Below are 144,179 nucleotides of genomic sequence, written 5' to 3'. Positions count from 1 at the left end.
GTTTTTGCTCAACTAGACTTAGTATCAAGGTTTTTGTTACTTAGAAGTGCAAACATTGCATTTTGTCCAAAAAAATATTCTATAATCACTTAGCAGCCTTGATCTTATTTCCTGTGGGTTGTTAGGATTCATGTCCATCATACTCTTTGTGGAGCACAATGGGTCAAAGAGAGAACATATACACTTGTGCCAGGACACAAATCCATCCATTTCAATTTTTACCAAAGATTGAAATCTGCACAATTTAAATCCTGTAGATGTCAGCCAAGCATAGATCTTCTAGAGGATGAAATAGTAGTGCCCAGATAACTAATCCTGCTCTTCTATTTGCTCAGTTTACTTCCTTCTTGGCATTTTAAAATCTCCAAGTACAATATTTTTCCAGCATAAATAATTTAAACAAATATAAATAAGTGTCCATGGACACCTCTGCAACTATCACAGAATCATAGAATCACAGAATGGTTTGGGTTGGAAGGGACCTTAAAGATCATCTAGTTCCAACCCCTCTGCCATGGGCAGGGACACCTTCCACTAGATCAGGTTACTCAAAGCCTCATCCTGTTCGAGCAGGTCTCGAACACTTCCAGGGAGGGGACAGCCACAACTTCTCCGGGCAACCTATTCTAGTGTTTCATCACCCTCAGAGTAAAGAATTTATTCCTTGTATCTAATTTAAATCTACCTTCTTTCAGTTTAAAAGTGTTATGCCTCATGATACCTCATGACGAAGACTCCCTCCCCCCTTTCTGTAGCCCCTTTCAGTCCTGAGAGGCCGCTCTAAGCTCTCCCTGGAGCCTTCTCTTCTCCAGCTGAACACCCCCAACTCTCTCAGCCTGTCCTCACAGGGGGGTGCTCCAGCCCCTGATCATCTTCGTGGCCTCTTCTAGACCTGCTCGAGCAGGTCCATGTCCTTCTTATGTGTGGGGCCTCAGAGCTGGACACAGCACTGCAGGGGGGGGTCTCACCAGCATGGAGTAGAGGGAGAATCCCCTCCCTTGACCTGCTGGGCACACGTCTGCCCAGGACGCAGTTGGTTTTCTGAGCTGCAATTGGATATTGCTGGCTCATATTTGTTTTTTCATCCACCAACACCCCCAAGTCCTTCTCCACAGGGCTGTTCTCAATCCACTCATTGCCCAGCCTGTGTTTGTGAATGGGATTGCCTTGACCCATGTGCAAGACCTTGTGGAGCTTCGTGAGGTTCTCACGGATCCACCTGTCCACCCTGTCCAGGTCCCTCTGGATAGCACATCCCTTCCCTCTGGTATGTTGACTGCACCCAACAGCTTGGTGTCGTCAACAAACTTGCTGAGGGTGTGCTTGATCCCACTGTCCGTGTCACCAACAAAGATGTTAAAATGGTGCTGGTCCTAACACCAACCCCTGAGGACATCACTCGTCACTGCTCTCCACTTGGACATGGAGCCATTGACTGCAACTCTCTGAGTGCAACCATCCAGCAAATTCCTTATCCACTGACTGGTCTATCCATCAAATCCACGTCTCTCCAATTTAGAGACAAGGATTTTGTGTGAGACAGTGTCAAAAGCTTTGCACAGATCCAGGTAGATGATGCCAGTTGCTCTTCCCTTATCCACCAACACTGTAACCCAATTGCAGAAGGCCACCATATTCTTCAGGCATAATTCGCCCTTAGTGAAGCCATGTTGGCTGTCACCAATCACCTCCTTATTTTCCATGTGTCCTAGCATAGTACCCAGGATGACCTGCTCCACCATCTTGCTGGCACAGAGGTGAGACTGACTGGCCTGTAGTTCCCCAGGTCCTCTTTCTTTCCCTTTTTAAAAATGGGGGTTATGTTTCTCCTTTTCCAATCAGTCGGAACTTCACTGGACTGTCACGACTTCTCAAATATGATGGATAGTGGCTGAGCCACTTCAGCCAGCAGTTCCCTCAGGACCCGCAGATATATCTCATCAAGTCCCATGGACTTGTTCATCTTCAGGTTCCTTAGATGGTCTGAAACCTGATCTCCTACAGTGGGCAGTTCTTCATTCTCCCAGATCCTGCCTTTGCCTTCTGGTGGTGTGGCTGAACCCCCTTCCAGTGAAGACTGAGATAAAAGTCATTGAGTAACTCAGCCTTCTACATATCCCAGGTAATCAGGTCTCCCGTTTCCTTCCAGAGAGGGCCCATATTTTCCCGAGCCTTCCTTTTATCACTGATGTACCTATAGAAGCTTTTCTTGTTCCCCTTGACATCCCTGGCCAGTTCTAATTCTATCAGGGCTTTGATCTTCCTAACCTGATCCCTGGCTGCTCAAACAGTTTCTCTGTATTCCTCCCAGGCTGCCTGTCCTTGCTTCCACCCTCTGTAGGCTTCCTTTGTGTGTCTGAGTTTGCACAGGAGCTCCTTGTTCATCCATGCAGCCCTCCTGGGGTTTGTGCCTGACTTTGTCGGGATGCACCACTCCTGTGCTTGGAGGAGGTGATCCCTAAATATTAACCAGCTTTCTTGGGCCCCTCTTCCCTCCAGGGTCTTATCCCATGCTACTCTGCTAAACAGATCCCTGAAGAGGCCAAAGTTTGCTCTCCTGAAGTCCAGGGTAGTGAGCTTGCTGTGCAGCCTCCTCACTGCCCTAAGGATCCCAAACTCCACCATTTCATGGTCACTGCAGCCAAGGCTGTGCTGGAGCTTCACACTCCCCACCAGCCCCTCCTTGTTGGTGAGAGCAAGGTCCAGCACAGCACCTCTCCATGTTGGCTCCTCTATCATTTAGAGAAGGCAGTTATCATCAATGCCTTCCAGGAACTTCCTGGATTCCTTATGCCCTGCTGTGTTGTCCCTCCACAGATATCAGAGTGGTTGAAGTCCCCCATGAGGACCAGGGCTTGTGAACGTGAGGCTGCTCCTACCTGTCTATAGAGGGCCTCATCCACTCCGTCTTCCTGGTCGGGTGGCCTGTAACAGACTCTCACTATAACATCACCTGTCCCTGCCCCCCCTACTACTATGATAGTAGTAGAAAGTATCTAGGCTCCTGCTTCTTCTCACAAACATACAGCTCTTCATGTTCCTAGAGCTCATTCCATCAGAAGTGATTCATGGTACTCTGCAGAGCTCACTCTGATACCTCACTGCATAATACAAATGAAAGCACGCCTGGATGATATTGATATTCACAGCCATGGACGCTTGCTGCAGAAAGCCTGTTGGAAATGGACAGTTCATGCTAATGAGGTCTTCTCTGCTGTCCCTTAAGGAAACTTTAAGTCTGATTTAAGTGTGCTGTACATTTCAGAGGTAAAATGGATAGCACATGTCCTAACCTCAAGTGCTCAGCTACCTTTGGCCATCAGTTTTCTAATTCATGTTAGTTAGCACTTCATGACAATGACAGTGATGTTTTAAATATTGATTCACATACAAACACAGTATTTAATTTTCTGCGGTACCCAGGATGCCTCAGACAGCAGGTGATATAATTTAGTACTCTATCAAATTGATGAGAATGTTGCTGCTTTCACAGATATGTAGTAAAGTACAAGTGATCAGGTATCCTTATTAGATTCTGCTAAGAAGGTTGAAAAGCCCGAAGATAATGTCACTGTAATGCTTGCCTTGCATTGGAAAAGTACACATGGACATTTCATAGCTTTGCTGATTTTTAATTATTACGAGCAAAATTCATCTATCTCCAGGGAAACTAACAAATTTATCAGCCAGTCAAGTTAAAAAAGGACCTAAAGAGGGCTGATCAATAATGTTGAATTTCACTTTGGGTTTCTGTGATCTCATGGACATCTGTAGCAGTCAAACAAGCTATATAAATGTCAATTTGCTAGTTTTTAGTATATATTTTAGCATGTACTATTGGTGTTTCTGAATATATTATTGCAGATCCCTGGAAGCAAAGGCAGACACGCTGAATCCAGCAAAAAAAGTACTTTTAAAACAAGGAGAGTTTATTAAGCAAAACTTAAGCACTCTGATTGTTAAATATGCTTTTTACTTCTCCATCCCTTTTATACAATCTAATTCATGGATTAACTACATGTTAACTGTACTTTTCTTCCCCTTCTTTTTGTTTCCTTTTTCCTACCCACCCATCCTCTCAGGTAGCAGTAAAGTTAAGGTATACTTTTTACTCAGGAGTACATGTGGAAGTAATATGCATGTACTGATGATACTGTAATATTACAGTAATCCAAGCTCACAGTCTCTGCTTCACATTCTCCCACTTTTCTGTTGTGTCTGTATGCCTGTGAATGACAATTAATGACACACACTTGCAAGGACTATGATAAAAAGTGGTTGGCTCTACCACATTTTTGTCTTCAGCCAGTTCATTCAGAATTTTCTAAGAGAGTAAGGGTAAGGTGACCTCCCATTGCCCTGAAGGTAGGTTATATTCATGTAATAACAAGGAGAAGGAGAAATGTTGCAAGAAAATCAGGGAAGTACACGGAGGGAAAGCTAGCAAGAAAAATAGCAAAGGAAAACTTCTGAAGAGGCCAGTTCCTCCTCCCAGACTGGGAACTGTAGGAACAATAAGAGCTGTTTCCTCTCTCCTATCAATTAGAAGAATGAAGACCTGCTCCTATTTCTAAGATCCTCCACAAATAAAATTTTATAGCTTGTCTTAATAAGACTAAAAATTTTTACTTAGGTTTAAATGCAGTAGAACCAGCATTAAACACATAAGGATATACAACAAGACAGCAGATAGCACAGGTAAAACTACTTATGAAAACTCTGGCAAATAAATGTTGGTATTTTGGAAAACTTACTTTTTAAGCATCAGCTTTATCACTGCTACCACTATTAATTTTCTCTCTGAAAGCAGGTAGGGGTATAGGCACTTCACACTAGACGTTGGATGAACATATACCAAAGAAAGTTACTTTCAGACTTTATCCTGTAAGGTGAAAGAAAATAGGTAAATACACTAAGGGCAGGCAAAAAAATGATATCCCAAAAATATTCTCAAAGGAAAAATAAGTTTTTTAAAAACTATTTTTTAAAAATGAAAAATATAGTTTTAATAGAAAGTAAATGTATTTTAAATTGAGCAAAAGGAGTCAGAAGCAGGCTTAGCTACAACTTCCAGAAGGCATCATCTGGAAATAAACAAAACCTACCTTATTTTTGTCAATCTTTTGATAGCTTTGCCAAAGTGATGTTCCTAAAGGATGGATCAGAAAAAACTTCTGTGGTAGCTATAAGGTTTTATGAATCATTTCCCTGCTTATGAGGCAACTCATGCAATTGTAGCTGCAGGAAAACTGAAACTTATGTTGTTGACCAAACAGTGCTGCAAAACGAATTGATTTTAACTAAAAGAGTTAGCTCAGACAATCAAAGGATGGCCTGATGTGAGAAGGCTCTTCTGGAGATCATCCAGTCCAAGCCCTGCTCAGAGCAGCAGCAGCTAGAACAGACTTCCCCGGGACATACCCTGCTGGATTTTGAACGTCTCCAAGAATGGAAACTTCACAGCCTCTCTGCGCATCCTCTTCCAGTGTGTGAGCGTCCTCACAGTGAGAAAGAATTTTCTTATGTTTAAATGGAACTTCCTGTATTTCAGTTTTTGCCCATTGCCTCTTGTCCCCTCACTGGGCAACAATGAACAGAGTGTAGCTCCATCTTTTCTCCCTCCATCAGATATTTATACACATGGAGAAGATGCCCTTGAGCCTCCTCTTCTCCAGGCTGAACAGTCCCACCTCTCTCAGACTCTCTATCTATGACAGATGGTCCAATCCCTTAGTCATTTTAACAGTTCTGTGCTACTCTGTGGCATTCACTGTTCAATTCAAAAGCAATCCATTTTCCCTATCATGTTTTTATTGTTCAGTTATTCCCAAGGGTGAACTAAGACTGTCCCCATTGGCACTTTCTATCCTCACTGCCATCATCTACTGTTTTGCCTCTTTTTAATCACACATTCCCAATTGCACAGTTTTGATTGCATCAGGCTCCCCAGTTTCAGGGTCACTGATGAGCAAGGCTGCAAACTGTTTTAGCTGCCTAAAAAAAATAATGCAGGAAGAACATTTCTCTCCCTTTATTTTAATAGCAATCAAAGTTAGACTGCTCCTTTGTAATATTTTGGGGAGATTAAATGTGACTGAGCTGCTATCTTAGAGTGATTGCTCATGGTGTGTTTGATCACATGAAGATGTCATCTTTTACTTTTCTTATGGAGACAGTCTCAGAACACAAATCCCATGGAGCATAATGGTGGACTGCACAGCCTGAAAAATACGCAACCAATTAGGCTAAAATATTGAAGGAAAAGAATTAATTAATAAGTCTCTTGAGATTTAATGTCCATACCGACCTGTAGCCTTCTTTCAGAATAAATACTTTGATGAGCTGGTTGTGCCTGGGTTTTTTTTGGTTTTTTTTGGTTTTTTTTTAATATCTTTCTATTTAATCCTTGAAATTCAATTGCTTTCTCCTGGGTTTGCAGGAGTTCTGTTACCCTGTGAATTATACAATCCATTGGGAACTTCCTTTACTTATACTTTTGCATATATGACTAGCTTGAGGGAAGATATCTTCCCTTCTAAGTCATTACCTTAAGTTTTGAGATCTATTCATTCAGCTGCGTGTAGCTTTTGGTCTCTCCCTCAGAGCATTACTACTCTCTGTGTTCAACTGTCTTCTGATCTTCATATGAGCAGGGAAGGCTACTCCAGAAATGTCTTTGCTTCCATAGATTTGGGGAGTAGACTACTGGTGACTCGGTAGTGTTGGGTAAATGAGGAAAACCGCATCTTTGCCTTGTATCACTGCAAAATATTTTACTGTGTGCAGGATAATATCACAACAGTTCTAGTCACAAATTAGAAATCCACTGTGAGGAATATACTTCAACTGGACAACAAAACCTACTTCATACCCCAGTAGAGCTTACGATACCAATATAAGGAAAGAAACTACAGATGGAAATATATTGAAGAGAGCACAGGAGTCATCTGTGACTTATCATGATGAATTTCAATTCTTACTTCAAAGACACTGTTGAAGTAATTTGTCCAGCTCTTCATCTTTCAAAGGTAAACTGGGCAAAGTGCTGAGACACAGAGTTGAAAGTCTTGTGTGTTTGAATATGCTTTTAGTAACGGAAATTTTATCTTTCCGTTTCTGATTTCTGTTTCCGAAGGAAGAGCTTCTGGGGCATGTTGCTTTAACTTGCTTGATAAAAGAGCATACATTTGCACTCTTGTGCATATTGGTGCATGTATGCACACAAAATGGGCATATGCACACATTAGAATGTGTACTTTGATATATGAATTTTAATTCCTAATAACACTTATCTAATCTCAGAGGAAATGAATACATACGGTTTATTGTTAAACAATTCACTTTACTGCAAGAAATAGGGTTAACCTACCAAAGAAATAAGAACTAGATCTTGTGTTTTCTTTTATCTCCCCAGACTATACCCAAGTTTCTTCTATGAAATGTCTCTGATGTGCTGAAGCAGTAGATTACCTGAAAATGACTCAGTAACTAAAATTCTGTCTCATCAGACAGAATACAGAAAGATGAAATGAAATGAACTGCAGGTTGCAAAACAGAAGCAAGAAAAATAAACAAAAAATATAAAAAGAATTTATATGCAAATTATATGTAAATTCTCTGACACATTAGATCTTTCTATCACCAGTCACTGTTCTGCTTTCTTGCAGATTAGGAAAAATACATGCCCATGCAATAAAGGTCAGACTTTTCCAATCAAATGTAAACATTAATTTTAAAAATGTGTAGTTTTTGTTTGGCTCTGTACCCTGTTCTATGCAGGGAATATGCTTTTGTCTGTCTTGCTTCTATTTCTTTTTTTTTCTTTTGCCTCAGAGACAAATGAGAATGGCATCTGCATTGTCGCTGAGATATGAAAGTCAACACAACCTGATACAAAATGGCGACGGTAATGAAAGAACAGGTGACATTTCAGTCTAACATTTTAGTGACATTTACAAGCATTTTACCTTAAAAATGTATTGAATAAAAGTTTTTCAGACTTGGGCCCAAGTCTGAGCTTATTTATACTGCATTTAACCGAGCATAACTTACCTTAGTTTCTAGAGAAAATGACCAGAGCTGAGTTCCTAGAAAATGTTTTTCAAACTATGGCTTACAGCTCTTTAGTGGCTGTAAACGAGTCACAAAAATCACACTAGCTTAGACTTGCTGGGCATAGCTCTCTCTTCCTAAAACTGTCCTCTGTAATTTTAACTGATTCTCATCCCTCTGCCCTAGATGAGTAGAGTGGCTGCAGGAATAAAAGGTGCAGGTGTTGCAGGAGCTTTTAGAGCAGGAAAGAGGGAGAGGAAAGGAGAGTTATGAGAAGAGGCTGGAGCCCATAAATGGGTCATGCTCACAGCAGTTCAAGAAAAACTGTTGTAAAGAAAAGAAGATGCTTTCTTTTCTGCTGCATTGGTGCAAACATTAATGAAAAGACTCCCAGTTACAGCATCTGTACTTCAAGAAAGCAGAATACCCCCGGGACCCCAGACCAGAAATGATACAGGACAACATCTTGCCTCACCCTCCATTCACTCAGCCATTGCAGTGCACCACCTTCATGGAACAAACCTGGCAGACCTACTTTAGCTCTAGAGAAATACTGCCCTATGTCATACTTTGGAAGTAGGTGGGAAAACTAAGTAGGGTTTTGATACGAGAATAGAATCTATGTGTGACTTCATGCAGATAAAGGCTAGATCCTGCAACTGGAACAAATCCATAGGCACTGCAGAATGACACTCTCACCTGAAAGTACAGGAAACAGAAATTGAGTGTTAATGCTTACTTCCCACAGATCTTCAGCTGAGTTCAAGGTCTTGATCCTAATCTTTGTGGGCTCCACTGCCTTCTCAGATCCTGGACTCTATTTAGCCTATTTGCAGAAGGACATGGTGTTACAACATGGAAACTACAGCCATGCCAAAAGAAGTCATGTGGGAGCAAAAGGAAATCTGCAATGTGAAATTCTCCCTGGAACTAATTCCTTCACAATTCTTCCCATCTTTTGCTTGAACTGCTATGTGGATTTCATTCACATGGCCTGCACATTATAGCTGATAAATTAATAGCTGCTCAGTCACTGCTACTGCTCCACAAAATGACGAGGAGAGTGAGTAAACAAGGTATGATAGATTTCATTAATGATAAGCGTTTCAAGATGGAACTCCAATTTTATTGTAATGATGGGTCATAGCAACTCACATGGAACAGAAACTATTTATGTTTTCCAGCTGACTCTAGCACACAGCTTGTCTTGCCTGAGAACACAATATTTACCTGTTTGTCTTCTTTGTTCATATAAGAGACTTAAAATTACCTCTGCCTTCTGTCACTAGCACCCTTAATATCAGTCCTAGAAAATTAAATTTCATATGTAATATGAATGAAGTATGAATGTTCTGCAGAGCTTGTTATACTACCCAGGGTATTCTATGCTCTCATTCATAGTCTTTGGAGAGAAAGAACCAGCTAGACAAACACAGGTTCTATCCCAGAAAGACATACCTGAGGTTATTTAGGTGTTCTCAAACCACTGGACAGCAACTCAGGGCAGCAAAGCTCAGTATAAATCTAAACCCAAAGAAAAATCTTTTCAGAATCAGAGCTCAGGAAAATGCTGAGGATAGCTATGAAGAGAATACATGAATAATCTTTTATAGTTAGCTGTATTTTTATTTTCCTTCCCACTTTATCTCAAAACTGGCTCTCTGTAGGCTCCAGATAGCAGAAGCCTGTAGAGAAAGCAATCCCAATGCCACCCCCACCCTCTCTAATCTACTTTTATTATAATTAAAGTATAAATCATACAAATTAAATTTTGACAAAAGCCTCTATTGTTTTATATTTACTTCCATTTTTATTCTGACATTGCAGATATGTTGTTTCCTTATACATCATCAGAGACATTGTTAGAATGTAAGAAGTGACATGGTGGGGTAAGCCTATGAAGTAACAAAAGACAAAGCTTTTGGCTGCCTCATATTAGTGGCTATCATCTGATACTCTTCCTGCAATAAGGACATGGAAGAGAAGACACAGTTTAGAAAAGTGTTAAATATCCTGCACCAAGCTGCCTACAAAATATTTGATGACAGTTATGGTTAAAGCAATAATAGCCGTGGAGAGGGTGTCATTGGATAACTGCAATCACTTGATGTTAGCATGTTATAAATAGAGCATTTCAGTCTTCAAGTTTAGAACTGTTTCAATTAGAAAATGAAAATATTTTCATTACGGATAGTGTTAAAAACCATCCCAAACAGAAGAAATCAAGATTTTAATTTGTTTTTAAGCAAAATATTTCTGGAGGGGACACTTCCAAAGGATTGTTCCTGTAATTTTATTGATCAGCCACTGAATGAAAAGTCCATAAAGAGCACAGTGGTGTTCTTTAACTACAAACAAGTGTGTTACTAAGTCTATTTCTTATGCTTTATATAACTAGAAGTTGTCTGAGACAATGTTTTTCTCTTACATGTTTTTCAGAGGATCCCTGCCATACATGTCAGTGATTACATCATAGAAATTATTAAACTAGTGGGAAAAAAAGGGGTCTCAAGTTCCTAACTGCTGTTTACAGCTATTTGAAATATTCTCTGCGACATACTGTTAAACCGTAGAAGGAAGTATTTCCAAAGTACAAAGCACTCCGTTTTGCACATTCTCTGTAAAGGAGGAGTAAGAACAAATACTGAGAGTTTGCACCACAGAGTGTTCATGCCTGTTAGGGGCTGTCAAAGGACTCCTGAAATAACTAATAAATAGGGGCAAGCTCCGCTCGCTGCACTCTGTTGATACATCTGAGCAAGAAATGTCACTTCTAAGGATCTCTTATTACTAAAACAACCCTGAAATATCATCTCTACTGTTTCATGCATGTTGTAATTATGTCTGAGAGAAGGCAAATTAGATAGTTTCTGTGTTCCACAAAATGAACAGACTAAACTGTAACTGTGAGGTGGGACTGGGAATGCTATTTCTTGCTCAGATGTATAGATCTTACAGAATGATTTGGGGTTGGAGAGGACCACTGAAGGTCATCTTGTCCAATCTCCTTTTTTATAACAGGTAAAAATAACTGTGTTGTATTTAGAGGAAACAGATTTTTTCTGTTCTGATCTAAGATGCTATGAAAGTTTATGTATTTTCAGATTCATATTCAGGAGACAAAAAGCATTTTTTTTCAATATAACTATAGAACTTGGGTCTTCTGAGACTCAATTCAAAGTTCCTAATTAGCTCTTTTACCTATATATCCACTTTCTGCATATTACTATGAAATAGAAATTGGCCATGAGGGAGAAGGCTGCTGATAAAGAACAGCAAATTCAAAGATATATGCTAAGATACCAACAGACAACTAGGCAAAAGGAGAAAACACATAATCTAGAGGAAGGTAGGGAAGGGCAAGAGCAACATGGGCTAGTAATTGTGCATGAAGTAATACAGTGGCATGATGACCTCTGGGCTGATGAAACCAAGGTGCAGATTATGAAGGCCAGGACAAATGGTTGCTTCTAAAAGGTGGCATTTGTGTATAAGTAGCTCTTAACCATGTGTTTGATTTGCACATATGTATTTGGCCATTGATCCATGACTTGGGATGTACTATCAAACCTCAGCTGTTTATTTTCCCTTTCTGTTTAACAGCCTTTGTGTTTGCCTTTAAACAAGTATTTTTGCTGCCCATTGAGACAGAATCAAACAGAGAAGGTTGTTAATAAGCTATCTGCACTACCATGGCAATCTCCTTGGGAGACAGTGTGGAGGTTCAGCCAGCATGGCTTTGTCTTGCAGCCAAGTCACTTTTCAAACAGCCTGTCCAGACCCAGAAGCTTTTCCAGCAGCCTGCGTGCTGCAGAAGGTCACAGGATTATTCTGCTAGTGTGAACCTGCTGAGCCAGAACTCTGTCACTTTATTAAGAGTTTTTGAGGAAGCCGTGTGAAATAATCAGGGAGTCAGAGACTAAATCACTGAGGAAGACTCCTACAGTAGTAATGAGTTATTGTGTTCCCTGCTCTAGGGGAAAAGGAACACGTGTGTCAGGGAGCTATGCTGATTGTATAAAATGACCTGGACAAATTACTTGGGGATCTTTTGCAGAATGGGATAAAAAAAGAGCATGTATCTCTTTTTCCCCAGAGAGGCATTGTCACAGAACAGTGCCTGAATGTTTATTTTCTCCTCAGCTGAAAATCCAAGGAGAAACCCAGGATATTTCAATTGTTTCTATCCATTACACAGAAAGCAGCAGCATTAGGTAAAAAGGAAAATATTTTTATATCAGGATAATTAGCACTGTTCAGACTACCTCGGAAGACAAAGGACTCTCACCACATAAGCCACATTCGCATAACACACATTCATTTTCACATTCATGTAATGACCAAGCCTCCCCACCTTTCACTTAGACTGAGGCTGCATCTGTCAGTGCTGTGAAGCATGAGATGAGCTACCAGAAGTGTCACTATTTTATGGGGGGGGAAAAAAGGGGAAAATTTCTGTGACCTGCAGTAAAATGAGAAGGCTCACTTTGCAAAATGTGGATATATACAAACTCTGATAAAAGTCAGGCATATTCTGATCTACCACTTCTGCTCTTTACAAGGAAAAAACTGTTACAAGACTTCTCCCTAAAATAAACATATACAGATTGCAATCCCCAACACAAACATTTAAATGTGCATTTGCTGAGAACAAAATTCTCCAGGGGAAAAAAAAAATCTCTATTTTAAAAGGTGCTCAAGACTGTTTGCTTCTTCATTTTTTCATAGAATCTCAGATTTATCTTCAATTATCACACAACTACCAGTGACTCTAAGGGTGAATCATTGTCTCTATAAAACGTAAGAAATTTGAGAATACTGCTGCATTCTCTATTCATCAGATATGGGTAGCTAGAGCCATAGTTTTAACTTACAAGAACTTCAGGGAGAAATGAAGCTTTATTATTCTTTGTTATTGATGTTGCCACATAAGCAACTCTAGAGAAGAACTTTCCAGTAATCTTCCTGAGGATTAGAAAGTTTATGACAACTGTAATCTTCTGCTTCTTTATCAGTGATACAACTGAGTAGGGTTTTGTTTTTTAAAAAAAATCTGATATATCTTCCTTGTATGTCTGATCTGCTGTATGTTCCCCACAACATATCTGAGAATATTCCCATGAAAAAGATGGTTTTAACCTGATCTAGCAAACATGGCACCGAGACACAGTGGCAACTGCCCGTGTTTCATAGCAGCTGCCCAGAATGCTTTATTGAGAGTTAAAAAGAGAGCTTGTGGCAGGGAGCAGGGCTGTCCTGTTCTCCTTCCTTCTAAAACTCTCGAGGTGGGTATAACCAAGAGCACTAGAGCCTGGCAGACACCTGGGAGAACATAAAGTAATTTCAGTGACTACTTCTACAAGAAGAGGATCCTCACTATTAGTTAGGCTCTGGTTCGAGACCCTGGTCCACAAAGTACCCAGCTGTGTTCCCAAGATAGTCCATATTTCACACTGAATGTAGCATGTTAGTTCATCAAACTGAATTAGGTCCTGCTACATTCTCTGCTTCATTAACTTCCTGTAAACCTTATTCTGTATTAGCTGACTCATTGCAGCATACAACTTAAGCTAAAGGACATAGCTTGTGTAAATTTATAGTTAAAATAGCATTGTGATCTTCATTTGTGTGTGCTAGCTGTTCTCTCCCTTAGCACAGGAGATAAACTACAATTATTTGCCTTTCTAGACTTCCAGCAAAATTTCAAGAAAGAAACAATTACCCATCACCGATCACTTTTTCCCACTGAAATCTCTTCCCTCAGAATGTATCAAATGAAAATAACCCCTCAACTCTCATTAGGGTTATTGTCTGTACTTGAGGATGTAAAGAGGAAAATACAAACCCCTATTGCTAGGCTAAGAAAGTATTCCCTTGCTGAGTGTATACGTGTTAATCGGATAAAATAAAAGGCAGTGCTAATGGCTGATTTAAACCCAAAAGCTCAGAGACATTTACATTCAGTGCACTCACCCAAGTAAGCTTCTCTACTGAAGTAGGGTAGATGATGCAGTTTTCAGCAAACGTGATGCCTAACATCAACTGGGTAAGTCAAAAAGTGAGTCTAGCTTGCTTTCCTGATTTTTACCTAGCCCTTTAATTTTACCTTCTGATACTGTTTGGTATTTAATTTAATCTTCCTCTGAATGGCTGGAGTTTCTACAACACGGATGTAACAATGCGCAGGGAGCTCTCTCCTTAGAATCAGTCTGACCTGAGTAGAAGTGAGAAAGCTTACTGGGCTGTAATAATACTGTAATAATCTTTATGATGCTATAATTTTTTCACATGGAAATCAAGGTTTTGTGTCAGTGCTGGCACTGCATATCATACCATCTTGATCCTGGCTTCATGAATTCTCTAGCCACCTAATATTAGATATGAATCATGAGCAAGGGTTTGCAGAGTCTGTACACAGTTTATTTTATCATTACCAGTTTTCTGATTAATCCCCCTCTCCCAGTGAGTAACATGCTTGCAGGGGTCAGGCAAGCAGGGCGGACAGAAGGCTGCAGCTGAGTTCAGACTTCTATTTTGGGCATACTACCTCGATAGCTGGTGTATTTCTTCATTAATGCTCTCTATATAACCACCAAGTGATAAATGGATGAAATACCCCAAATAAGACATAAACTGAATAATGGAAAAACAGAGGTTTCATTTGCAGACAGCAATCAAAAAGTGTCTAATTTCCATTCCAGCTGGCATGTAGACCGTCCATGTCAGCTTTATCTGACAGTGCATCTAAGTTCTTCCACATCATTTACCATTGTGAATTTTAACCAAGAAATGTGTACTGACAAGCGAATTTTTTAAGAGCTTTTCTTTTTTTTGTCTATGCTATTGCTACATCTTCAACTTCTTTGAAAACAACAGGCAGTGTAACAAAACCAAATAATATCAGTTACCTTTGTTTCCATGTGCTCTGAGCCAGGGCTTCCCAGATGCTCCCAAAGGTCACACACAACCTGTAAAGAATTTGTAGAAGACTTGCCAAGAAAGGCCTCGTTTGAGACATTGCATTTAATTTAGGCATTGCATTGAAGATGAATTTTGTTATATAGCCCTCCTAACCTGATTTCTCATGTTTAAGCATCCATTTGTGAACAAAATTTGGAAGTCCCTGCTCAAGATTTTCTAAACCACAGCTCCTTTATTTTAAAATGATCAATGCTCCTTTCTGTTAAAAGGTAACATTTTGGGGAAAGTTTGAGCAAAACACCCTCAGGTCTCTGATTTATGAAAGAGTGTAAAAAATACTTATTCTGGTGTTCATTTCAAGAAATGACTGCCTCTTACTATTTAGAAACCAGCATTACCATGACAGTGCTCTTCAGGATTACAAAGATAAAAATCCTGGTCCAATAGCATTAGTGAGATAGTAAAGCTGATGGATCTTGGGGTCAGGTTTTAAAGCTAAGGAGTGTTTTCTGTGAATATTTATGAGAAAGAACTAGATAGAATTGATATTGGAAAGAACTCCAGTAGTGTGAAAGCTGTGTGAATTAAAGTGATAATTTCCAAGATATTTTCTCTTGCCCAAACTACTCAGCTTTTAATCAAAACTTACAACATTAATAATAGTGTATCGAAATATAGAAAGCAGAAGAAAACAATGCATGAACTTAAATTTGTAACTGAGGAAAGGGAAAGTTACTAGGAATAGACTGCAGCAAGGAAAGCGTATCCAAATCAGAAACTGCAGATTTTTCATTACATTATAATTTTATCTGAAATTTGGTTTAATCCTTTTATAATCCTCAACCCAGGTGGTGAACTGCATGTTGAGAGCATAAATCTAGAAGGATTATCACTGCATAAATATTTTTGGTAATCGCTCTATCTTGAGGAAAGAGGGCCTGGCAGGGCCAATAAACTTTAAATTGTGGCATTGTGGTGAAAAAAGTGAAAAATGCAAAGCCACCATCAATCCTGGGCACAAGCTGCACCTTCAATCACAGGTATTCCTTTAAAAGGAACCCGTGGCTTGGTCAAATCAGGTAAGATCAAATGGGACATTGAAAATACAAAAATCCAAAAGGTGGTCTAGGAAGTGCCTATTTGTTTTCTTATATATTAGAACCATTTTTTCTCTTTCCCCCCCCCGCAAGGTTCCCAGCTTAGTTTGCTAACTTATCAGTCGTACTGCTGCTTTCTCTGGTTATCGTGAAGGAATTGCATCATTGCGGTGTGAAACCAGCCCAGCTTGTTCCTCTTCACAGCACCTATCAAGAGGAGTGCTTTGACTTTGCAGGAGGGAAAATGGATTTCTTAGATGCACCACTGATATCCCTCAGCATGCTGCAGCCTGGCGCCTAGAGCCTGGGGAAGTCTTATAGATCCCCAACAAAGCACTGACTCAACGGATAGGGAACAGCTGAATTTCTATACAAAGCTGATACTGATGATCGTGCCCGTGCTGTGTGGAGGAGTTATATTATCCTTTTAGTTGACAGAGGTACTCTAAATGTTTTTATATCATTTTTGAATACTGAGTTTGAATAACCTGGGTATAACCACCAGGAGCTTTTTCTCTGAGAGATTAAATATGTAATATTTTATAACCCAGTTTAAACATGTCCCATGCAAAATTCAGGATTGGTTTTCAATATGTAATTTTCTGTTAATTTTTAAACAAGTTCTTGCAATTATTTTCATTTTATTATCTGTATCTATGGAATGATGAACATATCAAAATACAAAAATCTACAGATAATTTGATATTTAATCATTAATCTATTCTTGTAAAATGAAATTTTAACCAATCATAAATTTAGATGTAATCAGAACTATATCTGTCACTATATAATTAGATTGCTGAGTTGTCAAATAACAGAAATCCATTATCCTTACATAAACTTCTAGTTTCCAAGGCAATTTAGTCTCTAATCTCTGGAGAGCTGGCAGTTAAATAAATGTGGTTTTCTTTTAAGTTTAATGTAGAGAAAACTAAACTTCAAAATGAAGGACAAAAAGAGAATTATGGAATAGTAACAAAATGAAATGAAAGGATTTTTTTAAATATAAACATAAATTCTGGATAAAAATAAAATTTAAAAAGAATGTTTGGAAGAATTTGTGAATATTATTAAGAAACTCCACTGATGTAAGATTGTTAATCCAATGCTTTTTATCATTAATGAAGGGGCTCCATTAATGGAGTCTCCAGACAGTTTATTTCACTTTTTGCAAATCTACTCACAGCAAGGTTTAGAAATAATGCAAAAAGAGCTTACATGAAAAAGAAATTAAAATAACAACTGATTCGGCAGGAAGGGAAATGAACAACCCTCATTTGCTCTTAAATGAAATCTATTCCATTGATCTAGCTTTTAGAGCCAAACAAAATGTAAAGATATATAGATTATAGATCTGCAAATGGAGGGTTTAATTTAAGCTGCATTGATTTTCAATTTGTGAAATAGATTGTGATTAATAAACAAACAAACAAGCAAACAAACTCCCCATAATTAAATATTGCTTTATTTTAGAGGGTTTTTTGCTCCATGTTAAAAGGAAAAAAGAAAACAAAACCAAAACAAAACCAAATAAACCCCCTGAAAACCAGCGAAGGAAAAAGTGGTCTATCTTTGCAACATGGCTAAAGATTCCACTTTCCCTTTTCTCATTCCCTTTTCCCTTATTCTCATATGCAAGGAGAACTAACATCTACTCTACTGTTACTCTTTCATTATATGTTTCCAAGTTTTCCATCTTTAGAATTTGTATTCACCCCACAACCCTTGTTTCCATTCCCCTTTTCTGCTCTCTAACCTCTTTTCTTGCTTTGAATCTGAATCTGGGATGCTTTGCAGGATGGTTGACTATTAGAGAATGCTATAAGAAATATGAAACTAATTTTGTGTGTGTGTGTATGTAAACTCAGCTGACTATAAAACAGTCTCAGAAAACTGTAGCTTACTGAGGTTTTTCCCTCAAACAATGACCATTCTGTGGTTCAAGACAGCTTAGGAAGGCAAAAGTGTGCATAGAGGAAATTTGAGATGTAATTAGTTTGAGAGGTTTTCTCAGGAAAATTTGTCTCTTCAATAGCAGATCTCCTCGATGTCACCATTTCTTGCCAATGAGCTTATTAATCAATCAGGATGATGATTATTATTATTATTTTCTCCAAAGTCTGTGTGGCAATACCTTAGGACACCTTAGTTTTCACAATGGATGAATAATGTACAGCTATCAATCCAGAACCTTTAGAAAGAGTGTCAAACACTGCTGCGTACTGTCTAATTTCTTCTAGACCAAACTGTATCCCAGGTATCCCCCTAACATGAGAGCTAGATCTTAGTTTGGTCATAGTAAGTCCCTGTGGTTCTGGCACATGAATGACAACACTCGTGAAAAAATTAAGCTATTTTCCCAGATACTCTGCAACTGGGTATTTATAAGCTGCACAGATGGAGGAGGGAGGGAGAATAATTTTCCTCTTTTGTTTAGAAAGCTCTCTTCCTTGTCATTGAACTAGGAAAGGAGGAGGACAGATGGACCATGCTGTTAGCCTTAATGGCATTCTCATATAGTTTTATTACCAGACCAAAACGTCCCAGTCATCCTATACTACTTTTGTGGAGATTCTTTCCACTCCTCCGCTAACATATCAATGAACTTTTTATTGCCCCCTGATACAACTTGCTTTTTTGTTTTTACAACAGTTTTAAAAAAATACTGTGTGCCTATAATCTAAAATGAGGACGTATCATCTGGTTCTGTGACAGTTTGTAATATCCCTGTATCCTCTCTCATCCTCTCCTGCAGTCCAGTGCTGGTTTTGCCATTTTGACTGCAGATGCCTGTTAAAATGTTGCCTTAAGTGCTTGCTGTTGGGAGGGTTGGTGGGTTTGGGTTTTCTGAGGTGGGGGGAAAGGCACGTATTACTTTGGCTCAGACTGCTATGCCACTGCTGTGCCTCTTGCTTATTCTGTTAATCCCATTCACACTTCAGACAAGTGAAACTCAGAAAAGATCCAGGGTAAGAGAGTGCAAGTCAGGAGGTGGCTGTGTCATTACCTTTTTCACCCAAAATGAAGTAAGGGGCAAACAGCATTCCAGTAGGCTGTTACTTGGCATGTAGTATCCTTCACCATCTGTGTCATGTGCTTTCAGATAGACTAAGAAATATTCATGTGGCAAACATCTGGATTTACATAGCAGCCAGTAGAGCTAATCTGTTCTGGCACAGAGGAGGGCCATGTGCAGAATAGAGCTAACAAGCCTAAACTGGAACCTGGTGAGGGGCAGGCCAGTACCACTACACTGTCCATCCAGCTGGAAAAGCAGAATTTAGGGAGAGGATTACAAAGAATTACAAAGATGTTAGAGGAAGGATTATATTGGCTGCTCAATGGCACATGGATGATATCTAGCACCTTCACAAAAGCTTATGTCTAAAACCATAATAATATGTGTTTTGTTGCTAGGACTGTTTTATCAGGAAGGCAATAAAATGAAGCAAAATAAACTCCAAAAGAAAAGAGCAACATCTTATAGAGCTTACAGGAAAGTAAACAAGAAGCTTAAACCAGTGTCAATGCATGCTATTAACTTACATACAGTCCAGCTCTTGGCCCAGCTGAATGTGTCTGTCACCATCCAGAGGCAGAAATCACAAATTGTACTCAGGCCTGTGGGAAACCATAGTTAGATTTCATCTAACAGAGGCAATGGATAGACCAAAGAGACTTTTAATCTAGGAATAAAAGGGAGATAAAAATTGTATGAGAAAATGTAAGACATCTCAGATTCTGCTAGGTTTTCATATATTGTTGTATAGGTATTTACTCATTTGGCTACACAGGGAATACACAAGAAAATAGCTTTTCCACAAGGTGTTCAGTAAGGAAGAGGAATGGATGTCTTTGCAAGAAACTGCCACCATCCCTTTCCCCATGATACATACCAGGCTTAGGAGGACATTCATACAAATATGCCCAAATATACATCACTATCTTGTTTTCTGGGTATTTGGTTTGCTTTTGCTCTTGCTGGAGGAACTGGAGAATAGCAAAAGGTGTTGCAGAAAAGATGGAGTAACCAACACTTGTCCTTTGAAAGCTAAAATCTTACGAAGGCAAGTGAGCTATGTGAAGGCACGTGACTACAGGGTCAGCTCCATTTGGTTTCTTAATGAATCCAATATCTGTATGTACCTGTGAGATGAAACCATAATAATAACCATACCTCAGTTGGAGGAAGTATGTGATTATGTGCCTTTATTATGAATCATCCATTTTACTCTCTTCTAACCAACCCCTTCTCTGATATTTCCAGTATCAGAAATTCTACTTTTCCAAATTTTCTCTGGGGCAAACATTCTAACCTCTCAGCAAAATGGTGATTTCTCCATGAATTACACTGATCTGAGTTGTAGGATGGTTGGCTAAGAAGATATCAGGCTCTTTTTTTACTACCAAAATAGATGTGAAGGGTAGAACAGCTGGAAAAAAAAAGGATTACAGATATAATGAAAGTGGGAGTGAGAAGTCAAACACATATTTTCCCATACCAGCTGTTGATTAGACAAAGAGTGCCTGCTGAGGGTGAACAAATATCAGACTTTCCTGACTTTTATTATTTGAAGCTGGAAAAATTTGATAGCTAAAATGTTACAACATGTTTCAGTAGTATCCCTGGTTGACTTCCACTCTAAATATATTAATATAAAATGCTGGAAGGGATAATGAGACAGTGGTACTTCGATGTTTCTCTCACTGATGTCACAGAATGGCTTATTGATTCTATTTAACTCCTAATTGGCTCACATTATTAAATTACCAGCATTCAGGCTAGAAATTAGTTTAAATGATCAATCAGTGCAAAATAAGGTCAAGATTATTAGTGACAGACTAGATGATAGGCAGATAAATAGATCAATAGAAAGGAATAAAGATAGATCAATCAGAAGTTTAGGCTAAACGGAAAAAGTAGGTCGACCTTTTTTCTCATTCTTAATTACATACCCACTGGCTTTTTCTGTGGGGACTCAAAATCTTGAAGTCTATTTCTACACTGCATAATTAGAATTTTCAGATCTGACTGATCACGTCAAATCTCGAAGCAGAACAAATAGTGAAAACTAGGCACAGGGAGATGTTGAGCCATCAAATTACGTTAGTAAAGTCACAACCTGACAGACTCCTCTACTAATTCCACCAAGTTCAGATATGAGAGAACACTTAATTTTTATTTTTTTTTTAAAAAGCGCTCCACATTAATTAAACAAATTTACAATAAATCAGTCTGGACTGGTGCATGATCTGAACTTTGAACTGTTAGATTAGGTTGATGGTAAAGTGACTGCACTTTTTTATAATATATCCCAATCATTAATTATTGAAAGCAATGCACAGTCCTAATTTAACTAATATCCCCAAATCAAGGACATCTTTTCTTACCTGTTACACCACTAAATGGAACATGGTATAATATCTAGAAAAATTTTCACTTTCACAGAGTGTGTCTGATCTTGTCTCAGCCACATCCAGAACATCTTATATTTTGTCCTCATTAGCCAAGAATAGGCTGGATTCTTCTTAATTATCACTAGGGATCACTCAGATTTCTGCACAAACTAGGACAAGCTATTTCACTTTTCTGGGCCTTGGCTTTCCCATCTGAAAATGACATTGACTTTTTCTCTCTTTGATTGAATTGAGGTGCTGGTGAAGAATACTGTTTAATGTTAAGAAGAACAATTATTTTCTGTTTTCCTATCAAAATATTACCTAAGGTTTTGATGTTAAAACCCTCTTAATAATGTTAAAAGGTATATGCCAGCTGTTGCTTTTAGGATGACTCTTGGCTGAACTGCTAACTCCTCACATTAAAATCTACATCTTGGGTTATGACTATATTAATTCTTGCAGGGTTTTACAAAGCTCCCTTCCAAGGGATATCTAGGTACAGGGACACCTTTATGTCTCTCTATATGCCTCCAGCTGCAGCCACAAGTACAGCCCGAAGCATGAACAACATCCTAGGTTTAAGCCTATCTCCTCCCTTGCCAATTCTGCCTCCATGAGCAGCTAGCTCCTGGCCACTGGGCCAGCATTTGTGTCCACTGGAAGACGATGGGCAGCAGAAAAGGTTGTATTCACTAGTGGTCTCACCCTCCAGATGCTGGGTAGATAAATAAGTTCAGTCATGATGGTTCAGAAGGATACTTTCTTGGTATAGCTACCAGATGACTTATTCACTACGCAGTGAATCTTGAGGAACGTATAAGCAAGCCAGCTTCTTCCAGTAGCAGAGGATTAGACTTTATGAGCCATGAATTTCCATGTTTCTATGAAAACTGAGCCCTCATCCACTCTTAATCAAATGTAAAACTTTTACATGTGGAATCAATTAGATTTCTGAATACTGTCTTTTTTTTCTTTCTTAAAATTTGCTTTCCTTTTCCTTTTTTTCTACTGTATCTCACACTCCTTAGTCCCCCATTGCTACGCACTTGCTCACAGTAGCTGTTGCTATGCATTAGAGCTGATTAAAAGCATAGAGAAATGTATTGAAGGAAGAAGTTATTGAAGTCACTTCTAGAAAGTTTGCACAGCCATTTCATGCTTTCAGAAAGTTCCAAATAGTGGGGGGGGGAAAAAGTGGAAAAAAGTAAGGAATAATTTCAAATATGTCTTCCTGACAATAAAAACACACATTACCAAATATTCCTGTGCTACATTTTCAGCTCCCATTTGCCCTCCAAGTCTGAAAAAATGACCTCTCTGACCAAAGTATTTTCACTTGTTTCTCTTTGACTTCAGTGGCTCTTGCAGTTACTTTTACTCATTCTTCCTGACTGCATACTGATTTGCATTCCTTTTAAATCTCTAGAATTCTCCTACCTACAAACAAAAATCAATGTGCATCTGCCTTATGGCAGATAAGGGCAGCACTGGGTCCTTCTGTTGATGTGTATTATTTTAGGTGTCTAGTCTACGAGTCTGAATACAGCAAAAGAGATGAGATGTCTTTCTCTAGACAGACTCCTCATCAGCCTTTTCAAACTCCCACTGGAAAGTCACTGTTTATTCTCTCCTCACCACCCACTCAGGCTTGCTGCGCCTCAGCAGCTGGCGTAAAATTCTTCCCTTGATGCTAATGCATAACTCACATCTGCATTAATCAGAGTTTATATGTAGAAGCAGCGAGGGAGGAAATATACTCTCTTGTGAATTTGGAAGCTCCAAAAGCATCTAAAAATACGTGTTATCCTTTCCTTGAATGTACTATTAAAAATAAAATACAGCATCTCAAACCCACAGGATTCAGTTCAAGATACTCAGACATCTGAAGTAAGGCAAGTTCATTTTTTCCCTGTTTATCTGGTGGTGTTCATGTCTATCTGAAAACAAACAACAAACAACCGCAAGTCACTCTGGAGAATATTTCAGCCCTGCCATACTAAACAAAAATGTGAAATATTGTATACAATCCTGATGTTGAAACTTTGCCCAAATTGTCATGAAACATGCTTGTCACATGCATTTACATTAGTTGCTGAATACTGCACTCACTCCAGAACATATTTAAGGAAATTACAAACCAAGTAAGGGGAAAAAAAGAAAATAAAATTAGTTTTTGTCAATAAATTGCAGTTACATACTACAGGCGTTATAAGAAAAAATGACAAAGAGATGATGGCATATCTTTTGTTAATTTTGAGACAAAGCTATCAGTAGGGGAAAATAAAACAAAACAAAATAATTTTTCATTAAAAATAAAAATATTAGGCTGAGAAAATTAGAGCAATAGAGCCAATGTCACAGGGCAGATAAGCTCATACTCTAATTTTAAAGAGATATTTATGTTGGTATAGCAGCAGACATACAGGTTCCAAATACCTTTCTCACAGATATTTGCTCAGTGGTTCGAGGTTTGACATAAAACAAATTCCTAATTTACCACACTCAAAGATATTCAGTCGTTTGTCCCAGGGTACCCAGGGAGTATGAACCCAGGTCTTCCCCCTTCTGTACATCTCTCTTGCTTTTTTACCGTGCCTGCCCAATCCTAGCCAATGCTATTATTATAAGAAGAAACACAGTAGAAATGCAAGTTCACAGCATCCAGTTATGTCAGTTAGTCTCTAAAACAAAAAGAGAAGAGGGGGAGAAAAATAAGAAAATTTAAACAGAAATCAGAGAAAACAGAAATCTGTTCCGGGAAGCAACTGAGGGTTTCGTTTACTGAAGTTTAGAAATGACAGAAGAAGAGTATTAGAAAGCAATTCAATTCATCACATAAGGCAAATGACTGTAATAAAGTTATATCTGTCACATTTTAGGTGGCTTCTTGCATGTAAATATGGGAGTCGTGCATATGATGATTTTCATCATTGTTCTGAGGACACTGATAGATCACAGAACTGACAAGGTCTTTCTAGGACTTAGACATGTTTGAAGTATTTCTCCTCTATCTGTGAATAAATCAGAGGAAAATTTCCAGTGGAAGGCAGGTGTGCCCTTCCTGAGTCCCTTTTTTTGCTGCTCTCTGCATACAGGTGATTTGTAGTCATCTCACCAGCTTCACTGAAACATGAGAGAATTCCAGATATGGGCTAAAAAATTGTTTGCCACTAGGAAATCCTCAATAGCAAGTAATTTCCTTCCATGTACCTTAAAGGGTATAAAGTCTTAAAGAAAAAATATCTTAAAGTAGAATAACAAAAAGGTTGCCGTACTTAACAAGCAAATTATATTTTTATTATGTTTGAATTTTTTAATAATTTAATTTACTGCTTTAACTTCTTTTCAAATGTTCCCTCTAGGAATATTTTATCACTGTAAATGTTCCCCCATCATAAAAAAGTTACAGAATACATTAACATCATGTCTGCACCCACCATTAAGAACTGCAACATTAATAGAATGATTAATATCCAGAAATGAATGACAAATAAAACTTGTACTGGCCTGAAGACAGATTTTCTAAGAAAGATGGGACAGTTGCACAAAGAATGACTGCAATTTAGAAGAAGCAGCAATAAATGTCTGGGTGGAGGGAGGGGAGGAAAGAAAAAGAAAGCTAACAGTTCTGAAGATTATTAAGAGCAATCATTTTATGTGGCAGGTGATGCTGTAGTACATATGACTTAGCTGGGTGTTGGAAAAATGTTAGAAAAGCAATAGACAAGTGAATGAAACAAAGGAGTTAATGGCTATGAAAATCAACACACAGAAAAGACTTGCTGTTCTTTTCCAGACAGAGTGCTAAATACATAATAACATTTTACACCAAGGATCTTTACAAGAATTAAGGAAAATCCCATTTAGGCAACACACATGGAGAGGAGCTGAGACACATAGCTGTTGATCTAAGAAATAATTTGCCTACGGTTATGCTGTGAGCCAGGGAAAAAGGCACAACTAATATATTGGCCTGTGAATTCCTTTTCTAACCACTAGACGCTTCCTACTTGGAAGTACAGTGTGCAGTAACTTGAAATGTTCCCAAATACTTTGACTTTTACCAGCTTTAAACCAATACCTTTTGGCAATGCCCTCAGCTCTTTCTGCTCTACTTTCCATCCTCATAATCTTAGCTGAAGAATTTCTCAACCAGATCCTTCATTTTTAAATGTTCACAGTTCCTTATCCTTATCCTTATCCTGCCTTTCCCTAGTTTGGTTTGCACCTATTCACACTGGTGTTCTGACTATAAGATCATCTTGTGTGGTTTCTATTGGCTTTTTGATCCAATATATCAAAACCCCTTAGACCTTTAATGTGACACATTTTTTCCTCTTATTCTACACTTTATAACATTATATGCCCATTTTTCCTCTACTCAGAAATTTTCTCCTCAAAGCATCTCCATCTTCTGCCTTCTCTTGAAAATACAATCTTAATAATTTGAACAAAAGGACAATGTCTCTTTCTTAATTGAATATACACACTGGGAAAAATATCACTGCACTTAGATTAAATGACCTTCTCTGTGTTCTTTTGTTGGAATAACCTTCTAGAGTTTTGAAGGGAAACCCAGCATTGTTAAGAGCTAATGCTCACTGTGCTTGTTGGGCAGGAAAGGCCCTTGGGAACCCTTGGAAGGTCCAGACACAGTATGGTCTATGGCTTTTAATGAAGTATGACAATACATTCATGAGATGACATGTTAAGATTGGCTTGGCAGCCCAGAGAATATTTGCTACCATGATGGGCAAATCTAAAAACCGTTGTTACACCAGGTGGTAAAGATAGCTTGACAAACCAGAAAAATTAATTATATTTCCTTGTTCTTCAGGTTTTTATTGTTTCCTTTTCTTATTTCTCAGTAATTGATGAAGAGACAAAAAACAAATATTTTTGATAGCGATACATGAAGAAACTTGTAAAGAAAATATTTTGTATTAACACTTCATGGAAACAATGTCAGTATTAATGAATGGAGATGAATTGAGAACAGTCCTTGGAGAAACCAGGAAGCTCACATGCATAATTTCCATCAATACTGCAATATGCTTTACATTGTTCTCAGCTATTTAAATATATGATCTTGTCACCTGTTTTACTTGTTTCCAGCTGTGTGGGTATTTACATCCTTGGAGTTAGAAGCAAACAAAATAAAGCTCTAAGCTTCCATCTGATATACCTTTACAAAAGCTTCCTAATTGTCTGTGAAGAAACCTCTTTCTAAAAGGAAACATTTTATGTGTACTAGTCCTGACTTCCCTCTGCCCCAGCAATGTAGCAAGAGATTGCTCTCGATATGAACTTGAAGAAATCTTTAGAGAGCAAAGTCCCTGTCTTTACTACTTTCAGTACCAAACATCATGACTCCTACTTGTTCTGAAGCTTGTATCTAGGTATACAGTCCAAAAGCAGGGAGGGACCCAGGCACCTAAGTTAAAAGCTTTCTGCCTTTTACTTTAAAAGAAAAAAAAATTAAAATGTCATTTCTGTGTAAAGACATGAGCTTATACAACTGAAGGCATCAGACCTCAGATGTGAATTTATCTTTGTTAAATGGGTGGTTTAGTCACATTCTATAGGGGAAATTTAAAGACTAATGCTGGGAGTGGTGCGGAACTTCCAAGCACGGCAGACATGGCTTTGCAGAACATGAAAATAACATGACTTGCAAATTGTATAACTTATATGCAAAATTGCATCAGCTACTGTAATTTTAAATGTCAAGTAGTTGTGCAGTATCACAGGTATTGTATCTTCTGATAAGGACACACCACCACATGTAGGTACCTTAATTCATATGACTTTCCCTCAGCAGAAAAATAATATGTATTCAAAAATATATTTCCATGGTCACTTAAGAACCTATTTAGTCACAAATTTAAACAAATATCTATTAGCAGGATTCTTTGCAAAACCTTTCCACAGCTAAATTGGACTACAGCTTACGAGAAACCCTTCCCTGAATTCAGGCCATGAAAATATTTAAAAAAGCAGTAAACCCACAGTATTTTTGGCTTTTAAATGAATGTCAGACTCCTTGTTCCAATACTGAAGAGGAATTCACCAAAACCTATCCAGAAGAAAAAAAAAAAAAAAAAAAAAAAAAAGGGCCTAATCCATTAGTCTCCTCGAATTCTTTACAGAATAATGAAAGAAAAATGTGCACAGGTCCTTATTACCCAAGGACAGAGTTCATAATGGTCTTCCTAATACAAAAAAACCCAGAGGGTTTTTTTGTAAAAAAGATGTCAGAAAAGACATCTACCACTCACGGAGAGCTAGAGGAAACGTGAGACTCATCATCTGGTGGTGACACACTGGCTTTATAAGGAAATTAATCTATTTATTTGCAACTTGAAAAAGTCTTTTAAGTTGACAGATTGGGTTCCTTTGCACTTTTAAGACCCTGAGCTAATCCTCTCATGAGAAGTAAAAGAGGCATTAGCATCAAAGCAACTTTCTGCAATAAGTAGGGGGGATTTTTCTTGACAGATTTTTATTTATTACAGTACCCTGTAATGAAGGCCTCTTAGTTAGACAGAGATTTTTCTAACTTGGCAAATTACAGCTGAACCAGATTTGTAGGCACACTCTTTATTTATTATTATGCTTACTTTATTATACAACATTTAGTACTAATAGGGCAAGGAACACTGAAGACTTTATGTATGGAGTAAAACTACATGCACAGTGCCATCAATTCTGTAATAATCACAAAAACCATAGGTCTTTCTCTTTGCAATGATTCTCTTGAGACTCTTAATAAATGCAGAATCTCAGGTGACTACAAGGAATGGAGAAAGCATAAATCAAAGGTGTGTTATTAGAACTGTGTTAGTGGATAACATGCAGAAGAAATGAACATTTTGTGAAAGCTGATAAGGAAAATGGTAAAGAAAGAAAATGGAAGAAAGGCAATAAAAAAGTTACATAACTCAGATTCTACCTTCAGAAAGAAAGCTCTGTCACTTCCCTATAGATATCAGAACTGCCCAGAAAGAAGTTGCAAGAGGCAGGATAAGGAAGGATTTATGTTATTCCTAAAAAAATAATTGATGACTTTTAGCTCTCCCTCCTAGCCCTTTGTGAAATACTATGCAATGGTCTGACAAGATATTTCGTTTTATATACATTTTTAATCTTAGTTTATTTCCTGACCTATTGTTTACATCTCTCAAATTTTGCCATTATATTAATTAAGCTTGTCAACAGTTCCTATTAAACCGGCGTGGTTTTGCTTCCAAAGCAGACATTTCAATATTTATTTTCTGCCTTACAGAAGGCATTAGAAAGGATTTCCATAGTACCTGGAAAACACCCAGGTACTATGTGACCTCTTTTCAATTGTGATCATGATAGAGAGAAATGTTAGAGCAAAACTGAATGGCCTGGCCAAAGAAGTCCCGTTTCTGACATGAAAACCAAAAGCACCCTCAGCCAAATTCTGAACTGAATCTCGCATGCAGTGGAATAAAGGTTATCGACTTCAGTCTTTGAGGAGAACAATAGAGGAGGAAAACTCTTATGCTTTGTGCGCAAGAAAGACATACAGAAGCTGCACAGTGAATGTCCAATCAGGACAAGAATCCAGCTGTACCCTGGTTAGTGACAGCTGGTACCAACAATTTTCACCAACTCAAGATTAACAGAGCCAGTGGTTCAGCTGAGGTTAGTTGTTGTTAAATGGTCCAACGGGATTTTTTTCTGTTTATTTATTTTTAAATTTTACTTTCTTTCCTGACCATTTTTTTTTGCATCTTTCACATTTTGCAGTGATGCTAATTAAGTTTGTCATCAGCTCATATTCATGAAACATCTTCACAGACAAGTTATCCAAAGTTAAATTTTAGCATAATGTTCATGTGTTCATAATTCAATATTCACATATCCCAGAATAGTTTTAAGGTATAAGCAGTAAGAGTATTAGTGCTGAATATTCAGATGTCGCTAAAAGAATCACTCTGTAGTTATAAATAGACTCATCTCTGTTTACAGAACTAAGAAGTGTTAAGATCTTTTTATTTTTGTGCTTGTGTGGTTTTATGTATAACTCTTTGAAGTCCATGGAAAACATACTGGCTTCAATAAGATTTACATGAGGTATATAAAGCCAGAACATGGCATTTTATGCTCACAAATGTCAATGGTTGTCCCTTTGGACTGAATTGTCTGAGCCCAATGACATCTAGTAGTAGTTTCAAATGACATAAACAATCTGGAGATTACTGGTGAGGTTAGTTCTATTTCTAAACCCTGGTCTCTGTAGTGAGAAATTTACAGGAATTTACCTTGATAGCATCAGTAGGAATTCACTCCACAACTGGCAGTACAATCAGCATGCTTACATGTGTAATCTTATCAAGGAAGATATGAACTTCAGCTGCTTGAGCTGGGATTAAACCAGACAGGGGCTGTAGCTACTAGAAGGGACTCAAAATCTCTCATGATGAATACTTGTCATTTGGTAGTCAGTCATTTGGTAGTCAGACTGTCCTGGTTTTGCCTAGGATAGAACTAACTTTTCTTGAGCTGGGAGGGGGCACATCTGGAGTGACAAGCCTGGACTGGCCATTGGGGTATTCTATATCATGTGACGTTATGCTCAGTATGTAAAGGAGAAGGCTTCTTTCTCACTTCTGGTCTGTGATGACAGGATCTTCGTTCTGTCAGGATTGCTGGCTGGGAGCAGGCTGGGTCCTGGTCAGTGGGTGGTGTGAGCATTGTGCATTACCCTTTTATACTTCCTATTATTGTTATTGTTTTGTCTTTTTGCAATCACTAAGCTAGTTTTCTTTTATTTCAACCGACAAGTTGTCCTTGTGTTCCTTCAGTTTCTCCTGCATTCACCGAGCGGGGAAGGGTGAGCGACTGGCTGCATGGTGTTTGACTGCCAGCTGAGTTCTAACCATGACAGTCCTTCTTTGGTGCCCAACGTAGGGCTTGAGGGTTGAGATAATGACAGATCTGGTCATAATGTTGATCTCTTGGCTTCTTAAAATTTTATCACCTCATTTGCTGTATATAGTCCCCATGCTGCTGCTTACCACCCATGAGAGTTGGATTAAAATTTTGGTTTTGCTGTACTATGTAACACTGATCTATGGCATGATGAAGACATCAGTCCTGAGGCTACTTACAATTGTGTTTGAGAATTCTGAGAATTTTTAATATCCTTGGAATGTTGACACTAACATTGTTGTCTTACTGCTGAGAGACAGTGTGTTCTTGCACGTGGTTCAGGCTTTGTTCAGGGTTAAGCAACTATAAAAGTATCACCCAGAGATCTACCCCAAGGTTGGATAATTATGAGTGGCTGGGGGTGTGGAGTAGCATGGGCAAGTACCTAGAACAGTGGACACCTCCAGTGTATTGGAACATCACTCCTGAACAGGTGCAGAATGCCAAAGAATTAGTAAAATATTTGGGAAAAGTATGCTGTCACCGTGGTAATTCCAGAGAGACAGATCACTGCAACATCTGGGGCTTGGTCCATGCCTACTGAGTCCTATTAAACACTATTCAGTACCTTCAAAGGGAAAAGGAGGTCTCTGGATCTGACAGCAAAATGACAGATCTTGCAGCCACTCCAAAGCCTACAACAGGTGTTTAGCTGCTAGCTGAGTTCAAACCATGACACAGTCTCAAGACATCATCCAGAAGGTGCATAACATTTAGTTCAGAAGTCTTTGTAAGGAAAAGAAGAAAGGAGGCCTGACTGAACTTATTTCCTTGATTTAGTTCAGTGTATTAGATGATTGATTTTGGATAAAAATATTGTCATCTTTCCACTTTTTGTACTGAGATTTGAAGCATTCAGGCATAGGTACTCTCAGTTAAAGTGAATTACTACTTTAATAATAAATCATAGCGCACAGTTATGAGATGTAAGTGGTTTAACTTTGCTCTTTTCCGGATTCAGAAACATGAACAAGGATCCTGGTTAGCTGTAAATGTAACTTTTTTTTCCCCAGATGGAATCAAGTTTTCTATCTGCCCAATGCAAGTCAAGCCCAGGTGCCCCAAATAATTTATCTTTCTACTGGCTCTTAACTCTCCAAAGATTTCAGCAAAAAAGATAAACCCCTAAAAAAAATCCAGAAAGAATTTTGAGATAGAATCAAATATGGCAGCAGCATTTATATTTGAAACTGATCTGATAAGAGGAAGAAAGGGGCACACCTGTAGCAGTCGAATTAAAGCTCTGAGGAGTTAAGAAAATTAGAACGGAAAGAAGATGGCAGTATTGAAGCTGAACTCAAAGCTGAGAGAAAATATCTAATCTGCAACACAGTCTGCTTTTTAGAACTTAGAGAAGTTTTAATACCTTGATTATATAAGGTACAGTAATAACAGTACCATTTTCTGTTGTGTCCTTGAATTGATTTTTTTTTTTTTTTTAAATAGCATCCTTCATCCTCCATCTGAACTTAATATGAAAATAAATGAACAAAGAAACATGGACTGTTTCAGAAACATGAGTCCTTCTTGTGCTTGCTTGACATAACATAGGTAAGAGGATAATGATCAATTCACATAGAATATTTCTGAAATATTTACTATGCAGCAAGAGCAATGCAAAGAAGCGGGAGGTGGGAGGCAGAAAGGAAGGAGAAAATATATGTGGTCAGAATATATAAAAGTGAAGGACGAACTGAGTATATATTCAACTTTAATTTTGTATCTTCTGTTCCAATCAAGGAAAGCATGTATGGATCAACGCTACCTCCCTGCCAAAACATGGATTTCAAGCTTTTAGATGATTGACTTTGAGAAGTCACAACCATCATCTGGAAGTCTGTGAAGATACTCCTCTTTTACATCTTTTGTTATTTTTTTATAATTTCTTTGTAGCTTGTTGAGGAATCAAATATTTGAGAGAAACATTATCTGGAGAGCCCATTGCATCCACTTGTAAGGGAAGTTTTGTTCTCAAGGTTCATTAGTTCCATGCATTCATGAGCTCTGATTACTTCATCCAGGAAGTACAGATGTTGTGGAATGGTAAGCAGTGTAGTCAAAAGCTGATTGTAGAAGTAATACTGGGTATTAAACAAATAAATAACAAGAGAAAATGAAAGGGTGCCTCGGAATCTATAAGATCAAGGACTGTCATGAAGAATGGCTAAGTTTAAGTATGCTGAACTAGATAGGTTGTTTTCAGGGACAAAACCAATGGCTCTGTATGTAAACACAGGAACTGGTATGACCTCAAAAACTAAAATGTGAAAAATTGCCTCTTCCCAGTGGACAGGTCATAGAATTATAGAATGCTTTTGGTTGGAAGAGACTATTAAAGATCAAATAGTCCAACACCTCTGCCATGGGCAGGGATACCTTTCACTAGATCAGGTTGCTCAAAGCCTCATCCAACCTGACCTTGAACACTTCCAATGATGGGGCATCCACAACATCTCTGGGCAACTCATTCCTGTGTCTCACCATCCATTGTAAAAATATCCCTGTATCCGCTATGAATCTAACCTCTTTCAGTTCAGAACAGTTGCTCCTTGTCCTGTCACTACAGGCCTTGGTAAAACGTCTCTCCTGCAGGTCTGGCAGAAAGTGAATACTGCAAAGTAAATGGGGAGGCAAGAGAGAGGTGAAGAACACATGGAAGAGTTAGGAGGGACAAGATATGCAGGAAGAGGTTTGGATTTAAAGCTGATTGTTTAATGATAATACAAGGACCTTGTAAACAAAGAAGTGGGGTAGGTCATATAAATATCCCATCACATCATTACAAATGCCTGCCTACTGCTGACAGAAATACATCAACTATTTCTCTTCCACAGGCAGGATGCTCATACAACGCAACTACCCCTGACAAGTGCTTACTACCTCACCCTGTCCTCCTGACAGAGGTGGAGATTGCTTCACCAGTAATACAGACAGAAACATAACTGTTTACATATGTCTTCAAAACATATCTGCAAAAGATCTTTATCTGTGTACAGTTGATTGAATAGGGTTGTTCCAGCAGCCGATGTAGCTTGGGGCCAGAAGCAAGGCAAGGTTTTCAGAGAAGAGGTAATATACTTTCTTAGAACAAAGGATGCAGCTGGAAAAAATGGGCTACTTTGGGGCACACTTTTAGAGGCACAAACCTTTTCTTATCTAACAGAAGATGGATTTGAATAGCAGTTAGATGGACCAGTGAAGATGTTTCTTGTGCCTACAAACTTCACATTGAATTATTTTTTTTAAGAACAGAAGAAAAGACTTCATCTTTCCCTTTGATATATTGGATGTGATTCTGTTCTCCCTATATTACAGCAGCCGTACTTATTTTGAGTTGGTTTTTACACAATGTGCAGAGTTGGTTATGTGCAGGGGATTCTCTAGTGTCTGTAGCACTATTCCACACCAACTGTTTCCATAATTCCTTTTATTACTAAATAAATTGTACTCACTAAACTGTAACCCAGACCTGCAACTTACAGCTGGGGCTGGGAAGGAATGAAGGGTGCTACATGCAAAAGCAGCACAGAGTGTAATGGGGCTTGTTTGCCGTTTGACGAAAAGACACTTCAGTCCAAATTGTTTAAGCTCTGTTGTATTTTGTGTACTAGAAAATCAGAGATGGGTGAGATTGGAAGCTCACATCACTATCTCAGATTTTTTTTTTTCTCCTCAAGCCCCTTAAAACAAGCAAAATAAAATGAGATTTCAAGCATAGCACTACCTCATCTGTAGGCATGGAGTTTCAATAGGAAATGTCCTGGTACAGAGGAAGCAGAAGTGGGATGCAACAGTCTATCAGATCATTGTGATTGGATGGGAGAAAAACAAATATCTGTTAAAAATGTAATATAAATCACTGAGGAAAAATATTGCCAGAGAAATATCACCATCATTAAAATAAGTTTGTCCTTGGTGATTCTTTTTTAAATACAAATTTTAAGGATTGTGATGTACAAGAAAAATGAATTAGCACCACAACTCAGAACAGGATTCCTCAGTGATAAGTACAGACAGAAGCCAGCTCAGAATTGGAAACATCAGCGAGAACATCATAAAAAGTAATAGAAAAGCTCCAGCTGACTTCATGAGCCTGTGGATCAGGCAAAAGGGTCAGTAAAGGCTGGATGGTGGTGGTACACTGACATGATACATGCTTATCCCTTGATATTCCCGGAAGAAATTATTTTCTACAACAAATAGGTCTTGAAGAAATTGTATTGGAAAATAAAAAATTCTTTAGCCACGTATTTTAAATCTTCTTTCATGGCTGAATCTTTCTGACAATTTAAAATATATTTTGTTTTCATACAAAACTTCATTTCATGATGATCCTCCCCTATGCCCCTCTCTTCTCCCAACATTATGGCAATAAAGATCAACTAAAATAGGCGACTTATTCTGCCAGATATTTGATTGCCTCCACACACACTACCATGTTTTAATTCAAATACAGTGTTCCTGATGTGATTTAAAAAAACAAAATCCCAATTCTGTCATATCTGCTAGAGTCTTCCTTTGTAATGGTATTCATTATTGCTCAAGTCAGTGTAAGGAACAGATAATACGTGTTTTGTTCTTTTGACAACTATTCATTTCATTGAGAGCATAGATGTGTAGGCCTGTGTAGACACAGGATTTAAACAAGCAGTGTTTATATCAAATCTCATTTTAAAAAGCTTGATTGACATGGTGCTACGCCATGACTGGTTTGCAAATTATAACTTGTATTCACTAGAAGAAAAAAGTAGAAAAACTTTGGGTTTTCTTTTAGGCATGCCCAATTAGGCAAAAGAGTTTCATACTTTGAAGAGATGTGTTGTAGATGCCAGAAGTAGGAAAAATGTGTATTTGAAAAAAATCAAGAAAAATTTGAATGCAATGTATCACTTGTGAAATCCAGAGTGCTCTCTGCTGTCCCTTGAAGAGTCACTCTGCCTGATCCTCACACAGCTTCTAGTGAACATAGCAACAACAATTCACTTTTTCTGTGGCAGGATCTGGTGAACTCTGGAGTATAAATACTAAAGATCACCAGCTACATTCATGGGAACAGCAAGCTTCTCTAGGTGTGTCAACCAAGACGCCCTGTGCTTGCAGACTGTGACCTGGGAGAAACGTTTTTCTTAGAATGTGGCTTTGCCACTAAACTTCCAAAATTCAGCTCCGTTGGTACCAAAACCAATCCTGCAATTGAGTTTTCAGATTGTAGTCTCTGAAACAAACAAAAGGTCATATAGGAAGATTTAAAAAGGAGTCAAACATCCCAAATTTGAGCTTGGAGAGAAGAAACAGAACAGGAAAAGTTTTATTCCCCTGGTAATTGTATTATCCTCTTCCAATAGAAAAGTTTGACTTTTCAGACCAGTCAACCCAGCCCTCACCCTCCCCACTCACCTGGCTCTTATGTATGGGATGAAGCACCAGCTGAAGTGACTCAGCCCATGACTGCTCCCCCAGCCCACAGACTGACAGTCTCTCCACATGAGGTACGTGGCTCTAACCTTTCCTTGCACTTCAGGGAAGGTAACCACCTCTATTGTCTCCCACAATATTTTGGCATCTACCACAGCAATTTTTTTGTCTTCTGCCAAGGCATCTATCTACTGAAGGGGTGTGAACCACCGGTTTGTTTCGAGTTTTTTGAATACACCCGTTTCTGCTTTCCCCTGGACAAAACAAATTATGCCATTAGGCAGTGGTTTGTTACTTTTTATGGGCATCACTGACAAGAGAAGCCTTTCACACTCACTCTCCAGTAATTTCAATATCTGTTATGGCAGCCTTAATTCATAAAATAATCAATTTGATATATGTAAGTGTGGGATAAAGTTTTCTGAGGCTGGATCCAGTTCTGTTGGTTTGTCTCTCCTCTGGTGTTATCCTTATCTTTTCCCCCACTGTATTAGATGCAATTTTTAGCCCACATGCCTCGTTACCCACTCTGACTTCCTTGAAAATCTTTGCACCTTCCTGACTTACTGCCACAGCGCCTTGACATGTGTGATTTATGGTGAGCTATCACCAGATGTGCAGGTACAGCTGGGATGACAAAAGAGACAACATCCTCCAACAGTGGCACAATTTGCATCCTTGTGGCTGGTTAGTGATGGATGATTGGCACTGTGGATTACAGAACTAAAGTGACACCATTGGAGAGACTGACCTTCACATCTTATACATGAGTCAAAGAGAAGGAAAAGGATAGTGTTTGGCTGACAGATTTTTCTTTTAAGTGTGAGCTTCTCTTCAAGTTTCATGCTTGTTCACTGGGTTCATCACCACAGCTGCTTTCTTTGAGGGAAAGACAAACTAGATGGTCCCAAACCATTTCACAAACTCATTATTGCAGCTCACACTGACTGTCAAGCTACCACAGCTAAGAACAAACCTCTTTTCATCTCATCCTTAGTAACTGTAATTATTCTCAGTCTACAGCAAACCATGGTACCCTCAAGGAGTCAGACACAATGTAGTAAACCCTTTTTGGCTGCAAAGCTAAGTTGAATTATTTTGATTTCCTGAAGGTAAAGAGCATATGCACAGAGAGTAAGAGAGGCTCAATTACCCTCTAGAATGATGATTTTTAATATTTAGTATTAACCAACAGAAGGTAATAAAACTGAGAAACCCCCAGTAATATTTTTTTAAGTTAAAAAATTCTAGAGACCTCTACAGTTCTTCAGAGCTAGATACAAAATTTGGAAATATCATTTTCCTCAAAATTTAAATGCAGTGCCTGAATCAAAATCTTCCTGCTTAAACCTGTCAGCGACTAAAATCATGCTGTCAGAACCTTAGTTCTGGATTGAGACAGAACAGCTAAAGCCATCTCTGAGCAGGCTGAGGGGTATCTCTCTGTCTACAGTACTCTGAGAAACCCATTTTGCTCTCAGTCAAATCTGGGGCAGAGCTAAGGCCTATGAGAAGTTTTGCACAATGGAGAAAGCAGTGCAGTAGCTGAATCAGAGCCAGGCCTCCTTCTACTTCTGCCAGTTCTCTCTCACCATTAACACTTCCCAAGCTCAGAAATTTCTGTGACATTTACAGTATTTAGCATGTGTCCATAACAGGAAACTTAGCTAATAGTGTGGAGAGCAATTCTGTGCATTTTAACTTGTGCACTAGATTTGGGAAAGAGATTTTTTCTACATCACAGCTGTTCCCAAAACAAGATTGAAAATCAACCCAATTATATCAAAAACCTGCTGTGAGTCAGTCACACAAAAAGAAGGGATGCACCTAATTAAAGACTTTTATGTGCATTTTTTTCCCCCATGTCAGACTCAGTCATTAATGCCTTAATAACCAGTTATTTTCTTCCAGTGATTGTACTTACAGAAGAAAAGAGACTAAAACAACTTAGAGATCTACAATCTACCCAGAGAAACATCTCGAAGGGCAGGAGTGTTATAGCATTCAACCAGCCGATAGAGCAGGGCTTGTGCTGAGCAAATGCAGTAGGAATATATCACTGGAACCAAAGAAATGAGGCTGATCTGAGTTCATATTTTAGGTTCTTTTCTTGATTCCATGTACGTAAACTGCCTAGTTATTAGTAGAAACCGCTAGACTGCGCAAGAAATGATCTGACATGTAAATAAATAAATTTCACTTGATTGTGTAGTTAAGTCTTCCACCTTGGAAAACTATGGGTTATACTATCATGTTTTCATTTATTTCACTAGAATTCTTTCTTTGTACTGTGTGGATCTTCTAAGGACTGTTTCTCTTACGGCACAGTTTAAACATGTTTAAAACCACATGTGCTGTTGTGACTCATCCACAACAACTACCCTTAGAACGACTGAGTCAGGATGTGTATTTCATGTGAGCACAAGGCTCGCCAGACTCGGTAAACTCACAAGTTTCTAAGTGACCTTGTGAAAATGTTCAGATATGATTATTGCTTTCCTTTTAAAAGATAATTTTAAAACCTCCAACATTTAAGCACACATGGAGATCCAGATCTATTTAAAAATTACCTTTACTTTGATTAATGATTATCAAAGATGACAGATCATAAAATATAAAATAAGATACATTTTAGGGTTTTAGTAGAACTTTAAACCTTAAAATTTCTAGTCTGCACTCAGACTAACCCAAGTCTACAATTTATTCAACATGTGTTTTACTGTAGAGTGCTTCAGAAAGAGCAATTTCTTGCAGCAACTCAAGTTTCCAGTCAACTGCAGACATCTTTAAAATACAGCTCTTCAGCAGATAGGATCCTGGCAAGCTAAGTATTCATGTTTGCAGCTGTCACTGCTTTCACAATCATTTCTTCACTTGCAAGCCTAGGCTGCTAAAACCTTTCTCAGACATGCAATCCACAATATTACCAAAAATGCATGATTTAAATGCTAATTTTCTCCACATCTCATTTGGAGACAATTAAATAACTTTAGAATGCACTACAGATTTTCTTATAGCTGACTTTCTACAAGCAGTCTTATCAGCCATGTGGATCCCTAACCATTACACTACTACCATTACACTACTATTAATTAATGGCTCATAGTTTATGTGCCAGTGCAGCAGTGCAATAACAAACAGAAAGAAAAACTCCATTTCTCTTTGTTGCCCAGTTTAATGATGCGTAAATTGGGTTTATCTGTATTCCCTTCCATATCACAACCTGTCAGTTTTGACAAGGAAGTGCTTTGCAGCTTGCTCTTACCTGGAAGTCTTTTCAATGAGATTACCTGTTTTTTTTTTTATATTCTACAACATGTGTAAAGTGCCTTAACAGTTCAGTTTAAACAGAGAAAAAGGTAGACCTTCCCTACTGAAATCAGAGCAAGACTTGATCTTAGCAGCTTATCCAACTCCATCTGTAATCCGTGTTTAGCAGAACTCTCTCCTTTCCCAAAAAGCTTAAGAATATTAGAATTATTAATGTTCTTCAGGATATTTTGGTTGATAGTCTAGAGATTGTGGGGCTGGAGGCTCCCAGGGAGATGTCTCTGTGACATATTTACCACATATAGTAGAGAATGTCTTGTTTGAAATATCACTTTTAACTCCCATTCAGCAAAATAAGCAGCGGTGACTTTTTAAGCTTGTTTTTAAACTATGTAACTAACCTTTTAGAAGAAAAAAAGAAAACCTTCATCAGCCACTCATCTGAGGTTTTTACTACTGTAATGCTCTGTGTAACGATTCTCACCCTGATCATATTTTATTTTCTTCAGACCTTGAAAGTTTCCATCCATTTTACATCCTCATATCCCCAACAGGATCCCTAAGCACAGCTCCATATCATGCCGTGGTGACTCTCCCTCCTGCCCCTGCCTCACTTCCCACAGCTGTCGGATCCTCCTCTCCCATGTTGCAGGTCCACTCTCAGTCCATCCCACTTCTTGTCCCCCCTTTTCATCCTTTGCTTTAATAACCAGTGTATTTTTCAAACAAATAGTCCTGAAACTAAACCCACATGATTCCCAAAGGGTTTGTATCTCATGGCTTAGTGAATTTTAAACTGAATTATACTAAGGCTGCAGTCTAATAAGTCTATCACTGATTAGACACTAGAGACTCTACCCAGAAATACCACCTGAATGACTGTTTAGATAACCAGCAAGGACATAGCTTTGTTCTTTTAGAGTAACAAAACAGAAGCCAGCACATACGGAAGTTCCTTAATTCATATAGAACATTTAAAACGCTTATATGTAGCAAATATTTTTAAGTGCATGATAAGTAAGTCCAGAAAATTTCAACAGAGAGAACAAATGGGGTGTTGGAAAATATTTATCTATTTCTTCTAATTAAATGACACCATTGCAAGCTTGAGCTAAAGATGAGTCTGGGTGAAGATGCATGAAGGTCAGGCATACTAATCAGTCTATAAATGAAAACAAGAAAGATGTAGAAATAGTAGCAAGGACATTTTTATCTTAAGTGACAGGTCAATTGCTTTGTTTGCTGCAAAAAATGTTTGTATTTTTCTGTTAATGAAGCCCAAGCTCTCAAAATGGCAAGTAAATGTGTTTTAAAAGTGTCAAATATTTTTTGCCTTATTTGTCAAAGGTACAAATATTCTGCCTGGGAATCATCAAATCATGAAGTCAGAGTTTTCCACAAGAAATAAATATATAAGCTATTTATCAGTTCTCACAGGAAATTAGTCATAATATTACTTGTGATTTTTCTTATGTACAGTTAACAATCATGTATATTAAAATATTTACTTTATAATTGATGAGATTTGGACACTAAAGAAGTTCTGAAATTGGACATACTATTTTAGAAGCTCATAAATATACATGACTAAAAAGCCATAAATAGCAACATGTCTATCCAAGCTAAGAAATGTGCTACTTTCGTGTTTTTATAGTCATGCATTGAAATGAGATCAGCCAACTACTGTTGGAAAATGGGATGTATACACACACCCCCTTGAATATCAGAACTGATGGCCAATGTGCAATGTTAACTAGTGGTCTGATTCGATGCCTTTTAAAATCAGTAGAATGAGCAGACTCTAAAAGAAAAGGTTCAAACTGATTGTTCTGTGAGGTATTGGAATAAGAAAAGAAATAATAAAAGAAAAAGCAGGTTTTGGAGTATTATTATGACAAATCAGTGAAATTACAAGGTAAGGCTGGCTTTGTATTGTTGTCTCCGAGAACCCATCTCATATATACAGTGGTATATAAGCAGGCTTGAACATACTGCAGGTTTATTTGTGATTTAAAGTAGATCTTCTCCCTGTGTACTAAGAAGAAAAATTACCAGAAGCCTTAGAGATTTCCCAAGAAAACAAGTCACTGTTCTTATACCTCCATCCTAAAATATTGCAGTGCTGGTGGAAATTTTAATGAGGCTTTTTAGCATATTACATGTTATAAGATATAACTTTAAAAAGCCATTTCACAATGAATTGGGATCTATTTTTTTTTCTTCTAAAAAAAGAATGTCCATACTATCATACTTCCAAATCAGTCTTTCCCAGGAGAAAAATTGGCTGCCAGAAAATTCTCAAAATCTCAACTAGAATTCATCCTTTAAAAATACTATTTAACAAACTTTTAGGTTTTGCTCTCAAATTAGATATCTGAGCTATTTCAGAAACAAAACCGACTTGAAAATTACATCTTTTCCATATATATATTATTTTTAGCTTATATATGGGTCTAATCTTCAGGCTAATGGAAGATGTCTGTCAACAAGAAGAGTTCTGTGCCCCGTGTTTCTGTCAACACAGAGATGATAGAAGTCTGTGCTACCTGTGTCACCTGCTTCCTCAATGCAACCCGAGGCACCTCAGTCACTTTAACCATCAGCAGAGGAGCAGGATGTGCAGGGTAAGTTCACCGAACCTGGAAGCAGCCACACTAAAAACTTCACATTCAGATGAGTGCTTTAGATTCCATCTGTTTTTAATTTTGCCTGCAAGAATAAACTGGCACTTAACATTACTATTATCGTTAATGTCTTTTAAAAATCAAACATAAAATTTACGGTGAGTACTAATAATTTTATCACTTTCTTTTCCCAGGTAATGAATGCATTCATGCCTGTCACAAAAAACCTGCAATTTACTATGCAACAATGAGCAGTGGAGAAAAGAATCTTTTTTTTTTTTTTTTTTTTTTTTTTGGAGGGGGGTGGGTGGGTGGCTTTTGCATCTGTTTCTGAAAAGTAACAAGTGTAAATTCCCCTACTGGTTTCCCCACCAGCACATATCCTTTTGCTTTTCTATGTCTTTTGTGTAAGATATGCTCCTCTTCAACACAGAGCTCTGTTCACAGTACACAAAGAATGCTTATCCAGGGCAAAAGTCACTAAGATGACCCTATGGCATGTTCTAGAAACCAAGGCAAAGAGGTATACGTTTGAAGAACAATAGGAGTCAGCAATGCAACCTTAGCAGGCAGTTCCTACTCATGCTACTCTCCACTTTGTTCCTGTGTGATTTGTATTGCTCTTAAATTTTATCTTTGTTGATTCCTGACTGTATGTTGGTATAGACTTACCGCCTGGAATGCTTTTGAGACTGCACACAGGAGCAGCGCTATGCACAAAATTTTTTTTCCAGGTAAGGTTGAAACGTCTTCAAGGCAATGCCTTTGAATCCTTGGCTCTACTGAAATTCTCTCCACTGAGCTTCTCACTAGAGCTAGGACTTCAATCAGCCACCACGAGTCTCTGAAGAGCTATACTTGATAGACAAATGATTTAAACAGTATCAGATCTCCTCCAGAGCTTTCTGCTGTTGTTCAGTTTAGGCTTGCATGCACAGAATCATTGCTGAAAGGGAGGTTCTGCAACTTCTGCGTTATCTGTACATTGCTGCCCTTAGAGAACTGGCTCAGGCCTGCATGCAGCTGAGCGATAAACCAGGCTGGGGAAATGCACTCACTGAAAAGTGACGCAGGAGAGGGTGAGAGTTTCATGGGGGAAGGTGTCTGCTTCTGCAGAGGGAAGGGATCAGTCTGGAGTGGGAAATTATCAGCACCACATCAGCAGGTTTTAAGACTGCAGTGTTCGTTTCCCAACGCAAACTGTTTCTTCAACATTTTACTCCTCCCTTGGCTTGATAAGCCAACAGGTCCCTCCTCCAGTGTTTCTGTCTGTAGAAATTACAATTAAGAAAATGTGTATGGAAGTAATCAGCTTGTGAGCTTGTATTTCTCAGCAACTCACTGTTCTTAAAGCTTTTCACTCTTTTGAATCTCTTCCTGACAGGATACATGCAGCAAAATAAACTATTTTTGTATCTTGCAAAAAGTGTTCAGGCTAGAACTAGGACTATGTAAAGATCTTAGAAAAGTCCTGCTAGGCACCAAAAAAATGTTCTGAGCAGTCTAGCACTAAGGCCATGCACCTAGTGTGCTGGAAGACCTTGGTTTCAGTGTCTCTTTAAATTAGGCAAAGCATGAAACTGGACCTCACTTCTTGTGAGTCAGGTAAGTGCCATACCCCACACTCCTGGCTGCCTGGGGGAAGGATGGGCCTTGCTGGTTTTTTTCAGTGTTCCCCATTAGGAAACTTTTGATGAAACTAATCTATTGCCACAAAAACTTTTCAGTTTAAGCGGATCTTTGCTTTCTGATGAAAAGCCACTCAGAAAGGAAAAAAAAGAAATACCACCTTATTCTAAAAACCAGGAGATGCTGTTTAGTGCTCAGGCTTGACAGAGCCTGGCTTATACGGAGGGTGGAACAAATGAACACCTGAAGTATTTTCATATTTCACGGAGAAAGAGAAGTTTATTCCCCACAGTAGCAGCATCCTCTGTTCCATTTTGGCTGCAGCCAAGAGGGAGGAAAAAAAAAAAAAAAAAAGCAATGGAGAAGACAGACAAGAAAAGAACTCTTCCTATTCTGGTTTTGAAACAGATACAGGAAAGTTGTGAGGGGCTAGCTCATCAGGAAAAAAAGATTTCCACCCACAATAGTCCACACAGGTCAGCTCAGTGAGTGCACAGCATAGCCTGTGTGATGGAAAATAACACAGCCTCCCCACAGCCAGGGCTCGTGCTGGAAGAGAGAGGAAGTGATTGAAGAGGAACTGCAAAGCCCATGGGAAGGATGGCACTCAAGGCTGCTGACAGAGGTTCCATCACCACCACTCCACCCACCCCCAGCAGGAGTCACAGGCAATAAACTTGCATGGGAAGTCCTGACACTATCACCTTGGAGGATTTGGAGCCTTGCTGCTGTTGAACTGTGCCGTGATGTTTGTTGCCATCTTGGCTAATGCCTCCTCCAGCAGTGTTTCATAAAGCCCATGGGAAGGATATCTATCCTCTGTAGGCTCTGGGCTGCTCATAAATCCATGGTGCAGTCTAGCTCATGGGTGCTCTTCCTGAATGACTAAATCAACAGTATCATCACATTTACCATTCTGAGGAAGCGTTTCATGTTTTTCTGAGGCTCTGAGATTAAGTATCTTGATAGATAAACAGTATCTGCAGTCTGAATGTTATTTCTGAAGGAGTGTCAGACAGTGAGAGATCATATAGCTGGATATCTGAGGATTAGTTGGGAAAAAAAAATAACACAAGCTGAAATAGTCACAGGAACTGTGTTACTACATGGAATTTGGAAATGACCCTTCAAATCAACAGTCTGACTAATGCATGAATCATTATTCATATTAAAAATAGTTGCTTAAAAAACCCCAAAACTCAACTTCTGTGGCATTTTAGTAATATATGTATACAAGTTTTCTGTATAAACTAGAAACCACTAAGATTCTTAAGCCTTATAAATTATTGACTTTTGACTAAAAAGCAGACATAATGAATTACCCAACTGTATACTTCAAGCATCATTTTATAGCTTGTGCCCAAATGTAGATCTTGTGTATAGATTTACTCTTCTACTAATGCATCCTAACATCACAAACAATTCCTCAGAAAAGACAGCTTGGGGTCTTCTGCAAACAGCTGGCTGAGTTAAATCTTAGTAGTTCTAACCTCAAAGCTTAATTGATTACAGTGAAGATTAAAGTAGACATATTTCAACTCTGAGATTTATTGGTTACTGTACCAAAGATAGGTTTCTATCACACTAAGGTCAATAAAGACTTTCTACACTTGCAAACAGCAAGGAAATACAATATAATTGCACTTCAGAGTTAGATGAACATCAGCAAAGAAAGAACTGTGAATCTGTGTAGCTAGCAGAAAATATGTTATAGGTTCAAAATTGAACAGTGACTTGAAAGCACTACAAAAACACTATTCCAGATATATAAATTTCTTTGGATTTAGAGCAAGCATGATGCAAACAGATGGGAGAGAAATAACAGAATTTAAATTACTTTGTTGTTCAGTTACTGCTTAAAATAACATCCATTTACATATTAAAGAATATTTACTGGCACATTATATAGAATAAAGAATATTTACTATGTGGCACATTATAAATAATTATGATGGCTTTTAGAAACCAGAGCAATGTTCAGAAGCTTTATGCTACCTCAACCTTTCTACAATGCTTTTGCAACCAAGAAATAACCTTAACCAGCTGATAAAATTCTTTCAGAAAAAAACTACCTGAAAGCAGATTTGCAGAAGCATATTATTAAATTATTTCTTTGCCAGTCTCTCAGAGGTTCATGGTGCCTTCATCTGCCTCTTGGGTCTTTGCAGAAAGATTGTTTATAAAAATGATTGTTTATAAAAAATGTCAGTGTAAATTTCAATAATTATTTGCTGTGTTTTGAATACATCAGTGTGCATATGTAAAACCCACTGCCAACAGGGTCAAGTTGGATTTTTACTATCAGAGGAACAACAGATGATAAAAAAAACCCACATTAGGATGACAAGATGGATGTAGTGTAAAAATGTCAGATTGTCTGAAATCACACACGTACACAAAAAAAAAAAAGAAAAAAAGAAAAGGACAAAAAAATCTATAGAAGCCAGTCTTTTAAAGTAGAGGCAGGGTGAAAGACTGATACAGTCTTGGAGAAAAGACCCCAGAAGATGGAAGTATTTCAGAAAAGAATAGCCATGGTTACTCTACCATGGCATGGGTGGAAGCCCCTTATCCAGAATAGTCACATCCAGGACAGGAAGATTCTCTCCAAAGAACATTTGAATAATGAGAAAACAGGGTCTGAAAATTGTATGCAAGTCTGTTTATAGTGTTTCACACATATTTCTATTCTCTTCATCTAATTAATGAAAAAAACCCAGTCTATTTTTTCTTCTTTTTTTTTTTTTTTTCCTGACATCTGCATTATTTCAGTTACTAGATGGCATGTAAGAGACAAATTTTTAGCACCCGAAGTAGTATGCAGTCTATGGGACCAAAAGTCATCCGAGGAGCCTGTACCAGGACAGAAATTTCTTCTAAAAGTGTGCAGGAGGAGCCATGAGAGATGGAAGAGTCTCACACATGGAAAAATCTGAAATCAAGGAGGTCTAGTGGGCTGGGGCCTAAAATCTACACATTACTAAGTGTTCAGCTTACATTCAACATTTTGTGGCAATATTAGAGATGGTGACACAATTAAGTCAAGTCCAAGAATGACAGCACTAAGACCAAGTGCTTCTGGTGTGAGCTATTGATAGTTCACTGAAGTAAGCAGAATGACCTTGATTTACATTAGATCATCGCCTGGCTTTGGATAGCTCTGAGAACACAGGTGTCATTGTGAAAAGGAACATGGAAACACCATCCTGCTCACAGAAATCTGGAGTTTACATTGGGATTTCTGGCCTCTTCAGTGCAGTTATACAGGTGGGAGAACAGTTACCTCTTAAGTTTGAGAAATTACTGCTCCCACAAGCCAAATACAGTGTGACAAATCCTTCAGGTGTCACAGAAAATGATGAGATTACGTGCCACTACTACACAGACTTTTTGTCTGAGGCTACCACTGGCAGCTATTTTTACCTTTGTGAAAGCTTTAAAATCCAATGCATGATATTTAATGATAAATTATTAAAAATCTTTTTCACCTGTACTTTTTTCTTTTTTTTAGAGACTTGCTTTGAGTCTGTGGAATCTCCTTTTACTATTTTCCCATTAAAGATTGTCCTTTCATAGCTATTGCCTACCTCCAGTACAAAAACAATGATTACTGATTACAGTACTTACAGCCCCAGAATTCCTATGACACAAATCCAGGCCCTGTCCAAAGGCATTAAAGTTGAGAGAATGAAAACAACAATCTAAATATAAACCAAGGCCTCCATAATAATCGCTAATGTTTTCTAAATTATATTTTCACAAGCATATACTTCTTTGCAGGTAATTTTGAACTGAACTCTCTCCTAGGAGTGTGTGCACCAGGAAACTCAACAGCTCAGATGTGAATTATTCAGATGTATCATCAGGAACAACAAGATCCCAATGCATTTAGTCATATTTCACTGCCTCCTACATAACTGATTTAATTTATCTGCTATACTATGAATCCACTTCTCCATTAGTACCAAAAGAACTGAGGCTTGAAAGTCACTCCTGTATGCTATCTAGTGGTAGATCTAAGTACCCATGGATTTAGAAATACATTAGGACACGAGAATATGCAAAGAGACATGGTGTGGTGAAATTTATTTCAGCTAGCTGTGACCACCCGCTTTTTTATAACAGCTATCCTGGCTCCCTCTTTAGTCAATAAGTCTCTTCTAGGAGAGGAATAAATGCCCTCTGGCATTGATTGTATATTGGTTTTGGATCCATTAATTCCCTCTAATTTCCGTTGGCTAAGCATGCTAGATGCAAGTCACACCAGGCAGCCTTTGGTAAAATTTAGTACATTGGAGTCCAGACCCAAAGGCTTTAAATTATTAGATTCATTCTTAGGGACCAGAAATCGCGTGGCTCAGGTAAACAAATCTCTCTATATTCCTGGAATTGAAGGCAAGCAAATTTCATTTTCCTTTAGACTGTTTAGTTGCTATTAGTGTCACAAATTCTGTTCACCATTGAATATTCCTGTGTGACAATCAAGACTGGGCCTTGTCTATGTGGCACATGCTGCTCCACACAGCAAATTAACCTGGGAGCAATCTGCTCTCCGTTGCTCTAGGTTACATGGCAACTGAAAGTCTTAGAGGGAGTTGAGCATCCTGAATGAAAAGCTATTTTTCAGTTTAAAATAGGTGTTGCTGACCATCTGAATGTGTTATTGCCAAACCAGTAATAACTTCCTCTGTATACACTTATTAAAATCACAGGTGACTCTAAGCAGAGAAGGGCTACGGGTGTGTTGGAAGACAGGGTTACAATTCAAAATGATTTGACAAAGTGAGAAAATACTCCAGGAAAAAAAAAAAAAAAAAAGTGCCATTCAACAAAGATAGCTGTAAAGTTTGACACAGGAAGAATAAGCTGTAAAAATACTGGATAGGGAACAATTCATTAGGCAACAGTAATACTGAAAGGAAGCTACGAACTATAACAGCTCACAAACTCCAAGCTATGTAAAAAAAGGAAAAGGCCAAAGGAGGATGCATAAATGGGCATATTCTCTACTGGATATGGGACAAAGGCCTCCCCCTTCACAGGCTGGGACCACAGCACCAACCTTGGTTCATACTGAGAACTGAACTTCAGGGAAGATAGAGATAATGGTGCCCACTGTAATTTTTATGTTCCTCATTTACTCTGTACTCTTCTATTTTTAAAATGTTCAGAATGTGTACATTTTTCCACAAAATACCATTGCTAGCTGTATTTGGGAATATTAGAAATAATTCACCTTCTGATTTATTGTTTCACATTTAATACAGAGGTGACAAAAAAAGAAAACTGTCACATCAGCCTGGAATTTGTCATGTTTTTAATAAAACATGAAATAAGTGTTATTGCTGTATCCTTTCTATGCATAAAATAACATTAAAAATGCATGCGGAAACACCAAAATATTTCATTCTGCTTTGCTGACCTGAAATGAAATGTCTAATTTCAGCCAGCCTTAGCTGAGCTGGCCTATCTCAGCTACTTTTCTGCCCAGTGGGAACGACAAAACTTGTTTGACCAGATTTCATTTCCTGTTACTTATTGTTGGCTCAAACAGACAAAAGCTAAGGTTGGCCAGAAAAAAATGAATTAATGACAGAGAATTTTACTGACATAGACTTCTCTTTTTCAGAAACTCTGGAGTTAAAGGAAAAACCGTTTAGTATTGAGAAAGCAATTGAAATGAAACCAAAGATCCTCAGCTTTTTCTATTTAAGAAAAAGACTCTTCCATCATGACTAATGTTACTGATCATCTCCCAGAGCTAGGGGTCTCTCTTTAAATCCTCATGTACACAGAGTATCCCACACTAAAGCTCAGACAACCCAACACTGCTAGACACCCTTTTCTGGAAAAAGATCCTATTCTGTACCCTCTCTTCATTGGCCTGATGACTCATTAAAACAGAAAAGGTCATGCTTTGAGTTTGACTCCAAGTATAACAACATAGGTTTCAGGGATTTCCAATCCTTTTCCAGCAAGATTTAGATTTTTGCAGCGTGAAAGTGGAAGAGAGCTCTACCACTGACTTTCAGAGGTACATTTGCAGATCAGCTTATTATAATTTGCACTGAATTATTAACGCCGAGCTGACTGATTAATTCAAAATGTGTGTGCTGGTTCTATCAGAGCATACTGTGCTCTGCAGAGCAAATGAAATCGGAGCAGATTGAGAGGGGCAGAATTTGTGCAGCTTCTTTGCTGACCCCTGCAGGCTCAAGCTGATTCTGTCAATTTTTACCTTTGACTACATCTATTTCGTACACTTCTTGCACAACACGGAGCTCAGGAGGAAATTAAATATGGCCTAAATCTACATTCTAATGCAATTCTAATGCACCACATTATTTCCAATAATAATCTCCCCCCACAGAAAGAACTGATGCATATTATCAAGCATGAATATATTTAATGATTTAAAAGAGAAATGAGTTCATTAAAATATTCATTCATCTCAAAACAGTACTAAATCAGAGGAAGAGATGAGGAAATTATTTTTCCAGGTTTTTCAAACAGCACAAATACAAACAAAAGCATTTGATATAAACAATGATGTTGACATTTCAGTTTTCAAAATTTAAAAAGAATTCTTTTTCTTTAGACTTTGACCAGTCTACCTTTTTGGGGCATATCTATATCATTCATTCATTCATATTTAGCGTCATCATTAGTGTTTTTCAAACTTTCTATCGCCTGGATTTCTTTCCTGGCATCCTCTCTCTGCCTGATTTGCTGTCTCCTCTAGCCCCTCTGGGCTGTCTCCTGGATTCTCCAGCCCTGCGACACTTGCTGCTGCTTCCCCACTCCCACTTCTGAGACAACTCACTCATTCTCTTCCACAGATTTGTGCCCCCATTTCTTACTTCCAGACCTCTGTTTTTGCCTCCATGCTCAGATATCTTCCATGACTCCTACTGTTCCCTTTTTCTCCACCTCCACACTGCGTTCCCTCTTCCTCCTCCCTCAACTCCAGTGAGTTTGTCTCTGCTTCCACTCCTACACCTGCCTCCCACAGCTTGCTTTAGGCTGGGATGCCCAGCTGAACTTGCTGCTGGGCTCCCCAGTTGGTCCCAGTGTGCTCCACACTGCTACCAGTACCTAGCACCCTTCCCTAGCAAGCTGCACCTGCCGATGGGGAGAGCTCGGCTGTCCTTTAATGGTATTACCATGAGGGCATCATCCTCTGCTGTATCCATTCCATACAAGCTGCGATCTCTCAGTAGAGCGATCAAAGTGAAAAATGGAACGTTTGACAATTTCCTGAGTCGTAAGAGATCAAGAGTCCCTGTTCATGGAAACACCACACCATATTTAGAGTGACAGTTAAAAACAAACAATGAACAAACAAACAAACAAACAAAATCTAATGTACTCAGCTTGTTTGGGAAATCAGACATGTAGCTTTACCAGAGGGAAGAACTAGTGTGGACTTCTAATGATATATAAATATTCCCTGTGGGAAAATAAACAAAACAATGTTCTTTTTGCAACAGTAGGTATGAAATCTTACAGTATGAAAAAAACCCTTTATTTTTTTAAGCATTTCTATGTTTCCTGAAGCTGTTTACATCATGAAGCCTAGTGCCTTTCTGAAGCAGGTGAGTAATAAAAGATGATTAACCATAGTTCCTTTATCACATGATCAGAGAACATTGCATGCAGAGCTCAGATAACCTGGATTTGAAGGACATTAGTCCTATGTAGACAAACCCACATTTTTAAGACAGGCGTGGATTACATAAATGGGCAATGGTCTCCTCAGCTACTTGAAACGTGGACTGTTATTCCTTGGACATTTGTTCTCTCAATCTAACAAGATCATGAGAGTTTAATATGATTATTTGATACCTTCTGTATTTCAGCAAAATTTTAATTTTAATTGCCCCATGAACTAAGTATAACAGAGGGAAGGAGAATCCAGGTAACTGTCTAAACACACTATATCATTGAAGAACAAAATAAATCAATTTGTCTTACTGAAAAAGATGATGAATACAAATATTAGATAAAAATATTCTAACTTTAATCAGGCATGATTTTAGAATCATATTTTACTTCAGTTACAAAAGAAGATAAAGCCTTCCAGAAAAACCTCTGTTACTACATCTAAGAAAAATTAAGTCTCCATGCTTCCTTAGATATACCTCTAGGTGAGATTCTCCAGCAGAGGAGGACCAGTTACCTCTCAGACTTCAGTCGAGAAGGTTTTCTGTCTGGATTCTGTCTGAATTTTCTGTCTGGTTATTCTACAATACTGAAATAAACATAATGCTGTAGGCATGTATGAGATTATAGCAGATGAAAATTTCAGTGACAATATTTGGATCCATCTTCACATGAAGAAGAGCAAAGAATTCACAGCTTCTACAAATCAGTCTGTACCTGAGACTCTCTCACTGTGGGCAAGCTTTCTGGATCTATGCAGACTGAAACAAAGGTGAAAAAAATAATGGCTACCTGGAAGGCTAGAAGGTTATATTTAGTTCTGAATTAAAGGTATGAAAAGAAAAATTAATTCTGAATATTGGGAAATTTATTTTAATTCTGTGTTCTGTTAAACTAGGTCACATGAATCCATGAAAGCAGTATTATGAGGTGACATTTTATAAATGTGTGGGCAAACTAATTATAAGTATCCTTCGGGGCATAATTTTGCATTGGATAAAATACAGGAATAGTATTTTGCTTTCAATTGTTTCCGTAATTCTCAAATGAACTGAAAAATTACTGGTCTTTAAACACACCTTTGCCTATTAATATTTTTTTATCAGGTTGATGTTCTTTGTCAAATCTCCCCTTTCATCAAGTATTTCCAATAAGACAGGACCTGCTCTATGTTTCCAAATGTGCAGTGACTTTTAGGCGTGCAATGGACAGCAGGAAGACAGGCAGAGAGCTGAAAGTGCTTTTTAGAACCGTTAGATACCTAATGGCATCCTTATGTGCCTAAAACCGGGAAAATACAGCTCAGACTTCCTTCTCCAAACTTTCTAGTGGTATCTACTAAACTGTAAATTTCCTTTCTTCCGATATGTCTTTTTCTACAGTATTGTTCTTTCCAGATTTATTAGCTGCACAGCATGAAAATACAAATAAAATAAACATAAAGAAAGTAAAAACTATAGACTTTAACTAGGTAATTACCACTTGCTCCACCAGTGCTCCTCCTGTGTCATTACTGCCAAGGGTCTTAACCCTCGTCTGTGGCAGTGAACCTAAAAAGTCCTGTTAAAGGACTATAACTTGATTTACAAAGATGGATCAACAGATAAATGCTTTCAGAAATTCAGTTTAATATGTTCTCTGGGAGCATTTCTCTTGTCTCCCCACATGTGTATTTCTCATTCACTCTAATTCTTTAGTTTTAATTCGTCCTCTCTAAGCATATTGTTCATTGCTACATTGCTCTTTTTTCTTAAGGTGAAAAGGAATTCCTTAGTCAGGTAGACTTACAAAAACAGACAATAGAAAGAAGGAAAATTACAAGGCAGTAAGACAATGTTAGGAAAAAACCCCCACAATTCTGTGAGAAAAGTCTCTATATTCTTTATCCCTGTAAACAGCTGCAATATCCTTAGGATAGTTCCCTTTGTGCCTATTCACTCATAAAGATGCAATGTATTCAGTTTCTCTATCTAAATAGAGTTTTTTTTTTTTTATCTAACTACCCATTTAAAGTAGTTTGGAAAGAGGTGGAGAGAATAACTTTGGTTTATTGTTTTTGCCCAGAGGGCAGGAAAAGAACAGCCTGTTTTTCTGTAGATGCATAAATAAGAAAAAGTAAATAGATTGACGTCCCCTGTCTATGTTTATATCAAATTTACTATAGTTTCCCCTTTCCAGTGAATTATTTTTCATTATTATTGTTATTTTTATTTTGGTATGTTGTTCTTCTGTTCGTTGTTAATTCACACACTAGGAGACTTTGACTGGGGTTTGTATCTGTAAAATCTCCACTGATTTTGGTAAAAGCAGAGGTAAGTCAATAATGATAGCTTTAGAAAATCCTCATCTCTCTCTCAAGAGCTATCCATTACTGGACAGAACTAGTGTAATTTGATGTTATGCTTTGTCTCAATTCAGAATAAATTATGCAAAACAGTTGAGCAAAGGTAAAAAAAATCATAACAAGTTTGCAAAATTACAGAATATTAAAGAATTAAAAACCCTTAAAAACAATATCTCAATTCAGTAAATCTCCATTCCACAGAAGTTAAGATGCACTTTATTTTAATGAGAATATGTAACTATTCAGGTAAGTTTATCCAAAATAAGAGTATGCATGCATACATGACTGAATAAATGCTCAAATTAAAGATTTTCTGTTGTAAACTCACCTAGAGAGTGTTATTATGAACAATTTAGTTCACAATTTCAGCTCAGGAAGTAGTGGTTCAATCCTACTTTACTAATCACAATGGAGATATTTAACAATTTCTTGCAAAAATGCATATGATTCAGAAACTGGCAAAATCAGTGTACTAGTCAGTTTGATTATGTTGCCATAATGTAGGTATAGTTAGATAATTGAAGGAAAAATCTGCTAACTGCCCCATTAAATTTTTATGGTTTCTTTAAAGCTTAGATTAAAAAGAATAAGATATTTCAAGTCTTGTGGCCAGCAAGTCAGAGGCAATGGAGTAGTGACACATCAAGTGAAATGCTTCTTTAAGCTTTCCCAATAACTTCAGGACACTGCATGAGTTAAATCAGGCGGGCTGGTGGAGATGATGGAAGAGGTGCTATAAGCACTTGTTCACTGACTAAAGCAGCTTTTCTGGCTTTGAACTGACCTGATCCAATATATGGAAGATTTTCCTATTCCAACTCAACCAGAATTTTAAAGTCACCCTCAAGCGTTCTGAATCAAAGGTAACGTAAAAACTGCTTTTAGCAAAACTGAGAAAAAGAGCATCAAAACTTCAAACCTCTGCCAAACAAAGCAAATGAACAAACAGAAATCCCAGAGCAGAATTGTATTCAGCGAAGTCCTACATTAATGCTTAATCTGTTGAGCCATAGGGTACCTTTTAGGCAAGTTAGTTAATTTTTTTCTGTACTGAAATTTCCTCACATATAAAATAGGACAGCAACATTTGCTTGGTTGCAGTGGTTGTGGGAATTCAAACCCTGCACACATCCACGTTTTGCAGACAGTAACAAACATCTATTTGCATAGTGCTGGGCTGGGGAAGGTATTAATCATAAAGAACATTAATCATAAAGATGAGATCAAGCAGTTCTCTAAATTGTTCCGAAAAGGTTATTAATTATAAAATCCAATATGGGAGTTCAGTCTACTTGCATCTCCTCGAGCTTTGGGCATCTAGCTGACCTGCCTAAATCAGAGACCTCATCACTCTCAACTCCTTCTTAAAACATTTTGGGAGGAGTGATGCTCCAGACCCTGCCTGGTACGAATCGCCCTTTGCAGCTACCTCTTCTTGATGCACACAACCTAAGGTGAGAACTTCAGGTGCTTCGGTTGGAAACCAGAGTTAAGTAGGAAGAATCCAGGTGATAAATTCCAAAATGTATGGTAGATATCCCATTGTACTTGGCATCCAATCCAATTTTGTAATCTCCAGAACTCATGCTTCAATTGTAATAGTACCGATACTTGCTTTGCTGTACAAATGTAAGTTCTTGCCCTAACAATGTATTACAGTCACGCACAGATTTCTGTGTAACAATCCATCCATTGAAAACTCCAAAGTAAGGATGATTTTTACGCCAGTTTTACCCATGTTGCATGTGCATCTCTTAAAGCACGAACATTTACACAGATCCATGATGCATTCATAAACATAAAAAAGGATGCTTTTACTCTATTTCTTCATTTTATGTAAAATATGTTTTGAGGACTTGGACAATTCCCTTAACACTATTATACTAGGACACGTGTAACAAAGGTTAAAATTTTCACTGATTTAATGACCCTAAATATGGGCTCTTAGAGACACTGTTATGCCAGGTTAATGGTGTTTTCCTGCAAAAGCCAGTTATTTCAGTCTACAGTGATAACCTATTTAATAGTAAGAAGTCAAGGTTGCACAAAGATTTCTGTCTTTTATAATTATATTTAGGAAAAAGGTGAGGGGAAACATGAAAAGTGTCATTGATAATACAAGACACCAGGAAAAAAAAAAAAAGAAAAAAAAAAAAAGAAAACATAGATGTAGCTGCTCGAATAGTCAGATCATTGGTTGCTAGGAGGAGGATGCCTTTACTATTACAAAACCCTCTTCTGAAGCCAGAGATGAAGGAAAAAAATAATTCAATGGGAACTTTAGCAAAACAACTAAAAATAGCTTTCAAATGTTCTCTCCAGCTTCAAGCATTGGTAGGATGGCTGTTTTCTTCCCTCTCTCACCTCTCCATTTTCTTGGGTTTTATTACTTGGTTATTCCTCTTTCAAAACCTGTTCAAGAAAATATATTCTTTTTAAATCAACACATTCTCTTTTTTCCTAAAAGGACAGTGATACTCAGGAAATCACATATATTTTCCATCCAGTAGAGGCCAGTTAAATCCACTGACCCAATGATTTTTCAACTACCATGTAACTAAAACCTCTGGGTTCTTAGTAACACATGGAAGAAGAAGAGTTTTAATTATATTCTTCTCCAGTGAGATGTTCTACTTGGAAATAGATTTTATTTAAAGGAATATTGTAAGAAAATAGTTTAAAAAAAAAATAAAAATCACACTTCAATCTGTTCTCTTTCCTGACTACTATTGTTGAGGCAGCTTCAATAGTTCCCCGGGGCAGTTGATTGACTCTCCCAGTTTCTGCAGCCCTCTGCAACAGCTCGAGAAATGAGAAGAAACTTCTTGGAGAAACAGATTTATGGAACTACAAGATGGCAGGAGAATCAAAAGCAGATGTAGTATTTGAAACTACTTTTAACCTTTTAAACTCACCAGACCTCAAGTTGACCTTGGGCCTTTAACTTGGACTTGCTTTAAATTTTCTAAGCCAGTTACCATTTCCATTCTATTAATGGGCTGAAAGGATAAAATATTTGACTTCCTTTTACATAATACTGTTTTTATAGAATAGTATCCTAATATAGAATATCTGAACAATAAAATCTTGGCCTCACTGATATTAGGAGATTTGCCATCAATTTAAGGAATCCAAAAGTGCTGCAGTAATACAGAATATAAGATTCATGGTGTTTTAAAGATCCCTGTAAGCCAATGTCTTCAGTAATGACAGTATAAGCAGAACTGACAACACAGCATAATATCTAAATAGCACTAACACAGTTTCTGACTCCATAAGAAGTTTTGCAGACAGAGGGAGTATCAGGCAAATTTTATTAGGTAATTTTATATAATTAATTGTGCTTTTCTGAATATGTGAAGCTTATTCATCATATCTCTCATCACTCCTTTCACAGCTTGCTGGTATAAATCTATATTCTGTTTCTATTTGACATTTCTTTTATTTGTTTTTTAATCTATCATCAGAGAAACAGGATCTTTGTCTGGTCAGCAGACTTTTAATTGTCTTTTAGTTCCTTTAGTAATGACTGGAGTTGTGCTCAACCTTGGGAATTATTCATCACATCCTATATGGGCCCGTTTTCACCTTCTGATTACAAAACTACTAAAGAGATAGAAGTGACTTGTGCAGGACACACTACAGCTGATTAGCTGACTGGGAAATACAATTCAGATCATCTGATTTCCATCAGCTGACATACATGCTCAATAACTGTCTCTAGAGTAGATAATGGATCCTATACCCAAGGAAATGAAAGAGGAGCTTTTGCCATGAAGATCAGGTCTGAAACAGGAGGATGTTCCACTACAAGGTCGCACTAAGGACTTATTAAAAATGGATTGAATAGAAGATTCACCTATGCTGACAAACAGGCAAATTTTCCTTATCTGTCATCTCCACTGGCCTTCTGATAATATGTTTAGCTTTTCTTTTTATTTTCTTTTGCATTTAGCAGGTGAGAGGAAAAAATGGGATAGGAAAATTTGACCACTTAAAAATTGTCTGTTCTTGGCCTTTCATTCTCATTAAGAACTTTCAATTTAAAAAAAAAAACAGTGACAACTCCCAAATCTTCCACTGGAAATTCAGCTCAGACAGCTCTGATCTTTATGATGTACAGCTTTTGCATTTCTATTCTCTCCAAGAAACATATGTGAGACTCAGAGTTCTATCTAAAAAAAATCACCAAACATCAGGCTCCCCGAGCAAAATAATTAACAAATGTCTGTCTAAATCCTCTGTCTTGCATTAGGGCGGAAAAAAAAAAAAAAAAAAAAAAAAAAAGAGAGGAAAATATAAGAAAAACCACCACATTCTTTAATGAGTAGAGAAACACTCATATAGCAAGATGCCCAACCTGTTTATTTTATCAAAAAGAGCTGTGCCTTGATTAGATTGGGAGAAAATACAGGCTTTATAGGGTCCTTAATCTCAGGGGAAAAGGATAATTAGAACCAATGACTAGAAGCTGAACACAGATAAATTTCAGTTTGAATTCAAGCACAAAGCTGGTTTGGTTTGGTTTGGAACAGTGAGGGATAAAGGAAGCAGTGGATTCTTGTGACTTGCTTGACTCTGAAATCATCACCCAGGTAATTAATTATTGTTTTAACTGGATGACTTTAAATCACCTACAATATACCAGAATCCAGATTAGATAATGGAAATATCTGTTCCTTATACTCCACACAGACAGTATATGGTAGAAACTTTATAGTAAAGCAGGCTTCCTTTCGCTATGATTCAGGTTACATCATACATAGCATCCCTACATCATGATATTGATACATCATGATTGTTGAATGGAATATGAATTTAGGAACTTAATCACAAGGAAACCATTTGAAGGTTTTCATCCATTCACTACTACAGCACAAGATACTATCCATGCAATAAGTGTAAATATTTGAGTTTCCTTCATTTGTGGAAAAGGAAAATGCTTTTAATTTTTTCCTGTGTCAAAACTGCTCTATGTACTTGAAAAGCCTATCAGTGATAGCTGAAAAATGGACAAATTTACCATTAACATTTCCTTATATCTACAACATCAGCCTGTGTAAGAAGAAATCAAATTCTGATTATTGGCTCTTAAATTTTAATTTTTTTCAAAACTTCTTAGCAAATTCAATATCTGAAATGCAATAAAAGCCATCCTCTCTGACAAATCACTTGAAAAGACAACCTTGCCTTCTTGGTAGGGGTGTTTGTGGTTAGAGAGACAAGAGAATAACTTACCTTCAGCAAGTCTCTCCTGATTGTCTATCATTTTGATGTAAGTACCATTAACATATTTCATATGCACAGGAATAAATACTTTCCATCCTGTAGTACCTCCTCTGACCTCCGTAGTATCTACTCTATATTACCGACCAGGGTTCAACCCTGAGGAACAACATACTTTATAGCTGATCACAAATAAAAAAAATAATTTTCTACCTAAACCATCACACTAAATATTATTTAACATCAGCAGATGTTTTTCTTCTGATGCATTTTGCTTGCAGTTAGTAATAAATATCTATAAATAAACTCCCGAGATACTGTTTTGTCCATTCATCTACCCAGATTAAAGCCAAACTGAAATTCATCATTTGAAGGACGATTTCAAATGTATTTACATTCAACGCTGTCAGATCTGAGTGAATACACACAACTTCTGTTCTCATTAAAAGAAGGTGGTGCAAAAATAACTGGTGACTCAGCTACTGCAACAATACAGATTTATACAACAGTTGTAGGTAACAACACTGGAACTATAGAAGCAGGTTATAAATCTTACAAAAGACCTGAATAAGGAATTCCACTGAATTTTCAGGAATTGGACATGATTATTCCTCATTTTCCAGGAAAAATCTGAAGAGGAAGGTTTTCAGTATGTTTTTTCTATGACACCAGCTTTTAGGAAAACCAAGGACTTATCTGAAGGCATTGCCTTGAAGACACTGGTTTTGAATGTTAAAATAAGTCTTACGTATTGTTTTGTTTTGGTTTTGTTGGGTTTGGGTTTTTTGCTGTTCTTTTTTTTTTTTTTTTTTTTTCCTCAGTGTTAATATTCTCAAGCACATACGACTTGTGCAAAGAACAGCACTAGAAAACAAGGAAAACTCATAGATCTCAAAGCAGAGTATTTGCATATACACTGTCTTCTAGAAACAGTTCCTGGGAAGCAATGCTAATATTATAGAACCATAGAATGGTTTGGGTTGGAAAGGACGTTGAAGATCATCTGGTTACAACCCGCTTGCCATGGGCAGGGACACCTTCCACTAGCCCAGGTTGCCCAAAGCCCCGTCCAACCTGGCCTCGGACCCTGCCAGGGAGGGGGCAGCCACAGCTGCTCTGGGCAGCCTGTGCCAGGGCCTCACCCCCCTCACAGGGAAGAATTTCTTCCTTATATCTAATCTAAATCTACCCTTTTTCAGCCTAAAACCATTACCCCTCACATGATATCCCTACACATTCCCTGATAAAGGAATCCACATTTAGCCCCCTTTAAGTACTGGAAGAAGCCTTCTCCAGGCTGAACCCCCCAACTCTCTCAGCCTGTCCTCACAGGGGGGTGCTCCAGCCCCTGATCATCTTTGTGGCCTCCTATGGACCTGCTTGAGCAGGTCCATGTCTTTCTTACATAGGGGGCCCCAGAGCTGGACACAGCACTGCAGGGGGGTCTCACAAGAGCAGAGCAGAGGGGGAGAATCCCCTCCCTGTACCTGCTGCCCACACTGCTCTGGATGCAGCCCAGCACACGGCTGGCTTCCTGGCCTGTGAATGCACATTGCTGGCTCACAGTCAGTTTTCTATCCACCAATATGCCCAAGTCCTCTTCAGGGCTGCTCTCAATCCTCTTAACAACTCATTCCGTATTTGTGCTTGGAATTGCCCTGACCCATGTGCAGGACCTTGCACTTGGCCTTGTCATACCCTGGAATTATTTGGGTTGTATTTTTTGGCATGGACCAAAAACCTTCCTGGGGCCCTTTGAACAGATTAGCAGCTCAGGTGAATAAACTCTAGCACCCAGAATGGATATTTCTTAGTCCTGAGTAGTAGTACTAGATGAAAGTCAAACTACATCTCCTCTAACACACTGTTCAGATCAGAGCAACTACATACACATCGATTCTTTCCAAGTGCTTGTTTAACTTCTCTTGAAACTGTTTTGAACATCTCAACTACCTTTGATTGTCTACTTCAGGGTTTAGCTATCTTGCAATGTAGTTTCCTTCACGGAATACAGTCCATAAGGATACATGAACAGTAACATATTCACATAATTTATGGAAGCCCAGGGCAAGGAAAGGAACCTCTCAGGACCTCTTTTAAAATGAGGATATAAACCTCCACTAGCTATTATAGTTATGTGGTATTTTTAATCTTCTCCACAGCACCTTGGTCTTTATTCATTGTGTGAATAGGCAAAGTTACTTTCAGCTTCCAGCACGATGAGACCTTTTTTCATCTTTTTGTCTTAAATTGCAAGAAAAATGAAATATATTTATTATCTATTAGTTAATGTTCCACTTCCTCCGAATTTCCCTTGTTCTGCTTCAACTCATGAGATATATTATTGGGTGCATTAAGTTCCTGGTTAGGTATTGAAAAGTTTATAATTTTCATACCTAAATTAATTTGCAAATTTGCATATGTTCATGGTTTACTTTAATGAATATCGAAGTGAAAAATCTGTACAAACAAAATCCCATTCTCATACTTGAACCATTACTAACTTTGGCCAAAATAAAATAAGACTTTCTTCCATCAAGAGCCACAGGTTGGTATTTATTCGTCTGTGCCCTCTATTGTATTGGGTATATCTTATGAGAACTGTCCCTAATGCAAACATCAAGAATATGAAAGCTGCAATGACTCTCCTACAGACACTTTCATTAAAATGCAATACAGTAATAAATCATGCAGAAGCTGCATTAAAAATCCATATTCTTCACAAAACAGAACTCACATCTAAACCACAGATTCATTTTATAGAGGGACAAAGACAATTTTTTGACCTGCTATTCACTTTTTCCCTGAGTTGCCTGTTCAATTATCTCTTAATCAGGGAATGCATTTCTCCTTCCTATAAAGTATTTGCTAACTTCATAGCAAATACAGCTCTATATGCTGGCACATAGCACAGGGACATTAATGTGACTTCTCCTCATACTCCAGAAATTTCACAAGTAGCCTGCTGCATGTTTTAGGTGTGATGGTTTAATTATGAATAAGAGTAACAGAGTTGCCTGGGGATTATTGCTTTTTTTTTTTTTTTTTTCCCTAATTGTAAATAACTTGGCATGGAAATAGAGGAATACGACTTGCTCCAATAATTAAAAAAAAAAAAAAAAAAAAGTAAATTTACCTACCTAGAAAAAGCTTTTCAGACTAACATGCAAATATTAAGTGCATAGGTATGTCATTAACTGAGAGGCAAAACCAAGACAGTGCTTAACTGGCATTGCTAACAGTATTATGCCTGCAGATTTTAAATCCTGTTTCACAAATGATATTGCAATGACTCCAGGATGAAAATAAGTCTATATTTCAGAGCCAGCTAGAAGGCGATGGCATTTAGAAAAAATAAGACTCTGCATCCACCTGTACCCGGAATAGAAGGAAAAGGGACTACTGAGCATGGTTATGTTTCAGATACCATTTATTACTGCCAAATGCCCTGCTAGCATCAACTGTTATGTACCTATATGTGAAGAAAGCACATTCCTTACATTTTCTCATTTTCAACTGTTTCGCCACAAGCAGAAAAGAAAACAAACTCAAAAGAGAGCGAAAGCTGAATCTTTTCTTTAGCCCAAGAGGTAAACTCTCAGTTATACTTTTTTGCCAGTAGCCTGTGTTCTGTGTTAGAAAGACAGAGCTAATAAATCTGGATGGTGTATATGCAGGGGAAGTTGTTTTTCAGATTGGGAAAGTGGTACAGAGGCCTCTTCCCTATGATTTTTTTTTTTAAAGTAATTTCCAGTAATACATTAAACTGAAATTCAATTACAAAGCAAATATATCTCAGCTAATGTGAAGAGTGGCTGGGCTAGCAAGGAGAGAGAAAGGGAAGATAGAGTTACTGAACACCAAAAAGATTGTTTGTTGTGCAAAGGCTTATTTCTAGGTTTATTCTCTTATACTTGAAAATCTAGGTGGCACTTAAGAGGACAACGCAGCACTGAAAACTATTTCTAAATTCTTCAGAGTAAACTGAGAACTAATTTAGGTGGACTTTTATGGTAATTAGTGAGCTATGTAAATAAAAATTGAATCCCCCTTCTTAACTTCAGTAGTATATGATATAGTAATGCCTTTTTGTATTGTGTATACAGAAGAGAGCTTTCATATGTGATCTTCAGTGTTGAAAAACAGAAAAACCTAAGTGTACATGAAACAAAACGCTTGAAGAAACACACAAAAGTGTGTGTTTATCTGGGGTTAGAACAAAGGATGGTTTTTTCACTATATGTTTTTGAAAATAAAATATATTTTCTGAAAAAGAAAAAAAAATCCCAATATATCACTTTTGGGGAAATGTGCAGGCCCCAAATAGGAACCTTTACCAGAAGGGGGAAAATTTAAAAGGATTTCTAGTTCCTCACAGAAGCTGTAATTTGCTCTTTGCATCTTATTCTCTTCTGTGGATGAGGAATTTAAGATGAACAATAGCTTCCACAACGTGCCACAATCCTGGGTGCACAGCTTCTGGCTGCTGTCACAGACGCCAACACATAGTATGAGAGACTACAGAAGAAAATAACAGCCATTTTCTAGGAATTTTCTCAAGTTCCAATCCCTCAAAATAATTCTTAGATCACATGTAAACAATATAACATTTTTACCTCCCCCATCTTGCTGTAATCATACACACCAAAATAAACAATGGCAGGAAAAATAAATCATCACTCTCCAAAGAGCCAGAGCTTCCTGGTTCACAGCTTTACATGGTAATTCCTTCTCGTCACTACCTGGTTTGTATACTCAGTGTAATAGATACACTCCATGATGACTGACTCGCAAAACTTAGATATCTGGGCAGCAACTACTGTCAAAAATATTATGTGAAAAAAACAGGTAAATTATGATAGCATTTAACACCTTTCTAAAAAAGTGCGCTTTTGGGTTCTAAAGGATGTTATTCCTCTTTTGAAACAATTTATCTAACATTCTTCTGAGGCATTCACCAAATCTACCTCCAGTTTCTGATTTATAAATTCCCTGAAGATCTGTTTTCTATAATGCCCACCAATCCAGTCAATACTATCTTGTTCAGTATTAAGGATGTTGAATGTATAACAGACAGATTCCATGAAATTCACCTCACAATAAAGACAAATACATTAAAATGTCATCTGGCATAAACAGCTGAAGTTCAGCCAAATTCACTTTGTGAAAATTTAACTTGTGTTAAAACATCCAAAATGAATTATTATCACAGAACAACTGATAGATGACCAAAAGGTGAAAATAAACATGAGGTTAATTAAATCTTTGACTAGTAAGAGAATGGATAACACACTTGTTGACCATGCTGTTCTTACCAGAATAGGAGAAGCATTCAACATATTCTGTTTCCAAAGGAAGAACAGAGGTCATAAATTTTAAGACAGTTATGAAGCAGTTCTAGGAACGGTTGGCAAGTTATACCAGCATCTAAGTAATATGAGTTAGGAGTCTTCCATCATAATGATTTTCTGACATAAAATTCAGTTTCTGAAGAAACAGAAATTCTCTGGAAACATGTTGATTGTCCACTGGAGATGAATAAAAAGTAGTATTTTACTAAGAGTCTAATTGGCTAGGATATTTGGAACTACCTAATTGCCTCAAAATACCTCACTTCAGTCAAGATTAACCAAGCATTAAACACCATTTTTTTTATGCTATATCTCCTAACATGTACAATAATTCTGTCTCCCTTTTTTAGCTTGTCAAAGTCCTCAGAAGACATCTTTCATGAAGCACTGCACCATTTTTCTTGCAGCCAAGCTCTGCTATGCTTCATGAAAACGTGCCTCATGCATTAAAACAAAGAGGTTCCCATCAGATAGCAGGAAAAACAGTGAGTAGATCTACATTTTCACCAAGTATTAACAGTAATATGACAAAGGTACATCAAACTACATAGGATGGCAGCTTATTGATAAGATTAATTTAAATGAAATATCTCGGGTTAATCAGCATCACTAACCGTTTCGACTTTATGAATAACAGAACATACTTCACTATTTCCAAAATATTTTATTTTATACAATTATTTCCTCTCCTAGTTGCTGAAATGTTAATATAGTCTGCAGAACAAACAGTCCAAATACCAGTTCTGATAGCTTCCAGTACTGCTCCTTACTGATCTCAGACAGAGCTATCAGAAGTACCCTACAGGCAGTGCTACACTATAAGGACAGGCTGAGACAATTGGGGTTGTTCAGCCCTAGAAGAGAAGGCTCTGGGGAGACCTTAGGGTGGCCTCCCCGTACTGAAAGGGGCTACAGGAAAGCTGGGGAGGGACTCTTTATCTGGGAGTGTGGGGATAGGATGGAGGATAATGGTTTTAAACTGAAAGAGGGCAGATTTAGATTAGATATAAGGAAGAAATTCTTCCCTGTGAGGGTGGTGAGACACTGGCACAGGTTGCCCAGAGAAGCTGTGGCTGCCCCCTCCCTGGAAGGGTTCAAGGCCAGGTTGGACGGGGCTTTGGGCAACCTGGGCTAGTGGAAGGTGTCCCTGCCCATGGCAGGGGGGTTGGAACGAGATGATCTTTAAGGTCCCTTCCAAACCAAACCATTCTATGATTTTATGATTCTAAACTAAGTCTAAGCAACTTCTGAAATAGGACACAAGCACTTTTGAAAATATTGCCCTTTATATCTTTTGAGAAAATCATTATCTTCCTGTCAAACCTATAAATCAGATGAAAATGTAAAGTGCTGTGTTAGGTAGCTCACATAGTCAACACCACAGTCACTTGGTGTGAAATTTCCATTTTAATCTTCCTAGAGTAACTTTCCTGAACTGTCTCTTTCTGTTTTTCTTCTCACATTGAATTAAATAGAAGTTGCTCTCGAACGACAACCAAAAGCTGTGTCCTATAGAGCTGGCTGAATCCACTCATGCAATTGCAAAGTCACCTACCACTGAGGGATCCAAGTACCCAGCCTCTTCTTCTTTCACGTTCCTTACTCACTTCAATTTGCAGCTGCACTTCTGCTAAGGTTTTCTGTTGTTTCTTCCCCGCTTTCTTTCTCCCTCCCCTGATGGTTACATTTATCTCTGACCTTCATACTATTTGCTAGATTTATTTTTTTATTGTTGATTTTCAGTCCTCAGATTCATTTTTTTATAAGGTTTTTCTTTGCTGAGCCTTACCGTTCAACAGCAGCTTTTCTTCATCTCAGTTCAGCACCACTCTTACTTACTGGGAGGGCAGCCTGATTCTCCTTTATGAGTTAGCATCCTAATTTGTACCAGTGTAATCAGGGGTAAATATATTGTTTTACTGTTAAACATATCATATTTTCATGTGAAACGAAGAGTCCAGTAAGACAAAGGAACCATTTCAGAGCTGTAAACAAAATTTTCCTGAAACTTGCCTTACCGTCTCTTTCATTCTGTTATTTTAAGTGATATACCTGAGATGTTGTGTGTTAGGCACCACATGCTTTTCCATCCTTGGTACAGAAGGAACTAAATCAGTCAGTCAAGACTATAAAAGGTTCTGGGGTTTAGGTATGAGCTAAACTCAAATATCACTGAACTTACTAAAACCCCTGGAGAAGCTGCATAATACAACCTGTCAAAACGTCAGTCATTTAAGAACTGACAAAAAAAATTACACTGAAAGTCAGTTGATGGAAAAAGGCAAATTCTCTTATTTTCAGACTCCTTTTTAATTGTTTCGTTTTATAACCATAGAGTGATTTTTTCTAATTTTTAAAAGGTTAAGATTGTTAGTATGAAGTGCAACTAGCTACAGATGCTCTGGGAAAAAAGCAGACATTAGCTGCTTCCAGACAATTTTTTCCAACAACTATACGCTCAAAACAATGTAATTCCAGTCAAGACAGAATCTACTGATTGTGCTTCTAGTGTCTTTTGTTAAAGAATAACAGCAGCCTTTCTCTCCTCTATCCCTCCTCCCCCATTTTCTCGCATGAATCAGATTTTTGGCAAAGGGGCTGCACCCTCCTTCTATCTAAAATTTCTCCCCATATGCTGAACAAGATTTAACCTTTTGTACCCATTTATTACATCACCAGGCCCACATCCGCTGTTGTACATTGGGAAAACAAGCAGTACAGCACTGAACAGAATGGTAATTATAGTACTGGCTTCCACCCCAGGCCTTTCTACAAATGTGGGCATGCGTGCACATACACACAGAGTCAGGAGGGAGAGAAACATTGATATTGAGAAACTAGTTATGGCTTAACAGAAGGGATCCATGGAGTTCACTTTCTTTTGAAATGTTTCCTTCAGAGGGAGTCACTTGGTTTGCCCAGGATGCGCTTGGTGGAGATTCACAAACTGATGAGACTCACGCACTAGCACTGCCTTCTCCTTTCGTGAGGATGGCATGTCCCCATGTATGCACAATTCACAGGAGCTGTTGCTCTGTTGCAATCGAAACACAAATTCCTTTGCATTAGATCAAACCAAAGACCACCTACCTGTTCCCTGCAAGAGGCTGCAGCCCTGAGGAAGCTGCCACACCATGAATCAGATCACAAGTCAGTCAGAAATTCAGTCCAAGAAGGCAACTGCGACCCCAGACCTGGCTCTTGCCTCCTGAAATCCCAGAAGCAAGGTTTCCAGCAGACAACTTTGAGAAATGCTACAATAAAAAGTCGTATCATGTTTCAGTTCTTTACATGACAGTCAAGAATATGGGTATCACATACATACATTCACTATTATCTGAACTGCACTGAGCCTCCAGATTTGTAACTCTGTATCTTTAATAAATTGGAAATACGTAACACACTGCCTGTCCCACAACTGAAGTCCCTTTTAATGAAGATTTATAGAAACTTACTGCCTTCAGATAGAGAGGTTAACTACTTCAACATTTGCTGATACAGAGGCTTCTCTCCCAGTCCATGTCTCCAGTCTTGCAAAAATGGTCATATCTGAATTCCTTGAGACTACTATCAGGAGTAACTGCTTAGAAAACGAGTGATTACTTACTCCTATAAAATGCTTTGCATGCATTTTAGTCCAAACAGTATGTGATTAAGCTGACTAGCCAGCTATGTAACAATGCAGAGTTCAAATATTCAATAGGCAGATCTCTTTGGGAAAGAGACAACTGTCTTATACAGCTATCCTGATAATTTAAAAAATTAATTACAAAAGAAATCACTTTTGTAATTTGAAAGTTGAAGATGTCTAATTTTTGTGAATAAGTTTATTTCAGTAAGGAAGGGAAGCTTTGTTCTGAAGGTACTGTCAAAAAGTTAAAACTTCATGATGTGAAACTTTGATTTTTCTAACACATATGTCTACCTTGCATAGCAGTATCTCTAAGGAATCCTTTAAAAAAATAAGGATTTTAGCCCTAAATTTTCACTTTAACCTCAAACGTTTGCTAGAGTATGGGACTAGAAAGCTTTCCAAAGCTTTTTTGACTAGTCTTTCCCTATTATGGCTCACTGACAGATAGATTTCTCTATATTCTGTTGTGAGGCAAATTAATAAGCTCTGAAAAAACACAAGACAGCTGTGAATAACCTAAACCACCACTGTCTGTCATTGTTCTTCCAGTAAGGGAGGATAAAAGACATTAGAGAAAATTTCAGTAATAAAATTTAACAAAATCTAACACTGCACCTTATTATTCATGAAAATAAAACAAAAACCAGAGGAAAGAAACTAAAATCAGATTGTCCTGGCTAAGCAAAACAGTAAAAGTTTCACATGTGTATGTGTGTACACACACACAAACATGTATAAATAAATTCTCAAATTAAGTTGGGGCCTTCTGTTGCTAGATAACTGCTGCTTCTACACACAGAAAACAATTGGGAATACTTTGGTATAATTAGGGACAGAACTTAAATATTAATTTCCTTAATTATGGTATTAATTATACATTTTAAACAAGAAACAGAACTGATGGTCTTATTTAAGAATTATGCCCTAAATGTTTTGCAAAACATGACTTTTCAAAGATGAGCTAAAGCTCTTCCTTTCTACTTTTTTGCTGCAAGACTGACCCAGCCTAGTTTCCATGACTTCTGTTCTCATTATATCTATGGCCTAAAGGAGCTCCATTCACCAGCATTTTTCAGCCTGCCACCAGTGAGCTCCAAGCTCAGAAAATACTACATATTTCTCACAAACACATTACACACTTTTAGTTGTTTATATCCAACGAATATGTACTTCTACTTTCATTCATCTGACTCCTTAGGTCTTCACTAACCAGCCAACGAAAAACCACATAAAGCTTCAGATCCTAGAGCCATTAAACACCCATCTCTTACTTGCAGTTACTGGGCTATTCCCAAATGAGCACCTCCTTCCTAAATCATGTGGTCTCATATATATTTATTGGATCGAGTCTCATCCCAGACAACCAGAACAAGAAGATATGTACTCTATATCTGTTCCCCATTTACTCTGAAGGTGAAGATATGTTCTGAAATTACCCTCCTGCCTGGCTGGAGGAAAAGACTTACAGCTAGATTTCATGCAAACCGTGGTTATCACCTGACCATGAAGATATGAGGTAGTCTGGACTGGGTTTCTCTCACTGTCTCCTGCATAAGTTATTACGGTGCTGCAAATAAATAACTTCTTGGACTCATCTCACCCATGTCCCAGCTGAATGCCGTAACTACCAGCCTATAAACTCAGTTTTTCATTCTTAATCTTTCATTCTCATCTGTGGTCCATGCTTAATGCTTGGACCACAATGCTTAATTAAACACACATTCAATAGCAAATTACCCTGGCAATCAGACTGTCTGAAGCCACTGGGAACTTTCTAAGTCTGTTGTTGGGACTCAGATCAAAATAACCTTGAAAAGTCCATTTGTTTGCTCTCATGTACTATTGTATCTTTTCTTTACCAGGAATCTCTGAAACAACATGCAAATCAATCTTGCCACTGGCAATTAATAATGTTGATAACTATGAATTCATAAACCTTGCCCATCAGGATCAAACACAGAAGCATGCTCATGTGTAAGAGGCTGATGCAGAGGAACAGTTTATAAACTACTCATTAATGGTAAGGAAAAATGAGAGATTATTTTTAGCCTCTATTTAGTAACAAAGTCTCTAATAACAATTCCCGTACAATAAATTATTTCTAATGTGAAGAATATTAGCAGAATGTCTCATTACGCTCCACACCTTTATCCTTATAAAAGGAGGACATACATTTGAATTTCTCAAATTACATTTTAGATGAGAGATATATTATGCAAGTGAGTTAGACCATGACAAATGAGGCAAGGTGTTAATTACTGCAGTGTTTTACCTATTGTGGGAGAAATACTAAATCATAGCATCAAACATCCAGCAATACATGACTAAACTTAAGTAAGAGTATAATTATCTCATTTCTTACTTAAACTTTGATACTATTTAATATACTATGAAAACACTTCCTAGTTTAACTACCATAATAAACTAGCCATGAATGCTAGTGGCAAAAACTTTATTTACTGTTGACCTCTCCTGCAAGCTTGGATTTTTCGTCTACTTGTACTACACATTTCCTGAAAATTTGTTACGACGTTCTGGTCCATAGAGATCAACAAGAGGCATGTTATTGATCGTAACAAGGCCAGGATTTTACTTCCTGTACTTAAGGGAGGAGACAATTTAAGATGCTTTTTTGCAGGGATTGATGAAACTTTCATCAAAATCAATATTTGAAGCTCCTTCCATCAGGCTGTGAACTTGTCACAAATTATTTATCTGCTTATCTTTGCTCAATATGTTTAATAGCAACCTGAATTTCTGATAATACTTCTTGTAAAATGTTATCTCATTTCTTCTCTTATTAGCATCATATTAAGCTACCCTCTCAGTCTCCACTAAGTAATTTCTTTTGATACTGTGAGAGGGGAGCAAGGGAAGACTGTGAAATAACTGATGAAGTGCTTTGCAAATGCAGAGCTTTGGCCTAATTCCTGTCAAGAGGAGGATTCCCCCATCTGAACTGGGATTATTTCTACATGTTTCTCAGAAATAGAAGTGACGAGAAATGTTTGTTTAATTAGCTCAATACCGTTAGATCTTAGCAAAAAACGCTCATGGTCTCCAGGACTCTGCCCAGCAGAGGAATTTGCAATCAGGCACAGATATCTATGCAGACTTCAATTTCAGTATAATTTCCCATACCCACAGATACTGCAGGCTCTGCAATTCCCAACAGTATTTAGACCTTGAGCTCATTTCAGTAAGGTTTGACATTTTGTATAAATGTTATAGGACGACTTCACGGACTTCAGAAAAGTTAATTTCATCCTCCAATTTAAAAAGAAAAAAACCCGCTCTCTCCTTATAGCAGCTGACACCAGCAGTACTAATCAACCTGGTAATTTTCTAATCTGTGCTAATGACAATGATGATTAGCTGCAGGCCAGCTGAGTCAGTAAATAGTTGATTTATATCATATTTAAAATGGAGCGCAGGAAACAAAGGGTTTATACTTATCTCTAGTCTCCAAAATTAAAGGTTAAATTTGACCTTGGGATTTGGAAGTGGGTTGTTTTGTTTTGGTTTTTTTTACCTAGAGTACTTGATGCTTTTCATGTTCATTGACAATACCATTTGGATATGCAGTTCTACTGAAAAGAGGAACTTTGAAAATTAAAGAATAAGGAAAACAGGGAGGCATTTTACTCCTTTACTAAATCTCCTGGTTTATCCGCTCCCTATTGAAATATAAGCATTTTAGCTAATAGCCATGTAATGGATACATTCCTTCAATTGTCTTGTTCAATAAACAGAATCCCAAATTGACTGATTTCATATTTCCATGATACTGAACTAAGATTAATAGAAAACACTACAACTTTAACTGCTACAATCCCTCTTTCAGTTAGGCAATCGTAATTAGTACTTTGATTTTGCAATATGGTGAAAAATCTTTATTCTATATCTTGCAAAGACTTTTAAAATGTTCATTTGTATAGTCCAATAGTCACAAATTGATTATTTCAACTTATTATATTGGAAGTTTACAGCATTGCACCAAACTAATATAAAAGATCAATGAATTACTAAAATTTCAAAGGGAAAATAAATGTAAACCAAATCATATTCATCTTCACCTACTGAATGATCCAAGGAAATGAGACTTCATCTGGTTATCTTAGAGATATAAGCTAATAATAAAACCTATTTTAATTAACAGCAGTGTCTCTCTTTCAATAATAGGGAAAAAAAAAAGGAAAAATTTTTGGAGAACTGTAAACATTAACTGTGGTTAATGGTTTGATGTCCAAGTGGAGAGCACTGACCCCTGAGGATGCCACTTGGCAGTGTTGGGACCGGAGCTGTTTAACATCTTTGTTGGTGACATGGACAGTGGGATTGAGGCACCCTCAGCAAGTTCACCGATGACGCTGAGCTGTGTGATGCAGTCACACGCTGGAGGCAAGGGATGTACCATCCACAGGGACCTGGACAGGCTGCAGGTGGGCCCGTGCAAGCCTCGTGGAGTTCAACAAGGCCAAGTGCAAGGTCCTGCCCATGGGCTGGGGCAATTCCAAGCACAAAACCAGGCTGGGCGAGGAGTGGATTGAGAGCAGCCCCAAGGAGAAGGACTTGGGGGTAGTAGTGGATAGAAAACTGTCCATGAGCCAGCAATGTGCACTCACAGCCCAGAAAGCCAACCGTGTGCTGGGCTGCATCCAGAGCAGTGTGGGCAGCAGGTACAGGGAGGGGATTCTCCCCCTCTGCTCTGCTCTCATGAAACTCCTGCAGTGCTGTGTCCAGCTCTGGGGCCCTCTGTGTAAGAAGGACAATGAATCCTTGGAGCGAGTCCAGAGGAGGCCATGAAAATGACCAGGGGCTGAAGCACCCCCCTGTGAGGACAGGCTGAGAGAGTTGGGGGGTTCAGCTGGAGAAGAGAAGGCTCCAGGGAGAGCTTAGAGCGGCCTCACAGGACTGAAAGGGGCTGCAGGAAAGGTGGGGAGGAACTACAAGGGTATGTAGTGATAGGACAAGGGGTAATGACTTTAAACTGAAAGAGGGTAGATTTAGATTAGATGTAAGGAAGAAATTCCTTACTGTGAGTGTGACGAGACACTGGAATAGGTTGCCCAGAGAGGTTGTGGATGCCCCCTCCCTGGAAGAGTTCAGGGCAGTAACAGGGATAATCCAAACTCTGTGACCTTTTTCACATTTCCCCCTGCTGAAATGAATTAACAAACACTTTTCCTCCAGTGTTCCACATGCTAATAAAATGCAGAAAGTCAGCACCTCTCTCTCAATGAAATTAAACCCATCTATAACTCTCATTCTTCATCTGTCTAGTCAGAACTGGAGTGCTCTTAATTCAGAAAAGGGAACAACCTCCATGAAGAATGATGAGGCACTAAGACAAAATAGTTTTTTGCATTTTTCAATGCAAAGCTCTTATTTTTATTTTGTACCAATGCATTCTGCTGCTACAGTATGTTCTTTTGCATAAGACAAGGATGTAATCTAGTGTTTTACTATATATAATAGAAGGAAAGCAGGTGTTATCTCTGCTATAACTGTAGCGGTGAGAAAACTACCTGACTAAATTATCTACCTAATTTCCAAAGTTAGACAACCACATTTCTGCTGAGACATTTGCAGACTAGTTCTGCAGAGTACTTGATCATTTGCCAGCCTAAAAAGATGTAAAAAGCCAAATGGCCTATTTAGATGTTTCAGGGCAGATGCAAGCTTAGGTTCTCTGCCGAGTAAGATCATTATACCCTAGTCTATGCTTAGTCCTCAATCTTTACTGTAGCTATTTAATGCCTCTGAAACTAGGCCACCTATTTTTTTTCCTAAGATTTTGGTTGGAACAGAAGTAGTCATACCGGACTGAGGCAAGGCCTACCTACTTCATTATCTCCACCAGCACCCAACACTAGAGAAAAAAAGGGAAGCAACCAGACACTGAACAATTATTTATTAATTTACAAAAGTCTCTGAAGGCTGAAGCTGGAGGTTTAACATCGCTTCTGTATTTTTCTTGGTGTTAGATTGACTCTGAATTTTTTTATCAAAGTTTTTGCGTTTTGTTTTTGTTTTTCCTTCAACAACTTCCAATGTCAGAGTTCAAAACTAATTGTACATTGTTTAGTTAAAGAGAAACATATTTTCTTTTCTCAGTTTTAAGCTTAAGTCCTTTTTTCCCCATGTGAACTTTTATTTTTTCTTGTCACCTTGACCACCGAAGGCAAACAAGTTTCAAAGAATAACAGCACAGACCTCTAATACACAGCATTTACAATACTGAATGAGAATGACTTGTCTAATTCAGAGAGATATTTTGACAATTGATTATCAATATATGTATTCACAAACATGGTAGCCCAGTCCCACTTCACTGAATTCACTGAACTTAAATGTATACTTCTGTGAAATGTTTTGAGGATTAAAGTCTAATATAATAAAAGTTAAATATAAATCAGCATCATCTAAACCTTTTTTAAAAGGAAAAAAGAATTCCATACATTAAATTGATTCCTGTTATGAAAAACAGGAACAGTGGTAACAAGATGATGTTGATGTTACCATTCTACTATTAGAAGAGATGAGGTCTGGGACCTCAACAAAATATTACTTTTACTTCAATTAAAATCCCAGTAGCATAGATGTAGATGCACTTTTCCTAACACTGCTAAAATTAAAGATTGTTAATGGTATTCCAGCCCTCTCCAAAAAATTGAGACTTAAGGGTGGTATAATCACATAAAAAGAAAACAGCCTTCTATCTGCCTGTGGCTGAGTAGGAGGCTGAAAAAAACTGGATCAATTAAGAAGAATAAAGAAACACATTTACCAATGTAATTGAGGCACTGGTACTATTATCAAGAAGATAATCCAATATTATCTTCTGACTGCCTTCAAAGAAGATGCTCTTGTCCACAGATATTTTAAAATAACTAAGTGCACTATCAAACCATAAAACCATTTAAAGGGGAATGCTGAATAAGACATATGGGATTAGGATAAACTACTCTGGGATTCTGTAGCAATCACAGAGCAGTTTAGATTATGCTCATAATATTTTTTTCCTCAGGAAGGTTATGCAATGTACCTTAATGAAGTGGTAATTTGCATACCTAGGATAGACATCTGATGAACTGAACAGTACTGAAACATTTTTTCCTACCAACAGTAAACTTGTCTTTAAAAAGAGCTACAACACACTATATGTGAGGCTATCTACTGATGAACTTGTTTTCTTACAGAAATTTATCTTAAATTTGTATCATAATAGTTGGTTACATGTCAGGAGTTTTGTAAGTTACTTCCAAAGATATGAAATTTCCTGCAGGTATCAGAATGTATTATAGTACTTTAAGATTGAGAAGAATCTCTGAGGACACCCCTTGCAATTTATCTTCACTGTATATAAGACATAATTTCACTGAAAGTCTGTCTCAAATATTACCCACATGCGATAGAAACTGTTATTCTGTGAATTCTGAGATAACAAGGACAGCAGAAAACCTCTAAGGGAAGGGAAAATAACACACACACACACACCCCTCAACATAGTTTCTGATGCTCTTGGGTGCTTGCTAGCGTAACGTACGGAGATCCTCTTCAGGTCAAGTAAAGGGGTAAGATGATAATGTTGACCTCAGCTCTTCAAAAGTTATTTTCACTGCTTCTCAGTCAGACTTTACAGTCAAGACAAAATATGTCATAGTGTTTAAAGCTACTAATACATATATATATATATATATATATCTATATATCTCCACTTACCACTCCAAAACATCTTGAGAAAAGAATTGGGAAATCTTTGTAAAGTAATATCAATATTTTTCTCATAACAATAACCATACATCATCACAGACTCCTGGCATAATTCAGGTTAGAAGGTCCCTTAGGAGATCACCTACCTAACCCCCTCCTGTTTTAATGCTTAATTCAGATGATGTAGTTTAGGACTTTGTCCAGTTGTGTGTTATGGAATACTTTGGAATATTTTAGTCCAGACTGAGACAGAGAAAATATTCCTGTATATGTGTCAGAGTCAGCTATGGACACCGTTAGTGTATCTATGGAGTTATCTAAAATCTAGCAAACTCAGAAAAATATAATTTTAATTAAAATTTTGTTTATCAGCCATGGCTCTTAGGTGTCTGTTTTTTTGTTACACAAATAGTGTTCTGGATATAGGAGAGATGTAGAAGATCATCAACCTAACAATGATTCTTTTTCTTTAATGGAATAGAATGTGCTACTTAATAGTATGATAAGACAATATAGAAGTAAAAGAATGGATACAAAAACTATGGGAAAACCTTTGATCAATAAAAATCCATCCCCGAGCCGGACCATTCACCCCGCCACTGTAGTGTTTTAGCTTTTGGGTGAACTGTTAGACTAAATCTACCAAACTGACTATGTTTTTATTCACATAACAAAGAAATATTTGAGCCCGTGGATGAAGCTGAATTAAAAATATATATTCCAGAAGCCTAAGTAACACAGTTATCACTAATTGCTGTTCAGGTCAAAGGACCAGTCTAGTTTCAATGCTCAAAACTTCCAGATTAAAACATATTAGACATAGAATACTATTAAAATAACAACCCAGCAAAACCTACTTTATTCCTCTAACAATTAGAAAACTTTTAATTTATGGTCTGAATTTACCTGTGCCAAATTAACGTCCAGTTGCTCTTTTCATAATATTGTTCTTTAGTTTACATAGCTTTATTTAGCCCCGATACATTTGTGGAAAAGAGTCATGTGCCCTCTGTATTTATATTTTATATCAAAACTTTTATAACACTATTAAAGCTAACTAATAATGATCAGTTAGTATTTATAAAAACTTCTGAACTTGAAAAGATATATATAAATGTTGAATACCATTTGTTAGCAATAGCTATTATTGTAAATTCCTTACCATTTTTCTCCTGAAGCAAATGGTAGAGCAGAAATCTTAAGAAATTATGTTCTCACTTACATTTCTGACTAAGCTGCAGAACAAAAATAGCCAGCTTGGACTGTTGTGAAAACCTAGCTGGATGCTATACTATCAGTAACTTTTGCAATTAATTGTAATCATTAGGGTATTGATGTTAGTGCTTTGCTTTGGAGTGATGGGCAAAGAGTAAATCCCCGTTTTTAAGAAAGATACAGATATAAGCAAAGAGGAAATAAGAAAAAAAAGTAATTCTTTAAGCATTTTTGCAGGAAACTCAGTCTTCATGAGCAGACCTATTTTCTTCTTCTCTTTGACTAGAGTTTCTCTTCACTATTCTCACACTACTCTGTTCCAACAGCTGAATATCTGATGAAAGGGTTAATGCACATACTTTCAAAAGCTCTTCATCATATATGTATATATCTATTTATGTCTACCACCATCCTAATGAAGTGTCATGGAAAACACCAGCAGTAAATAATAATCTCAGCCAAGAAAGCGGAGTGCTTATGTGATGGTTTCCAAGTGACATTTCCCATACTGTTTATTAACCTGTCAAAAGCACAAAGTTTTTTAATAAAGTAAAATAATTTCTTATTCATGACAGTAATTATGTCAAAAGATATCTTTATATTTGAAGTCTTGATTGATTTAATTCTAAAAGAACCACCTATAATATTAACACATTTATTCTATAAAATTAAACTATCACCACCACCTGCGATGACAATGACCTTGTGGGGAAAAAAGTGAAGCTCAGGTACCTTCTTTCTTCTATATATAACATACATTATCACAACAGAAGTTAAATATAATTTCCTTAATGGAAAAAGGATGTCCTTAATTGCTTTATATAAAAATCAATTTAAATAGCAGAATAGGGAAAATGTCAAAGCCTTAAAAACTTACTAATTATATTTCCAAATATGATTTACCATTTACAGTTCCGTTATTGACAGATTTAGAAGACAGAGATAATTTTGTGAGTCCAGAAGGAACACTAGTAACTTGTGTTACAAAACATAAATGGTTTATAATGTTATCTTTTAAGAGATTCCACAGTACAGTCTATCTAAACTAAGGCATTTCTCAAAGGTCTATAAAACTTTCCCCACTTAAAAGGTACTTTGGAGCTAGATGAAGTACCAGATTTGGGTAGTGAGCTACTCACAGATTTTCAGGACCAGACCGGTCTATGTACTTTTGTGTGTTATCTTATATATGTGCATATTTGGAAGAATAAACACACATCACTATTAGTGTTGACAGATTCACAAAGGCTGACATGCAGCTTTGAAATCCTGGCATTTAACATGCCACAGAAACACTGATCAGCTCTGCTAGTGTAGCTTTAATTCACTATCATTTTAGTAGTTTCCAGATTCAAATAAATAAATGTTTTCTGTTTAACTGTAAATACCACGGGTAAAGTATTGGCTTCTGTGTTGCCAATAATTTAAATGTTCTCTTTCAAAAAGGAAATATATAGTCCTGCCTATTTATATTAAAATGGCTTGTAAGCCTGTAAGTGCTCCTTCCACTCCAGCTCTTTTTTGCCTCTTCTGAAGCATGCTGAGGATGTCTCCTTACCACTGCATGTGACTTTGCAGAACTCTTTCTCTCTAAACTTGGTTGATTCCTGTCTACTTCTGCTCTCGGTGTCACAAGCCTGAAGCTAGAGTGAGCCCAGTGTTACCAGTGTCCTCCTTTTGAATCTACTTCAGTGCCAGTGAGCAAACAGAATCATTCAGTCAAAGATGGAGAAAGAAGAACAACATCAAGTTTTAATTAGAAAATTCAGTGATAGTCAACATTTCTCTCACCTAAGTTTACCATTTGAGCAGGTCTGCTGACTAAAAGAGTTTCTTCTGACTTATACTGAGGGAGATGAATCTTACAATATATTTCATGAGAATGACTAAGCGAGAAGGCTGAAATCAATCGTAAATCTTGTCTGGAACAAGAATGAGAGCAGACCCAGAGTACTACGGCTGAAATATTATTCTTTTAACTTGATTGGTTTTGTGCTCTAAAAGCTTTTGGGTGAGGGTTGTTATACTCTTGCTTTACTAGATGCTCTTCTATAACAGACATGCCATTACACTCTTTGTTCCCTACAGCCATTTTATATAGTGATTCAGTTCCAACATAAAAATACTTCCCCTCCTCCAGATTGATTACGTTCTTTGCAGCTGTTGATAGAAAAGACTGTCCACCTAGTGATACCCTGAAGGTTGCAAGGCACTTCATAACACCGTCAGTCATCCTGTCACACCCTGCTATTAGAAAACCTCCTTTCACTTCTGCCATAACTGCTTTCCACTTCACTTCGTGCCATACTGACTTTTCCTCAAGTCATTCTTGCTAAATCCAGTTCCACAACTGAAGAATTTAATGTCTAAGCACTCTTTAATGTGAACTCTGGTTATTACTTTTTTGTCTGTTTTACTTTAAGCATCAGGGAATTCCTCTCTGATGAGACCCAGGGAAAACCAGTTAGTCTCTGATTCAATAACCAAGTTGAGTTCATGTCAAGCTTCTGTCCAGGAATTTCTAGAGTAAGGTGAAGGTATTCACTGAACACCAAGTTGTCAAGAAATGTACCTGCTTCTAATAATATATCTGCCTGTATCTCTATTTTGTCATCATTTTCAGCCTTTCACATTAGTCACTTCTTTGGTTGGAATTTAGTCAAGAAAAGCCCCCTTCGAAATTAATAATGTTGAATGAAAAAGCAACAGAAGGGCAGCAAATCTTGGCCCTTTACTCATACACTTGTATGAAAAATGTCACACTATACCTTGAAATGTCAGACTTATTGTTTGAAATCAAACATTTCTCTTGCAGAGAGTTTGAAGAACTACATATGTTTTCCAGGCTGTTCTTTGGGCTTGTTAAAAATGAAGACAAAATTTCATGTGATTACTTAAACATCTAAAATCTGCAATATAAAAAGTTTATGTTTGTTGGGAATTGCGAAATAGCATATTTAAGATATCAGAAAATTGGCCTGTGTGAAGCTTACGCAGATTAATGCTCTATAAGCGTTATTGCCATATATATTTATTTTATTTATTTGATAATAAATAAAATTATAGGTAGAAACATATAACAAAATAATGCTAAGAAAATTAAAAGCTGATATATTAAATAAAGTGAAAACAGCGGAGCTGACATTTATGAAGAAAATGTCAGCTTGGAGAATGAGAACTGATAGTGTTACTGATGCTTTTCAAGCAAAGCAGCACGTCACACTATCAAGAAATATCAGAAGTGGTTAAAAATCAAAGCAATTAATAACAAAATTTAATTACTTTGATGGAAAGAGATTAGTGATTAGATTGCAAAATGAGCTTGAACAGGGAAAGAGCTTAAAATGAACTATTTCTGTTTTCCCCTTTTAAATCTTTTTTCACATAAGCAGGAACAGAAATGAAAAACATTCGAGTGCATTTCATCTGTGGAGTAACAGAAAGAAAAGATTTACTGTCACTTCTAACACAAGTACTAAAGTGTATTGGATGAAGTCACTGTGTGACAGGCTCTCAACAAGAAGGTGGTATTTCTTTACAGAATGTTACACTGCAAAACTTTTCAGGATAGTTTGGATGTTAAAATTTTTGTGAGTTCAAGAAGCAGCTGAGCCTGTTTATAGAAATATCCGTCCAGGGTTACTAGTACAGAACTACCTCTGACTTGGGAAGCGCCTAGGCAGCGAATCACCGGACATACTCTGCACAGGATGCTGGAAGAGTATCCCTAGATGTTTGTCCTGTGCTTACACTCTTCCCCTGGCATTTGCTTTTGGTAATTATTGGAGATAAGTCACTGGGACAGCCATACCTTTGGTAGCTGTTGGTGTTTTTTTTATAAGAAAGAAAATGCACTACATTCCTCAACTTCTAGAACCAATACCAACTCATGGCTATGCTCTGCTGCAGGGCAGGAGCAGGCAATCGGAATTCCCTCTGCTTCCCACTTTGCACACCAGAGACCCTCCAGCCAACAAACACAGGAACATGGAAACTCTCTCTACTATGTGGCCCTTCCAGAAATAGAAAGACATTGCCTTGATTATCTATGGGTAGGAAGAATAAGAGAAAGCAAAGGAAGAGCCAATAAAGGCGTGTTCGGGATTGCCAGGATAACAAATATTTTGAGCAGGGCCCAAGTCTTAACAGGCTTTACTATTGGAAATCCTTTGGCAATCTATGGATATACTCCTCATTTAGTAGTTAGTCCAAGCACTGATCAAGAAGTGCTGATTAAAAAGTGTGTTATATGGCACAAATATGAAATCCAGCTTTGTCAACGGCATCTCTTCATTATCAAGTGTTTCCTTTCAGTGCAGCTCTTCTTATTTCTGTGGTGCTTAACTATAGAAGGCTCAGTTAAAGCAGGATGTGCAATAAATTCATCTCCTTAACAAGCTGCTGTACAGCAGGAGTTTTTGGAGGCTCTGTTTATATGGACATCAGCCTTTTTAGTTAATCTCACACTAGCTTTACTGATCTTCTGTGGAGAAATCCAAAGCACAGAAAACTGAAAGCATATTGTTTGTGAAAACCTCCATATGCTGAGAGCAACCTATTTCTTAGAGCAAGTGGCAAAACAGTTGGACCATTTTTCTTAAAGATGTGACAGCCAAATGCTGAGACAGAACAAAGACAGCCATTAAAAAAATTACATAGTGAGTGGGGATGAATATGGTCTATCATTATGAACTAGATTCACACTGTGACTGGCAGGTGACAGACCAGATTCTTTGTAGTTTAAATTATTTTGCAAATGTTCATGCCAATTTATGTTCTTTTCATATTAGTGATGTTATTACAGTTGCAGTATTGTAACTAAATGTTAAAATTAAAACATGCCTATTTCTCTTTATTACAACTAGACCGTGCTTTCACTGTTTGGACATGTGTAGAATCAGGAAAAATCTTCCTTTTCTTCTTCCTCCACCTCCTCCTGCACCCTTCCACCCCACAGTTCCAAACTCAAGATTTGTACTTTATAAAAGAAAAGCACAATCTCCATTTACATAAGCAGGCAGAATTTCAGCTTCTCCTGTGATTATTAGAACGTATAATTGCAGTCAATATATTCACTGACTTCTTGTTTCACTAAACATAGGTTCAGAGGGTTAGTGACCCTAAAGAAAAATACTGACATCAGCTTTGCCTCAGTTAATACTTCCTTTCCAAGTTAATTGCAATTTTCTTGTTGGTCAAAAGTAAACTTTGTATAAAACTGTTATTAAAATTATAAAGAAATTTAGAAGCTTTTATGCTAAAGTAGTAAAATGCAGAAAGTCAGGCCAGGTTCATAAAACTGAAAGCCACAGCTCATTGGATTACTGATCAAGAACATGTTGTGATGCCTTATCTCTAATTCAAATATATTACCTTGTAGCAAAGCAAATGCAATACAAGCATTAGTTGACCATATTTACTACCATGGAAACAGCACTTCTTGCCTTTAAACAGCTCTGCAAACATTAACAAGTGTCCAAAACTGCTGTCTCCAAAACTCTAAAACTACCACTATATCTCTGAGGATCTGAGCCAAAGCAGTAACTATAATCAATACAGAATTAGCTTTAAAATACAGTAAACTTCATAAACTAAGTATACTTCATTAGCTAATGTACATAACATGGTGTCAGTCTTGTAAACTTACACTTGGAATACATATGTCAACATTTCGAACAGGTCCTAAGTATTGGAATAACACTAAAATACATTAATTCATATTTTGATTTCTGGTGTAATTCAACTTTTAAAGTACTGCTTCACATTGGTATCAAACACAAACGTTCACTTGCCTCGCACTAACTGTGCTTTTGGAATGCTTTTTATCATAGCATCACAACATGATTTTGCTTTCTCAATGTGTCAAACATGAATAGTATAGGAACAACATGGAAATATATTCACTTAAGAGCACAAGAACTGTGGTGTAAGAGAAAAGTTTTAGTCCAGTTTTGTCTCTAACACAATGACTGGTAGGGGAAAACTAAAAGATGCATGAGCATAGTGATCCTTCAGATGACATCTCAAGGTCAAGCTTAAATTTTAGGGACACCTGAAAGCGGAGGTTGTACCTGGACTATCTTATTTTAGAGTTTCTGAATGATCTATCCTCCACCAACTTGTCTAATCTCTTGCTTTGAATTTATTTGTAATTTTGGTTTCCAAAACCTTCCATGGCAATGCTTTCCATATCCAAGTTAAGTGTTATGTGAAGAAGTATCTCCTGTCTGATAATTTTGGAGACATCCAATTAAATTACTGTATGTGACAACCCTATTCACTTTCCCTACAGAATTCATTGAAGTCTGCTGCATCTCCCTGTTGCATCTTTAATGCAGCTGTGGCTTGAAGCATAGTCAGAGATAACACTTCACAGAAGCACGGAAGACACAATTTTAAGTCCTCGATCATTCGTAATAGAATTCCAGTAATGTTTACCATTGCCTTGGGAGTCTTTTCAGTCTTTCCCGGCAGAGCAGACTACATTAGTTGCTCAAAGAAGAGGGAGCTGATTTGCATAATGCCATGCATTAATATGAAAGGTTTTGCAGGTTGTTGGAAAGTTACTATTATCGTAAAAGCTGTTGGTTTTTGGTTTTGGTTTTTTTTTTTTTTCCATGTTGCTACTGGACTATTAGCCAGATATCAGCTTTGTGATCAATGTTTCCTTCCTGTACATGCATCCGAGATGTACTTTTCCTCTCTCTCATCCCATCCTGTTTCTCCCAACCAAAACCTTAGAACATTTTTGTCAAAAATAATTTTATGAAACTTCCATTTTCTAACACAAAGAAAAAAATGAAATAAACTTGAAACTGTTTGATTCATGAGTCTATTTTTATGCAGCAGTGATGAGAATGAACAAACCAACAAAAAAATCATTGCTTTTCCATCAGTGGAAGAAATGAGTTTTTAGTTCCTTTCTCATTTAATCTACAACTTTACTTTCATAGAGCCATGTGAAATTTGTCTACTTTAAGAACACTAACTTTGGGGTCAGACGAGGCAGGAGATTGAGCTCTTTTAGGAGAAGGATCAGGAAAAAATAACATGATCTTGTGAATTCATTTCTAGTTCACAGAAAGCCACTTCTCTGTGGATGGGAAGTGGTGATATGGGAATCAAAAAAAAATCCATTTCCAAATGGAAATTAAAATTTGTTAGCAGGCAGGAAACCACAACATTGGAATTTTCAAGAAAATTAACTAAGTCATAGGAAAAGTCACTCATTAGACAAATCAGTGCAGGATTAAGGGAAAAAGAATTATTCAGGATAATTACACTAGAAAAACATAAAATGTTATGAGTAATTTTGCCAATGAAATTCACAGTGCTGTAGAAGTCTAGAAGAAAAGTTATCATGGCTAAGTAGCTCTTCATGTTTGTTTTGGGGTTTTTTTCCGCTCTTTTCTGATTTCAAAAAAGGCATGAAACTAATTTACTTTAAACCATTTATTTGATCTGATAGTGTCATATAAAGAGGTATATTGGTAACTCTGAAGGAAAATTCATGCTAAGAAGTTCTTTTTTCCTTTCTTCTTAGATTCATATGAACTAAGAATATGATCATAAAGCAAAAACACTTTCTGTTTACTGGCTCACTGATGTTAATACTTTTCAGCATTCCTCTCAGGTCAGGCATTGTGATAATCATAAAAAGTTGCTCGAGAAATTAATTCCCACATTGACTCGCAAAAATATTGAAAAACTGTACAAACAAAGGCAAATACAGAGGTTTTTACCTGTGAACTGATTCTTTTACTTGAGGATGTGCTTAGGCTCATAAAAATGAGTTTTCCAGCAACCTAAGAGCACATAAAACACTGCTCTGAGAGGTGGTTTCTCCTGACAGTGTGACTAACTGGTGACAGTTTTTTCACTCATAGTTATCAGTGGTCTGGTAATGAACTCCAGATGTTTTCAATTAATATTTGAAAGGCCGGTTACATTAACAACTGGCTTCATTAAATATTACATTTGCATGTTGAGATCAAATTTGGCTTTAAAATGATACTTCTTTCCTAGACACAGGTATACTGGGCACCGCAGGTAGTGTTTGTTAGTAGCGTGCTGATGTAGATAGTCAAAATCAGCAGCAGGAAAGTTAAAGCAAATTTGTGAGCTGCACCAGCTATGACTGATCTCCACAGTAGTGCGAGGTAAATGCACCTCAGCTACGCAAGGAGCCAAGGCTTCAGGTTGTAGTAAGCTCTGACTCCCTGCTTCCTCCTTCTTCTGAAGTAGAGAGTTCTGCCTCCAGTTTGCTTTTAAAAATATGATTCTCGGAAATAGCAAAATTAATTATGCGGTGCTATCCTTACCCATCAGTTTTTTTCTGTATCAGAGCTAATAAAAATAATAAAAACTGCATGTTAAATTTCAATTACTCTTCCCATGTATTTAACAGTACTCTAAAATAATGGAAGAATACAAAAAGGCTACTATTTGGAAAAAAAAAAAAAAAAAAAAGGAAGTTAAATAAGCTGAACTGCTGAAATTAGAGAAATTCCCACTGAACAAGCCCAACCCCTCTAAACACCGTTTACCCTGCAGCAGGGATGGACTGGATGACCTGCTAAAACCTTTTTCTCATTCCCTGATGTACCGAGGAAGCCATTTGCTGTTCCGAAGTGGTTGTTAGAGTTGTAAACTCGGCACCATACCACAATATTGAGCGCCATCTCCTGGCAGTTTGCAAATTAGGTGCTCAGACAGCCGGACACACGCCCGGGTTCCGTCCTGGGGGCGACAGGAGCAGCCTGTTTGACTCCTGCCCCCCTTGGTCAGCAAGGCTCCTTTGCACTGGTGGCCCCATTCCTGTCAGACACAGAATTGTGCCAACAGCATCCCCCGGTGTCGTCTGCTGGGTGGCTAAAGCGGAATGGGGCCAGTCGGTACCGGAGCCTGTCCTGTCCCATGCAGCTTGTCCCGTCCAACAATCAACAGTTTCTCCTTAGTTATTCAAAATCTGAAATAAACACGATAGCTCGTATTTTACATCTAAAAAAGTAAGCAGATCAGTTCCAGCAATGTTTAAAGTAATCAGTGGGTTAAAATCCTCTCAAATGCATACAGTAATTCAATCCAACTGGTAGTTTTTTTCGACTTAATGATCAAAAAACCCAAATTTGCTCCTCTGGTCTTCCCACCACTACTCAGCCATGCAGAGCAAGCATTTTTGCGAGCAAAGGAACCAGCTTTGTAATTCAACCACCCAGGTTCCCATGCCTATATCCAGAAAACACTCCAGACCATGTCTGAAACACTTGCATAAGACCTACACTTTCTAATCACAAAAGGGTAGGCAGCCAACATTCCTGTTCTGCAGTGTGTGCTCTCCCAGTATGCACATAGCTGTGTTTTCATACTCTTAAATCCTTGTGTTTGTAAAAAAGGTCAAACTAGCTCATGACAACACCCCTGCCCCAAACTACCAAGAAACCCAAACCAACTGCTCTCCTGACATGGCACAGAGGAACCGAATCAAGCTGATTCCTTAAAGGTGAAAATCTTTGTAAGTTTTGAAGCTGGCAGCTCTATTTTAACCCCCTGCACAACCCTGTGATATGAAAAATGTTGATACTACACCAGCACTTTTTGTATATGACCATAACAAAACATTGTTACGTGGAATACCACACCGGTATAAGTTCTCCCACAATCTTAATTTTTTCCATGCCAAATAAAACTTGTTTCTCAGCTGGAAAATGTCCTGATAATAGAAATAATTCTTTGTTTATTTGGTTTCTTATGTGAGACTTAGTTTACTGGTTTAGTCCTTCTTCCAATGATCAGTCTGGTCAATGCATACCAACAACTCTTAACAAAACCTCTCATCTTTGGACCGAGTTAATATCATTACACAGTTGCTATGTGTCTGTCTGTACAAGAGAGGCAAACTATATCCATTGATTTACTTTTTTAAGTATTAGAAAATCATTAATTAATTGAACTGGGCTTTGTTTAGGAACCTGTAAGGGTGGTTATGTAGTGTTTTCCTTTGCCATGCTACAAAAACTCATCCAATTAAAATTCTGGTCCCTAATGGTTTGTCTCTTATCAAAGTCATGCCAGGAATTTGAGTGTGTTCAAAAGTCTCCTTGTATCTTTATTTACACTGCCTCTCAAGGCCTTAATTTTTACATTTTGTTTTGCCTTTTTTAATAAATGTGTTCAGAAATGCTGGAGTAGATGAATAACCAGATTTCACCCAGATGCTTGTTCTCAATCATGTAATTCAAAGTGCAGTACATGAGAACCACATCTGCTCAAAAGCAAACCTGTGTCTGCAGATGTTCCTCTAAAGCAGGCCTTTAAAATCTTTTCCAGAAATCTGCACAGTCCTCCTGGTCTCCCTACCAACCACAACATTATTCCAATTTGCATTTTCAGTCCCTCATGTTTTTTGTTCAACTTTATATTTTACTGTTGACCCTCAGAGATCTATGGCAAAAGAAAAAAATGCAAAATATTGACATATGGTAAGATTCCTGCATGGATCTTTGTTCCATATCATTGCGACCAATTATAGTCTACATAAGATCTTGAAAGCTGCAGAGCATCTATCACCATGAGTGGTTTCAAGTCCTTAATTCCTGAATCAAAAGGACCAGACCTTGTCGCAGAGAGCACTGAGACCATCAATGAGTAACAGCAAAATGAAACCAACTCCAACCTTGACATGCTCTTCTCAGATGCTATAACTTATGAATGTCCTTGATTTTAATCTCTTTAGGATGTACTAGACAATAGTTGGGTGATCTTTAGAATAATTTTGTAAGGCATGAAAGAGCAAATCCAGAAAAAAAGTTGTATTTTTACTGCTTGTTTGCTCATCAAAAAGCATTTCCTTGAAGTCCTTAAAGATATTACCTTAACAAGTAATTCTCTATAAATTGCTTTCATTCCTGAATGTCTTACATCACAACTGCCCAGTCCTATCTCCCAGTAAGGAGTTTCATCAAAGACAGATTTGGGAGGAAAAGCAGAGTATATAAAGTCTACTGTTGTGCATATGAAGTCTTAAATGGGAAAGAGAAATCAGGGACAGAGTAGTAATTAAACATGGACACTTTCAGCTAAGTTAAAGAAAAAATGCAATTATTTTTTCCAGAAAATACATATTTCAGAGTTTTATACAAATATTTATAAGGACATGTTAGAATTAGCTAAAACACAGCAACTCAGTTTGCAACTCAAGATTTGTAAATACAGTTTTGCAAAGTGAGCTGCATTTGGTGGTCAGTCAGATGGCCTGAACCCCATCATGACCCAATTTATAGCACTAGTCTCAACATCTTGAAGTATTAACATTCATACTGACAAAGTGGCAATGCAGAAAGGCAGTTGTATAAATATGTATATGGATACATTTTTACAAGTGTCAATTAAAGCAAACAATTTTTTCTCTTCAGGACTGAATCTACTCTATTCATACTATATAGAAATTTATAGAAAGTGATATAAAGTAATGAAGAAACATATTAGCTTTGATATCCTAGTTATGTAGTAATTTTAGATGTTATCTGAAGGATTACCTAGAATGTTAATCCTGAATCCCAAAACTGTTCTCAGATTTAAAATCCATCTCGAAATATGCTATGCTTTTCAATTTAAAAAAGCTAATTGCATGAGTTGGAGCAGATTTCCTCAGTAAGGCTATTAATTAATGCAAAATTATTGCTGACAGTGAGATGTAGAGTTTCAGGAAAGCAAAGCTAACTTTAAAGGAGTTTGTTTGGTGTTATCCTACAGAACCTTGCCTTGTCCCTGGAATAAGAAGTTGCATTGCTGAAAAACGCCAAGTTTGTAAAGGAACATGAGGGTCCCAATTTTTCTTATGGATATTTGTATCTTTTATCTTATAACCATGTTGAGATTCTCCAACAAGCCTGCACATTACCCATTTGCCAGTGTAAATAGATCTAATTGCAGAAGTAGGGTGGTAATCAGCTGTTTATAGTGTTTGAAATCACAGTTATAAAGCTGTATGCTCCTCCAAAGAACTAGTAGAATTCTTGAATATATTTGTCCTTTTACCCACTATCACACAGACCAATTTATTCTTCCCATAATTTCAGTTTTTAATCATTTGCAAACAGGTACCTTTTGTGATGAAATCAGTTTTTTTATCCAAAGTCTCGTAATACTGCTGTCTTTTCCACTTGATGATATAAGTGGCTGGTAGTGTTCTCATCCTTTTAAAACCAGGATGTTATCATCACAGAAAGCTGTAGTTTAAGACAACACATTCAACCTCAATACAGTGAGTAAAAGGAACAAAATTAAACAGGTAAATATATGCTCACAAGGTTAAGTCCTAATCATTTTCACACTAGAGGGTCAAAAGTCCATTGGAAATTTGATATTGCTAAAACTTTCTGTATGTGTGTAACTTTAAATCTACTTTTTTTTTTTTTTTTTGTAAGCACCCTGGAAATGGTGCTTACTTCTGTAAACATCTTGAACTGCACCTGCAGATTGTCATTAAGGTAAAGTCCTAAGGAAAATTGTATATGTTAATCCTATTATAATAAACTCATCCAAAAAACATTTTGTACCAGGCCTATACAGATTTTCTTAAATTCAATATGCTGTTACATTATTTCTTGTAGAATCATCTTCATTTCTCCTCCTCAGGTTTTACAGAGCTCTCTCTGAACATTAATCTTAGATGTTGTCCCTAATCAACTGAACCCGTACCCCCGTGGATCCACCTATAGAGAAGGAGCTGCATAAGCAAATAGTTCTAAACTTGGGAAGGAATACAGTAAGTAGGTTTGCTCTATCTGAAGCACAACAGTCTCTAATATGGTATTTACAATTCACTGTTCCTTCTCACTACTTCTAAAAATTACTTCTGGTGTAGTTGCTCAGAATTTTCAATCTAATTTTCTTTTTCCACCAGAGTACTTATAGGTTCTCAACTGGAAGTGCAGGAGTAATCCAGCTGAACAGCACCAGTTGCAGTCTAAAAGTCAAGAGCATGTAGAAGGACCTTACTGAATGTGGATAGCTGAGTACTCCCGCTGAGAAAGCAACACAGGTCCTGGAACAACCCCGAGGCTGGCGGTGAAAGCCAGCAGGAAGGCTGTGTTTGCTCTTTGTATCAGAGAGACTTCTGCTCTGCAGAACAGTCACACTGCTGACCTTACTCTGTCCCAGCAGCCGCAGTGCCCCTACTCACGTAACCTGTGACTCAACCTGAACAGGAAGATGAAAGTGTGAAAGTAGCAGGGATAAAATCCTGTCCCCTTGGAAGTGTCTGATTAGATTCTCAGTGACTTCCGTGAGGCTAGGGGTACTTTTTTTTTTCTCATTTTTTTCTGATTAGCAGAACATAACCAACACTGTAAACCTGCAATAAAAGACATTACTTGATATCACACTATTTTGCACATTTTAGGAAAATCCTCTACCTCGCTGTCTCTAGCAGCTATGCAAAGGAGTGCTTAAACATGGTCCTAACTGAAGACACCTTTATAAAGCTTATTTAAGTAGGGTTCCACAATCCTAAATTGCTGGCTATTCACTCGTCTGGTTTCATCTACCACTTGGTTATCTGACCCTTAGGAATTATGATTTTTAAGTCTATTTCACTATGCAAGTTCCTTTATTTTTCTTGAAAGACCAGCCTGAGATTCTTATCCAATAGCTTACTCTTTAAAACTGCTACTTAAAAATACCAGCAGTTTTTAAGGGACTTGCAACAGCCACAAGGGCAGTCAATACTTTCTGTATTGTAATTTGGTGCAGACATGAAAGATTTTTGCAACTATGCGGCTGTTGGGAGTACTGGCTTCTCCACATAAAGGAAAGAACCAAGTCAAGAAATCAATACATGATTCATACTAACAAATATCTATTTAATATAATGATACTGAATTGCTATTAGAGCATAACATGATTATTCAATGTGCGATACTAAAGGTGATAAATAGAATCTATATTTGCTTGTTTATAAGAAACTCTTTTGATTGTTTGTAATTACTGATGCTTGCATAACGAACAGTCAGAAACACTGTGCAGCTGTTATCAAATCATACAAACCTGCCAGCAAAACTTCTAAAAATGCAGTTAATATATTTCAAATTTTGTTTAGCATATGCATATTTTTCCTTCCCTAAAAACCAATTGTTTTAAATTCAGGCATCTTCTAGTAAGACTAGAAATTTTGTAGTCACTTATGATTACATAGCGAGCACACATATTTTTGTAACAATTCAGAGATGCAAGCATAAACAGATTTTGACTCTTGCACAGAAATGGGATGTTTCATTTTAATGAAATATGAACAGTAGAAGATTGTACTGGCAGTCCTTCCAATTGAAATAATTGACATGATGGCATGGCCCACCTGATATCTAGCCTGAACAGATTGTGGGAAGACATTGAAAGAAGGAAAGGGGCAAAGAAACTAACCAGAGACATTCATTACAAGACTGTAACAATGCGCTATTTAAAAAAAAAAACACCACCTAATATCCTAAAAAATGTCAGCAAGGCCTATGCTTCAGTAAAATCTCTTCAGAGATAGAATAATATAACATTAACCTCACATAAGCATATATATGCACTTCTAAAAACTGTGCTACATAAACAACTATTTAAAATATGCTGCTTTTTCTCTAATTTTCTCTCATTTTTTTTTAAATGTTGCAAGCACTAATATCCTCTAAAATATATTGCTCTAGGTTAGGGAAGAGCCGTTGACCAGTACTTTGTCCTCATTAGCTTCATAGGACTAGGCATAGACAAGAGAGAATGTGCATAATTGCAAACTGCTTAAATATTCCACACAAATCTATTTTAAGCACTCATATTTCAATCAATGGTTCAGAAGGAAGCTGCAGTATAAACACACCCCGTTCAACCAGATTTGCATATTGGTGTCAGTAGTTTGAATCAAACCAATTAGACCATGTTGTTATCTATGGAAAACATATGGCAGACTGATAAAAACCCACTTCTATGTTTAAAATCTACAGTATTACATTTGCATAGCAAAAAGCAGCTGAAGGAGGATGTTATTCTTCAAGGACTAGACAAACTGATACAAGGAGAGCTCCTTGGGCTGGATCCTCAGCTGGTATAAATCATGCTGAATATAGTGGTGAATTGAAATGGAACTGCTCACTCTAAAAGCAGACACATGCTCATATAGACAATGAATCAAGCACTGATTTCTCTTTGTTCTCAGTTCTTTATCTGTAAAATGGGGCTATCCCATTTTCTCACCCATTCTTATTTCAATTAGAGCAAAAGCTCTTCAGAAAGGGCATTGGCTATTATTTTGTGGTTAAAAAAAAAAAAAAAAAAATTTCAAGAGGGACACCATCTTTTCTGAGCTACTGCCCTAACATGAATAATGGCAATGGTACCTCAACCTTTTTATCTCTAAGTTTTCCCTTTCATGACGGCCTAAAAGCTTTTCTTAGCTCATGTTTATCTTCAGCAATAAATCATGTTTTCATTGCATCCCTGCCTCATTGGGGTGCAAATAACAAAACAATACAAATTAAACTGTAAAGCAGTTGCTAAGGAAAGAAAGAAGGACAAATAAATGAATTTCAGTGGGAAAGACAACACTACTTCTAAACACCATCTTTTACTGTTGCTGCTTCCCATATTAGAAAGAAAAAAAAAAAAAATCAACCCCGTTGAGCAGGCAGTGATTTACCTATAAAATTATCTTGGTCTGCACAACAAGACTAATCATCTCATCAGTGCTGTGTTTAGATGACCAGACCTATATGTTGTTCTGGCTATATCTGTATGCTAAGCATTTCAGCCCTTTTTAATAATATGTTCATGGCTCCTGGGCTGCTCTTCTACTGAATAAAGCACCTGCAGGATTTGTTGGGTGACATCATTTACAAACAATGACATTGCTGCCTGGAATGCATATCAATAATAAAAAAAAGAGAATGAATCCACTATTATCTATTTGAAATTCAGGCTTAGCACTGTATAAAGTGACAGTATATGCTAATTTCTCAGCCCTCCTACACATTCTTCAGCAAGAAAGTCACATTCTTCAGCAAGTAAGTCAGTTCACTGTAGATAAATTATCCCAGATCTACTGAATCATGAAACACCAGGGGACATGACCATGGGCCAGGAGAACACAGAAATATTTTTTTTTATATTCATGCCCCACCCCACCCCCACCATATATATATGTATATATATGTATATCTTTAAAAAAGGAAGATCCTGGTATCAATATCTTCCTCATCAAGACATTAGTTAGAGATCAAGGAGAAAATAAAATGTTTCCTTTTTCTCATTGCTATTCAGATAGCAAATGCTGAAGCATGGAACTCTGCTAAATATTGTCCTGTCTGTGAACCCTGAAATAGCTTCAGTCCCTCATGAAGATTCTACTAAGTTTCTATGAATTACATTTAATAGCAAGGTTGGTAATAAAAATAAGTTTGGGAAGTATTAAAACATTTCAGTTAAAGAAAAAATCCTATCACCTGAATGCTGAAGTTAATTGAGAATCACACAAATCTCTGCTCATACCCCAGGAAACAATGTCTCCTTCTGCATATCCAAAGCAAATACTTTTCCAGACCGGGCGTTTTCTTTTATCATAGAATCATAGAATCATTTATGTTGGAAAAGACCCTCAAGATCATCAAGTCCAACCATAAACCTAACACTGACAAGTCAATCACTACACCATGTCCCTAAGTGCTACGTCTACACATCTTTTAAATACTTCCAGGGATGGTGACTCAACCACTTTCCTGGACAGCCTCTTCTAGTGTTTGAAAAATCTTTCAGTGAAGAAATTTTTCCTAATATCCAGTCTAAACCTCTCCTGGCACAACTTGAAGTTGTTTCCTGTCTGTGATGGATACGCTTGACTCCTTAACCAACCTAGAGGTAGTTTCGTTCAGGCTTTAAAGAAGTTAAAGGCCTAAGCCTTAACCAGGCCAAGAACTTATTTGGTTCCAATTTGTTCTCTGAAAACCCACAAAGCAGCAGAGTGACAGTGAGTATCGATGCATATGAGCTTAGAACACCAATCATGCAATTAACACATCAGTAGCAGGTGGCTTTTCCAAGACACATTTACCAAGGATCAAAGAAACTTGATGGTACAAGGGGTCTCATGCATATCTTTTCCACTGCATGTAATTTGGCCACAAGCCAACCTCTTTCTTCCATAAATATGGCAGCCTAAGTGAGCCTTCTCTGAGCTCTCCCTGCTAGACAGCCTGGCTGCATGGCAGGGATCTCCCCTTGGGCTGGGACACCTCTCAAGGTTGCTCCTCGAGACGGAGAGACCTTCCACCAACAGCAGATCTTTGGTAAGCAACCGATATTGTGCATAACCTTGTATTGTGGTAACATGGATTTGTGTCTTGGTAACTTTGACTCTGCCTTGGTAGTTTTGAATCATTATTCAAACAATTGTGTATCACAGTAAGAGAGTGAACCTTGCCATTGTTAAGTGGCAAAACAAAAGGCAAGTTTAAAGGCAAATTTACAATTTCGCATGAAAACCACTTTTGCTAATACATTTGACAGCAGAATACTCTGAAGGGCCTCGGGGAGGTGGTCAGCAATACATTGTGCAAAGCACTCCATGGGATGCTTTACAACTGGCAACTTTACAGTGAAATATGGCAGAAAGCCAGGTGAAACTGAAACAATATTTGTGGTGTGTCTGCATCTGCAGTGGTGACCGAATAATGTCAGGTGGAGACAGAGAAAAGGGTTTTTGGAGTCTGAGAGTTTCCTTAAACCAAGGACCTGGCCTGGTAGATGAAGCCCATTCTGTCACCAGCAGGGGAGCCTACTGGGCTGGGGGCATAGATGCCCTGGATCGAGGTCAACCTTCTATGATCGCCATTTGTTCCCTAAGTGAGCTCTCCACTGCGGTCACCAAAGCCGCCTGCACACAAGCTGTGCACAAACGAGGAGAATGGGGTGACGCCCCAATACCCTCTGCTGTAGATTACACTGTGTTAAAGCCACTAATTAGGGGAGCCTCAGCAGTTCTCAAACCCTATTTAACTGCAAAAGGGAATGAGATTAGAAGAGACACAGAGCACAATGAGGAATTAGGTGGGGACAATCCTCACAGACAGCTCCCTACATGGGCAGGATTAATGCCCAGAATTGTAAACCCTGGCTGTGAAATGGGGTGGGATGATGACTGAGAAATCAGGCCCAAGACCCCAAGCGGAAAACCACCGGGTGTGACCCACAACACAAAGGCCCCCACAAGGATTGGGAGGCAGACAAACGGAACATAAAGACAGAGACCCACAAGTAGAGTCCCATGAAAGAATAAATGAGTTATGGAGAAAAGCTTTAGTATTAAATGTTCCAAAGGTGGCAATATAGGGAAAACTGGTAAGTATAATACTAAGCTTTAATACAATCATTCCAGAAATTGAGTGCCGATAGAGGAACTAAATGTTCCCCTAGTGTCTGACTACTGACACAAACTCCATAGGGAGGTCAAAACACTTTTAAAACTCTCAGTGGGGACTTGCAAACCCTGAAGAATAGCATCAGGACAGCAACTGGACCTGCCTATCTGGTGAGTGGAAACCTACCAATGGCTAAATGAAGGAGGCCCTTACATTTTAATTCCAGTTGACCTTCAACAACATTGATAACATTTCTAATTTATACGGGAGCATAAATTTCAATACTAACACAGCGGGATGCTGAAAAGCCGGACCTGCGACCTGGATGGCAGAGAGTTAAAGCCACTGGAGTACAAGGAGCAAGTGTTATATGCCAAACCGCAAAAAGCTAATTTATGGCTCCACATGTCATCTACTCAGTTTCTGATGAAAAAGCACCATGAAAATATTTTGGGGTTTGATGTGTTGACTGCACAAAACTGGCATGTGCCAGATGGCAGCATGTCGTTCTTCTGTATGAGTACCAACCCTGTTAGAAATTGGGAGACTATAGTACATGTGCTCTGTTCAGCCCCTGTACTCCCCGACTCAAAAATTACCAGTGTCCTGCAGTATCTGATTTCTGCTGCAGCACAAAATGGAATCTCGGATGTAATAGCCGACTTGGATCCACTCTCCATACAATTCACCCATCTGGCCAGTCCAAAAGCTAGATGAGAGATGGTGTCTGGCAACTGATTATTGGTGCCTAAATGCCAACACAGCTTCTTTAACTGCTGCAGTACCCAATATTGCAATTTTAACAGCCACACTACAAGCAGTTGCACATCCATGGCTGGCAGTGCTAGATGTCTATGTTCCATATGGGCCTCTTGCAGTAGGAGGATAAAGGGAAATCAGTTTTACTTGGGAAGGTATACAGCATACCTTTAACAGACTTCTACAGGGATATAAACATTCACCTACAATTGCTCATGTTGCACTTGCTGAATTTTTACAGATGGTCTCATTTCCTCAGGATGTGAAACTGTACCAATATATAGATGATATTTTACTCAAAAGGGCCTCCTCTGAAAAACTGGGAGAAGCATCAGCAGCAGCAGTGTGGCAAGCACTAACTAAAGCAGTAGCTGAAGTTTCACCTGAAAAAATGTCAGGGACCAAGCAGAGAGGTAAAATTTTTAGGCACCTGGCGGACTGCAGATAGTGCAGCAATTCCACTGGACACCCTAAATAAAATGGAGCAATTGCAGATGTCCCAATATGGGAAAGAATTTCAACAGTTTATGGGAACTTTGGGTACTGGAGGAAACATGTACCTGGATTTTCCATCATTGCTCACCTACTGTACCCTTATAAAAGGGAAAACCATGGAAATGGAAGCCAAGACATGAAGAGGCAGTCAAAATCCTAATAGAGGAATTAAAGACATGTCGGTTACTGGGGGCAGTACCCCCCCGCGGCCCTACTGTAGCAGAATGGGCTTTTGCAGAACATGGTTCTTAGCGCAATTTACCCCAGACAGGGCCGAGTGGGCCAAAAAGGCATTTAATGTTTAGCTTGATTGCATTTAAAGAGACAGAACATAGATATTCTAAATGGCAAAAGGGACTTTTGTCTTTACTCTGAACAGTTAAACAAGCTGAGAAGATTAACCAGGGGCATCCTGTTCAGACTAGAGGGCCATTTAATTTGCTAGAGATAGTTCTAAAGGGACTGCTCTCCCAGAAGGAGTTTCACAGAAACCTGCCACCGGAAAATTTTATGCCTACCTGATGGGAGTAGATGTACTGCACAGGACTGAGGACATAGAAAAATTTCCAAATTACAAATGCCTGTAAACACTGATCCACTAGCACTAAGCCAGCCATTTAAGCCTTCATCGATTCTAAATGCACCTCTCCTCACTGAGAAAACACCAACAGAAGGCATTTGGATTACTGAGGCCTCAGCAAAGAGGGTAAATGGTAGGTGGTGGTATAAAGCCTCCACAGTAGAAATTACCACCGGCAAAAAAGTAATAGAAGAAGGTGCAGATAGTGCATAAGTAGGAAAATTAAGAGCAGTTGTTCTAGCAGCACAAAATGGAGCAAAAGTTATGTGGGCAGATGCCACACATGGCCTTGTCAATGGGAAGACCTAAACTGGGAAGTAAATAGTTCTCCAGTTTGGAGAACTGAAGACTGGCAATTACTGTTGCATATAGCTAGACAAGTGCCATTTAAACTAGGATGGGTGAAAGTCCATGTAAACCATGACCAATCAGCCACAAAATGGAATTGATGAATAGATGAATTAGGCAGAATTAGGGGAATAAAACCAGGACATATGTCAGATCCCAAATGACACTGACTGGGGAAATGGTTACATCAGAAATCAGGCCACACAGACTGAGAAGCGCTTTATTTTCCAGCCCAGAGCTGAGGTTGATCTCTAAACAGGAAAACGCACAAAACCATCCTTGCAGAATGCACCCAGTGTAAATTGAAATTGCAAAAGGATCACCCTGTTAAAATACCACCCCTACAAATTAATAAATGAAAAACCATATGGTCAACATGGCAAATTGATGACACCGGACACTTTAAACCTTCCTTGGGATACTGGTAAATCCTCATAGGAGCAGAGGTTGTCTTGGGCCTAATTATGGCAAGTAAATGTCAGAATGCTAATGGTCAGAGCACCATTAGGGGATTATGCCTTTGGTTTTCAGGCCTACCAATGCTTGATGTCATCCAAAGGGACAGTGGCTCATATTTTTCCAGCAAGAAAATGCAGGAACGGGCAAGCAGGAAGAAATGCAATGCGTATTCTATACCCACTACTACCCCCAGTCAAACAGGACAGTAGAAAGAGCAAATGGACTATTAAAAAGAAGTCTAACACCACATGAGCCCCACTGGCTAGTCGACTGCTTAAAGTGTTTCACCATTTAAATAACTGATAGAGTCTAACAAGGATCCCAGTGACTAGTGCATTCTTTCTGCCAGCAACCCCATCAGATGCAAAGATATGCCCCACTGCCCTTCAGCCAGGGCAGCCTGTTACGATAGGTTTACCACCAATTGGCACTATTCCAGTGACACTAACAAAACCCCACGGCCCTCTGGCCTGGGAAGCAGAAGACAATAATGGAGCTAAACATTTTATTAGCACCAGGTGGATACATCCTATCCACTAACTAGAAGGGGTAACCAGTCCAGAAAAACCTCACTGAGATTTGTATTGTTTTCTCTTTCCAGGAACGATGCCCAGAATGATACCAGCACATGTCCCCTGGAGACTGGGTTAATGATCAGAAGATTGCTGATCCTTTCTCACAGGAGTAATCACCATCAGCGTGGACCAAATTTGGCTTATATGTCAACAAGCTCAATGAACAAGGTGGAAACCAATCCCCACCTCACTACAACTTCTTTTCAGGTAGTTGTAGAGAGCAGTATCGTCTCCCCTGAGCCTCCTTTTCTCCAGAGTAAACATCTCCAGTTCCTTCAGCCACTCATCATAAGACTTGTGCTCTAGACCCTTCACCAGCTTTGTTTCTCTTCTTTGGACACCCTCCAGCACCTCAATGCCTTTCTTGTAGTGAGGGGCCCAAAACTGAACACGTATTCGAGGTGCAGCCTCACCAAGGATGAGTACGGGGGGACAATCCCTTCCCTGTCCCTGCTGGCCACACTATTCCTGCCACAAGCCAGGGTGCTGTTGGCCTTCTTGGCCACCTGGGCACACTGCTGGCTCACATTCAGGTGGCTGTCTACCAACACCTCCAGGTCCTTTCCCACCAGGCAGCTTTCCAGCCTCTCTGCCCCAAGCCTGTGGTGTTGCAGGGGGTTGTTGTGCCCCAAGTGCAGGACCTGGCACTGAGCCTTGTTGAAACTCGTACAGTTGGCTTTGGCCCATCAATCCAGCCTGTCCAGATCCCTCTGCAGAGCCTTCATACCCTCAAGCAGATCAACACTTCTGCCTAATTTCGTGTTGTCTGTAAACTTACTGAGGGTGCACTTGATTCCCTTGTCCAGATCCTTGATAAAGAGAACTGGCCCCAGTACTGAGCCCTGGGGGACACCACTTGTGACCAGCCACCAACTGGATTTAACTCCATTCACCACAACTCTTTGGGCCCGGCCATCAAGCCAGTTTTTTACCCAAAGAGGAGTGCACCCATCCAAGCCATGAGCAGCCAGTTTCTCCATAAGAATGTAAGAAACAGTGTCAAAGGCTTTACTAATGTCTGTGTAAAAAATATCCACAGCCTCATCCACTAAGAGGATCACCTTGTCATAGGAGATCAGGTTAGTCAAGCAGGACCTGCCTTTCATAAACCCATATACTTCCCTGGACCCTCCTTCCAGCCCTTCTTGTAGGTGGGGATCACATTTGCTAACCTCCAGTCAACTGGGACCTCCCTGGTTGGCCAGGACTGATGATAAATGATTGGAAGTGGCTTGGTGAGCACTTCCACCAGCTCCCTTCATACCCTTGGGTGGATCCCATCCACCTCCATAGACTTGTGTATGTTTCAGTGGTGTAGCAGGTCACTAACCATTTCCCTGTGGATTATGGGGACTCCATTGTGCTCCCCATCCCTGTCTTCCAGTTCAGGGGGCTGGGTACCCTGAAAACAACTGGTCTTGCTACTAAAGACTGAAGCGCAGACGACATTAAGTACCCCAGCTTCTTCCTTGGCCTTTGTCACTATGTTTCCCCCTTCATCTAATAAGGGAAAGAGATTCTCATTAGTCTTCCTTTTGTTAGTAATGTATTCATAGAAACATTTTTATTGTCTTTTATGTCAGTAGACAGATTAAATTCTAGTAGGGCTTTAGCCCTAATTTTCTCCCTGCATAAACCCATGACATCCTTGTAGTCCTCCTGAGTTGCCTGCTCCTTCTTCCAAAGGTCATAAACTCTATTTTCCTGAGTTCCAGCCAAAGCTAGAAAGGAAGGATAAGCAGGGAATGAAAGGCAGTGGGGTAGCCCTGTAAGTTAGGGAGTTTTGAGCATGTAGAGCTTGATGATGGTGATGAAAGGGTAAAGTGTTTATGGGTAAGAATCAGAGGAAAGGTTCTTTTTCAACCTGAATGATTCCATGATTCTATCTCTTTTGAGGAGTTTATAGCCTGTATGATCGATCTCCATATTTTGGTTTTAGTTTACCTTGATACCATATCACATACTCTTCACTGGATATTTTCAAAGTGAAATTTAACATAAAAAGAAAAAGAGTCAGTATTTTTTCTACATGATCTGACATTGACAGAAACATTTCACAGTGAGTGATTCTATTCTCAAACATAAGAGTTGCAGGATTGAGCTTTTGGTTTCAGTTAGGTAAAGAACAGGAAGTACTGGACACAGAGGAATCCAAATACTGTAGGGAACTGTCTATGTATTTCAAGTGTAGCTGTTTGCTTCACAGCTTCCCAAAAAGCAAGCCTGGATACTTATGCAAGGATGTTTTAACCTCTTGGCTCAAAAGTGAAGAAAAGTGCTATATCCTCTGCCTCCGAGTAAAAAGCATGGCAAATTTTATTCCAGGTGCTTTATCCTGCTTATTGTTCCAACAGATTAAATACTTACACAATTGAATTATTTTTGTGTTGGTGCATAATGTCTATTGAACTCTCTTACAACTTATCAGTGAACATTAATATTATCTCTTCCTTACTTACGAATGATTTATGCAGACCCTAGGAATACCCTGTTCCTCTAAACAAGTGATTCTGCTTGTCCTCCATATAACCCCAGTCAACATTTTGCAGTCAGCTTGGGAAAACAAAGAAACTTGTCTCTTGCCTTAGAGTCTAGTCCAGTTTTAGCTGATCTAAAAGGACTTCTCTGTTCTCCTACCTTCCAAGACAACTCCCAAAACAAAAACTAGTCTCTGCCTTCCTTAAATTTTTTGTTGACTATAAAGAAGAAAAAAACCTGAAAGTATAATTCTCTCAAAATTCATTTCTCTTTTGAGAGTGCATAGAAGTTATACAGCTGAACAAAATATCAAACTCCTATATGCAAGCAACCGAGACTGTAGTCAACCAGAAAACTTTGATCTCATTATTTTTCACTAGACACAGATTTTTGATACAACTTACTATGGAAACCCTGGTCTTTCTTTCCTCCTCCTCTGTTCTTAATCTTACTTTGTGGTAGCTAGTATGGGGCTGTGTTTTGGATTTGTGCTGACAGCAGTGTTGATGTTTTTTGTTATTGCTGAGCAGTACTTACACAGAGTCAAGGCCTTTCCTGCTCCTCACCCCACCCCACCAGCGAGGAGCCTGGGGGGGGCACAAGGAGCCGGGAGGGGGCACAGCCGGGACACCTGAGCCCAACTGACCCCAGGGACATCCCAGGCCATGTGGCGTCATGCTCAGCAATGTAAAGCCAAGAGAATGAGGAGGAAGTGGGGATGTTTGGAGTGATGGTGTTTGGCTTCCCAAGTAACCATTATGAGTGATGGAGCCCTGCTTTTCTCACTTTTACCCTTCTGATTCTCTTCCCCATCCCACCCGAGGGGAGTGAGCAAGTGTTGTGTGTGGCTTAGTTGCTGGCGGGGGTTAAACCATGACACATTTTTTGAACAGAATTGCTGACAGACAAGAAATTCCTTTATTCCATTAGGAAGAGATACCTAATCTTGATAACTTCTTAGGAGTACTCTTTGTTTACCCAGAAATTATAATTTTCTTATACAAAATGGATATTTGAAAGCACTCTGAGAGCTGCATCATATTAACTATTCATAACGAAAGATTCAGCTATTTATACAGCCTTGCTCTATGATGACCACAGCAGGAGTTTCTAATGTGGGTGTAGAACAAGATAGTGCCAAAATAACCTCTAAGCATTTTCTTGATTCAGATCCCCTTTAAAATTCACTTAACACTGAACGAACTGAAAGAGCAGAATAACAGCCTCCTAAAAAGAAATCAGCAGTGATTGAGGATGCATATATTAGGGTTCTGGGGTGATCCACATTTCTTTTATGATATTTAATGTCTTCAAAGGTAACACAGTGATGAGGAACGATAACAAAACTGTTGCACAGATTGGCTTCGATCAGTGGTTAGGCTGCAACCATTTTAATTTGGCTGGAGGAAATAGTTTAGTTGGAAAAAGGGAAAATAAGCCATGTAAAGAGGACTGAATTTGGAAAACAATAAACACAGAAGTGAGTCTTGGAAGTTTAACCTAGATAATTTTAAGTTAGAATTAAGACAAATGTTTAAATGGATTCTGTCTTCAAATTTGAAATGATCTTCCAGGGAAAGTAATACTTTTTTTTTTCTTGGGCACCTTAAAATCAACACAGGCTCTTTTTGGCATATGTGCTTTAGTCCAATACAAAGTATTAAGCCTAGTAAAGGAGTAACTAGGTGGTTTAGACAGGAGGTCTGACTCAGTCTCATGCTCCTTCCTGTTAGATTCTTTTTTTCCTTAAAAAAAAAGCTGGCACAAGAGTGAATTTATTACTCTGAAAAGCCAGCTAACTCCTGGAGTTAAAACATTGGAGCACTGAGATCACTATATGTGTCATTCTACAACAGGTGAACTGCTGCATCCCTCCCATCTCTGACTCTCCTATCACTCTGCATCTTCAGAAATATGTGACTTAATGACTTCAAGAGTCTGTCAGAACTCCATGCTCACAGAATTATCAAAACCAGTGCTCAGTAACAACACAGCTTCCCACCTCAAACACTCTCGTATGTCTAATGGCAACAACTTTACATTCTGACATTAAAAGAGTGAAGCAAGATTTTTATTAGTTCAGCTGAGGATGCAAAGAGGAAACATAATCATATTTAAACATATAAGCAGACAACAGTTCACATGAAATTATTTTAAATGTGTACATAATACAAGGGGAGGCACCAGTTTAGTAAACTGTCTGGAATACAGTAAATATATATTAAGAACAAACACAATCATTGAACTGAAATCCTTCTTCCATAATTTGTCACCAAGAAAACCACAGAGAAAACAATAAAAGGAAAAAGAAATCCAAGAAACTTATTTCTTCACTACACACTTTGTCAAATACATGTCTCTAAAATCTTATAATCTTCAAAGCAATAACACTGGGTCTTAGTGTATAAATACTTGCAGCAAAGCTGAATTTATTTGAGACTTACATTTACAAGGCCAGGTACTGTCCTTGCTCTCTAGAAGAACTCTCTGATGTCAATAGAAGGTAGATTGAAGGTCACTTATGGCTGAAATTTCTGCTGATGCTATACTGGAAGGATTTACTTCTGCATTGTTAACCTTTGCTTTCAAAGTTTTATTTCTTGGCCATAAAAAAAGAACATTCAAGGCTGTTACTCTAAAACATAACATACAAGATGTGAGGCTACAAAAGTTACTCTTTAAAATATTACCTTAATGTAAGAAGTAGGGGAAACCCAAAACACCCTCCCAAACCACTGAAGCAAGCCTCAAATGTAATTGACTTTCATAAAAAAAGGTAATGGCTTTATTTTTGTTTTCAGATGAAGGAAACAGGTAACAACATTTTGTAAATTTCCACCACTGGTCATGATTTGTCTCAATTATAGCATACTAAATGCCAAATATGTCATGCTAAAGCACCTATTTACCTTTTATTTCATGAATTCTTGGATACAGTGTAATGTCACAATGTATTCTGAAACTATGACAGAGGTGTTGTCGAGTGACATGTTCTCAAAGGAACTAAAGCAAGCAGTAGTTGACACAGGTCAGAAAGAGAAATCTGTTGGAATGGTGGAGGAAACTGGAAGGACAAGATAACTACTGATGTTGAATGCAGAGTTTTGAGCACTGCTACGCTAAAGGCTCTGTTTCATGGAAATACTTTTGGACATCTGTAGAAGTTGCTGCCTTGAAGTCTTCTCACACTCTCCCTTTCTTGGAAGTTCTCTTCCCACCCTCTCTGCTGGAATACAGCTTTCTGCAGAGCAGCTGCTGAACTGCAGAATTTATAGCTAAGGACGTGAAATTAAATCAGAACTTATTTCAGATATCCTCCTGTTCTATGCTACAAGTTGTGGCAGCTCAGACATGTTTGGAAAGGAATATAATATAGAGGGCTGCCCTCAATACGATTAGCTGAGTCACCAGCTCCCACAGCTGGTTTCAAATCCGCATATGAGGGCAACATTGGAAAGATGAGTACACTCCACCTTCAAGTGCATGAAGCTGTTACAGGTTGAACTCATTGTTATTCTTCATTAGAATATCTAGCAACAATTAAGCATGGTTTAGAATTGAATTTATAGGTTTTTGTAGCCCTTTTCTCTCTGTTGTGCACATAAAAGCCTTGAGTCCTACATCTTGTCTTTGATTTATCCTTTTTTTCTTTTTTTTTTTTTGGGGGGGGTTGTTTTGAAAGGCAATAATATCTGAAACAAATGACAAAGTTTGTCTATCTTCATGTAGTCAATAGATCAGTAGAAATGGGAGAGCGATCTGTCTCAAGGAAAATGATCCCTGATAGGTGCCTTGAGTTAAGCTACGGAAGCTGAATCAGCAAGCCCTACTGCTGCTGTTCTGGTTGGATGTTAAGGGCATCAGCAGAAAGCATCAACATCAGTTGCCTTTGGAGATAGTTCTCCCAGAAAGGAGTTAGCAATAAACTCCTCCTTTTATTCACAGACAATACAATCAGATAGTTGGAAAGGTAAGAAAAAGTAAAAGACACCCTCACTTTAGCTATTGCTCTACCTATAAATTCAGAAGTGTTAGGAAAACTGCAAAATGTTACTATTTATGGTAAGCACAGAAGAGAGTATGGTGCTGCCCTGCTAACCTGATGGAATGATAGCAATTAATGCATTAAAATTAAAACAGACATGCAATTAGGTTCTTGTTCCATAGTATGTCCCACATTTTAACCAAGCACTGCATTTTAAACATGTATGTCAGAATCTGAAAACAAACCATCATCAGCTACAGGTTTTAGGCCATATTATAAAAAATGTCTGATAATCATGATGCAACAAGATTAGACAGACCTCAGTAGAAGGCAGAAAGTAGAAATTGCCTGACCCCTGTCATGGGGACAAAGCATAACAAGCGTTAGGAAACTTCCTGGAAATATCTTATTTCTAACAACGTAAACAGGCATGTGCATGAATTCCCCTAATACACACTAGCTCTGGGTTGATGTGAGAAAAACAGTGGATATATGTTGAGTGCGGTACAGAGACAACCAAAAGCCACTGAGTACTGATGTCTTAAGACCTTTTTTAAGCATCTGGGCCTTTAAAACTGAGAGAAACATATATTCTCCTTCCTGATGTTTTGGTTGGGAATTGGCGAGGAATGATAACAGTGAAACAGCTGTGGCTCAAGCTAATGTATATTAATTTTCCCACACAATCACTTGTGAATATACATCCATGCTTTTTGTTAAATTGCTTTATGCACTATTATAAGGTATGTTTGAATAAGGCAATGACTAAGAGAGTATAGGAAGACAGAACAGGAAGAATCTTTTAAATCCCAAACTATGAGATACAGGACAGAAACACAGCAAGGAATTAAAAGAAAAACACCTCTAGGGAACCGCTGTCATGCAGGTACTTAACCCTGCTGATAATCCACCACACTTGCAGATACTAATGGCATTTCAAGGATAGCAGGGCTGTTCATCACTCATCAACCCTACTGCCCCAACAGCCTGCTTTCCTGGCATAAGGTAATGTAGCATAACCAAATACAACAATTCACAACACCGTATTTTAGCAAAGAGCATGAAAAAGCACCTTATCTGAGAGGCATTTCTAATCTGAAGGGCCCTGAGATTTCAAGCACTGAAATGTCACTTGGTATTTTGGGAGAATGCATATGTATACAGGCACATGTGAGAAGAACCAGTTCCAGACCACATGCTGGAATTGAAAGATTTGCCGTTAACTTTATCTTTAGTACCTACTTACCACCACTACCTACCTCAGTTTTAAAGCATGTTATTTAGAGACTTATAAACTTTAGATAACTAAAGGGAATCTGGTTGCAAATGTTGATTTTGAGTTAAAGTAAAGGAAACAGAAGAAGTATACATAAAAAAAATTGCCAACTGATATACATACATATCACTTCTATTGACAACAAAATACATTCTAAAAATGAATGTGAATGTTATATATAGCTAAGAAAGTTGTAAAAACTTTTTTGCTTGCTCAGCTTAGTCAAACATTATCCCACAGCCATTTTGAAGTGGGCCAGATCCCTAAACATTCTAGTAATTTAAAAGCAACTCCTGTTTATTTTTAACTCAAAACACTGTAACTGCCCTGTCCTTCAACTTTTAAAATAGAGAATCCTAACTGAAAGGTAATTCTTACTTACATAAGAAATATAGTTAATTTAGCTATAAATCAACATGGAATTTATGGCTTTTCCCGTTTTCTTGCTTTTATGCAGTCCTCTACGATACTTGGGCTCTATGGCTGAAGAGTTTACAGGGAGAGCTCTGGGTCTAATGCACTAGCATGAATAAAATCAGAATAATCTGGTGAAAAGTCACCTGACTGAACACGTGCCGCAACCAGTGAAGCCCTTCCTGAGGAAATTGCTCTCTGAAGGGTGCTCTCCACACTGTATTCCTATCAGAGAGCACTGATGGAGCCAAACTGCTTTAAAATATTAATGGTAACTATTTAATAGCATTAGGGCTTTGCTGAATTTCAATTATTCTAACAAGGTGGCCAACTATCAAACAATCAAATATTACTGACATGTTGCTGTTTGGGTAAAGAGTTTCCATTTCCCTTCTTAGATCTCACATTGCTGCTTCTTGCATTTACCTCCTGAAGACAGAGGATGTAACAAAGAGACATTGAGCAATGATCAAAGAAGTGATGTTGGCCCATATTGTATTTCAATGAAGAGGTTATGATCATAAAAAAGGGGAAAAAAAATCGGGTCTCTCCTCCAACAGGTTCTTGGTATACTTCTCTTTCTCTAATTTTTTGGTTTTTTTCCTGGAATTCTTTTTACTTTATTACCCATTCCCCCATTAAGTTGCATTGTTTCCCAGATATATTTATAAGACTCCCATCAACAAGTTATGGTACTTCATTAGCCTGCTGTTTCGCCCCTTTTCCAGTTTACTGATGAAAATGTTAATTAACACTGAAAGCATTTCTGGATCATTTGATACCTACTTTCCTGGGCCTGTATGGAAGATTTTTTACAGCATGTCAGGAATATCTCCTAGAAATAAGTATTTCTGCCTTGGTAACTACATCAGTAGTTGGAGTCTACATCTAGTAGGAGCGGACAGCCACAGCATATGTTCAATTTGATCATCACTGCTTTGACCTTATTATGCTGTATCTCATCATTAACTTAAAATGCAGCATCATTTATCATATGGTACATTAGGGCTTGCAGCAGAGTGTATTCAAGACTATTTCCCCTTTATACAGCAGTACATTTGTAATATCCTGAAGGCACAGCAATGAATCACATTCTATTGCAACGGCAGCGTAACATGGGCCTGTCATCAGCGCACACAATGGACTTGAATATAGACATTTTTGTCTGAAGTCAGCTGCAACAGTCATGGAAGGACTGGAAGTTTGTGTGCAGTGATACAGCCTTTCAGGATATAGGATGGACATTGGACAGTGTTGCAGGGATAATACACCTCTCAACCTTTCAATCTTATTTTCTGACAATGGCGATCAGAATTAACAACAAAAAAAATCCCCTGAAACAAACACACACACCCCCAACTGTCCCTCTACTCAGCTCTAAAAATAACACATGCAATGAATAGAGGCATTTGTTCATTAACTTCCTTTTCATCCAGTGCAATCTTCTCCCTTTGATATTGTAATCTGAATGAATTTATCATCACTAACATATTTTTTAAGAACAGAAAAGAAAGTAGAAAACTATTCTGCTGGTTATCCTGTTTTAAATACCGTGATGATCAGTAAGGTGTCACTCAAGCCTTTCCACAATTTTATGTTTTGACAGAAGAACCTGTAGGTGCAGAAAGATAATTAATTTCCAGCAATTACAAACTGTGGATAAGTACACACTACAGTGAGATATTGTAATCCTTATACTAACTGCATCCAGAATACACTTCTTATTGTAACTAATAATAAAAGCACACCCTCTGAAGTGTAATTATAGTTAAGCTTAAAGCATAATGAACTTGAGGAAAATACTATTCAGCCAGATAAGCATGTTATATGTCAGTCTTCACATTTTGCAATAGAAGTGGACATTATCAAGAGTAGACATCGCTGCTTTTTAAATAGAATTGTGCTTCACATTGTTTACCAGATATATGGTGAGGATGATTATTATAGGTTGGGCAGGCTAAGCTAAATCTTACATCTCGCTGCTTCCATGCCAGTTTAAAACTGTTATTTTAAGAGCCACAACAGGGACAGTATCATGGAATCAGCAAGTCTCATCACTGTTGTTATATCCCAATATATCCAGATACTGGTACTGAAGCATGAAGATGCTGTAAGTGCACATGTTTTAGCCCTTTCACAAAGGCACAAATAGGGAGAAATAATTCGGAAGAAACCTATTCACTGTACCCAGCTCAAACAATCGCTTGTTACCTTGTGGGATGCGGAGGCAAGTTTTGCACAGGGACCCCAGCACTCTCAGGAAGCCGGCAGCCACCTGATTTCATTAACTGCTGTCATCCAGCAGGGCCAAGGCTGCTGGACAATTCAAGTTTCTCTCACATTAGGAAGATTTTTCATTTCTTTGTAAGAGTACTGCAGAAAAAATGTAATACCCTATAATTGGTAGGACTATCAATGGATAAGCCTTGAAGGAAGCAACTTGTAACTCATAATAGCATCACAGGTGAGGCTGAAACTATCTACAATTTGAAAGGCCTAATCCTGTAACATGTAGGATATTTGCCTAATTCCTATTACTGGGGACAGAAGCCTACCTAGATAACAAGGACTATTTTTGTACAAAAAGTAACTCTTAAGATATTCTGTAGGTTTGAGGGCTTGGGCAGAGATTTCTTCCTGAAAATTTATTTCAAAAAATTCCAGATCTTTGGAAACTAAGTTCAAATTTTAAACTTTATGCAATCTCAAATATAGAACACCTCAAAATTTCATATTACTTGGACTGGGCCACTGCCATAGTAAGCTTTCCTGTAGATGAAATGGAGAAATGAAAAGCTGATATGTCCTTTGTTTAGCAGAAGTTTTTACTCCTCAAAATAGATCTTTGGTTCTGAACAACCAGAACAACCAACTGAACAACCTCAGAAAATAACATAATAATGAATGTATTAATTCTGTAGGAGACTTGAAACCATCCATATCTGATATGTACAGATGATTTTGGATACTGCAAATCAACTTTCATTAAAAAAGAGGGAAAAATGACATTTTGGCCTCATGTATGATTTTCTTCTACATTAATCACTGGTCTACCTCAGTTTCAAATTTGAGAAGTTGGACAGAAAGCTGAACACCACAGGAGCAGTTTGTTACCTTTTACTGCTGTTAGCACTTACCAAGCTCTCAGTAGCTCAGATTATTCTGTTATGGTCTGCTTCCTGGATCTCACCCATTTCATTTTCATTGTAAAATATGGTATTTTGGCTGGTATTTTTCCACTTTCTTTCTTTTTTTTTTTTTTTTTAAATTTTTTTTAACGTTCAAATGAACATCTTAAACAAATCATCAGCCTTTTAACTACTGTAGGAAGAGTAGGTCAGTCCAGTCATACATACAAACTTGATAATAATGATGAGTCTGTTCCAATATCTTGTCTCACCTCTTTCAGAAACAGATAGTTTTCAGTTATTATCCAACCTGCCTGATAATCAAAATGAAAATGATTCTCACTGAGGTGGCTTTCCCTAGGTTTGAAAATCCTATTTTTTTAGAAGTGTGTTTTTGATTTATACCTTAAATTCTGCAAATGCAGGAAAATATGAGGCTAATTCTTAATTTAAATCAGGACACTTTAGCTGCATGATCTTGTCTGATCAATAAACTTTTAGAAACCTGGATATCTGAACATTCATTCTGGGCTGATAAGTACCTAACTGCATAATACTTCTGTGAATACTGTGTAATAACTATAATCCTGACAAAGCAACACAATGTAATTTTTCACAAACATCATTTCTTAGTCATTCTTCACATCACTGTGAAATCCTAAGATCAAACCCAGACCATTAATTCTGCAAAAGTACAACAAGAGTATGTGCTATGTCAGAGACAAAGAAAGGAGACCAGAATGCCCCCTGCTCTCTGGCAGGAGCTCCACAAATGATGTACCTGAGCTACCAAGGGAAGCAAGGGCCAGAGCCCTTTCTGTGAGAGCATCGGTCAGCCACAAAGGCTTTCCTTCTCTTCTGTGCTGAGGTGATCCAGGCACAGAAGAGCTGGATCATGGAGTGTAATTGTTAGTTGAGACGACATCTATTACTGCATACCATAACAACAGAACATTTTGCTTTCCACCCTGAGGGTCATAATTCTCAGTTATTGCTGAGTTGAGAATTCTGCTGTGAGTGTTTAGAAATATTGCTTGCATATAATGGATTCTCATACATTAGTGAGGCTCCTCTGGGACTCCCAACAATACAGCATGCCCTCTAATAACTCCCAATAGTTTAGCAGAGCTACAGATGCTACTGTTGGCAGTGTGTTATTCTTATCTCACCACTGTGTGGCCTAAAATTAGTGGTACAGGGAAACCTGGCAGCTCCAACTATGATAACTGTGCTGCAAGTGAGGACACCTTTACACTGAGGCATGGTTGTTCCTTCAACAAGCTTGACGAGGGCTGTCAGACAGAGCTGTACTCTTGCCATGATGCAGTTCCCTCCCTGATCATGGCTGCCCTTAGCTACACAGTGCAGAAGAGCAAGACTGACACTTCTCTTGTCTGACAGTTTACCTTCAGACTCCTGGATATTACTGTTTAGCTGTTTCTTGAACATAGTGTTAAATGCCATCATTACCTCCTGAATTCAAGGGGACTGAAGGGGAAATCCTCCCCTCCATCTTCTGGGGACCACATCAGAGCTACATGAGACACGTGAGAGAAAAATGAGTAGAAGATACCTCCATAAATTTGATTTGTCTTCTACCTCCAAGATATCAACCAGTACTGCATCAGTTTCTGAGGAGTGCAGCAGGCAAGAAAGAAAGCACAACCTGAAATTCAATTGAAATGCTGGCACAAAAATGATTGCATTTTGTTACCACTGGAGTTCTGTTCTGATTTAATTTTTGTTTTACTTCGGAAAGCTGCTCTTGTGTATTGGAAAGTGAACATGGTGTGAACATTTGCTTTCTTGCCCTTTCACTACATGAAGGTCTCCCACATCTCTTCTTTTTTGGAAAATGTTTTAAAGCAAGAGTGCTATAGCACAGCAAGCCTCTTCCCAAGAGGCACGGTTATCTTTTGTCAAAATATGTGGAAGGTATTTTTTCCAAGGTTAGTGAATGGAATGTAACCTACAACATCTGCTAATGGCTGGAAACCTACTGTGCCCCTGAATTAGATTCCTATGACAGACGAGACGTGCCTGCCAGGAAAGAGGCTTTTAAAATGGGCCATCTACTACTTTATAATTTAGAGAGGAACATACACACTTCTTCAGATATATTTTAGCAATTTGTTTCAGGAAAAGAAGAGAAAGAGGTGAGATATGCACAGAGAGGATGAAAAGCATAGGGAGAAGAGTCCCCATGATTATTTCACTACCTACATTCACTGTCACACCCTAGCAAGATCTAGCCCTTGCAACAAGACAGGTGCTACAAGGATGTTCAATCTCTGGGCCTTGGACACCTCTATCTCCTTTGGTGGGCTGACAATAGTGGATTTCTCCACTCAATTTTCAAACATACTCAGTCAGTAAAGCAGAAAAACTCAAAGCAATTTAATCCAACAGTTGCCACGGCACCTACGACCCCTCAGCCTGCTGCAGTTCACAGTACAGGCAGAAGATGATTGTTTTGTTTTGGAAATATTTGTACATGCTGCCAGAACTACATATTATGGGATTTTCACCAAAAGTCCCTTAACTCGAAACAAAAACCAGCCCCCCAACAGGCACATGTGCACTCATGTACATACACAGAGTGCATTTCTGAAGGTGGCAGTAGGATCTGCTGACTGGTGTATAAAAAAAAAACCCAAACAAGAACCTCCACAAAAACATGCCTCCCTGCCTCACCCCCATGAACCCATGCAAACAAATAGGTTCCTAAAGATTGGTATGCAGAACTCTGGCAGCTTCAGTCATAAAAACAGACACAGACACAGCCTTAAGAAAAAAATAGCCCACATTCCAAAAAGTTCATCATGGAAGATCACAAGATGCCCTACACATGGGTATGATGGATGCAAGAAAGAACATTCCTAGAAAATCATAGGAAACAAAAATAACATGAGCAATCTTTAATTTTAACCAAATACTGAGTCATGCACTCCTTCGTGTCTTCCTGGTTTCCAGCCTTACTCCCCAGTGTCTCAGGCTCAATCCCTTCTTGTAGAGACTCACTCATGCCAAGGTGTAGCAATCTTATATTCTGCAAATATAAAGAGAGGACTCCCATACTCATTTCCAGCTCCCAAGTTTGTACCAGCAGAAGGGCATCTGCAACTCCTACTAGTTCAATTAATTTGGACTTCTATAACAAGCAGATGATATGGCACATAAATTAAATATTTGAAACTAAGAGTTCTAAAGTTTGATTTTTCAGCTGAAGTAATCATTTCCATGCACAGCTGTTTGGCCTCCAAACATCTTAATTAAAACCTTTTGAGAGGATAATAAAATTTGCCATTCAATCGAACATTGGACAATTTTACAGCTGATACCAAATGTTATATGATAAACTTAGAGCTGAGTTTCAAAGCATCATTGGCAGTAATGACAATTAAAGAGTTGATCTAAAAACCTCAGGTAATAAGTTTCTCCTGCATTCATTACTGAAGTGGAAATATTTTTATAAACCAGTGTGGGACTTTTTTCTAATGTCAGTATAAAAGCTAGTTCATGTGCCGTCTAGCTGAAACTTGGTGAGACCTGGGCGCTGAACTCTGCATGAGCAATTCTGCACACCTGCTATGGAGAACATTTTTTTTTTTTTTAAATGGTATTCTGAAAACTATCAAGTCCCACTACCTCCAACACAAACCACCAACATGAGGGTAGCTTAACATAAAAAATACAAGCTGTCAGTAATACCCAGAATAATTACATGACGTAAAGATGGAATTCTCCATTATAGTGCCTACCTTTGAATTCGCCTTCAAAAAAATTAAAGAAAGCTCTTAATTATGCAATTTGCATAACACATATACCAAAGCTTTTTAAAACCTGAACATCACATCACTGAACAGATGAACCACTGAAAATAAAACTTTGCTTTCATAATGTTCTTTGAAAACTTCCTTACTCCAGGCTCCAGAGTATTTGTTTTAAAGTGCTGGACCCTGCTGCTGCCCTGGTGAGAGGGCAGCACTTCCCAGAGTGGTTCTCACCACCTTCACCCAGCCCATCTTAGAGGGGGAGCTAAAGGATCTAGCAGGGCAGGCCCACTGTAAGACAGACCTTGGGGGAAAACATCTTTTTGACCTCAGCAGAAGGTTAATTTAATTTCCTGTGTGTTGCCTTTCCCTGTCAAGGCAAAACTAAAAGGAACATTACAGAGGTTTATGGATTCTTTCAACCAAGCCAGTGCTGCAGAAGTCTCCAAACACCTGGGCTGGTGTCACAATTGCAGTTCCAGCAGTGTGGCACTTTTTTTTTTTTTTTTTCTTTTTTTTAGTCTTTTCCATATCTAACAGACATTATGTTTACCTGTTTCATACTCAAAAAATTTATTTCTGGTCATTGTCATGGATGAAAGTATAACGCAGTAATGACTTAACAGGAAATCTAGATTTATTAGTAACTAACAGCACTTGATCATTACAAAATAATTCAGAAAATTTTATAAAAATAGCGACTTATCTACAGATTCTAAGATGACAAGATTCACACTAACTTACTTTATGGTATCTTAAATCTATACATACGTACATGTCCATGCACAAACACAAAACATAGAAATACACACAGAGACAAAAGTATTCGGATCCAGTAGAATGAAATATGTTTCCCCACACACCCGTAAGCAGAGAAAGAGCGGATGAAAGGGAGGCTAGCTCAAAGTAAAATTTCCCTCCTCTCAAGTTTAAATACTCCCAATGCCTCGGCATTCCTCAAGGGGGGATAATTGAGATTCGAGCGGGGGGACTTCGCCCTGGCCTTCCCTCAGCTCTGGCAGCAGATGACACCTTAAGGGTTTTGGTACCTGAGGGGCTCCCAGCTCGGGGGAGATGCTGGTCACAGACCCCCTGCAATCCAGAAGAGCTCAAAGGGTCTCCCTTGCGGTTGCAGCTTATAGGGTCCATGATAATTGATTTTTGTCAGATACCATTTGCTCGAAGTATTCTGGTGACTTCCAGCAGTTGCACAAGAACTTGATGAATGTGCAACTCTGTTATTGTTCCATCTGACCAGGTGTGCCAGGCCATCAGGAGATGATGGGCCATTATATCCCTTTTGGGGAGGGCAGGAGGCAGGCTCTGAAAGGGGAACTGCCATTATCAGTCCTTATCTTCACAGATTGGTGTATAGCTCGGGGGGAGGTGGGTGGAATCGCACCTAGCACCAAGCATCCAGCAAGGAGGGGTGAGAATTGCACCACCACAGTCATCTAACACAAAAAAGAAATTAGCTTTCAATGTTACGAAGAAAGCCTACTTTATTTTAGGTTAGTTGGGGGGTTTTTGTTAACTTTTGCAGATGATTTAAAATCTAGATAAAATTGCTATCTAGTGCAACAACAAAACCACACTGGTTAATTACTTCGGTGAATAAATGAACAGTTCAACACTTCAAAGTCATACAAGTAACTTTCCTGCAGCCCAGTTCTTATTGGCAAGAAGTAAGGAGAAATAAACTGCTGCTGCTTTAGAAAATGAGGTCGAAAGGAAATTCATTATATGGACAGAAATCCTCAAGGCCTCAATTCTGCAATTAGATGCATGATATTGGAGGCCAGTGTCTCTGGAGAATCCCACTGCTTTGAAATGAAGTTTCAGTTTACTGCCATGGGGTATCAGACTAGTGTGGAGGGTCTGTCTCCATCAGAAGAACTGATGAACAGGACATACCTGAGTCACTATAATTTGCAAAGTTTTATATTCAGTTTAAGTCAAGTAAACAGACTTCCTTTAAAATTCTTTATGGCAGAAAAAGGAAACTGTTAATGAACAGGATAAACAAAGACCGCATCCTAATTTCAGGCTTTGCAATAGGAAGAATTTCTTCATTTTCTGCATACTCTATTTTTACCTTCTTAAATTAAATTGTTATTTGCTGGAAGAAAAACAAAACAAGACCACAACAAGCCCTTTATACTTTTTCTGCCCTCTGTATAACATACACTTTGAATATTATCACCAGGTTTCCACAGTGAACTTAGGACTCTGCTGCATGCATGGACTCCATAAGAACAAGGTTGACAAGAAAATTTATGTCACTGTAGATATTAAAATCTGTCATTTGAATTGCAGCATAGAATCACAGAGTATCTCAAGTTGGAAGGGACCCATAAGGATCATCGAGTCTAACTCCCTCTTCCTCACAGCACTACCTAAAATAAACTGTATGATGAGGAGGGTCGTCCAGTGCTTCTGGAACTCTGACAGGTTTGGTGCCGTGACCACCTCCCTGGGGAGCCTGTTCCAGTGACCAACCACCCTCTCAGTAAGAACCTTTTCCTAATGAACCATCTGAACTTCCCCAATGCAGCTTCATTCCATTTCCTCGTGTCCTATTGCTGGTCACCAGCAGGAATAGGACAAGGCCCAGACAGTCAAAATACTTATCAGTAATTTTTTTTTTTTTTTTTTTTTTTTTATAAGAGTTCCTCTTTGCCCATGCTGTAGCCACAGAACTTTTTTCACTGCATGCTATGAAAAGAGCTTCTGAGTTTTCTCTAGGGTAAAAATCTCCCTTCCCATTTTTAATGTCACAGATTGGAAAGGTAAAGGGTGATGTTACTCACACATTTTAAGGATGTAAGACTGAGGCAAGGTGTTTAAAGGCTTTGAAATAATCAGTAGCTTGAGCTGCTTAAGCTATCATTGCCAGAAGATGTAGCTTTTTATACTACCTTTCTGGCAACAGCTTACAGAGCTAGGCCCATCTGGTGAACAAAGGCTTTGGTGTGTGCAAGCAATCCTGGTGCAGAAGTAATGTGCCTGTGCTAACAGGCATCTGTGCAAGCAAGATACTGTAGCAGGCACAACACAGAGTTAATGTGACTATTTGCATCTGGACCAGAGATGGTGCTTGTCTGGCTGGGCCTGAGCTGCAGGTGATGCTCTGATGACTCCACAGAGCCTGAATGTTCTGAAAATCGGACAATTAGAGAGCCTGCATGCCCACGTAATGAGGACTGCTCACAATAAGGCTACCTTAGCATTGCAAGGAACCTGCAGAGGAAGGGAAAAAAAAAAATCTCTACGTAATTGTATTATCTTCATCACAGGACTGTCCTTTTTCCCCTCTAAAACCTCCTGCTCCGTATACTGTCTTCCACTTTCTGCAAGTGAGATGGCAGAAGTTAATATGTAAAAAAAAACCACTCTAAAAAATAATCAGCCCCCAACTATACATAAATCTTATAGGAAAAATCTTAAAGTCTTTTTTTTTTTTTTTTTTTTTTTTTTAAACAAGGATTAGCTACCTGAAAAGTGCAATTAATCTTTCCCCTGTTGTTTTGTTCTGACATTTGTAACATCTCTTTTTTACCTGAAGCACAGCATGTATATGTCCTCTATTGAACAACAAGTTGTTTTCAGGTATTATCTTTGAAAAATTATACCATCTAGGAAGCTCACATAAAAAGGTAAGAACTTTGCACTTTTCCATTTCTCAGAGAATTGGAAGGGGACCACAAACCATCAATTTCTGGCTAAGAGAATAAAGTATTATTTTTAATTTTAAAGGGAATTATTCTGGACTTTGGAAAATCAGATTCATAGGAAAGTTTAATTTAGAATAAATTCAAAGTAAGCTTTCAAATGATTGACATTGTATTTGAAGAAGTTAAATTCAGATTACTATAGGTCCATATGCTAATTATGAAGTTCAGATTATCTGTAAAATCCCAACGCATAATCAGGCTTCTTTATTTCAAAGTCATGTCTTCAAATTTGCTTGATTCAGGTTTTATAAATCAGTTCACCTTGCTAATTCTAGTAAATGAAAAGAGCTTTGCCCACTGCACTGGAAGTAAATAAGGGATCAGGCAACCTCTGTGAGTGGTAATATTAGAAATTAGCCTCGAAGGGAGCAAATAAAAAATATGTAAAATCTTAAAGGAGATCTTGATCCTTCAGTTTCTCATGCATCAAACAAGAAAAATACCCTACTGATAGGACACTGTCAGGCAAAACATGGAGCTGCATAAGCAGGGCTTCCCTTGAAATCTGGACTAGGGAAGCTGAGTACTACTTAAGGACTAAATGGTACTGGTGGCTAAAAGTTAATTTCTCTGAGAGGCTGATTTTCACAATAAATAATGTTGCAGAGATATTATATATAAAATAAATGCAATTAAATGCATACATAACATTCAAACATGCTGTATCAAAGTAAAACAATTCAATTTCCATGCTAAAACTCTGATAAATGTTAAATACTGCTTACAGACTTTGAAGACTTGCTTTATGCTAGATAATGCAGAGACTTCTGGGTGTCTTAGTAATTTAAGACAAAAGAGAAACTTCCTTAAGTATCAACACAGGGGTAAAAAAGATTTTGCCCTTCAAAAGACAACTAGGAGAATCTGGGCAACATATTGGGTCACTACAGTACAGTAGATGAATATATAGTACTTTCAATACTCAAGGGAATAACTAAGGCAGGAGACCTTGAGAGCAGAATATTTCTACCTAATTTAGATTCCAGAGCAGAGAGTTTAAGCTGCTTATCAGCCAACCAGGTAAGCTTCTATCTCTTCAGAAGAATATGACCCTCTCCCTTACTATGCTTCAAACAATTACAGGTTACACACAATCTCAGTTTCTACCCGAGATTCTGATTTACCTAACTGCAGACTTTTCCCCCTTTCCTCCATCCATCATAGACATTAAAAGTTTAATTACCTCTTTGAGAATTTTTTTTCTGCCCCCCTGCATAGTTATGTTCAACAACAAAAGGACACAATCAACATCAATTTCCACCTGTGACAGTACATTTCAGAAGCTGTCATTGAAAGCAGTCAGGTAGTTCTTCCACTTCTTGAACTAAAAAAGTTTTTGCCATTTTTTCCCTGATCTCTGTCACTGGACATACTCAAAGTTGTCCATTTTTTTTCATAAAAATTGTTGATAAAATATTGGGTTTTCAAAGAGGTTTTTTCCATAAAAGAGATTTTTCAAAACTTTGGGGGTACTTCTGCCACTGGGCATTATTACGGTTCCATTTTTTTTGCGTTCCTCCTTCCAGCCAGGTATACCCCCTGTACATTGGCTTTGCCCTTTAAGTCTAATCAGGTAACTCAAGTTGCAGAAGAGGAAAGAAATATTATTTCACAACTAATTTGCACTGTTCCTAAATACTAGAATGTGGCATTCCACAAATGAGATTTGGGGTGTTAATGGCCCTATTTTTAATTTTACAGAGGAAACAACAGTACTAAGAAAATCTCATCTTCCTTGTTTAGCAAATAACTTAACTTTAAGCTACTCCTAGTCTTATTACAAAATTCCTCCTTAAAGTATCAGCACAACTTGGGGCCCTCAGTGGGGGCTACAACCCACTGAAATTACTGGCCTTATTCCCAAACTGACCAAAATAGCCCAAAGATCTGAGCACAGTGATCCGGGCTCTGTGAAAGGGTGGGAGGAACCGAAACAAACATTCATGTGGTATTTTAAAGAGGATATGGGATAGAAAAAAGGATTTAAACAAGAAAAAAAAATATTGAATATACATAATATTCTGCTTTACTGAACAAGTGAGCACATGAAAGATTGTATCTTTCCTGTTTCTAACAGAATTGCATTGAAGCAGGTTACCATATCTAACCATGAGCACTTTGTACGACCTTGTGAAGACACTGATGATCACAGTGTGGTCAGAATTGTCCTTCTAATTTTATTTAGCAGCTAGAATACTGTGACTTTTTCAGTCTATGAATATTTTTTAAAATAAAATACCCACAGGATCAAGATGCAAATAAATATATTAGTAGCAGAAATTCATCATTACATTTGATATCTAGACTCTCTTATGACCCCTGGTTATGAAACACGGAACATCCTTTGCCTCTAATCACATGCCAGGGTGGCAAAAATCCAAAACATCAGAAACATGTGACAAGCTCATTATTTCTCCAAATAAAAAGCAGTGTGAAAATATACAACTATTTTCACTCAGTCCACTCAGTTAAACCATTTTATGGGCTGAAAAACAGACTTAGTACAGACTTAGTGAGTACTTTGAACTGGGACAGTTAGTGCTATTAAGAATAAATGATTCCTGCAACTTCTAAGAATTTGCTACTAGTCACGAAAATCTTGATTAAATTTGGTTTAGCATTCATTAACCTGGCATAATGAATAGAGACAAATACAGAGAAAACATTTCATTAGCTGCCATTCAGTGTCAGATGATGTCATGCCCAGTTGAACATCTTGCCCACCTCTTTCTTCTCCAAGTCCACAGCTCTCCTTTGGAGCACTTGTGAGGAAAGTTTCCCGGACTAAGCCTACAAATTGTTTTCAAGCTGTCTGTCCTCCCTGCTGAGTCACTCACAGCTAATTAATACCAAGTCCATTTGTCATTTTGTCTGCTCTTCCCACAAATAATCAATTCCCTTAAAATGCCATGTTCTAGCACAAGGTAGCAAACCCTGCCCCTCACTACTCTGTAGGAGATGCTGCCAACCCAGACTTGGTCTCAATGTCCTGTTGTTCTTTAAGAACAAATATTGTAGAAACTGCAGGCTTTAGGGATCTACACACAGAAAACATGCAGCTTAGTGTAAAGGAACAGCCAGCCTCTTTCTGACAATGTTGCTATAAATTTTAGATTCATCAGTTTGCAGATGACAACATGGAGTCCACAGAGACTTCTTTTACATAGTTCAATACAGAAGAGAGGTGAATTGTTATCATTATTCTTTTACAAGTGTAAAAACTAAAATTTTAAACTAAACTGTTGACAGGATCTTTCTCTGATGTCACAGAAGGACTATCAAAGGCAATTTGAAATGCTGATACTCAGAAAAGCCTCTGAAAGATATATAGGGGAAATCCTCACTGCCTAAGGTAATGCTGTGGGTTAATCTCAGTAGGCATCTAAATTGCACAGAGTTGTTTGCTCACTCCCTGCAGTGGGATACAGAGAGAATCGGAAGAGTAAAAGTGAGAAAACTTGTGGATTGAGATAAAGACAGTTTAATACATAAAACAAAAGCCACGCATGCAAACAAAGCAAAACCAGGAATTCATTCACCACTTCCCATGGGCAGGCCGGTGTTCAGCCATCCCAGGAAAGCAGGGCTCCATCATGCGTAACGGTGACTTGGGAAGACAAATGCCGTAAGTCCAAACATTCCCCATTCCTTCTTCTTACCCCATTTTTTTACTGCTGAGCATGACGCCGCATGGCCTGGGATGTCCCTGGGGTCAGCTGGGCTCAGGTGTCCCGGCTGTGCCCCCTCCCGGCTCCTTGTGCCCCCCCCGGCTCCTCGCTGGTGGGGTGGGGTGAGGAGCAGGAAAGGCCTTGACTCTGTGTAAGCGCTGCCCAGCGGTAACGAAAACATCCCTGTGCTGTCAGAGCTGTTTCCAGCACAAACCCAAACCACAGCCCCATACTGGCTACTATGGAAAAATTAACTCTATCCCAGTCAAAACCAGCACAGATAATATTATCATGACATACACTATTAAACAGTGTAAATGGAGTGACTATCAGGATTACGCATTACTTGAGACGGACTGAGACAGGATTCATCCAGTCTAGCAAGACATAAAATTAATGCAGCCTTCATGAAAAACACTATTAATTCCAGTTGTGGATAAAATTTAACTGAAGTCCTCAATAAGATACTAGTGAGTCCAGAAGAGTGTCATACCTGCAGGCACATGAAGGTAATACTTGTACTTAGAGAGGTAGTGTTTATTAAACTTTACAGCCTTCACCCACTGCTGTACATCTGGAGACACTGCAAATCTTCAGCAATTGAAAGTCTTTGCAAAGCTATTCAGTGCTAACCATAACAAACAGAAAATCCCTCTGGCACCTGAGAGGAGAAAAAGAATGGGGCTGTCTGAACCCAGAATTGCCTGTGGATCAGAATAATAGAGGATAGATTTGTCTCAGACTATAGCAAGCATTTCTAGCCTAAACTTTTAAAGAAGCAGATCTTAAAGGAAATGGGAAGTATTGTCCATTACCAGACAGACACCTATATCATCCTTACTTTCTTCCTTCTCTTCCTTTCTGTATCCTGCCTCCTCCTCAACTAGATAGGTCCAAGAGTAAAATGGCATTCCTGAAAAGTAGAACAGATTGCCTGGTCTGTTGTGCTGTACTGTACTTTAATTCAGGCATTTGAGCCAGTGCACAACCAAGAAATCAGTGTGGAAAAGGGATTGGAGCCAATGGGCACTAGAGCTATATTGACATGGTTGCCAGCAAGGATATCTGTGCAATGATGGCCTCACTCTGGCTGCCCTTACCAGTTAACTAATATTTATTTGGGTGGAGCAAAGGAGATACAGCTGTATGCACCACTGACATACTAGAGAAGCAAACTAATTGGACAATTCAGTCATTAAACTTCACTAACTGTGTTCAGTGGAAACATTCCCACAATGAAACTGGAAAATGCTACACTGAAACCTGTGCCTCAACATGACCTTCTAGAAATGCAGCTCTATATTTTGTATCATATTGCTTGACTGGTCCAAGCTACTCCAATTCTTTCCAGGAAGATTTTGTATTTTGAATAAATATTTTCTCAAGGATTTCTAGATCAAGTAGCTGAAATTCCTTCATAGTTTTAATTCTGCATCTAAGCACAGGCTTTTCCGTTCAAATAGCTATTGGAGCCCTAAACAAGGCTTGCTAACAGAAGCAGATGTCATCTTGCAGCTATTAGCAACAAGGGCAGTATTAAGGTGAACATGCATTTGCACACTGAAGATGTTACAGCACCCTTTTTCTTGTCACTAAGATTTTGCTTTTGCAAATACCATTGACAGAAGTATCTACCAACTCAGTAAGAACCCTATGAACAATATTCCATATGCTGGGAGAATGACATCTAAATTGAGGAGAAGTTCACATATACGCATTAGGCCAAATTAGCTATAACCAGAAGGTAATTAAATAATACAGTCACTTCCTTTTACCATTTCTCTTGATAGTTAACAAGATTTTCTTTCCTAGGAAATAGAGAAAGAAATGTATATGTTACTCTCTTTGCCTTCCATTGTACATTTGAGTTTGGAAAGACTGAACATTACTTATATTGAGATTTTATTAGGCACTGTTCGAGAGAGCTTGAAACATTAGTAATAAAGTTTATGCCCTTTCTGGCTTCCTGTTCTCTTTTTAAAGTAGAATGATGGGAAGAAAATGTCAGTTGAAGACCTATTTTAGTTTGAGTTAGCCTATACTGAACATTTAGGAGTCATCTGAATAACTCCGGCACAGAACTTCATTATTTATGTAACAGCCGCAGTCAGAGGCTGAACCAAGATCATATCACACTACACCCTGTACCATCATAAAGTGAGATAAAAGTGTCAGTCTAAATTTGGACTAAAAACTTGCCAAATACTTTGGATATTTTAAAAAAAGAAATAGTCCAGCTGGTTGCAATGAAACTTCTTGAGTACTTCTCTGTTGCACCAAGTAGCCTGGTATTACCCCAGGTAAGTTAGTGCTCTGGAAAAGGTGGATGAGCCTTTCTTACACAGCACTCAGCTCAAGCTGGTGAGCAAGCTTTGCCGTCCTGCTACCGAGGCCAGGCTAGTGTCCACAGGGACACCAAGCTGGAGATGTGGCATCTTGCTGGCCTTTATAAACATAGTCTTTGTGTAAGCGCTGTTCATGCATATTGGTACTTGTGCATTCAGAGATAGTCATGGTTCCCTAGAGAGCTTCAGGCAATAGGCTAAATATGTTTTGCCCTTCCTCCCCTCCCTCCCTCCCCCAACAGAAGTGTAAGACGTCACTGTGGCAGTCAGTCAAAAATGATTGAATACATATGGATAAAGTGCTGCCACCTTATTCCTAAGCAATTGTACAATTTGTGTAGCTGACAGTCTATGCCTGCTTTGCGGAGTAACAGACAGATGACTGATGAAGACAGCAGATATACAGTCATGTTGCCACACATAGGTGAGACCAATTTGAATTCAAGAATAACCATCATGGAGTTCAGGGAACACGTGTTTCTATACTTCCGACCTCTGGAAATGGCACATCAAATTTGATGGAAGATCCATCACATTAGTACGGGTTGGAGGTTTGAAAATCTCATCTTTTTCTTGGAAGAAACAAAACAGAAAGAACAATACATTTTTCAATAATAGTCAGAGTTCCCAGAATGATGCTTTCTGATCATCTGATTATGTATTAGATGAAAATTGTAGTTCAGGGAAAATAATCAATTGCATCCTATGGCTATAGCAGAACTGAATATATCAATGGCTTTTGTTATTATTTTTCCAGTTGTTATTATTCCAGTTTTGGAATGGCTGTCCTGCAGGACCCAACATATCAGAGGAAACATCTAATATATATATATACAGTCAGGACTCTCAGCTGATGCAAGTAGTATTCGCTATCATTGTTGGTGCCCAATTATTAACTTTGTAGCAAACAGATTATCTTCATCCTATTTACAGAAGAATCTTTTATTTCTTACTGCTTCTATCATGCAAAAATTAGGAGGACATTGTTTTAGTTTTCTGTCAAGGATTTTTTTCCTCTCCCATCACAATTTCAAAAAACCCACGCATCATTTATGCAAACATATTTCTTGGGTTTTACTCAAAAATTTAAAGAGTTGAATAAGAAATGGCAATACCGACACCACAAAATAAACATCAAGCTATATTACTTTCCCATTAGGGAATGTTATTTCTGAATCTTATCTTCTGCTCATCACATCCAGTGTTAAACTCAATGATTTTAAGAGGTATTAAATTCAGCCTTATTTTTACATGCAGTCATTAACATGTTAAAAAAAATGCTTGTCATTTCAACTGGACTGGAACTTTAAAAGGGTGGATGCTGCACCTCTTACAAGAAACTGTTTTCCTTCAGTGCTTGCAAAAGCCTGACATGTGGTCAAGGAAATACTCAGACTGATTAAAATCAAGCTGCTAATAATTAACTACTCACAGATGTCTCCTAAAAATCTGACATGACTTTGATTTGTATGCCAAAATAGAAATATTCTGGCAGGACACCTATGAATCATTTCTATTGTCATCTGTTTGAAACTTTAGATACAGTGATTATATTTAATACTCTTATAGGAAAATGAAGACTGAGCACAGTTATTATCCAATGACTGTACATACTGTAAACACTTAGCTTTTTCTCAATTTTTTTCATTCTAGAGATTGAGTTAAAAAAAAAAAAAAATATTGAAAAAAAGTAGTGTGGGCACAGCAGTAAATCCCAGAAAGCTAATATCAGAAAGGTCAATTTTTTTTTTCCAATTCTGGTCACGATTGAAAAGTACTTCCATTTTTGGTATGTTATTAAAGACAGTGTTCTACTGCAAGAAAATTGAGATTCCAATAAAAACTGGTGTTCACTGGGGATCTGACACCACTGAATGATTGAGGGACTTCTCAGTGAAACTGTATTTAATCCATTTCATTGTACTAACCTGTACTCTGTACTATAGTATAGGTACATCTTAACTTCACCTTGATTTATTTTTAAGACTGTCTGTCATTCCTATGCTTCAACCTTCACCATTCATTTTTAGGAACTTCCTCATTAGAAAACTGTTGGGATTTTCAAATTCAAACAACTAGAGCATAGAAGTGTTTTTCCTTATCCCCCAAATTCATCTGAATAGCTGCCATTATTTCTAACAGGTGCCTGTCTTCTTTCAACTGTGTCCTAGTGCTCTGAAGAAGCATCATAATTGCAGCAAGGTGTAAGAATCATGGCAAAAGATAAAAATACATTAACAGCTCAATTTGTTTAAATAAGGACTATTTTATTACTAATGGAGCTACAGCCAACAAGGTAATGGTCTGACACATGTTTCTCACATCAGGAGTGCACCAAGAGACTGACTGCCCAAAAGGACATGTAACGTCCCTTCTGTGCAATCCTCTGCGACCTCATCCGTCCCGGCCCCAGAAGCTCAGCAGCTGCTGCTAAGTCTGCTCCAGTACAGCAGTCATGCAACCGCAGATCAGATCACCAGAGTGAAATTGTGAGCAAGAGCAATAAGAAGCCTCATCTGGGGCCCCCATGCCACCATCCTCAATCTGACATCTGAGGAGCTGCCCTTGTCCTTGCCCTTGCCTCAGCTATGGTGTAGGTATGATGTAGGTGGAGTCAGCTGCTTGCTTTTCTCTTTAGCTTCTTGACCTGAATTCAGAAGTGCCTTGTCGTTAGCCTTCTCTACCGTTTTCTGGACTACCACCTGCACCCTTTTTCCTTGACTTCACTGTCCTGCCTGCCTTGCTGCTGCGCTTGGCTCCTCCCTTACGTCCCTTTGCAGAGTCCCTCTTTTGTTGCTCCCTGACACCTTGTCTATGAAAGAAAAGGAAATGATTCCCCATTTCCCTTGCCAACAAGAATTGTCACTTCATTAGAAAGAGTTAACTAAAACCTGAAGGAAGATCTACTCTTCATTTCTTGCTGAAAACATCATTCAACATCCTACTGATGACTCCAGAAGGAAGGGCAATTGTTGGAATAATATTTTTGGACTGAACTTGGAAATGCACAAAACTTCATTTCACACACAACAATCTACAATCACAGAATAAATAAATTTATTGTCACTGCAAACTATTTTGGGCTTCATCTCAGAGGCTTGAGGTTGCCAGTTTACACAGCCTCCAGAAGGAGGGACTTCTAACAACTGTCATGCCATACGATGGCTGACAGCAGGGAGCAGCTCCATCCATTTCACAGTGGATGCTCCACCTGTTCCCAGACTTTTCTGAACAGAGATGTACAAACAAGACAGAGGCAGTAGATTATCAGAGATTGAAAATGAAGTAAAAGAATTTTAGCTTCCAAGGAAAAGATATTTTTTTTAAATTACCCATAAATTTACCTGAGGTAATATTTTGATCCCCATTAAAATCAGCCAGAGAATTCCATCGGCTTTGATAGAAACAGAACTTCTGCCACAATGAAATCTATTACAGTTCCGTCAGAACAGATGCTTTAGTAGAAGTAATTTTTAAAACTATATCATAAGGTCTACTCTCAGTTACATAGATCATCTTCCTGATGTTACTGCTCAGAGCAGAGCTCCTCAAATGAAAATTGAGAACATTTTAAAAACATGATTCTTAAGGATGAGTAAAGTTTTAAAGCAAATTTGAGTGTTATAAAAATTATTTAAAACCCAACATGTTTTGCAGAACATTTTCAGTCATAATTCAGCGTTCAAATCTCATCATTATATTGATGAATGAAACTGGTCCAAAATTGTCTAAATTTATCATAGCTGTTGGTGTCTGAGGTAGCTCAGTCTTGTGATACTTGCATTTGCTGAGCACAGCATGAGACATCTCATGAAGGTGCAGATACAATTTGCCTTGTGTACTGAACAGCTCCACTATATATGCTTCTTTTAAATTAGGGTATGATCCCTATAGAGTTTTAAGGAAGCTCTGAGTATTCCTGACTTTTGCTGGTACTGTGCATCCATCTATCTATTCTCATTGTCCTGGGGCTTTTGTTCATTACCAAGGGTTCTGGGTCAATAAAATTCAGTTCGACACCCCCCCCCCCCCCCCCCCCCATCAGAAAGCTCATGGTAGACTTCCTAAAATGCAATTGTCTTACACACCAGAACTGAATTTGTCAGATTATATGAAAATAATTTTGGTTCATACAGTTGAGAGTGAATAGATTAATGAAAAAGCTGAATTGGATGCTCCTCAGAGTTCAAAAGGTATTGGTAAAGATCATGGATTATACCAAGCAGAGTCACTGCAATTAGGAACACATCCAAGTCTCAGAATGGTGAAGGGTCTTTTCACCCAAAGGCTGACCTGAGATTACATGAGTACGTCATAAAGAGTGAAAATTACTGAACTGCATACAATCTTGATAAATGCTGGGCTTCATTAAGTCACTGCAGTATGAAGTTGGTTTGACCTACTATGTATGTAAAATACTAAAAATAATTAATATAATCACAGTGTCATTGAGAAGATTACATTAGGGTAGTTTTTGGTTTTCTTTGAAGTATTCCATTGCCCGAAAATGTTGGACAATGTTGTTCCACTCAATCAAACAAAACCGTTGAAGATTTATCAATTGTACAGCCTATTTTGGTAGTAATGTGTCAAACCCAAATTACTCAACATCAGTCACTCAAAATCTATCTAGCATCAAGACATTTTAAAATTCGTAACTATGACTAATTTAATAATGGTATGGCATTTTTCAGCAGACAAGTTACCTAGATGAAAATATCCAAAAAATAAAAACACAGGTTATAAAATGTGTTTGGAAGTGACCCATGTGCCTTTTGAGCATAACGCAATTAGAATAAATGACAGGAAAATGTTTGCCTCATCTATCACTGGAAACATTCTATTGCTAAAATAAACATGAAATGTTTTAGATTATGTGAGACAAAGTCTTGTAAGATCTGGTGCAAGTTTCAAAAAATTTAATCGAAAAGTCATCCATGAGAATGAAGGCAAAGCAGTCTTCTGAGACCTTATTAAGGCTGAAAACCCCAGATATTTGCATGAAGTCAGTAACCTCAACATGTTATATTTTATAAGAATCACACCAGTGATAGTTATTGCTGAGATTTTATACCACAGCAAAACCAAAGATGGGTCTTTAAGGGTCCAAAGGGTAAATGAAAATATAATTAGTTTTGAAGACTGTCACAGCTTTTTCTTCTTTTGGTTGATGAAGTGACCTACAGCAAAAGTATTTCTACTATTGCTCTTGAACTATACACTAACATCTATTTTCCTAAATAATAAATTAGGTTTTTATCTACATTTTTTAAAAATTAAATTCTTTCAGGTTCACTGGGAAATTTATTACCTTTCTAACCGGTATCCATCTTTGTTTTATCATTTGCACATTCACCGTAAATAAAACAATATAATAAAACTTGAAGATGTAAGTTGACTTGAATAGGTAAAGTACTTGAGTAAGTAAAACTTGAAGATGTAAGTATAATATGTTGACTATGTAAAACAAGTATTAGAATTACTAATACACAGCTTCAGCAGTGCAAGTGTGGCTGGTAGCATGACTGATGAATACATTATGTTTATGCAGCAATTTAAGATTTTTCTATTTTTTTTCTTGATATTCATCTGTGATTGGTAATCAAAAGCTTCAGGGTGTTCAGGTTCTCTTCAAAGAAAGCTGTGGAAGCACCTTATGTTTTCTTTTCAGAATACATGTGGATGGGGCTCCGTGAATGCAAAAGAATATTCATGATACAACTCACTTTCTCCCAAGTCAGATCTGCTTCTTTCTTCTGAAGCATTCAGAGCTCTGCCTGGCTTGAGAAATTGTAGTCAACATGCCTGAATGTCAAAGAATTTTCACTTTAGCTCTATATCAGGCTCTGGGACCTTCTGGCTGCATTGAGTCTAATCCAAGATTTACTGTATCTAAGGTCAAGAATGGTCTCTTTAAACAGAATTAGGTTCTCAAATCCCTCTGTCTCTCAACATTTCTTTTTCCCCTCAGAAATGCGTTTATACTGAATAGCACAAAAATCCTTTCTGAAATCAATCACACCGCTTGTACCAGCTACCTATCCATGTAGCTTTTATGATTACTTTCATAAGTGTAACTGCATCTTTAGCTGCTTAACTATTTTTGGAAATTTGCCCTTCATGACTGAGACAATGTATTCCCTTTTTATTCTCCAAAGATACTCCTTGTCAGCTTTCCTATCTCTTGCATCAAATTAAAGTTTCTCAGTACAAAAAAAAAAAAAAAAAAAATTAACACAGTGCCTCCTGAAGGGCTTTCTTGTGTACCAATAACAAAAGAATTATTTTTGAGCAAAAAATCACTTTATTCCAGCTCACAGCTAACTTCATTAAAATTAACCGTTAGTCCCTAGCACTATGACTTGTTGTACAGCTCCTTCTGCACACATGAAACATCATCTTTCCTGATTTGCTGCTCAGGGTGAAAGAAACTGCATGCACAGTTTGCAAACTGAAATAGCAATTTTCATTTTTTTCCCCCATAAAGCCTCAGGCTGAGTTTGGTGGCGTTCAGTGCTTCCTATCACCTCCCTGTCTGAGCATCTTTGTGGGAATGTACAAAAGGAGAAATAGTAAATATGCCATTTTTTCACACAATTCTGATCATAAAGAATACATGTAAGGAATACTTTTGAATAGATTTGTTTTAGTTGCAAGCATTTCTGAACTATAAAAATGATTTCACAGTTGGATCCCACAGGCAGGAGAGATCAATTGTATTGCTATGACTAAAGTAGATTATTACAAAATATATTATACTGCACATCTCAAACATCGTACTTATAATTTTCAAATATGTCTATTTTCTGAGAAACCCAGTGCTTCCAAGAACTGACCATACTTAAACAGTTTGAGGTTCTCAGTATCTTATCATTATCATCGAGGTACAACCCTCTAACTTACAGATATACTTTGAAAGGAAAAGAGGCAACAGTTACAATTTATGGAACAGAAAATTCTGGGTGGAAATGAAAAAAAGTAAACTCTTCACCAGGCAGTGGTAAAGTGCTGGAACAAAAGCCAAGAGGGGCTCAGGAACCTCCATCCTTGGAGGTGTTCATAACTGCAACCTACTCCAATTTTGAAATTTGATATGCTTTGAACAGAGTGTGGACTAGAGACCTAGAATTAAATTATTCTGTGATTCTCTGATATGATATTACCATGTATACAAACCATGACTGTATTTCTCAGTAAGCAGTGGCACACGCTGGACTGAAGGACCATCTTCTGAAGACTGTGTAGGTGTCTGCCGTTGAGTACTCACAACAGGGTAACTCAGTGCATCCCTGCTTCATAAATTGATCAGCTGGAATTGAGACAGTACTGGAAAATGAACATCTGTTCATTCTATGATACCAAGCAGTGGAAATTATCTCTTAAGAAACCCTTTTAAAAACTATTTCCCATTTTCCTGTCACGAGTACCAGAATAAACCCTCTGGGTTTATACCGCTGCAGGCAGATTCCTTCTATTCAGAGCAGATCACTCTGCCGGCCCTTGTGGCAAAGTGCGCTGGCTTGGAAGGATTATAGTCTCCCCCATCCCTCTTATCCTGGGTGGTTTTTGGTGGTTGATGTCACACTTAACATTTTTCCCTGCTGCAGTTATAACTTCAGGTGATGCAACCCCTTCTGGGTTGTTTTGTTTTCTTGAATTATGATTAGAAAAATCCAACAGGGATTGTTGAGTAAGAGTACTATGTTCTCAGCACACACCATATTGGTTTGTAGAGCAGATGAACTGCTTCAGCACATTCTGGATTTTTCACTATATCCAGGTGCTTTGTCCTGGACCACAATCATACATGCTCTTCTCAGGAATTTCTACCTTGAAACTTGGTAAGTGGCTGATGAGTCACAAACTTGCACATTTTTCTATATCCCAATGGTTCCTTGTACATTCTTATATAGAACATAAGAGTTCACAAGTCCACAAATATCCCCTAATTTTCCTTTTCCATATTGCAACCTTTTAGCTCACTTTCTCTGAGTTAATGGTTTTAGTTGTCTTGGCTTCATTGTTCAAGCAATTTAAAAATTAAGAAATAAAACTACTTTTTCTCATTTATTTTGCTGTCACCCATTGATTTCAGACAAAAGGAGAAATTTTGCTTTGCAATCATCTGCTGCAGTTCAAGAGTGATTCACCTGACAGCACTTTTCATTGTGCCATTTACTGTCAGTATTTTTCTGAGTTTGTTTTATTCTCAGCATTATGTGTTGTTCAAAAATTACGCAGAACTGAAGAGCTCAGAGGTTTCTTCTCAGTCTGTTCTCACGTAATACAATAGCCAGTTCCAAAAGTCTTATGCAAAATCTTAAAAATAGTATTATTTTTTGTCCTCAGAACTGTGGCATATTTCAGAATGAAGCACTAATTTTCATCTTTGCATGTAGTTACTGTTGGGTGAATCGTCCTACCTGTAAGTCAGTAGAACAAGATACTCAGTGTGAAGAGAATCAACACATTTCAGGGCTGTTAAAAATGTTATTCTTCTCTACTGTGTGTTATCAATTTACTTGAAGCAATGGTAACAAATAGTTGAAAGAGGACTGAATTGCCAGAATTGTGTTTTCTCGCAAATGCTTAACCATGCTCAATGATTTTCTAAACAAAACCAAAACCCACATGGGAGTGGGAACTCCTGACAGAATATGCTGCATTGAGTCTTGATTGAAGTGAGACATCATTTTTTTATACTTGTTAAAGTAGCTGTTTGTATTGCTTTTTATTAGCAAAATGAGTGTTATCTCAAATATTCACCTTCAGAATAGAGAGGAGTATTTTAAGTTCTAATTCTCAGTCAGCGGCTGTCATTTTCGTGTTTTTATTGTATTGAGAACACATTCAGTTTATTTTTCCATGCTTTTCTCTCACTCCTCACAGAATACTGACAAGCTGTGTGGGAAGCATCAGCAAGAAAAGGAAAAAAAAAAAAAAACCAACCACAAAACACCCAAAAACCAAACCCACAAAACCCCCACAAGTTAGACAGCATTTTGGCCTAGATTTACTTAAAATCTTGGGGGCAATGGAAGAGATCTGTCTTGCTGATATTCCCTCAGTGAGTTTTTAGTCAAACAAACAAAGCAGTTAAGTACAGTGTGGTCCCATGATTTAAGTCAAGCAGAGTCCCTTCAAGTGCTTCACTGAAAGGGAAATAGTTCTGCTTACAGAGAGCAGCCTAATAACCTCTAGTTCATCTCAGGTACTGCAGTGGTGAGGGACTCATCTTTGCCCAGAACTCATACGTAATGGGCAGGACAAAATTTGGTTTCTACTACCCTACCAGAGACTTAGGGAATGAAAAAGGTTCTTTTCAAGTGTATTGCTACTAGTTTCAGAGGAACAATAAAAGAAAGGATAAATCTGACTTATCATCATCAGTTATGATGGGTATAGTGCCATTCTCTTCTGTAGCACCTGAATCACAACCTACAACATGCTTTCCATCTACTGAAGAAACAGGAGATGTCTCTCTTGACAAAGTACAGATTCATTTCTCTCCATTACCCATATCCTGAGATGAAAGTGATCAGTCAGAGTAACAGACCATAACCAGAAAGTAAGTAGTTCTAAACACAGAAAACAGATTGACAACCTAATAAATAAAGTAAGTCTATATCCTAAGCCTCTCTCAACCAGAGGGATATAAAAATCCCTCTTATTCTGGTTCTCCTTAACCTGCTATCCAAAGATATGAAATTTTAAAAAGCTGTCTCTGCAACAGAAATAAATACTGGTATCAACAACTACAGCAGCAAAGCTTTTATTAGGAAACAGAGATAAGAGAATCCTAGACTTTAATTGTTTCAATTTTGAATTCCCACAAGCACAATGATGATTATGTGGATATTGCATTTATATTTGTGTACTACTCTCTTTAAAGCAGATGCACAGCTTCTGATCCCTCACTGCGTATGTACCTGGTACTGTCACTTCCATCTGTGCCTCTACTTTTCCTCTGATACTGTAAGATCTAGCGTGACTATGACAAGCTCCCTGTTGGTTGTATAAACATCATTCAGATTACAAAATCAAGGAATAGCAATCCACAATCTGCTGCTGAAGGGCTCCTGGTATAGAAGAGAATCCGATTTTACTAAACCTGAACTCTGTATTGTATTTTACTATATTTAGTGCATTTTACTATAGCTGAACTCTCCACTCCCATCTAGTAGAAATGTTTTATACTCGTGCATCCATAAATAACATGCCGAGGGCCATTGGAAAGGCAGCCCACAAAACAACACAAAACAAAAGCAAGTATAATGTAGTGAAAACTCAAAATTCATTCTCAGAAAAAAAGTCCATTTCGGGGAAAGGGAAGTAATATTTTAAAACTCAATAAGATAACAAGCAAACACATGAAAACACATTTTAAAAAGTAAATCTTAATAAAAAAAAAGAAAAAGACAAAAAACAAACCAAAAAACCCCAGCGTTTACCAACAGCTACCACACTGTGGCATCCTATGACAACACAGTATTTGACTGTATATTCAAAAGAAATTAACACTCAGAAGAACAGAAACACTCCTGATAATCTACTTCAAGATATGTGGATAAATGTTGACCTTTTAACAGCAACAAATCTAAAATGGTAGATTTCTACTCTCTCAGAAGGCTGGGTAAGTTATTGCCTTTTAATTAAAGAAGGACATTTAATCTATAACATATGGACTTACCTATGAAGAAATTCAAGGTTCTCATGAAAAAAAGTCTGTAGTATTGACAATGAAAAATATTTTTTGTTAGAAGGAAATGGAAGATATGACTGTCCGTATTAAGTTCATTTGGCTGTACTGATTGATTCCATTTTTTTTTTAAATGGTTTAACAATATTCATGCTATTGTTTACAGCTTTAAAATAATAAGCAGTAATTTGTTTTATCTTTGAAAAAGGAGAACTCATTTTATAATCAAAACAGAAATACTAATGTGCCTTCTGTACACATAAGCCACTAACATTGGGATAAATACTTTATGGTGGATGTTGAATGGTGCTAGAATAAACTGAAAATATGCAATTAAATGGCACAGCTGCATTAATACCTGAAGATTTCATCATGATTAATGATACCATAATGCGTACTCAAGGAATGAAAAATAATTTGTCTCACATAATGGGTTACCGCTTTGTCAGTTCAGGACACTCAATTTTGCTGTGACCTTCCTATAAATGCAATTCAGTCACAGGTTTGTTAGCCACATTTTTTTGTATGACCTAGAAAAACGCAATGGAAACCCAATCCTGGAGTCCATCACAAGTCTGCTACAAAACCTTTCTCAGTTTCTGGGCTGACGGCAATAATGGAACAAGTATATTTTGGAAGAGGTGACTGATCAATAAGAACCACCCAGTTCAGTCCTATGGCTTTTCCTTCAGGTGCACGAGGTTCATCAGTTGTTCCTGGCACCTGCTAGATCATTCATTTTGTAGCACATGCTTCCTCAGAAGAGACATATAGGCATATACACTTCTTTTTTTAATGGAATCTTCTTACTTTATTGGAAGCCATCTACCAGAGTGCTCTTTTCCAGGACACTTTCAGAGGAGTGACTGTGTAGAATCTCCTTACACTTTGACACAGCGGGTCTAGAAAAGCCACAACCTAAGTCTTTTGTGGCAGGTAAAGGTTTGCAGGCTGGATAATTTGTTCAAGTAGGGGGTATTGTTATCTGAAGTGCTGTAGATGGTTGTCACAGACCTATGAATCTGTTATCTCAGCTGGAAGAAAATTACTCACTGTAGAATTGCTCATCTCGGCTATCACACCTAATACAATGGGGATTAAGACAAGGAGAGCTGACGAGACTGTAGGAGGAGCACAGCTAGATCTGCCACCAAGAGCTTAGAAATGTGACATGACACATTGTACGTAAACTGGGAAGCAGCAATACGGCAAGTTGGGTAGCCTGAAAAATACAAGCTTCTTTCCCTGAGGTCTGCTTGACATCACATCATGAATAGCTATTAAATTTCTTTTAGGTTTATTCAGTGCACTCAGCAGGTATACAACAGAAAGGATAAAAGATTATATGCCAAATTAGACACAACGGTCTTTCTCTCAATGTGTGAATGATTCCCTGAAACTTACTATCTGATGAATTACAAGGTCACAGAGAACTACCCAGCTTTGAATCTAAATTTGGGTTCAAAGTGGTACAGCTGTAATGGTGAGATGATCTGCCCAGATTAATAAAATATACACACTTAGTATTGCTTGACTATATTACATACAGTTGTACTGATTTATACCTTAGTCTCCATTGCATGAGAATTTCCTCAGAGATCCTGTTTTCAACATACTGCTTTGATAAACCAGAGGCAAACAAAACATACCCCCTAAATCCCACAAACACCCCACTCCCAGCCCCCAAAACAATGAAGTTTGAAGTATGAGGAGAGATTTTTCAATGGCACAGAAAAATGACAAAAAACCCCACTGAACACTGGAAAAAGCTAACTCAAGCAGATGCCTACAGCATATGCTACGATGGTCATTTTGGTTTCATCTTGCTAACAGGGATAACCACAGCCACAAAGATCAGCAGTGTGGGAGGTGATCTCACACTAATCATCAGAGCAAGTACTTCAGTATCTTGAGATACTTTGATTACTAAAACTCATGCAAGCCATAACCCTGTAAGTTCTTCATATAGACAATAATACATCCTAAAGCAGCATATATGGCACATTTTGTCCATATATAGAGAAGATTTCTCCTGGCATTTTTTTCCCCCATTTGGTCATTATATTCAATATAGCCTAGTCAATGAAGTCTGGACTTTTCAACGGCCCTCATGGATCTATAAAGCCTAGGGAAGACTTTAAGAAGTACCTACAGATGTTCCCAAAGTCAGGTATCTTTTCAAACTCAGGTGGTTAATCTGGGAAGTCTTCCTTTCGTTTTCATTCTCTTATCGTTTTTACTTTCCTTCTCTATGTTTCAAAAGTTTGCTGTATTCACTTAACAGTTGTGATCCTTTGAATCCATCCCAGAGTCTTTAAATTCAAAGGAAATAAAAAGTTGACCCCAATATTTATCTTTGAGATTTTTCTAAGGTTTATTTCTCAAAGGTCTAAAAAATATTTGAGGGAATTGCCCTTCAGTCATCAGTTCATATGGCCCCATTCTCTTACTCATGCTCAGTGAAAACTGTGTTCAAATAATCTCACTGATTTTTTTTAAAAAAAAGCCCAAAATACCATCAATAATAAATAGATCCAGGTCGCAGGAGATACTTTTCTGAATTCAGACATTTTGCCTAACTACTCTAGGCCCTTTCTTCTTTTTAGCTTAGTTGTTGCTTGGTTCTTGTTGTGGGTTTTTTTGTTGTTGTTTTGTAAAGCAATCAATTTATAAGTCTGAATTTTAGTGCATATATAAAAATTTTATGTATAGTCAGAGAAACAGAAACTTTACTTCTCTGCACTCCCTCTTTATCCCAGTACATTTATTTTTAAAATGCAATAGCATAACCACTGATAATAAGGTCACATTAGCTCTTTCAATGTTGAGAAATTCAGAAAAAAGCCAAACAGGTTCAAGATATGATTTCTCTATCAGAAGGAGGGATCTGAAAACAATCAAAAATACATTAGGATGGGTGATATGTTCAGTAAATTGAAGGCAAGACAATTCCTGTAAATCATCATGATGTGGTAAATTAAATTTAAAGCTTCCCAGGATATGGACAACAGACTGTTCCAGCTGGGTTCTTATAGATTGACATCAATAAAGACTGTATATTTGTTTTTCCCCTCTTGCTCTTAGAATATGTCATGTATTTCTGATAAGTTGCTTTTTCCAGATGGGGGGAGAGAAATAGCTGGAACGATGATATAAAGAAGAAACATTCTACCTTGGTCAGAACTATAACTCTAAGAGAATATTTCTTCAAGTAGCTCAGAAAATTTTCTATTTCATTGACTTCATGTCACAGTAAGAAAATCAAATTTAGAAAATTAATGAAATTCTAAAGCTGAGATGTTACTTAAAGAAACATTGTGGAGAAGGAATCACATTTGCACTATAGAACAAAGTAATATTCCAGCGTTTATTGACAGAGAAATTTAAGTGTCCATGAAGGACCTAAGACTACCTTGTAGCTGAGATAAACCAAACAGGTACTAAAGCAGTCAAAGTAGTGGATGTCCTCTTTGGGTTCAAGTAGACTATTCCATTGGCAGTGTGTAGGGAACACAGATGCACCAGCTGACATTTTCTTTCATTTTAGGGAGATAAAGTTTAGTACAGCACAGAGCCACAGCCTAAATGATCATATTGTTTTGATTTAAATTCATTCACTGAGTATTTTTTTTTCAAGATCTGATCACTGTTAAGAAATAAAGTGTCTCTATTTGATAATTTATTTTTTTTTATTACTGTCCAGGTAGCACGCACAACAGCAACAGGGTCTTGTTTGAGATCTCTGCTCAAGCATAGCACTTTTATTAGGGGCAAATGAAAAAAAGATGAGCCAGTGACCCCTGTGCTGCCTTTCTAAACTATTCACGAACAGGTATGATTTTACCTGAATGAGACAGAATTTCGTAGCTTTTCCTCTGTAAATTCCAGGCAATACAAAATAGTCAGGAACAGTAGAAGATCACAGGAAATGCCCTAGACAATCTCAACCTGCTTTTAAACTAGTAGGCAAGGCAGGACTATCCCTGGGCCCATCCTTTAGGATGCAAAGTATCTAGGATAAAAGTGCAAGATACTGACAAAATGACAGGTTCTGCAGATGCTTCAGTGTTCCGTGACTTTTCCATACCAACAATCTTGCCTTGCTAACCTGAATCTTATAGGGTGCACAGCCCAGCACCACCATCCCATATTCCAGCATTACCTCATTTAAATCTATGTCAGATTGTTTAATGAGAAATGCCAGAGATTATGACACATCAGACTGCACAAGACCAGAGACTATCTCAACTGAAAACTTGAAAAAATTAGCTTTTTAATGTGATCTAACAGTCTTTTCTGACTTGGCTTTAGTGAGATTATGGCTTTACTTGAACTAATCCCAGTTCTTGTTTTCCAGCCCAGTCTATATATTGTTATGGTCCCTCTTGTGCAATAGTGAAAGATGGAATATGATTAAAGAACCCAATTTAATCAGTTACTCAATTTAACAAATTAAGTGGTATAGACTAAAACATATCTGAATCTGATTTATTGACAAGAAGGGGCTATAAGACAACACTTAGGACTATCAGCCTGTAGAGCATGCATGTCAGTTACTAGTAAGAGCAACACCAGTAGCTTCAGCATGGTACAGGATGTTAAAGAAGCCTCAGATCACCATACAAGGAAGACTGTGCCTGTATTAGAGGGTTGCAAGAGCCTGGATGTTTTTTCAAAGACATATCTCCCCGAAAAGATAAAAACTCTTCGAGGTAGAGAACACACTATGGATTCCCTCACTTCCTAAACTTTCAAGGAAAATCCAAATAAATAGTTTAAATAATTAAAAAAAAAAAAAATCCTAATGTGATGTCTGTCTTCATCCTCTACTTCCAGTAACACAGGTGTTACTGGCTGGGCAATGATGTTAACTTCCACTCATTACACTTTTTCCTTAGTCCCTCTGTTGCTATGCCAATGTCATTCAGCAGCTCAAGATAAATAAAAGCCAAGGTGGCAGACCTTCTGAATTAGCATCTTCTGTCCCTTTTGTGGAACTGAAAAGAATATTTCTGGCCAGAGTTAGTCAGGAACAAAAGAACTGGGCTTAGCTACCAAGGATGCTCTCTGACAAGGCGAACAACACATGCTGCTGCCTCCCATTGCCTCATTCTCTGCTTCACAGCTCCCAGGCATCAGAACGAAGGACACAGAGGCTTGATAGTTATAAGCAGAGCAAGCGGTATTATGTGCACTACAAAGCAAAATAACCCAACCAGTTACAGTAATCCAACATATAATGACAGAGTCATTAAGAGGTGTCCCTGCAGAACCAAAAAAAACCCGCCTGCATACCATCTCTTGTCTAATTTGCAAAATCCCCCCCAATTATATTCCAAGAAGAATTTCTGTTCACTCAGCATAGTATGCTGTTTTAGTTAGTCAGTGCTATTATAATAAAGCCTTTGGTAGCTGTAATTTCACCAACATTTGCTGTAGTGATAAAATTGACCACCTATTATTTTTAAATTATTGTCTGATTTCATGTAAAAGTACTCATAAAACTAACAGAAAATGATCAGTTATTTTTATTTAGAAACACACGCACAAAAAGCAACCTTTTTAAATCACAGGTAAAAATAAGAAGCTATATAAAATATTAAATCTAAAGAAAGGCTAATTTTTATATACTTTAAGAAGTAGTTCTTGCAGAACATCCCTGCATTTCTCTTTGAGACTTAACCCTACTACATTTGTAGGTCCAGTATGTAATTGTACAGGAATAAAGATACTGTCTTTCATTATGCTGGCAGTGTGTGAAGGAGGACACTTGTGTTCAGATAGCCTCCTCCTACAGAAGTCAGAAGCAAACAGGCAGTTCCAGAAGGTGTCTTAATTGACCCTCATGGGGGGACACCATCCAACCATCAAGGAGATCTGAAAAGCAAATACTGATCCTTTCTGTGTGTCTGTAGCGGCCACCGATAGTATTTCCATAGTACCACTCCAACTCTTCTCTGCAACCAAATGTTCACCATGTCTTGCTTTCACTTTTTGTGTTTTTGTGATCACAAAGAAGGGAGAGTCTGGGGAGCAAGAAAAAAACAAACAAACAAGCAAACAACCCAAACCTCAGTATATTCTGACAACTACATTTTTATGATATTGTTAAAAAAAATAAAGTGTTAATTAGTGTTAAAAAAAATAATTAAAGAATCATGTAGTTTAAGATACTTTTAACAGTATCCACCTAAAAGCAGATAATTACAGCACAGAGCATACTGAGAAACATATTGGTATGACCATCTCAGATTGTAGAGTTGAAAGATGAAAACCTACTTATGAAAGTCACAGAAAGCGTTATTTTTGCTTCCTACACCATAATGAGGTAGTTTTATTTTTACATCAGAACTGTTTCATAGATCAAAATAACTAGTCACTGAAAATAAAGGAACATGAAGTTGGTGGTTTTGTTGTTTTAAGAACAGATTGTTTTGAATTAGTGTCATCAGAAGACAGATTTTAGAAAAAAAGATAGGCAATACAAGATAACAGTGATTTATTCAGTTGAGTCCTAAGTAATCAAGACAATATATTGTGAAAATCAAGTAGATATTTAATTCAAATGAAACTTTGAAAGGAGACTTCTACTTAAGTGTTAATGTTGATCAAGACATTTTTGATCCAAGGAGTCTCTGAGCTAAAAATAAATCCTGCAATAAAAAATCAAGTTACTTATCTGAGTGAGTTTTTCAAACCAACTAGCTTACTTTCTAGTTGCATCTCAGAGACTTTCAGGTTAAATGGAGAAGTCTTCCAAATGATTTCCATGCGAAGTTTTATTCAGAGAGGTTTTATTAGCTTCAAGTTGAAGAGATTCTTGAAAGTGTCTTGATGATTCCTGCATTTCAGAACACACACAAGCAAACAAGAAGGTTCTAAAGGTTAATGGGATCAAATGAAGGAAGGAAGAAAGAACAAAGGAAGAAAAAGAATCATATGGTGTCAAGCATGAAGATATCCAGTATCATCAGGGAAATGAAACTGTACCCTCCGCAACACACTTCCCTGGGTTTCAGTTGACTTATTTCCAAAAATGTAACAGTACTTATAAAAGTGCTACAGATGTGTCGCAGATGGAAATAATAACATGGTAATGATTTAGCAGCAAATCAAGATTTATTAATGACTAGCAGCACTCAATCATTAATCAATTTAAGAATTTACAAAATAATTCAGTAAAATATGTTATGACTAAAATAGCGACTTAACTACAGATTTGAAAATGACAAGATTAACACTAACTTACTATAATGTATCCTAAATCAACATATATATATATATATATGTATATTCATATACAAACACACAGACAGACAAAAGTATTGGATCCATTGAAATATGTATACACCCACACTCATGAAAATAACTATGTATACCGAAACACATCTCTAGGTAAAGAGGCAGGTTAAAGAGAAGCTAGTCTATAGTTAAAATCTCCCTCTTCAGTTTAGAGTAAATACTCACAATGCACCAACATTCTTCAGTGGGTGATAACTGAGACTCGAGGGGGGCGACTTCGTGCTGGCCCTTTGTCAGCTTTGACGGCAGATGGTACCTCAAGGAGTTAATACCTGAAAGGTGCCTCAGCCCAGGGGAGATGATGGTCACAGAAGCGCTGCAATCCAGGAGAGCTCAGAGGGTCTCACTTAGGGTCATGATTTATAGGGTCCAAGATCACTGAATTTTGTCAGGTACTCTACCACGCCAGCCCAACTCAAATGATGAAATATTCTGGTGTTTACCACCGGTTGTGCAGGCCCAGAACATGCTGAATGCGCAGTTCTGTTATTGCCCTCCCTTGGCCACGTCCCAGGTACAGATGTATCAGTCTGTCAGGAGGTGATGGACTGTTATTACCATTCCCAACTGATAGGGAGAGCAGGAGCCAGGTACATCAAGGGGGTGCCTTAATGCTCTGGTCCACTGCCATTTGCAATCCATACCAGCCTGGGTTGGTATGTGGCCCAGCAAGGGGCAGAGGGAGTTGCACCACCCCAAGATAAAAAAAGGCAATGTGGAACTAATTTATTAACTCTTTACAGAAAGGGAAATTCAAACGGAAAGGAGACAACTTGTCTGAGTTGATCTTTTAGGCCTGGGCATATCTTCCCCATGTCAGATTTACATGTGAACCTAGCTCTAGTTTCAGTCCAGTCACATTGTGACTACTTGACCTACTCTTCACTACCTATATTTAGACTAATAAACAGATCTTGCTTCAATTGGATACTAGTGTAACATCACTAGCTCTTTTCATCAATATGCTACCAGATGGACACTCACAATGAGCATCAACAAAAAATACATATACATTTCGACGTGCCTATGCCTCAATGCTACCTTAATAGTGTATTTGATTCCAAGGATAAGCTACTGCAGAAAAACTAGTTTTGTCAGCTGAAGGAGGACCAGCATATTATTTTGAGTTTTAAGGTATAACAATCATCATATTGTTGAGGAGCTAAGTACAAAGGAGCAAAATGAGACTTGGTTTCTAAAGGACATGGAATAGAGTCTTATCATTCCTATTAGGCACCAGGAAAGATCTAACAAAAAATTATCTCTTTTTGATATTTTGTGTCTTTCCAGCCGAAAAGATGATTGTGCTATTCTCTCAGGCTTCACCTAGTAGAAAAAGGTGGAATAACTGCCAGAGTGTTCTTTGGGGAATAAAAAGTACTTATCTGAAATAAAGAAGAAAATAAGAAGTCACACATTCTAGCTACTTTCTAGAATTGGTTCTCTCTGATGCAGCAGGCTGATTTTATTTGAGCTGGAGGGCCCACTCAGCACTTACCCAGATGTAGAACCAGAGATATGTGAAGTTGATATAAAAGCCATTTTATGTCTTGCCCCCAAATTTGATCATGCATTGAGTGCCACTTAGCCAGGTCCCATAAAGAAGATTGTTAATGAGTATAACATCTCTTAGAATTTTATTTCATTCTGCATAGACACTAGACTGTAATCGCGAAGATACATGGATAGGATCTGACCCTCAGATGAAAACAAGAAGGAAACAGGACAGGAAACAAATTAGAGGAGCAAATTCTCAGATCGTGTAAGGCAGTATTGACAATTAAACTGAGATGAGCCAAGACTGAAGCACATCAGCTGAATACCTCATCTACCAATTAAATAAGCAATAAAAAATTACCTCTGCAAAATACTCCACTTTACTCAGAAGAACGGAAATGTCTTGGGTTGGGTTAAAATTGTGTCAAAGCTCCCCTGCTAAACATACAATTTCCTTACCTATGGAGATGAGTGCCTAGCTCAGATACATGTTTTCAGGAGAAGAGATCTGGCCTAGAGAATTTTGTGCATCGAACCAGCTGTAGTTAACCTGAAAATATCTGGCTTGAGCCACATGCTGAAGACTAGCAGGAGTCTGTGCACACGTGAGTCTTTGGATGAGGCTTCAACATGTTTCAGGTACCAGTTACCTCACTCAGTAAAACAAAAAGATGGGACTCTTTATAGTTTCTGTGGTAATAGTAAAACACAATTATAAGACAGTACAGGCAGCGCTCACAGATGGCCACTTTCTAGGTAGCTGTTACTGTCCACATCACAGAAGTAGAAGTTTTTTAGCAAATCAGAGAAGTTTCTCTGTTTAAGCAGCATGTTTTCTTTCTGTGGTGCATATGCTATAGCAAATTCTGGTTTCCACTTGTATTCTAGATTCTCTTCATCATGGCCAGAGAAAAAGTTGATTCTTCCTTTGGTTTTGTGCAGCAAGATACCCCTGTTTCAGTTGAACACTGGCTCAATGGATAAAAAGGTACTTTAAACTGAATAGCTTCAATTGCACCAGATAAAGAAACCCCTCATGTTTGCTATATTATAAATTCAATGCATCATAGCACACAATATGCTTTCATCTATCAAGAAGCTGAAACTTCTTAAGGCTATTGATTATCAGCAGTTCTCATAGACTAATACTATGAGGACACCTGTGAAAACCATTCCTGTTAAACAAGCATCTCCCTCAGATAAGATGTTGCTGTAACACAGCCGTTTTCTCATACGTGATATTTTAATACAAATCCTTATAAGTCTGCATTCAGCAGAACAAATTCTGGAGCCTTGTGTCACTACTGCATGAAGATCAAAGTCCCACCAACTCCATCCAGGAAAGATTTTTTTTTTTTTCTCAATATTCCTAGCCTTTACCTCTGACATTCTGCCCATTTTCAATTATTGTTTGATTGTTTCCTGCATTAACCCCTTTCTTGCCATGTACGACTTAGAAACTTATAAAGGAGTACAGTGTAATAGTTATGCTTATGTTTTCAAGGATTTAAAAATTAATTAGAATAGTAATGACTGTTAGCACCAAATTTGGATTCCATTGCATCATCTTGGGAGATGTATAGTAAATACTATTTTTAAATCGTTGCCTGTAGAGAATAAGAGCTTTTTATTTAGTCCATGTATCATATTATTTACAGAACAAAAGGATATTACCAAGACTTGGTCTAGTATTAATTAATTATTTTACTATTAAAATATGAATGAAAAGTCAAAATGAAAACCAGGAGACAT

This window comes from Athene noctua, chromosome 11 (genome assembly GCF_965140245.1).
Source record: "Athene noctua chromosome 11, bAthNoc1.hap1.1, whole genome shotgun sequence".
In the NCBI taxonomy this organism is placed as follows: Eukaryota; Metazoa; Chordata; class Aves; order Strigiformes; family Strigidae; genus Athene; species Athene noctua.
Note: the sequence above shows the minus strand (reverse complement) of the source record.